Source organism: Equus caballus, chromosome 27 (genome assembly GCF_041296265.1).
Source record: "Equus caballus isolate H_3958 breed thoroughbred chromosome 27, TB-T2T, whole genome shotgun sequence".
Taxonomy (NCBI): domain Eukaryota; kingdom Metazoa; phylum Chordata; class Mammalia; order Perissodactyla; family Equidae; genus Equus; species Equus caballus.
The window spans coordinates 48351936-48496114 of record NC_091710.1 but is presented as its reverse complement, the minus strand read 5'-3'; the positions used below and the strand labels follow the sequence as shown (position 1 = coordinate 48496114).

At 35.7% G+C, this 144179-nt stretch overlaps 1 non-coding gene across 1 annotated transcript; it reads right to left on the bottom strand.

Annotated features, from left to right (window-relative positions):
* Nucleotides 1-5960: 5960 nt before the first annotated feature.
* On the bottom strand, nt 5961-6124 carry LOC111770977 (U1 spliceosomal RNA). The gene has a single exon (XR_002804478.1). It is a non-coding gene; the product is annotated as a U1 spliceosomal RNA (small nuclear RNA).
* Between the last annotated feature and the right edge of the window lie 138055 nt (nt 6125-144179).

Here is a 144179-nt window from a genome sequence, read left to right as displayed (position 1 = left end):
TCCTTGTTTAACAACGTAAACAGTGGGGGTATTCACATACATATGCATTCCCTTTCTGTAATAGAACTTCAGAGAACAAGACAAACTTTTTAATAGAAAATAAATGTAGCTCCTTCAAAACCATTTAAAGGATTCAATATAGACTATGAAGGCCAAAAATAGCATGTTCCAGGATCAAAGGCTTTTTTAGCAATCATTTCTTCATATTGATTTCAGGTCCGAAGACGTTTAGTTTAGTTGAAAAGAATGTAGGCATTGTGGCACCACTGAATTCTTTGAATATGCATATTGCTGCAAATTGCAACATTACGGAGTGAAGCCTAGGTCTTGTGCACGAACACTTTTGTTAAGATAATTTTTTATTACCTGCACTTCACAGTAAGACCTGTTAATGTTATAAGCAGTTTTTAACAATTGTATCCTGTGATATTTTCCTAATGTGTGTATTTATGCACACTGCTGTGTGAACTGTTATGCTTTAAGCATTTTTAAGGACTCTAACCTGTGATATTTTCCCAATGTGTGTATTTATGCATATCACAGAGAGCTGTTAATGGTATAAGCATTTTTAAGGACTTTATCCAGGGATATTTTTAACAAATGTTTATAAATTCTCAGAAATCCAAATGTGTCTTGTTAGAAAAATGCAGCTTGAAGTCACTTTGTTTACACAAGGCACGTGGCAGTCCTCTGTGCCTTTTCGCAGTCACATTATTTTTTCTGGGAGTGTGTATCTGAATAGGGATGTTTTAAAGAAAGAAGTGAAACATTCAGGGAGAATAAAATTGATAAACCCTTTAATTCTATATCTCTGAAATTTATAAATGTTTATTGGACAACTATTTTACACAAGATAGTAGATTAGATTATATAGTAGACAAAATAAAGGAAAAATGTTCTTGCTCACAGGGAGTTTATAATTTGGGAAGAAAATGGATATATACAAATTTAATTCCACTAGAGGTAACACAGAAAAAGCCGTGACAGAGATAGAGTATAATGGGAAAGCAGAGGAGAAAATAATTCTCAAATAATTGCAGGTCTCTAAACACTCTCTCCTCTTATTTTTCTGTAATTGCTTTAATGTTTGTTATTTCTTCTGCCTGGAATACATCTCCCCGTCTTAGTTCACTTACAAACCTTCTACTCATTCTTTAGCGTTTTCCTTCAACAATTCTAAAATCTACAGACAGTAGAAATTTCCTAGTTTTTATATCACTTTGAGATATGGCTGGTACGTAAGAAGCTGTGCATGTTTAATGTATGTAACTTGATGAGTCTGGGGATGCGGAGAAACCCATGAAACCATCACTAGGGTCAAGACACTTACTATTCTTTTCCACATACGTTGGCAAAGTTATGCTGCGGCACCGAATCCCAAAGTCTCAGCAGCTTACTATACAAACTCTACAAGTCAAACAAACTCTTTAATACATTCCAACAAGGATCTTTGCTCTGGGCGCTTGGGAACCAGGTAGATGGGGTCCCTACCATGTTGCGAGTACATCGCCTAAATTTTGTGGCCTTTTTGCTCACTGTGTAGAATATAAAGCTAAAATCATTGCTTGATCTTTCTGTGGTTTGTCCTGGGGAGGATATTTCACTGTCGCTCACAGCAGATAAAATAGTTTGCCAGCTAGTAGCAGGGAATGGTAATATCTAGGAACATTCAAATTTGTGGAAACAAACAGCAGAAAGTAGGTTCTTAATTGGTGGAATCTTACACCCCTAGAGCTGGAAGGTCTGGTCACCCTAAGAGATGATGCCAGTTTTAAAGATGTTGTACTACAGCATGGATATTGAAAGTACTAATATTTGGGGAACTGATTTCAGGATGTAGTTTAGGCTCTGGGGACAAGACCCATTCCAGAAAATAGAATCTAATGTAAGCGTTCAGAATGCAAATATTTAATCCTAAAATATTTGAACCAAGAAAGTCAGCTTCCTTAAATTATAACCTAAAGTAAAAATTGATTCCATGAAAATGGAGGTGAAACTTAAGGCCTGGAAAAGGGTGGATGAGAAGAGAGTGGAGGATCAAATTGTCTTTGCTGTGGGGTCAAGAAACGTGGGATTTAGCGATCTAGCCAGCCACTGTAGTTTGAATCCACCTTGGTCACAGGAAGACACAGCGGAGGCATGTAATTCAGAAAATTATATACGTCAGCCTGCTAAGTGGACGAGAAAATGGATAAAGCTAATTTCAAATTGTACTTTTCTTCAGAGTAGTTTGATCTTACTTCTAAATACTCAGTCTTATGGAAAGTAGATATATAATTGACAGAAAATAAAATTTTATACATAATATTAATATACATTTTAGTTCAACCAGTTCTGAGACCATTTCAAAATGTACCTTCTTAGATGTAAGATAGACAGCAAATGGTGCCTGGTTGCCACAGTCTTTCCAGATGGAGAACAGAACGTAAGGATCTCCACACAGGCCTCACAAGGCATTCTGTGGATGCTTTATACACACTGACATAGGTTTCTGATTTTAATTCTCCTAATAACCAGTCATTACCAAACTGTGCATGTCCATATTACTTCCTCCATCAGTTCTGCCAGAAAATGCACATTAGCTATAATCTTATCATTTTTACTCAATTTGGTATTATATACAGTTTATAGATTAACAATTCAGCCTGGGCTATAATGGTTCTCCTGTTTTTCTGTAGCAACAGAGAATACATTCAGCCTTTTCTGTGAATATTTCCAAATTATCAACTGCTTTCCTTTTCTTTACCTTGACCTAAGTAGAGTTTGTCAACAATGTATTCAACTTTGGTATCTTCTCTTTTGTGTCAACTGTGCTCATCTCAAAAGATAATTACTTAAAGCCTGCTAATTTACAAAATGGCCCCAGCATTTATCCTTTATCCTACAACTCCTACTGCATGCAGTTCAGGTTCTCCTCACCCTCTGGGCGCTGAGGCAGATTACGTGGCCAATTCTTCCACCTGTAAATTCATGATATGTGTGTTTCTACACTGACACCGAAGGTCTTGACACAGTGACAGACTTCTTGCATGTCACTAACGATTTTTCCTGCAGTGTACTGGAACGGTTCACATGCCTTGCAAGACATGACCTGCCATTTCTATTAGTGAAACGGGCAACCCCCTGCTGACATTTCAGCAAACGCCTGAGAAACTTGAGTAAATCGTGGTCTCTTGACTAAGACTAAGAATTCTATCTTCTAATTTATGAAGCAAAATGAGCATTTTGGAATACAAGATTTCAAAAGATATTGTTACTTAAGGTACTTCTTGCCCATGTTGTTAAATTAACTGCAAAAAAGTGCTATTTCCCTTTTTTGGATAAATGGTGTTGACTACTTGGCCATCTTTAACCATTCCATGGGTACTTGAAACTAACCGTTAATGTACAAGTATATTTATGTATCTATATTTATATGTATCTCTCTGTATATGTACAAGTATGTGTGCATAAAAAGTCCCGTTAATCCAGGTCGCTTTTAGCCCTCACCTGTAGCAGCTTCTTAAAGATTTCTGTCCAACCAGTCTCGCCCTGTCTCATCCTCACTCTTCTTCTCCACTCCATTCTCCTCACAACTGGCAGACTTTTCTTTTAAAAGTATAGATCTGATTATGTCACTTGTCTGCTTAAAACCCTTTGAGGGCTTCCCTGTGCTTTAGGACCAGTCCTTAGCTTGTCCATTCTCTGGCCCTCTCTACCGCTCCGGCTTTCTCTCCGGTGACTTTGCCTCTCGCTTTATTGGAGCCACCACACTGGCCATGTTTGGACAGTCCCCATCCTCTCCTTGCTCAGGTACTAAACACATGCTATGCCCCATTCTTATGCCATTTCCATCTTCACCCCAGAGACCCTTTGCCCAGAAAACTCCCTTCCAGCCTCACTCATTCTCTTCACTGAGACCACAGGCTAAGTTAGAGCCCGCTGTTACAGTGTTTCTCCAACAAAACCCTCATCACACTGTACTGGAGTTTTTTTAAGGGCAGGAACCACATACACAGTGTTTCTCCATCATTTGGCACAATGTCTGTACACAGTAGGTGCTTCACAAGTCTTTATAGTTGCGGAAGGGATGAACAAGAAAGGGAATTAGGGAGAAATATGCAGGAGGCCAAATAAGCAGGATTCAGCGATTGGATATAAATGGGAAATCCTTTTACTTGTGTAGAATTACACCAGAAAACAGGATTATGAATTTTTATTCATTTGACTTTCAATGGGGAATTTATAATACTTGTATATGTGTGTATAAAACTGCTATATTTTGAAATTTATTTTAATACAATTCTATACTATTTCTTTTTAAACTTTTTATGCTCTAAAAACTGCTCTTATGTAAAATCTTTTTATTTTTATTAAAACTTTCATTAGAGTCTGTTTCAATGTTTTCATGAATTCTTTTTTATGTTTACATATCATTAAAAAAACTCAATCGAGAAAAAATACTGGGGAATGATCAGAAATATGGTCAGAAACGCAGGCTGTCCAAAGCTCTGTTTATCTGGATATTGGTGGATCATACATTGCGGTTGTACGTTACAAATCTCAAGACACTAACCCAACTAAGCAAGTGATGTCACTCTATTTTCTTTAATTGAAGATGATCTCTAGGTTTGAGTGATTCTTTCAGATGGCTATGTAATGTAATGCCACTGCAGACATGGGTCTTAGTCTTCACCAGACCATGGTGGTTCCTGTTAAGTCATGTATATTGTCTTGTATGGACTTCTGTATCTAACTCCAAAGTCAAAGTGTCATTGTTTTTCACTGTCAACCTTATGACCTTTCTAAGTCCTATATGTTTCAGGCATATCTGGGCTTCTTTTAAGAAAAATTCAGATGTTTTCCATGACATTAAAGGAAACACTATGAGGCTTTTTCAGTGTCCCACTGCCCCCAGGTGACATGCAGTCCTTCCTAGTCTATGTTCCTCTGCCTTTCCCAGCACAGAGTGGGATCTTACCACTTTCCAAGGCTAAATGAACTGGGGTAACCGGTCACCTCTGCTCTCGAGTTCCCCATATCTTATTCCAGGCCCTCTCAAATCCCACAAACGGTTTCCATTAGAATAACACCCTTTTGAATCCCCTCTGATTCTCATCCCCACTCCCGTCCCAACCTCATCCAGCAATTGTTTCTGATGTGAGGACGGGGAATGTCTTTGATTGTATATTCATCCAAGTTCTTTTTCTTCTTACACCTGGAACTTTTTGAAACTTAAAAAGGCAAAATTTTGGTCCTATGCTTTTTAGATTCTGCTATGGCAAATCTCCCATAAGATCCTAGATGCTCCTATGCTGAAGCCCAAATGGGAGAGGTACTAAAATAGTAGAAAATACTGAAGAAAAAAAGACACTTTAGTGAATTACTCCAGATAATATCCCAATACATGCCAATAATAAAGACTTACTCCAGCTCTCCTTTCCTTTGCTGTTAGAGTGTCCCATCTTGCAGCAGGACAGCTTCTAGAATTCTAAGTCAAACTGATTTACAGGTACAACCAAAAGTTCCTTTCAGTTTAGTTCACAGGGACCAAGCAGCACAGTATCCTACACCTGCCGCACTGGTAAAGCAGTCCATTAAACAAACGTCAGTGATCTTGCCTCCAACATGTTTTCTGAAACAAGGAAGCCATTCATCTAGACTGCTTTTGAGAGGTTTTTCATATTTGAGTAATTTCAGAGAAATTTTATAGGAAAACTTTGAGACTGAAAATTGAACTTTTATTCAAATCACAGCTTTCTTAGAAGCCTGAGTTGGGTTTCTCTTAGAGAGAGCACAGTTCAACAGAAAACCCCATTTGCCTTTTTACTTGGATTAACATTTCTTGAATCTAGTTCTTTTTACCCATAACAAGACACCAATAGATTTTTCTGGGTTATACCAATCTTTTCTGAGTATAAAAGAGTAGACCTTTTTTTTTATATAAAGGTAATAAGTCTATTTTTGAAAACTAAGAATTCCAGGAGAAAGTGCAAATACAATCCCACATGACCATAAATTGTGTAGTTGAGTTTCCCACATTTCAGGACATCTCAGGGGTCAGCATATCCAGAGTGCAGTGGATAAGCCTCGCTCTGGGAAAACCACCTTTGTGATCATGGTATCTCCCCTGCCAGGTAAGTATGAGAGTGGAATTGTTCTTGTTTTTTTGCTGAGGAAGATTGGCCCTAAGCTAACATCTGTTGCCAGTCTTTCTCTATTTTGTATGTGAGCTGCCACCATAGCATGGCCACTGATAGACAAATGGTGTAGGTCTACACCTGGGAATTGAACCCTGTCGCCAAAACAATGTGTGGCGAACTTAACCAATAGGCCACCAGGGCTGGCCCGAGAGTAGACTTTTAAGCCTTGTGTGAAACCCCTTTGTCAGCTCAAGGGCAACTATGTATAAAACCATGCTTGCTTCCCCTGACCACACTGAAACAACATAAAACAATTCTCTACTGATTCTGAGAGCATATGCTTAATAGCTTATGGTTAATAAAACAATTAGTTCACAGGATCACCTTCCCTGAATAACTATAATTTCATATTTATATAATGCTTTACATTTTACCAAACATACTCATATATCTTAATTTGTTTTAATTTTTGTTTTATATATAGTTCTATTTCAAAAAATTCTAATTTTCTATGAAACTAATTCATGCCCACAGAAACTGAAAAAACAAACGGAATAAAAATCATATTTTCCTGCTAAATAGAAATCATCATGGATAATTTTATTGTCTTTCCTTTTTAAGTCATTTTATTGATTAGATGTTATAAACACCTATGTATTTAATATGTGTCCTAATTCTGAATACAATTAAAATTGTTCATTATGATTGGTAACAATCTACTTACAATAACTTATTTTCCTATTGCTAAAATTTTTGGTTATTTCCTGTGTTTTTTAAATTTTAAATAAGGTGTATATATATCTCCTTTTGGTTAAATCCTAGTCTACATTTTGGGTTATTCTCTTACGGTTTACATCTGGAAGGACAACTTCTGTGCCTTACACTATGAGTTACTCCTGAAAATGTGACCCAATGCATATAATTAGAGACAATTCTGACCTATTCCAGGGGGGTCATGAGGATAGAGAATCTTGAACACCTGCACCCCCTAGGGAGTCAAGATAGGCAAAGGCTGTTAAGCCTAGAAGCTTATAGTCACTAATGCAGGTATAATTTCTTCTGTTCTGACTGATAATTATTTAATGTAGTGTTATTTTCACTTTTGACATTTCTCTTGTTAAATAGCTTTAACATTTGAAGCTTGGTTTGAGCATGCATTATTAGTTTATAGATATCATTCCAGGTTGCACTTTGTTCATTTTCTGCTTTCTAAAAGGTTACTAAGTTTAAAACTTTTCCTGCACTCAAGGACAGATTCATTAAAAAAAAAATTTCACCGTCCATTTATGATAAAAATTCTCAACAAAGCAGGTATAAAAGGAATGTTCTTCAACATAATAAAGGTTGTGTATGACAAATCCACGGCCAACAATATACTCAACACCGAAAAGCTGAAAGTCTTTCCTTTAAGAGTGAGGATAAGACAAGGATGCCCACTCTCACCACTTTTATTCAACATAGTGCTGGAAGTCCTAGCCAGAGCAATTAGGCAAGAAAAAGATAAAAGGCATCTGAATTGAAAAGGAAGAAGTAAAACTGTCTCTATTTGCAGAAAGAATGCACAGAAAACCTTAAACACTAAAAAACTGTTAAAACAAATAAATGAATTCAGTAAAGTTGCAGGATGAAAAAAAATCACTATACAAAGAAACAGTTGTGTTTCTATACAGTAACAGTAAACTATCGGAAAGAAATTGAGAACAATCCCATGTACAACTGCATCAAAAATAATACCTAGGAATAGATTTAACCAAGGAGGTGAAAGGCTTGTACACTGAACACCATAAGACATTAATGAAAGACATTGAAGAAGATAAATAAATGGGAAGATATTCCATGCTAATGGGTTGGAAGAATTAATATTGTTAAAATGTCCATACTACCCAATCTACAGATTTAATGCATTCCTATCAAAACTCTAATGGCTTATATTTATATATATATTAATTTTGGTGAAGAAGGTTGGCCCTGAGCTAACTTCTTGAGGAAGATTGTCCTTGAGCTAACATCTGTGACAATATTCCTCTATTTTGTATGTGGGATGCCACCACAGCATGGCTTGATAAGCAGTGTCTAGGTCCTCACCTGGGATCCAAACCAGTGAACCCCAGGCTGCCAAAGCAGAGTGCACAAACTTAACCACTACCCCACTGGGCTGGCCCCTCTAATGGCATTTTTCACAGAAATAGAACAATTCTAAAATTTGTAAGGAACCACAAAAGACCCTAAATAGCCAAAGTGATCTTAGGAAAAACAAAGCCAGAGGCATCACACTTTTTGATATCAAACTTTACTACAAAGCTATAGTAATCAAAACAGCATAGTATTGGCATAAAAACAAGCACACATCAATGGAACAGAATAGAGAGCCCAGAAAGAAACCCACATATGTGTGGTCAATTAACATATGACAAAGGAACCAAGAAAGAGAAAAGGACAGTCTCTTCAATAAATGGTCTTAAGAAAGCTGGACAGCCACATGCAAGAGGATGAAATTGAACTACTACCTTACGCTATGCACAAAAATCAGCTCAAAATGGATTAAAGACTTGAATGTCAGACCTGAAACCATAAAACTCCTAGAAGAAAATATAGGCAGTGAGCTCCTTGACGTCAGTCTTGGTGATGACATTTTTGGTTCTGACAGCAAAAGCACAAACAAACAGGTGGGACCACATCACACTAAAGAGCCTCCATACAACAAAGGAAACCATCACAAAAATGAAAAGGCAACCTAAGGAATGGGAGAAAATATTTGTCAATCATATATCTAGGGAATTAATATCCAAAATGTATGAAGAACCCATAGAACTCATTAGCAAAAAAGCAAATTATCCTATTAAAAAGTGGGAAGATGATATGAATAGACATTTTTTCCAAAGAAAACATACAGACAGCCAACAGATACATGCAAATGTGCTCAACATCACTAATCATCAGGGAAATGCAAATCAAAACCACAGAGACATCACCTCACACCTGTTGGAATGGCTATCATCTAAAACACAAGAAATAAGTGTTGGAGAGGATGTGGAGAAAAGGGAATCCTAGTGCACTGTTGGTGGAAATGTAAATTGGTGCAGCCATTACGGAAAACAGTATGGAGTTTCACAAAAACATTAAAAATAGAACTGCCAAATTACTTAGCAATTCCACTTCTGGGCATTTATCTGAAGAGAATGAAAACACTAACTAGAAATTTGCACCCCCATGTTCACTGCAGCACTTTTTACAAAAACCAAGACGCGGAAATAGCCGAAGTGGCCATCAATAGATGAATGGATTAAAAACGTTGGTGTATATACAATGGAATATTGTTCATTCATCAAAAAGAAGGAAATCCTGCCCTTTGAGACAACATGGACCTTGAGGGCATTATGCTAAATGAAATAAGTCAGAGAAAGACGAATATGGCATGATCTCACTTATGTGTGATATATATTTTTTTAAAATAAGGATAAACTCATAGATGCAGAGAATGGTTTGGTGGTTGTCAGTGGTGGAGGGTGTGGGGTGAGGGTAACGGGTGAAGGTGATAAAGAGATACAAACTTCCAGTTTTAAAATAATCCTGGGGATATAGGATAAAACTTGGTAACTATAATGAATAATAGTGTGTTGTGTATTTGAAAGTTGCTAACATTTTATAAATATTTCTCCTTCTGAGGTATCTCATAAATAGTTGGATTTTATTTTTAACTGAAGCGTAATGTCTAACCTTTAATACAAGAATCTAAACTATTTAAATTTGTTTTCCTGAGTAGTAGCTGGTCTTCTGTTCCCTTGTTTTATGCTTTTTCATTTGCTTATCCTTTGTTTTATATGCTGCAATCTCAATTAATTATGCATGGTTTGTGTTGATCTTTTCCAGTTATTTTGAGGTACATATCATGCCTTTAATTTTATGAGTGTTTTACAAAGGTGTATATTTAACATGCGTTATTAGTTATATTCAAGTACTAATCAGTGCATTTTTATTGTTTTACACGAAAAAAAGGACAGAATTTATATCTCTGCTCAACTTTCATTCAAAATATGTTTATATAATGATAAAAGTTATGTTTAAATATATTCATAGGTAAATTATTTTCTATTTTTTGATTTCTACAGTTAGAAACTGGTACCTTTTCTGAGCCACTCACAAGCAGATTTTTCTGCTGCCTTTACACACGGACAACAGCTTACAGAGAATTCTTGTTGCATTCTCTTTTCCACTTTAAAATATCTAGTTATCACATTATTGTTTTCTGGAATTTTAAGTTACAAAATAAAGGTAAGCAAGTCTAACATTTGTTTCTTTGATAATTTAATGAATGCACTGAATATTGCCTAGGTTAAATTTTTCTTCAGATTCCTCTATTATTTGAAGATTGACATTTGCATCATTGTGTTATTCGCGTCTGCATTCTGGAAGAGTTATTTTACAAAATCAGTTCCACATTTCATTTCCTTTAGTTTAGCACAGCGTTTCTCATTTCCTTACACTGTCTATACCAACAGGAAACTAAGCAGACATTCAATTATGTCATAGGAATGTCATTTGACAACACAAAAAATTTAGGTTCTTAGTTTATGGGTTTTTTTTTTTTTTAAAGCAGCCAGATTGTTGTTTGCATGTCTTTTCCATTGCCATCAATTGCATTCTTTTTTCATCGTGTCCTAGACTGCACAGCCCAGTAAATCACACTGACAGGCGCCGAACAGCGTGGTGGTGCATTACATCATGTGGCGTGCTAACCCCACAGGTCAAGTGCTTTAAATTGTAGAGATAAGAGCAGTCCTTGGTGGACCATATACTTACAATTGTGACTTTATATATTTCCTCTGGTCAAAGTATCAGAACTCAGCCAACAGCCATAGTGAGAGAAAGATTGACTTTCCTTCCTACGTACTTCCAGGATAATGGCAATTGTGTTTCATGAAAAAGGGAGTGTGAACCAGAACATGTTACTGGTTCAGTTTTCCAATTCAACCTCATTAACTGCCACTCTTCTGAAAGGTGACAGAATATAGAGGTTAAGAATACAGACTCTGGAATCCAGCGGCATGATTGCAGTAGACTGCCTCATAAGTCCTTGCCTGTGTAACAGGGAGAGTAACTGCTTCATTGAGTTACTGTGAGGAGAAAACGTCACACCACCGATAAAACACAGAGTAGGGCCCGTCACATAGGAAACCCATAGAAGTGTTAACCGTCATTACTGTTTAGTAAAAATCCCCCCAATCAATCCAGTAACATATTCAGTGCACACATCACCGGTCATAGTTTTTATTTGATTTATATGCATCTCCTTGCAATTAGGAGAGACTTCCAGGATTGCTAACCAGACAAGATTCAGAGGATGCCTTTGGTTGCTCTAATGATGTCAACTATCCTTTTACTTACATTTCATCGAGAAAATAGACAATCCTTCTCATGTGTTTGTTGTCCAAATGTAATTTGAAAGGCTGTGGTCACCTTACTTATTCCTGTGACTAGAGTGTAAGGAATTTGATGGTAGATACTATGACTTACTCAAAGTTTTATAAAGATTTAATGCAGTCTCTGATACAGCCTGGCATTTCAATTTTTCATAGGATAAAGGAATAACAAAAAAGTGATAAAAAGATAGAATCCATGTAACTAATCAAGACTCTATTTTCCACCTTCTTTGTACCTAAAAAGTTTAATCTGAAATTGCTAAAGAATAGATTGAGAGGAAATACAATGAACTTGAATAACCTTGTTTAACTTTGGTAGAATCTAAAAATAAAAATAGCAAACATATGGATTTCATCTGTCTTAAAAATACTTAAGGATTAAAATTAAAAGGAAGAAGTGCTTGGGAAACATGCTTTTTAATTCAACAGATGGATGGTTTTTCTACTTTTGCTGATAAAAGAAATTAACATAATGAAAAGGTGTATTCTGCTTTAATTTTTGCATTTTCTTACACTTCAGTGAGAGAAGTTAAAGTCCCTCTGGATTCTTGAGTGTTTCAACAATAAAGATTTTATTTTAATGTTTTTTTTTCTTGGCAGATGATAATAGAACATATTCAAGTATGTATTTTATTAGATTATAGAGATTTGCTAATTTAGGTTAATGATTATGAAATTCCAGCAATGCCATTTCAAGTTACATATCTACAAGCCACCAACAAGCCACTGATATACACATAGTTCATTTTTCAAAAGCTACTTAAGCATCTTCTATTGAAATTATAATTATGTTTACTATTGGGATTATATAGTGTTAGAATGACAAAGTTATTTTGAATTTTCATTATCTGCTCTAAGAGCATTAATAATTGTTCTTGATGCCTCTATTATATTTGTGTATAAAGTAATTTATATTCTGTGAAAATAGAAACTTTTGAACTAGAATGTATGGAAACATTTAGTTGAAAAATATATAAACAAATATACATATATAAACAATATATACAAAATCAGATATTTTCAAATATCTTGTGGGATATATTTTTCTGCTGAGTTTTCACAGTCTATGTCAAAATAGTTTTATTCTGTTTTCTAGGTTCCTTTAGTCTGCCCTCAAAATAAACATACTTCTTCACACAGAACCTATACAATTTTTGTTAATCATAACTCAACCAAGCTGGAAATGTAAAACACTATTCCCTTAAAAACTTTCAATAGACTCACGGATATTAATCTTGGGAATTATAAGCCACTACTATCACAATTTGTTTTATTGGTGAAATTGTTCCAGCTTTGGCCATTGACACATTTGGCTTTGTTTCTAGTGTCCTTTTAACACGTCCTCATTCTCTGTTTTGCTATCGTATTTAGCACTTATTTATTTTCCTGCACTACAAGATGCTGTATGTTCATTCGGTACATTCCTTGCTCCAACCCCAAATCAGTCATTTCTCCAAAGAGTATGGTTCCTCTTATTGTAGAATGGAATTTGAAAATCACGATTTTGGTATCTTATCACTACTGGAGCATCTCTGCTTCTAGAAACACCACAGTAATGAGTTATGCAGGCAAGATGCATAGAAAAATGCTAAAATGTGGTCAAAACTTCGACAAGCAGTCTTTTTGAGTAACCCTAAAATATTTATTATTGTGATAATTGCAACGTATGTCCACAAATCTTTGATACTCCTTGCCTCAAGAAGTGCAGTTTAAATTACCACCACCACCCTCAAGTGTGGGCCACACTTAGTAACTTCACATGGAAAGGAAAAACAGTAGTTTTATATTGGAGAAACCTGGCAGATATTTCCTTAAACAAATAGTCAAGGTTAACATCACCAAAAGCAAATCAAGTTGATACCATCTCAATATGATAAGAACACCTCAACGGTTTTCTTCCACAAAATCTATAGCACCAGGTTAATCATGAGAAACATAAGACAAATCCAAATTGAGGGGCACTACAGAAAAATATCTAAGCAGCAGTCTTCAAAAAGTGTCAAAGTTGTGAAAGACAAGAAAAGACAAACTCTTAGATTGGAAGAAACTAAAGAGACATGAAGACTAAACATAATGTTGGCTCTTGGAACAGAAAAAGGGCATTTGTGGTACCCAAGTAATGTCAGGTACTTTTCTTAATGGTACTATACCATTGAGTACTTCTTATATTTGATAAATGCACCATGGTTATCTAAGATGAAACCATTGTGGGGCCGGGCACTGTGGCTTAGTGGTTAAGTTAGCATGCTCTGCTTCCGAGGCCCAGGGTTTCGCTGGTTTAGATCCTGGGCATGGACCCAGCACCACTCATCACGCCATACTGAGGTGGCGTCCCACATGCCACAAGTAGAAGGACCCACAACTAAAATATACAACCACGTACTGGGGAGATTTGGGGAGAAGAAGGAAAAATTTAAGAACAAACATTAGGATAAGTAATGTGAAAGGTATATGGGAAATCTGCACTATTTTTGCAATTCTTCTTTAAGTCAAACATTTTGAAATCAAGTGCAAAGTGCAAAGGTAGGACATAGTCCAAATTCATGAAGTTTAGTTAACAGTGCCATGCAAAGCAAGGACTGCCTATATACCTTTTTGTTTCATCCCGTATCACAGAGCCTAGAGCAAAGTAGACACTGGATAAATGGAACCTTTAATTATTAATAGTAATCATATTTATTATTTTAGAGTAATGAGATGTAATGTTAGAAATATAAATTGAAGTTATATTCTATTGAAAGTTGAAACCGGAAGGAGGCATTTGTATGTAATGTCATAGACAGTACGGAATGATTGAAAACTTGTGAATAGACTGTGTTTCTGGGCACACAAATGGGTAATCAAACAGTGATGTTATCTGAAAGGAAATGATGATCTTCAGTGTATTTTTATGCAGCCCAACTTGGAGGAGGCAGAGAGACTAAATGTCGTTTTATAGAAAGAGATGTCTTCCTGCGATACTGAACCATCGATCGTGTGTCTCTGGGACCTGAGTCCTGCCTTTTTCCTTTATTCCCATGACAGCTAGCTCAGCATTCTTCACAGTGGAGGCTCTCAATAAGTCCTTGCTGACTGAATGCCTTCCGTGACTTCTTTTATCCTCTCCCTGATTTACTGCACTCCACTGAACCAGCAACGAAGAATAGATAGAGAAATTGATGCAGCTCTTCTGAAACCCGTTCAGTTAGTTGTTCAACTATATATTAAAAGGGAATGTGCATCTGTCAGAGTGGGAGAGAAGAGAAAATATTTTTCATTTTAAGAGCCTATGTCCATTCTAGTCAAATGGAAGAGGTTTGCAGTGATCCTGACTTCAAATGTCAGGCCTTGCAAGTATATCTGCTTACAGCGTGAAGCACAAGGCTTTCCCCCACCTCAAAGGATTATAGAACTTTATCACTGCTTTTAAGAAGCATTCAGAGGCAGTACTCTCACATCCTGGACCCATAAACCTGACTAAATATATAGCACTTAGAAAATTGGAACAATGGAATGATTCAAGTCTCATATAAATAAGAAAGTTCATCTGGTTCTGATAGGCTTGGAAAATAACGTGCACTGAGGCAAAATTAAGACATTAGTTATTCATAATTCAACTTTTTTGTATCATTGTCAAAGTAAGCTATGATTCTACTAAGGAACTACTTGAACTTGTTACAAAATTATTTAGCTTATAGCACTATGTTTACAATAATGCTGGAATAACCTGCATGTGAAAAGTCTAAATTAAATTCTTCATTAAACCAACTGACCAAACTCATTCTTCTAAGTCTCCAGCAGGTGGGGCACTGAATTTGTTCATGGCTCTACCAAGTATTTGAAAATGACTAAAACAGGGGTTGGCCTGGTGGCATAGTGGTTGAATTTGCACACACCGCTTTCGTGGCCCAGGGTTCATCAGTTTGGATCCCAGTCGTGGACCTATACACCACTCACCAAGCCATGCTGTGGCAGCGTTGCACATACAACATAGAGAAAGATTGGCACAGATGTTAGCTCAGCAACAATCTTCCTCAAGCAAAAAGAGGAAGACTGGAAACAGATGTTCGCTCAGGGCCAATCTTCCTCACCAAAAAAAAAAAAAAAGAAGAAGAAGAAGAAGAAGAAGTGACTAAAATAAATTAGCTCCAAAAAAAGAAATAATGTGAATTTTATAATGAACCTTGACAAAAAAATATTAAAAACCTAATAAGTGATTTTAGTTCTCCATAATGGAGGCAAGCCAGAAATGTAAATCTAAATTAACAGAACCACAAGCTTTGATGCATGTGCAGTAATAAATCATATCCAAAAATAATTTCATAGAAAAAAATCTCACTATCTTAGAAGACGTGATTTAGCAGATGTTTGGCAACTAATAACATAAGCAGAAGTACATTTTCTAAGAGGAAAGCAGAATGTTAACACATTGGAACATTTCAATAAAATACTTACATTTAAATTTAAAAGATAAAGGTGATTTCATCCAAGTTAGAAGCATCAGTGTAGAAAAATGGGAACACCAATTCTATTTCCATAATAGTATTTGCATCTTAGAGGGCCAGATTTGTCCACATGGTACACATTGCGGTCAGATATTCTCTCTCTCACTCTTTCTTTCCACCTTTAACTAAGTAGTACACCCCCCAATGAAGAAAATCCTTTTGCATTTGGAAAACCCCAGGGTTTTAACTGCTTTGGCATCCTACTAAGGGATCTAGTCCAAATCTCCTTGCCATGAAGACAACGATGCCTATAAAAAGATGATTGTGTTTCCTGCTTCTGTCTTTAGACTGTGTAAACAATGAAGAGGGAACTGGAAAAAGCTCAAATAACACAATCTGCTTGAATGTATTCCCTATATGGAAATCCAGGAAGAATCGAAAGGTAGCTTTAGTATCTTCCATTGAAAGACATCCAGAAACCTTACTACTTACTCTCAAATATTTGTGTGATCATGTTGTGTAAAGCTAAAAACTACCACATCATTTGATTGGTCTTTCCGTGGTCAATAAAAACCTTTATCAGAGTATATACACTGCGCAGTGGCATCTGCAGAATCTTTTTGAATTGATTCATCTGTATTTCCTAAAAACTAGATTTAGCATGAGACTGCAGAAAAAAATAACCCCCATGAGTTTTGGCAACGTAGCCAATCCGCTGGTCCTGAAGCTGTGCTTCGTGTAGCATAGCTCAGTGAGGGAATGACTGCGCAGATGGAGTAACTGCAGGGCAGCTTAGGATGAGCTGAAATGAAGCCATGGAAGCAGGGGTGCGTTGTATGCAACAAACATCCCCAAAACACACTGCGAATCAGGGACAAGCCCTATTGACATGGGGCATTTTAATGAAGGACGTTCAGCTTCACAGATAAGGCAACATCCCCCTCGAGCACCTGAGCTTTTCAAGGAGTCATACAATAAAAAGATATCCTTCACACACACTATCACGTAGTCGGTAGCCTTATCGAAGTCATTTTAGTTTAAGATGTGACATCATAATAGCAATAGTCATCTTTTAAAAACATACTGGGTAAAAGCTTCAGTGAATCCATAGAATTCCACACATCAGTTGGTTGGCATGAAGGCCTGATGGGTTTTATTGGTATGGACCTAAAACCTAGAATACAAGGAGTATGTATGTTCTGAATTAATAGCTATTTCTTGAATTATACCAGCTACTGAACTAACTTAACCTCTATGTACACTTCATAATTGGCCTATTCTTTGGGGTCTTCAAAGCAATGATGACCCTGAGTCAGTGCAGATCATCCTGGGCTGACTGACAGTGGGCAGCTGGAAGAGAATCAGCCAGTGAACTCATCTTGGTTCACTGAGGTGTGATGCTCTCAATACAGATACATTGCCACCAAACCAAAGCACATGATTGCAGGACGGTGTCTACATTCCACCTCATGTCAAAAGCTCATAGTTCTGGAACACATATTGGTGAGCAATGCCCTGTCTGCTGGGTAGGAAAAGAGAAATGCTATAGCTGCTATAAAATATGGTTTTGAAAAATGTCTTATTCCTCAAATTTCTGTCACAGCCATTGTTCACAAATGCTTTTTTATATGACAGCTCTAGGAGTAATAATGAGATTGGTAGGGGGCATGCTGCAGTCCCTGTTGGTTTAGCAAAAAATAGGAATTATGTTGAATGCATATCTATTAGCTATTCCAAAAAGGCATATGAGAAATATATAGTAGTGGAAAGTCATTGTGAAGTTATAGATGTCTTTGATGGTGAACTATTGTGCTTAGAAGAATATGTTACAAGCCACTTGACAAAAAAGAGTAACTAGACTATAAAACTGACTGAGCAAATAAAAAAAAGTATAAAAAGGCCAGGGTGAAGTAATGAAAGGCTTTTAGTACCAAGACATTGACTGGAGTCCATTAAGAAGTGGAAATGAGATTGGAGGCATATTTGTAGAGTTGGTACTGTGCAGTATTCCAACTCAGTGTGTAATTCTACAGGCATGAAAAGAGAATGGATGAGCATGATTTTAAGAAAGAAAGTGATCAGCAATGTCGAAGATTATAAGAGCTAGTAATTATTGCTGAAAATAAACTTTTGAGCCCTAAGTTCTTCCATAGGTGTTGAGAGGCATATGTTCACAGATGTGGATTTATAGCCACAAAATATAAAAATACATACAAAATGTGTTAGTGATAAATGTGAGATCAATTTCTATACATAAACGAAAAACACGCAGCTTAATTATGGACAGTATGTGCCTTGTTAAATGTCTGTATGACCAGAGAAGAGAGTGAGAAGTGAAGAAATAAACAACAAAGCTAAAAGTAGTTTTAAAGATTAAAATAACATAATTCAAAGGCAACGTGATAAGCAATGACAGTCATTTTAATTACCAAACAGCGAAAAGTAAGCAACAGCACCAGCTTTCAAGGTTCTGCGTCTGTCTAGCACCGCATAAATCATTCAGTCTGCTTTGATCTTCTAAAGAAGTAACTATGTGAATAAATAAGGAATACCCCAATCGCTCCACTTTAAGAACTAAATCTACACAATATAGAGCAAACTGCTAAGATAAGTGGTCGCACCAAGAGGTGACTTGATATGGGAAGTTCTAACTTTGATCTATGATCATGCCACAAAAATGTACAACCTAAATATTACAGTGAGATCAACATGCAAACCCAGCTTCAAAACAAGTTCCCCAGCTCATGCTTCGATCTACACTATTGCTCTTAAGCCTCTTCTATACTAAAATGAGGAAGCCATCTTTAATATTAACATAATATTATCAGCCTAACTGCCCAGTGTGTAGAAGTCTATTGAATGTTTTGCATAAACTCTCATTGGCAGCACAATCTGACACTCCTGCCCGTGGGCAGTATCTGTAAAGGAAGCACAAAGGACTGAGTCTGAGGGTAGTAAAGCTCATCAATTCGTTCAGTGGAACACTATAATCTTGAATACCCTTGGAAAGCAGAGCCACACTGACCACTGTCCACTCCCAGGGTGGACTGCTGTCCATGTATTTCTCTCCTCCAGAAAGCAGCCAGTCACCCATTCTGATTTCCTGGGTAAAATTCTAGGAAAAATTCACCATGTGTACAGTTGAGCTAAAAAAAAATAAAAAAATAGGGAAAGTGCTAAAGGCTATGAAGGTACATAGACTTGAGACTTCGGCTCCAGTCGTGGAGTCCAAAAGAGATGGTGGCAAGAAACTTCACCAATATAAAACTTGGAAGTGGTCTCTGACTGCTGTCCATAGTAGCTCACATTCACCTGTGGAACTGTCTTCTATCAGAATAAGCCCATAGCAATATCAGTGACCAACTCTTCCATGAGTTGATGGGATTGGACAGAGAAGGAAACTAATCCTTTATAGAGTACCTACTATGTGGTAGGCAGTGTGCACTCTACTAGGTGCACAATATCTCCTTTCATCTTCTCAATAGCTTTCAGGGTGGATAGTAGCCCATTTTATCAAGAAAAAGGATGGCAGAGAAAGCTAAATTTCTCGGTGTGAAATGCCAGGAAATAGCTGGTCCAGATTAGATTTACTTTCTTGTTATTCCTAATCCCAAATTCTTTATGGTATACATGCTGACTCACCAGAAGGCTTGTGATAAGCCATTCACAAACCTCCTACAATGAAGGCTAGGAGCAATGTGCACAATTGCAGAGTGTTCCTGGAGGCAACAAGGAGAAACATGGCCCATAACCAACTGTGACACTAATGATCGTGATTATGATTTTTCAACATCCTGATTGAGTTTAGAACTGTCAACTGAGAAATTTGACAAAGGTCATTACCTAAAAGCTCAGATACGAGGGAGGAAAACTAAACATTAAGGTTTCTGTATCCTGGATAGACACGTCACTAGATCCGTACAAAATACCTAATCAGCCGGGCTCAGCATAATATCATTTTGGAATTTTCAGAATTTCAGAGAAACCACAAAGGAGATTGGACAACTTTTAGCAAAAATATGTAATAGAGCACTGCAGGCAAATGATCAGCTGAGGCTGGAAGGTGCCCAATGCAATGTCAACGTAAGAATAAGCTAAGATATAAAGCCATAGACCCATAGGGATCACGAAGGCCAGGACTTGACACCACAAAAGGGCATTGCATCATTACAAAAATGTGTAATTTAGTGATTCTAAACATGGCTCTACACTCTGGTGATTTTGGTGTCTAGGCTAACAAAACTTGCATGTCATACATGTATTTCAAGGAAAAGTAATCACAATAACTTAATCAAAGAAGAATAGTATACAATTTCATGTAAGAAACTGAACTATCAAGCCAGAGGGCTGAGATTGCAAATAAAAATTAGCATACTAAAAAGTGATAAAATTACTGTGCGTCGTTAATTAAAGGTATCGCATAATGGGAAACGGAAGCAATGTATGGTTGCCTCCAACATCCTCATTAGAGCTTCAGAGCTACTTTGTGAAGGTGTCCCCTGGCTGTGCAATTAAAGTTCTCCAAATTTAGTGCCAACACAAAATTATGTGAAAAATACAGAGGAGAATAAATTATTTGGAATAAATGAAGTTTGAGATAATGTTACTTATAGAGTGTAATATATAGACATGTAAAGTAATGTGATTTATAAAAATACTCTTCTGGGAAACAGATTGTTGATATAACTACAGTGTACAATACAGAATAGCTTGAAAATGAATTCATTAGTATTTAAAATTCTATTTATCAGAAATGTAAAAAATATTGTGTATTTTTATTGATGAGATAATACTACTAAGTGTTAGAATCAGGAAATTTTGGTTTCTGTTTTTGTTCTCCCACTTGTGGTAGTGGCGAATTTTCGCAGATACTGAGAAAAAGCTCTGGATGATTCCTCTTGCACCTAAGGGTAGACCTTAGCCACAGAACAAAGCAGAGCAAGAGGACCCCCAATCTTGGTTGTATTAAGTCTATTCTGAAAAGTCACTTAGTAACTAGCCACAGCCAAGCAGTTGAGCAGCTTCATTTTGAGATCCAGAACTTAGCTTAATAGCTGATTCCCTTAGATATAAATGATGAATCACATAGTTAAAAGTGACTTCACAAATTTGATTTGTCTCTAAAATTAAACATGGACGTTGTGTAAATATTTCTGAAGTCAACCAAGTGGATAATTGCAATCATCAGATAAAATTTTTTTCTGTGAACGTTTCTTTCTAATACATACTCTTCCCTTCTCTATCCCAAATAGCTCACTGAATCTTGATCCACAAAGACTTGAGATACACAATCCTTGATCTTTTAGGATGCCTGGGGCCTTCTATTTTCTGCAGTCCTTTGAGCCCATTTCACCCAGAACTATGTAGTTACAGACATCGTAGGTGTGCATTTTCTAGATCTGCAAAGATAAAGTTGCCCTCCTTCAAAAGAAATACCTGCCCCATAGGCTTGATGGGGCTTGGAATTCTGCAACTATAAATCTACCCCTCTGGTTCAAGTAGAAAACGTTTGCCCATCTTCAAGTCAAGGGGGAAAACAGAGCATGAACACATCAGGTGCCTAGAAGAAGAAAAAACACCATCCATGTTGGAATCATTGAATATTACAATTTAAGGGACTCACTCTATTTTGTAGATATTAAATTACACTTAGGAAGAAAAATAACTCAGTGTTACACAGCTAGTAAAAGGTATAGACATATGTGTGTGTGAGTGCATGAACACATACCTTAACCTCTGCTCTCAGAGCACTTCTCAGTCTGTTATTCCATTTAGGAATTGGAAATACCAATGACATGCTTCCTGCTGTGCTATTAATACCACTCCCACACTCAAATCATTTCCACTGTGTTCTTTGTGCAGAAATACACGGGTGAGAGGGACAATATTATCACCAAAATGTTTATAGCTCTCCTATGTAGCCTGATAGAAGACGCTACTATGGAACTGGTCTTCATATGGTAAGTAAGGATGGAAATCCTTCCCCAGTGGGACCTGCAGTCATTTATCAGAGTAACTATACTCTGGAACCAGGGAAATACCCAAATCTTTCAGAAGGCTGCCCAATGCAGTTTCTGAGTTGATAACAATACTGGATATGGCAGCAGGAAATTCTAAAAAGGCCTCCAAGACTCCTGCCCTGTATGATCCCCCCTCCGTGAGTGTAGGTGGGATTGGCAATAGGAATTTTACTCTCGTAACTGGGTTACATTATACGACAATTTGAAATCTTAGACATAACTAAGGTTCCCAAATCAATCATTAGGATAGTTATCCAGAGTAGGCCTGGTCTAATTAGGTGAGCCCTTAAAGGACTGGGCCCTTTCTGAAAGAAGAGATCTGAAAAATCAGAAATTCTGCTGCTTTTTAAGAAATAAACTGCCATTTTGTGATAGGGCTCATGGAGGAAGTCATGTATCGAGGACTTGAGATTATTCTCTAGGAGCTGAGAGTGGTCTCCAGCTGACAGCTAACAAGAAAACAGAACTCAGTTGTACAGTCACTAGCAAATGGATCCCGCCAATAACAAGTGAGCTTGGAAGAAGACACTCCCAGCCATAGGGGAGAGCACAGTCCAACCAATGCCTTGAACTCAGCCTTCTGAAACTCTGAGCACAGAAACCAGTCACACCATGCCTGGACTTCTAACCTAGACAATGGGGAGATAACACATGTGTTGTTTTTAGGCCACTAGGTTTATGAAAGTTTGGTACACATCAACAGAAATCTAATATATTATGGTACTCTTTGACCCAACCCCCCTCCCCGGAAGCCATAATGACCTCTTGGGTAGACTGGGGTTTGATGGAGGCCAGGTGATAAATGAAATAGTAGCTCAAGTCTATCTTACTGTAGGTCCAATGGGTTTGAACAAACCACATGTCCCAAATGACTAATTGGGATGGATATATCTGGCAGCTGCATAACCCGCAATTCATGTATCGGCCTTAGATTAAGAGTCAACATGGCAGGAAGGGCCAAGTAGAAACCCTGGAATCTGTCACCCTTCAGCCTGATTAATATATCAGAAGCAATACTCCATCCCCGATGGATTTGAAAAGTTTAGCAACATCTTCAGACTTAAATTATGCAAGTATTGTGATTATCAGCATATCCCTTTTGAATTCATTTTAATATTCCTTTCATAAGCCAGATGGAAAGTGGAAGATGAGAGGGGGGTAAAGAGTCTTAACCAAGTGGAAACTCTTATTACAGCTACTATGCTGAAGGTGATGTATACACTGAAATAGATTAATATAACCTCTGGAAAGTAGTCTGTGGCTATTGGGCTGCAGAATACATGCGGTTAAAGTCTCATCAAAAAGCAGTTCATTTTTATGTGTAAAGGGCTGCAGTATGCATACAGTCTTATCTCAGTATAGTCATGCAATGCATAATAACATTTTTGTCACCAAATATATGACGGTGGTCCCATAAGATTAGTACCATATAGCCTGGGTGTGGGGTAGGCTATACTATCCAGGTTTGTGTAAGTACACTCTATGAAGTTCACACAATGACGAAATCGTCTATTTCTCAGAATGTATCCCTGATATTAAATGATGTATGTCTATACTATGTTAACTCCTGTCTCGCAAAAATATAGTACCTGAGGATTTGTTATCTTATTCCACAAAGTGTTTTGCTGGCTTAGTGTATGGTAATTGGACCAGGGTACTGTGGCAAGTTCTTTAGAGGGTGGAAATAAAAGCCTAAACATATTCAGAGGCCTTTCCTATTGTTGAAGTTTTGGAGGGTCTCAATAATGCAGGAGACTCCCAGATAGCACCTCCAACACAGAGGACAAATAGTATACCTTGTGCCCGCTCCTGCAAAATAAAAGTTCCAGCACTTGACGGGCCCCTTAAGATCTTAGAGGCAGCATATGTCACTCTTTCAAATACTAATCTGACTCATTATTGGATGGCTTAAAAGGCTCCTAGGTTCAAGTGGGACCCAGAGCAAGAGAGGACTGTCAGGTCCAGACTGTACTGCAAAATTCCTACCATCAATTCGAGCTGCATGACCTGGGCGAGCCAATGCTACTGTAGGTGTCTGTAGTACTAGAGAGGCACTGAGAGGCATCTAGCAAGCCCCCATAGGAGAGTCACAGAACAGACTCCCAGGGTTTTAGAGCAACGCCCCGCTATTTTCAGCAGAGAAGTACACGTTTGCTAAACAGTTCCTGATATGCCACTGGCCCTGATAATTGATGAGCATCTGGCATGGAACATCAGTGACTGTGAAATCAGAGCTGCCCATCATGAGGTGAGTACCCTCAGATCTCCAGTTAGCACAAACCCTTCATGTAATGGATATGGTACATGTCAGTGACCAGGCCCAAGCAGACCCAAATGTCTGAAATAAGTTTGTGAATAGGATTCACAGAACCTCCGTGCCTCCTAAGTCTTGGACCAACAGCTCTTTCTCAGCTCAACCTATGGCATTAAAAATGTCCCCTGTGACCAGCACACGGAGGGGGGCAAAACTCAGATCCTGTTCACGGATGGTCAGCTTAGTGTGCTTTTGTGTGCTGGAAGCACATGTTGCTTAGTAGTGTTGCTAATACAGACCCACTTAGAGATAGCATTAAAGATAATTTTGAGGGAAAATCGTCCAAGTTGATAGAGTTTCATATCTCATTTCTGTATGCTAAGCTGTCTTTATAAAGAGGCTGAATTAGCCGGAGGTCAGGATATACATGAACTCCTGGGCAGTGGCCAATGTCTTGGCTGTTTGGTTCTTAGAACAGCAAGATATTAAGGTAAGCAAGGAGATTTGGGGAATAAGGATGTGAATGGGCATTTGGGATAAGCTTTAAAGTGTGAGAATCTTCGTGTCTCATGTTAATGTCCACCAGAGAGGATCTTCCACGGAGTTAGTATTTAACAACCTTGTTGACAAGATGATTTGTTGAGAGCTTTCAGCCAGGCCCTGTCCTCAGCCATCACAGTGCTTGTGCAAAGGGCCCACTAAAGGAACCGGCATGGAGGCAGGGACAGAGACCATGCATCAGTGCAATAGCATGGGCTCCTTCTCCCCAAGGCTGAGCTGCCTATTCCCACTCCTGAATACTCACCTTGTCATTGGCACACCTTCCACTGGTGGTAGTAATTGACCTGAATAGCATGAGTATCTAAGGATTGTCGCTACCTAAATGGGACAAGTAGTCTGCAGTCTGGAGAAATCCCTGGGGCATCTCTTGGTGCTTCTATGCCTGTTGATAGAAGTGAATGGGAGATCATAGCATTCATGACCTGATAGGAGATCAAGTCCCCCAGACATGAAATCCTGTCCCTTAACTGCCATTAGGAAGCTGAAATGTTGGTCAAGAGTGAGGGAAATCTAGCATGGGTGATTGAAAAGGGAGACAAATATTAATTATAGCCCTTGAACCAGGTACAGCAATAGGGACTCAAGTTTGTTCCACTTACTTCCTGTAAGAAATCTTAAGAAACAGTGGCTGACTACCACGACGCAGAGCTAGTAACCAAAAGACCTAATGATAGATCTGAGCAGTCCAAAGTGTGGACAGGATGCAGACAGAATAGAAGACGATTTTGCTGCCCTTTCTCATTCTCTTAGCCCAGCTCAAATTTCAGAGATAGCTGGATTGGACAATTTCATCCAAACTGGCCATCAAACAGAGCATTCAACCACAATTGCCTTTCCAAATTCTTTCATATTTTTATCAGAGAGTTATCTTCTGTGCCTAAGATTCTGACCAACTGGCCTTCCACAAGTGCGTTACAGAATTGAGGGGTACTCAACAATACTGGGGGCAACCCTCAGTCAATGCAGAATGGGAGCCCATGGATGAATGCTGCAGCCCACAGGCAAATCTGTGAAGCCTTCTACATACTTCTCAGATGTCCCTGCAAAGTTCAGTCCCTGTTGCCTGCAGCAATGACAATGATCGCGTACTCTTGTCCTTCCTTCTCTCCCTTTCACTCCGCTTCCACATTCCTACCTGTTGGAGTCAACTCTCAAATAGGCACACTGCCCTGATCTCTGGCTCTGCTTTCAGAAATGCAACTGCGACACCTGTTCCACGTAAACCCCCGAGATATTAAGAATGATTCATACATACTTATCCTTTACAATATTGGCATTATTGAACTAGTACTGGATAAGTGTGTATTATGTATGTACATTAGCATATATAAATAAGATTATTCCTGTATGAGCCATGGTTTTATTCACAGATTAATATTTATGCTGAAATACATCTCTCCATTAAGAGTGTTAAAGTATACAATTATCCATCTGCTGAGCTGATGTCTTTCAGCCTGACATTTAATATTGTCACAAACAGGCAAACAGTCCTACTGGGCCTTACCTAGGATTTCAAAAGAAGTGTCTCCAGGCAGAAACGTTTTAATTAAAGTTTGATTTAATGAAAATTATAAATCCCAAAAACAACTGCTTCAAACAATATCAAAGATCCAGACTAGAAATAAATCTGTAAAGTTTTAATCTGAGATCTTTCAATCATCCCTAAGTATGCTAGAAACACCCAAACCCGCATTTCAGATTTCAGTCACTGTCAACTTTCGTCTATTTCGTACCTTGTATAATTTGTAAACAAGCTGATTTCCCTTTTTGGAAATGAGTGGTGCTTATTGTTGCTGCTATATTGTTTTCAATTTTGGATTCCCTACAGTGACTCGCTCATAGAAATAATAAAAGGAATATTAGCTAATATTTTGTAAGCTTATGCTATGTAATAGTTTACATTTTACACGTGCCCATATTTAGTTTTCACAGCACCTCTATGAAATAAACTTACCATCCCCATTTTATAGATGAAATTACGGTACAGAGATATAAAATAAACTTATCCAATATTACGCCCAGTGGTAACACAAGGATAAAAATCTCAGCAGTTTGACTACAAACTATTCATTCCTATCAACTAGACAATTGTGGCCAAACATATTAAAATATTTTGAGGTAAACGCAAATAAAACTCTTATGGTTTAGAAATGTATAGTTGTATCTATGTAATTTTTTATCATCCCATATACTGGTTAATATTTTTCCCTAGCTAAACAAGTTTATAACCCTCATGATTAATAATGCAGGATTTTTCTGTCTAATTTGTCATCATAAGAGCAATTTCCCCATCATACTATCCTAACAATATTATATATCTTTATACTTCAAATATTCTTTGAGAATATGATTCATTCTTACTCTAAATCATCAAGAAAATTATTGAATATATAGGTCAAAATGCCAATCTTCATGATCCCACTCAATAAAATTCTCTGTGCTGACACCATATTTTAACTGTCAGCTCGCATTTCATCAAATCTACCCACACTTAAGTCCATAAATATTATAAGATTTTTTTACCAAGTTCTTTTGATGAAAAATATGAGAAATATGTCATTAGGAAATTAAGCTCTTCTGAAATTAAAAGAAACAATTAAGCAAAATCATCCATGCAGTTTAAAACAATCACTTGAAGAATGAAGGGACTGATTTATGAGGAAATGTCTAAAAAGCTAGATAGCCTGATAAGTGAAGAGAGAGAAAATAAAAGCAGTAATATACCAAAGTCATAAACACCATTGATGAGAGAGAGAACTTTGTCATCATGGCTTCTCTGCCATATCTTGGAAGAATGTGCTACTGTGAAGTACCAAAAGTACTTTTCTCCACTTTTGAGGTTATATAAGCTGCTGTCCTGGAAATGTAACCCACTGATAAAAGGAGTAGAACAAGCTTGTCATTTATATAATAGGTACCAGCTTTCTATGAATAGACTCAATTTCATGAAACCTTTTGAGATTCCATATGAATCATACTATTTATCTTGACAGCAATTTAGGTAGAACTGATTCAATCAGAATGCTTCACGTTGGAGGAAGCAACTCAACTTACACCGTTGCTCATTCTCACGTGATTCAACACTTTGACCCAATTGTCAGAAGGACTTTCACGTAGCCAAGTCAACTCTACCCTACCGTGGATTTAGTCCAGAGAGGAGAATGGAACTGTGGGTGAGACAGCTGAGACTGGGTGAACAAACCAGCCTCTTGTAAATATAATAGAACTTAACCTAATATCAACATCAAATGTCTGGAAATCCAGAAATTTCTGTCAAGTACTTGAAAAATTGAAAGTACAGAAACAGAACGAAAATTGCAGTAAATGTTTGTTATCCCCAAAAGAAAACCAGACAGACATAAATTGTTTACATTTGTTCTAGACAGGAATCTAATGACTCCGAAGAGAAAAGTGTAGGCACTATATACAAATTAATGAAATAAAGAGATTGAAGACCTACTTAAAATGCCCAATGCCTTAGAAATTCAGTATCAGTTCTATTGAAATTTGTTTCCAGAAACATAAGCCCAGGCATGGAGCTATGATACAAGATGGGGATGTTAGTAGGAGTCAAGGGTTTCAGGGGGAAAAAAAAAAAACGTACCTTTAAAAATTCTTTTAAAATCACCAAAGATAACCTTACATCATTTTGTGTTCTAATCTTAAATTTATTTACTGTTTAATATATTTACGAATCTCTTTTTCTGAGATCATAAATGTAATTCTTGAAAACAGAAATTACTTAGAATTGTATCAAAAATGAATCATTTTTCATTTGAAGTGCAATTGTTCATATGTTATCTAAAATATCTTACCAACTTGGTGTCATATTATTACTCACAGCATACTTCAGATGTCTTTATATGGTCGAGAAACTATGGTGGAAGGAATAGTCGAGCACATTTCTTGAGATCAAAACCCAGAATAAGCTCATTTTTTAAAAGCCCATCTCATATGTAAAACAACTATTTCAGTTTTTCACATTGAACTTGAATTGTCAAGCCCAATGCACAGACAACTCACAAGAATAGATATTGTTCTTGACATCATTGTTATACAAAGGTTTAAATTGTCAGTGAAGATGAGAAAATCTATGATATGTTCCTTTGATTCATAATCACTCTTCCTTTTTTGGTTTTCCCATTATATATTTTATTTAACCTTACAAATGTAAGTGTCAGTGTTCTGGGAGGAAGCTGGTGGCAAGGTGATTAGACTGTTGGATGAAGTTAATGTGAGCCTCTAGGAAATATGCAAACCTCATATGTGTTTCAGAATCTTCACCTTGAACAAATCGCTTGTTACACACAGATGACTCCAAGTAGAATCTCAGGCTGTTAAATGTATATTATGCCGCTGGACTGTTTCATAAATTATTATTCTCCAAGCTTAAGTTTTACATAAATTTAAATGAAATATTTTAAATAGTGACTCATAATAATTTGATTAAACTTTATAAAAAATGAACTTACAAATTCTAATGGAATTATTCAAAATTAATTACTATTTACAGAAAAAATAAATTATTTGGCCTTTTATAATCATGAAGGACAAAGGAAAAATTGATTGTTGATTGTGTGTCTTTGAGAAAAAATGTCTAAGTAAGATATTACATCAGTAGTATTCTCAATGTAAATGTTTTAATCTTACAAATATACCTGTGTTTCTCCCACTAAATTTACCACTCTTATTCATCATACTTTGACACAAAAGATTCAAAGGTAATTTTATGGTTCATCTATCATATCAAATATGCTGTGGACAGGCAACTGTGTGCATGAAAATTTTAGGCACCTTTAAAACCACAGTATATAGGGAAGTTGAGCATGAAAGATTCACTGGAGAAATCACAGGTTTATTCCTATGCACTAGTTATGACTGTTTTGAAAAATGTCACCATCATTTCTAGAGTAAGCATCACTCTTATGTTAGGGTGACTGCTTTACATGCAAAACACAGATATAGAGAACTCACAATCTTTAATAAGAATGGATATTCACCTTAAAACTTGCTTAATGTTTTAACTCCTTTATACATTTATGTAATTTGTGTTAATATCTTTAACATCCTTTCCTAGATAACAAATATTTTGGTAGAAAATAAACGAATATCTGTATGCAACATAATAAAAACTTGTCTGAAAAGTTAGAAGCCTTTTGGAGAAGGCAACCAACTAATGAAGTCATTATCATACATGGAAATGAAGGGAAACTCAGGAGAGCTGAGCTCCCAGCCTGCCTGGTCCACTTCATATGCAAAGCAGGAACAGTATGCAAATGACTCTACAGTAATATGGTCCACTTTCCTGTAGTAAACCATCTAATCATTTTCATTCTGTATATGGGTAAGAATGCTTTCTGCTTGACCCTGAATTAATAGTTCTAACAAGTCATATTTTGCAGAATAGAGTTACTATACCCGCGAACCTTTGAAAAAAATCAAGATTGCCAAGGGCTTATGCATGGAAATCACTCAAAGCTTCATTTAGTTGTTTCTGTAAATGAGATTCTACACATACGTGTGGAAGCTGTTTCCATTCCACTCACAAAGGCCACAAACAGGTAACGGGTGGAGCCTTGGGACAAGGATGAAGAGATGAGGGCTCCTGCCAGGAGCTGGGTCACCTCAGAAAGACATTCAACTTCTTTAAGTCTGTTTTCTAATGACACAGTGACCTTAATAATTCTTGCTACCCAACTGCAGAGGGCTATTGTTGCGAGTCAAATAGATATGAAAGTATACTTTCGAGATTGTAAACCTCAGAGAAATATTTTAGCTGCACTAGGTTATTTGAGCAAAATATGATCCCACTTCCACTTGTTTCCCTTTTAGTTCCTCATTTTCACATCTGTAAAAGCAAAGATTTGTAGCAGAGGAGTCCACGATCCCTTCCAGCTGTGAAACTCTCTGATATTAAGTGACAAAAAGATAAAGGGAAACATTCAGAGAGCAAGAAGCCTAGAGTCTCTTCCTTTCCTGAGTATCTAGGCATACAAGGAACATCTTTAAGTAGTAATAAAATATTTTCTAAATCCTATCAGTATGTATTCAAGACTGTATTCATATGGTCATTTAAATATAAAGGTATAGCTTCATTTGAAGCTTTTCAAGCAGAACTGGTAGAAACAGTAGAATGGTGGTTGCCAGGGGCTGGGGGCATTGGGGAGATATTGGTCAAGGGTAGAACTCATGACCAGTAGATGAACAAGTCCTGGGGATCTAGTGCACAGCATGGTGATTGTCATCAACAGTCCTGTACTGTATACTTCAAAGTTACTAAAAGACCTAAATGTCTTCACCATAAAAGAAATGATAATTATGTGATATGATAGAGATATTAGCTAACACTACAGTGATACCATTTGCAATGAGTTTCTCAAACCAACACATTGTATGCCTTAAATTTACACAATGTTATACGTCAACTGTATCTCAGTGAATAAAAAATGACGCTTTCATAACTGTGACAGTCAAATGACTCATTACGCCACAGTCCCCAAACTTCCCACATCCTCCCCCCATCAGCAAAAGATATTCTTGGGAATAAAAGTATAGAATATCTTCAGATTGTTATAAATTAAAAAAAAAAAAGTCCTAAAATCATATAACAATACCTCAAGCAGTGTTGAGATTTCAAAATTTGCGTCAGAGGTGTCTCTAGTTACCTCTTGAAACAATTATGCTGACTTTTAGTTCATGTCCTGAGAGAAAGAACATTTCAGGCTTACACAATAGCAAAAATCTGTTTACACCAAACAGTATAGAGCATACAAAATTGTATACACACATGCACAGGCTGTCTTTGCTCACATGGCTCCAATATACTTGAATCTCGGTTACTATGGGTTTAGATAGATAATACCACAGTCCCCAAAAACAGTTCAAATTTCAATTATCACATCATATTAACTATGAGTAATTGCATTTAGCACAACCTTTGCTGCTAGCTTTAGTATGCAAATCACTATGTAAATAACAGACATGCATCATAATCAGTACCCAATCACATCAAATATTTCAAAATTCATTGGTGATTCATGACTGTGAAAAGCACAGACAGTAAAGCAGGTAGTTGTGTTGCTTCCTTGTCTCCCAGTGATAAATCCAAGTAACATTTTTATAAAACTAGGTAATTCAAAGAATTGTCTAATAAAGATGAAAGTACAGCAAAGAAACAAAAACCACCACTAGAAGTCAAATTAGAATCAAATGTAAATGGAGGCATAGAAGTAGTAGACTGTGAGAATGTTGTCACTGTTACTGGTCCAGAAGCTCTAAATATGCAGCCAGAGGAATCTAATGAAGGTGAACTCATCGACATAAACGAGGAAAGCAGTCATAAGGAACAGGATGAAGATGTTCTAAAGGAAGAGAAATGGGTAAAATCTTCATATAAAAAGGAACTCAGCGATGTTCTGCAACATTGATGACACAAGGATGAAATATTGAAAGCTGATCCCAACCCAGGAGCATGACAACTAGTGTAGGCATAGAAAAAATGTTCCCTCCATATATAAGTTATACAATGAGAAAAAGCAGGTACTGTTCAAAACTATTCTTGGTATGTATTTTACAAAGAATTGGCTGTCCAATTGCAACTGTAAATGTAGCAACCAAATATCCTCTTCCAATAGTTATCCTGACTCTGAGGCAGGGGGATGTAGGATACACAAAGTGTAAGACATAGAGAAGAAGCCATGCAATGGGACCAATACGAAGTCAGAGACATTTCTCTGATCCACACTGACCTAAGATTTCGCCGGTTCTCTTCTGTGAAGAGATGTACGTCACCATCAGAGTTCTAATGTTTAATATTCATTGTAGTTCATTGGCTTAAAAAACCCCAAAATATTAATTTCAATGTTTCTAATGTGTCAAATCACAGTGAACTGAATAAATGTTATTTCTACTATCTTTCATTTCCCTATACACTTACAAATGACAGTAAGGGAGTGTTTAATGTTTAGACCAAGTTTATAAAGGTCATGGAAAAACCGTAACTTTTTTCCATTGATTAATAAGATCACTTTGCACAGTCTCAGTTTATATGGTAATTTTCACGGTTCCACAGTATCATTCAAAGCAATACATATATCTACACACACACACACACAAACACACAAGACGGAGGAGGTATTTTTAAGGATAATGAAAGCCTTGAAGGTTTGAGGATTGGATCAAGAATTCTTTTGGCATATACAAATACCCATGCCAATTATGTTCTAATTTACTAATTTCTATAGCACTTGGTGCTCTCATGTAGACAAACCCATAATTAACATACATTTCTTCTGTCAAGTTCACGTTTCTGCTCCCCTTACCTTCAAAGTGACATCTCCTCCACCAGAGGTGGATTTAACAAGAAGCTTATTTTCAGTTCTCCATAGGGCTGACTTAACACTGCTCTAGCAATTACAAGGCCGATTAGTTTCTTGCCAGGATGATTTTTATTATGAAAGTAGCCTTGAGGCCTCTCACACTCCATGATTTTAATGTTAAAGATCTTTGCCTTTTAAAAATATCTTCTCTTCAGCTTCATTATTCTCCCATTGTCATATCTTTTGTGATAAAGTGTGTGGTTTTTATACTTTCTATTTCAATTAAAAATGTTTCTGTTGTGCTTTCTTTTAATACTTCTATTTTGTATGATCATATTTTAATTATCTCTATAAAATCTGTACGCCCTAACAATTCTGGCAAACCTTCTAAATTTAAAGTAAGTATTGAGCTAATATGTAGAAGGAGTTCTATAGTCCGTTACATTGAGAGACTTTTCCTATTAATCCCATTGAAAGTTATCCTGATGCACCTTCTCTAATGGGTTTTGTACTTCTCATGCTTCCTGAGTTTATATTCATATCTTATATCTTTTGTTTATAAAACTATGGCATTTGGGGGGCCAGCCTGGTGGCATAGTGGTCAAATTCACATGCTCTGCTTCAGCAGCCTGGGGTTCACCAATTCAGATCCTGGGCATGGACCCAGCAGTGCTTGTCAAGCTATGCTGTGGTGGCATCCCAAATAAAATAGAGGAAGATTGGCACAGATGTATGCTCAACAACAATCTTCCTCAAATAACAGAAAAAAAGAGGAGGATTGGCATCAGATGTTAGCTCAGGGCCGATCTTCTCACCAAAAATCCCCCAAAAACCCAAATATGGCACTTTATTTTATAATCAATTATAAGTTCTCATTAATAAAGCATTTATGCTAAATAATCTAAGTTTTTAAATAAAAAGCTTTCATTGTTATCTACTGCTTATTTATACATAGATACTAAAAAATAATGTACCATGTAGAAAAAATTGGTTTATTTTATAAAGCTTTTGTTGTACCTTACTATGTTAGTGTTAAAACAAGATAAATGAAAACAGGATATTGTTCACAAAATCATAGTAACTCTCTGAGCAATCTACAAGGAAACCAAAATTGCAATATATAACTCAGTTCAACAAAGGTGGTCATCTCAATTGTTCCGGGCACATTTCAGGCTAAGTTTTCAACCTTAGACAGAAACGTCAAATCCATCTATAACTCTTTCTGAAACGTATTATCAAATGAGAAAAAATTTCCTAGCCGACTCCCTTATCTTATGACGGGGCTTTGACACTTAAATCAACTAATAATTGTAGCTGTTTCACACAAAAGGTCAGTTTTGACAAATGGTCTCTTGCACATGCTGGAAACACTCTTTCACTGTCAGGCTAAGATTTTATTCAGTAAATGTAGTTTTAGAATCAGAAGCATCTTTGGACGGACCACAAAATACACTCAGGGAATTTGATGGAAGGCATAAGGCTAAACTTTCATCTTAAATTATCTTCCTAATGACAGAATAAATACAAATTAGTATAAAAAGCTATAGGTAACTGTTATATGACTAAGTCACTGCAGAGACGCAACACTAAGCCCCTGGTGCCATCTAATCAAGGAAAGAAGGATAAAAGACAAGGTACAATGGGGACGGTGTTCATAAATACTATTCTATAAATTCTATTCTATATACTATTCTCTCTATATATTCTATTCTATATACTATTCTCTATATATATTCACAAATACTATTCTATATAAATACTATTCTATAGCCAATAGTTGGTAGTGAAAGTCACAAGTAAATGAACAGTTCAAAGTGTGACCTTCTTCAGAAAAGTTTGGTTAAATGACATCAAACCACATCTATGCATTTTTCCATTAAGGGTTGAGAAATGAACTCTGTATATAGATATCTTTTCCTCTAGTCCCTGAATAATTCTATTAATTCATGGTTAACTTAAAAAATTATCCCTTAACGTCATCAGAATTAGTTGAAGTACCTTTGGGAGTTATTATGCAACCAACATAGTAATAGGTATTATCATTTTAGAAAAGAGAATTCTTGTTGTGTCACACAGAAGGAACTCATACAATTTTCTGTGAAATATGGATGTGTCTTCTATGACTAAGAATTAATCCATCAAAATAAGTGTTATTTGGATGCTTATTGTGTGCTTAGCACTGCTGCAATATATGGGGAACAGGAAAGAAAAATAACGGTGTCATATGCAAATAGTGTGACAAAATGCACTGTTACAGTAGGGGTGAAACAATTATGTCGGGATAATCCAACAATTCGAAGGATAAGAAGATGAATGGGGGGGAGGAGAGGAGGGAGTTCTGAGGGAGGATATTGGTTTTCATTTTTGCCATCACAATGTATTCAATTTACATAGGTAAGAAGAGCGCTGAACATCATGACACAGAGTGGGTAAAAGTGGATTTATGGACCACGGATATACTTCTGGACTGTGGGATAAGGGAAAAGGGGAGGGAGGAAGAAAGGAGAAGATGCGGATGCGAGGACACAAGGACATAAGGGGAGGAGGGAAGCGTGGTGGAGAAGGACTCACAAACAAAATACTAAGTTAAGATAGGCCTAAAAGTCCAAGGAAGTCTATAGAGAAATAAGCGAATATTTGTTGTTTTTCTTGCTCTTATTTTAAGACGGCAGTGAGAATACGAAACTGATGTTTGAGATCTATTAATCTGGCAACAAAGTGCTGAAACAATTGCCTTATTTATGGTCAAATCTTGCTCTTAGATGAGCCTTAGAATAGAGGAGAAAAATGTCCCAGTGGAAGTAAAGATTTGACATTTTAAAATAGTACAACAGACATCCAGTGAGAACTCAGGGCTGATGATAGAAATAAAGAATTATTACAGAAATGAGAGCTGTAGCCACTAAGACGGACAACCAAGAAAGAGGATGGAGGATAAAACTTCAAGAAATATTTGTAGTTGAAGCCACTAAGTGAGAAATAAAAGCAGTAAAGAGAAGTAGTGTGGCTACTACCATAGAAGCCAAGAAGGAGAAATTAGGAGGCTGACCTAGCTAGTTGTATCAATGGCAGAATAAAGTCAGGAAGAACGAGGCTAAGCTGCTAATGATAAAAGTACAAATTTGGGAGGTACACAGTTTCAGCAAAGTTCTGAATCAAAAATTACAAGAGATTAAAGGAAAGGAAACTGGGTAGTAAAGGAAAAGAGAAAGAGAGGGGAGAGAGGGACTTCTCCACTTGCTGCTTATGTAATCTGGACAATTGATTTTGTCTTAATTTTTCTTCATCTGAAAAAGACAATTATGGTGTCTATTTCACAGGGTTATGAGAATTAAATAACACAGAAACACACTTAATACATGTCTTGGTAATTTATCGTCTTTATAGCAGTATTTTGACAAGTTGCTTGTACTGGGAAAGGAGGCAAAATGAAGGCGAAGAATATGCTAGAAAAGGAATGGTCATGTTGTGGGAACAAGGACATTGATGTTAGCTTGATATTACTGCACTGGACTTCCTCAGTCTTTGGAACAGACCAAATTAGAATTGGCAGTTTTCATACATTTGTAACTCAATACTTAAATTTTTTACCACCAACACATAAAATATCAGAGATTTATGATTTAGGATAAAAAAAATTTAAAATTTTCTAGAGAAGTTATAAACTAACTACACCTAGGACTTGTAAGTATAAGTTGGCATTCCAACAGTCAGTTGCTTGATTTCTTGTTCATCAGGAGCGTTACAAACACTTGCTGACAGTATCATATTGCTATTCTTGGTCTGCTCTGCACCAAGGTAAAGTATTCATACCCAATTGTTTGTAACATAAAAGATACCACAGGAAAACATAGAACGGTAAAGGCAATTGAGAATATGACATTTTCCTCTTTAAAATCAACAGCAGCTTAAGCGTCTCCAATGAATTTTGGAATATCTCACCTTTGGCACAAAAATCTCAGAGTTATCTGTTATAGTACTTACCTTTATTTCTTATTTTACACTTAATGGTATACTTTACCTAACTAAAATTTGAATGTTCTATGGTTATGTATAAGGCTTGCTTTCCTCAATGGTTTGGTAATTGCAAGTTACCACAGAACCTAAAAAAGAGATGGCTTCATCCCAATATGGGTGAGTTTCCATTAACATGGCACCAGGCAAAGAAAGGAACACTTGTTGATCAAGTTTCACACTGTGTGGTTGCGCATGTTGGACTAAATGAGAAAATGCTGTCTAAAAGTTAAAATATTCAAGCTATATAGGCTTATTCTTCAAAGAACTCTTTGGAAAATGTTTAATTATAATGCAAAATAATTGAGGAGCTCACAAATACATTGCTTGGTTTTCAGATGTACAGGAAACAGGGCACGTCTTATGCCCTCATACTGAACTGGAATACATAATCTTTACCAATGTATGCCAGATGGAGATGTTGCATGTTAAATAACATATCCTCTTGATTATTGTACTTTAAAGTGTGCGAGATTTATTCTAAGCCTAATTCTAACTCAATGAATGCCATCAACAGATTGTATGATGGGTCATTTTCACTGTGGGTTGTAAAAGAATCACAAAGAAAGTTGACAGGCAAAGCATATTAGAACACTTGTAAATTTGATTAATGACACTTGCAAAGTGACATATATTTGGAAATAATGTTTTCTGTATGTATGGTTACATGGGAAGTCTTAGGCTATCCCTGAGAAAACATAAGTAGCAAAAAAATTTTTTAAAACTTAATTTTGATGCTTTACAGAAAAAGACAGTCTAATTGTTTGAATTAAAGCAAACTCGTCACTGAAAAAGCCACTTTCAACCAAAAGTAAGCAAAGTCTATTAGCAAGTACATGGATCCATTATTCAACTGATGTCAAGAGTGAAGGAAGGGTTCTTGCCTGCCCTTCCATAGAGGTCCCATAGACTCTGGGCAACCATGATGGAGCGCCATTGCTCACTGAAATCAGTGCATGTTTCCTACCAGCTCCCTGTAGGGTCAAGATGGAGAGGGAGGCTGGAAATTCTTAGTCCATTAACATACCCAATATTCTCTGAGGCACCCAACTTCTGTTGCTAAGCCCTAGCTCTACAGCGGCCACTAGAAACACTTAGAGACAAGTTTGCCAGAAGCTATGAAGATCATTTGTTACAATTCAGCAATTTGCTTACACGGTTAGGTTACTGGGTGTTTGGTCATATAGTCTGGAAGAGAGGAGGCTTTCTTTCTCCACACTTACAGTGATTTCATGGCTTCAAGCACTAGACCAGTTCTATCAAATATAAAACGCTGGCCACAAGTATAATTTCAAATTTCTAGTAACTACATTAAAAATGAAAAAGAAATATGAAGTTATTTATTTTTTACAATCATATATTTTTCCTGTATATATAACACATATATTTCTCCGACACATAAGTATAAAACATTTTTGTCCTACTAATTCTTCAAAAGTCAGTGTGTATTTTACACTTACAGCACATTTCAATTCAAACTAACCACATTCCAAAGCTTAGTAGCAACATATGGCTAGTGGCTACCATTTCAGACAGCACAAATACTGATGGTACCCAATATCAAAGTTCCATTGTTCATTTTCTTATTATCAAAACCACAGTAGGCAACAGATAAAAACTTGTCAAGAAATATCTACAGAATAAATCCTCTACATAAAAAGTGTGGATGTCTACTGAGTGAAACTTTTGTGCAGATAATGAAAACAAAAAAATTATCAAAATCCAGATGTTATGCCTAAGTCATAATGACAAAATTACATTTAGATGATTGATTGCAATGTTTACCTTTCATCAACAATAGCAATAAAATGCTGCTCTGTAATTTACCCTATTGATTTAATTAACATAGAAATCACAGTGGTTATTTTAGACCAAAGCACATTTTGGATTCTGAATTATATGGATTGTATGCCAATACTGATATAATTGTATATGAGGATACAATTTCCTCTTGCGTTTTTTTATGATCAGAAATTCTACCTCAGGGGGCCAGCCCTGTGGCCGAGTGGTTGAGTCCACATGCTTTACTTCGGTGGCCCAGCACTGCTCATCAAGCCATGCTGAGGCAGTGTCCTACATGGAGGAACTGGAAGAATCTACAACTGGGATATACAACTATATACTGGGTTGGCTTTCAGGAGGAAAAAAAAGAGGAAGGTTGGCAACATTGTTAGCTCAGGGCCAATCTTCCTCACACACACACAAAAAGACTCGCTAATGTCACACCAACGCCCCCAAAAAAGGAAATTCTACCTCCATTTCTCTTTAAATTATCAAAAATATCTTCATAGATTCTATAATTTTGTGACTTTTCTTGCCTTAATTTTCATTTTCTATGAATCTTATTAAGAGATCTCAAAATTTCATTAAAAAAATTCTTAGCTATCTTTTTTTGTTATTCTATATCTTAGAAAAAATAATTTTCTTGTTGATTTATATGTTCAGGATTTATAAATTTGTAATACCAATTTTTAGATTGAGTATTTTTTTTTTTTAAAGATTTTATTTTTTCCTTTTTCTCCCCAAAGCCCCGCCGGTACATAGTTGTATATTCTTTGTTGTGGGTCCTTCTAGTTGTGGTATGTGGGATGCTGCCTCAGCGTGGTCTGATGAGCAGTGCCATGTCCGCGCCCAGGATTCGAACCAACGAAACACTGGGCCGCCTGCCACGGAGCACGCGAACTTAACCACTCGGCCAGGGGGCCAGCCCCAGATTGAGTATTTTATGTACTTACTTATCTGTAACTTGGAATTAAAAATTCAAAAGCAAGGGAAAGGCCAAAAAGTAAATGAATGATTATTCTTTTAATTAACCTGTAGTGAGACTAATTGTTTTTTTCCCAAAGTAGGACTCTACTCTCTCTTTTTCAGTCTAACCTGGTTGTAGCATCTTCGAATATTTTATGTGCAATGTATATATTATTAAAAAGTCTAAATGCTTTTTTTTTTTAAACATTGGCCCTGAGCTAACATCTGTTACCAATCTTTTTTTTTTTTTTTTTTAAATTCATCTCCCTAAAGGCCCCCAGTACCTAGTTGTATAATCCAGTTGTAAGTCCTTCTAGTTCTACTATGTGGGACACCACCTCAGCATGGGCTGATGAGCTGTGCTAGGTCTGTGCCCAGGACCTGAACCTGCAAAACCCTGAGCCACCAAAGTAGAATGCATGAACTTGGCCACAGGGCCTACCCCAAAAAGTCTAAATTCTTAAACCCAGCATCAAGATTTCAAAAATATATTCTGCCTATTTTTCCACTATTGCATTTATAATATGGAATGATATTTCTATTCCATTTCCCCCAAATACAATACACATTTTTCAGCTTCCAATATTTGGTACCAGGCTTTCCCATCACTGAATGTTCTTCATTCTAACATAGTCAGTTTCTACCCACCCTTAAAGTCCCACACACATTTCTTCTTTGGGAACTTTTTTGCAGAGCACTCCAGCATAGAGCAATCACCCCTGCCTCTGATCTCCTCTAGTACTTACCATGAATAATTAAGTTGCTTTAGTTGGGATTTTTAAAAGACTAAAAAAGTCTAAAGAGGAAAAGAAAAATAAAGTCAGAAACTCTGCCTAACTAAGTGATGTAGCTGTTATTGGAAGGATGGAGGATCACTCACAGGATTCCAGCTGAATAAGCATACTTGGACCGGATAGGAACATGCAGCCATCTGTCCGTAGCTGGGACCACTACACAGACTTATACAGGCCCCTCACTAGAATGCATGAGCTATGAACATTTTAACCTCCTCATTATACCAATTAACCTTTAATTTCCAGGAGTCTTTGATTGGCCAAGATCACCCACCAATTATTTAGCTGTACATGGTGGAGAAAAAATATCTAGCGGAAATACACCAACTAGTCTATAACAAAAATACAGGCATCCAGATATACTGCCTTGCCAATGCAGAAAGAAATGCCCCTTCCCCAGGAATCTGGGATGGTGTTACAAAGGGCAAAATATATATCACAATCCAGTAGTTAATTCATTAATATATTGAACTGCTATTAGTCTTTAACGGTTATTTAACTTCTCCTATGTAACTCATTTTTCCCGTTAAAGTAAAAATTAGTGAAGAATTTTATATTTCTTAGTATCTTCTATAATACCTTATACATAATAGGATCCTAGTTTGTTTTTTCCATTTCTCCCCTGCAAATATTAGCAAGTATTTTATTTTTACTAGAATGTGATTGTCTTAATTAACCTAGGATTGTTGTGTAAACACACACACACATGCACACACAACATGTTCATACTCATTCTTTTACATGTCTTAATTTAATTCAGTTCAAACGTATATAAAGTGTGCAGTCTGTGTAACCAACATGCCAAACTCTGGGACAAAAAGATGGAAAAGATGTCGCTGCCCTCAGGTCTAATGCGTCTATGTTTTATAGTTTTGGAAAGTAACAATTATTACAAGCCATGGTCTAGAATAACTTGTATTTTAAAATACCACTGATTTTGTTTCCAGAAATTTAGAATGTCTAACGATTTTTATTAAACCAAAGGGGGAAAAAGAAAAAATTCTCATAAAATCAAACATCTAAAGTCTGTTTTAGTCTTCACGGCTCAACAAAGAAATTGGGCATTATTTGCTTACTAGTATTACTTTTATGTACAAGCTTAATTATAAATAATCTCATTTCTAGTATTACTTTTATGTACAAGCTTAATTATAAATAATCTCATTTCTAATTATATTCCCAGAAATGAAAAGTAAAAATAATGTTCAGCGTGTAATACACATCACTGTTTGTTCTTGATTGCTGACCTTTTTAAAGCCAGTTTTAAAGAAGACTGTACGACATTTTGCCTTTTTATTGCAATATATTTCTTCATTTATTTAACTGATGATTGAATACTCACTATGCAAAAACTATAATGCGAAGCATTTCTGGAACCAGAAACCTGAGAAATATATAGTGTGCCTTGAAGAGTTAACTTCTCAGTGCAGATAATGAGTTGTGTCTGCAAATGACTATAAAACCAGATTTTAAAACTGAAGAAAGAATTCAGAGGACAGAGCTATTTCTGCCTACCATGCTTCTGGAAATTTTCTTGGACACAGTAATAGATGAGCTGGATTTGAAAGCTCCATTCTACCTCTCTAACCACGTCTACTGGCCTCCCTTTTCCTCCTCCTCCCCTGGGCTAATCACTTTTTAAAAATCATGCCTTAAGCTTTTTGACTCTTCATTCTTGTTGCCATAAAACTGCCAGTATCTTTATTATTCAAGGTTCAATTCATTCATTCGACCCTGGTTTGAGTTTCTATTTGCCCAAGTTCTGTGCTAGGGGATGTCATTACCAAGAGATCTGGTCTTTGCCTTCAGTGCGTTCAGAAACAGACAACATGGGAATAGTCAGAGCTCTAGGAGGAGTATGTACAAAATTCTATAAGAATGGAAGCGAGCTATGGGCAGAGCTTACTCGCAACTGAAATGGATTAGATGGTGGCAAGATAAGACTTCACAGAGAAGCTAATCTCGGCTAGGATTGTCAATATTGAGTGTTCCAGGCAAATAATCTTAGTTCTTAATAGTAAAGCTGTACGAATACCTGGTGCTGAGGTTATAAATGGGTTGAAATCCACCACCATTGGTAGGGTGACACTCAAAGGAAAATACTTAAACTTTGGCCCGTGAGGGGTGCATTCTGATGGGGAAAGAGGGATCACAAGGAGATAAGCCAGAGGATAGCAAAGAGAACTCGCCTGTCTATACCATGGAAATGTCTATGTCCCTACCCCTATTCAAAAACTTACGTTGCTTAAAATTTTAGTATGGTTCATTGCTTTATTTTTGTTTTAATTTTGACCACACTGTATTAGAACAGATATTGTGGGGTGTGCTAATGAAAGACTTTTAGAGTATAACAATCTCAACATGATAATGAATCCATATCACTGAAATTTTTAATTTGAAGAGCACTTCACATAATATTACTCTAGTGATATTGACAAAAACCTGAGGTTAAATATTTTCTTCCAGTCTTCTGCTTGAAAATAATGCCAGAATTTCAATACTTCTTATCCCTACAAGCACACCTGGCTGAAAAATAAGATCATAAATCACTGTCAATGATAAGACATTACCTGTGAATTATAAGTTATTAACACAAGATTTTCCTCAATAAAATTTGTTAGCTAAAGTATAAAGGACTTGGCATTTTCTCTAGAGACTGATGAAAAGAATGCACAAGACAGCAGAAATGCAGCATTATTCAGGTGATTGAGAAAAGGGTTAACTTGTTGAGTTTTTAACCAAAATTACCTACAGATTCAAGATCCACTGTTCGGCTGACAACTGGATTTGGTTAAAACAACAATATTAGCATAACTTCATTTAATCCTTCATTATGATTCTTTAGAAATAAGCTGTAAACATTCCTTTTAATTGCCCAAATATCTTAGGGGAAAAAATATTACAACTTCAAATAAATATCTACTATAAGCACTAACCTATTAAAAGCAGATATTTCTAAATCTTAAGACGGTAATAACAACTCAATGTTTAAGCATTGCTAATGCATTCTAATAGTGAAATGATAGTTTGTGTCATTAAAATAGAATTTAATAAAGTTTATTTTAATCATGGGCAATCTAAGCAAAAAACAGCACAATATTGTAATGAAATTATATACAAATGAGACCCCAAGTGCTGTCGGGTCTAACATTTTTCCATCACCGCTGGATTTACCATGCATGTAGCAATTGTTGCAGGAATAATCATTCCTCCTGGACCCTTTTTCTCCTGTCCAAACTCATTCTTCCTCCCTGACACTGGAGTTGGCACTGATGTCACAGCTCCTCAACCTTTCCACCGTAGCAAAAAATAGTTAAGGCTCCCTGTATGTGGGCCTGGGGACAAAAGTGATGGTGGCAACAAGAGCACAGGCACAATCTTAAAAACACACTCCCAGAGCTACAGAGAAGCATGAGTGACCTACTGCTGTGAAACAAATTACCTTAAAACTTACAGGCTATAAACAATTATTCCCTCTCCATTTCCATTGGTCACAAATTCAGAAAGGACATATGGAGATTGTTTAACTCTGTTCCACAGTGTCTGGAACATAGCTGGAAGACTCAAAATCCAGGCCTGGAAACATCCGAAAGCCCATTCACTCACACATCTGATATAGATGCTGATGGTAAGCTTGGGAACTAGTGGGGTCAGTAAGCCAGAATAATACCAAGAGTGGTCTTTCCATTCCAAGAGACAGACAGTCAAATAGAAACTATATTGCCACTTACAGTTGAACCTCGGAAGTCATGCACTATCACTCTGCTACATTCTACTGGTCAAAGTCACAGAAGTCCACCCAGGTTTTGGGGAGGGAACATATACCTCTCAATGGAAGCTTGTCAACATTACATTGTAGATAGAATATATACGATATATTATACACACATGTGTCTGTCTTCCAATGACGGCTACATACACACAATCTTCTGTTAGTACTAGATGAAACAAGATATTGTGCAGATGGCAATACTTTATTTTTCCACATGCTTGGGAAATTAGTAGTAACATTAAGTAATTCCAACACTATTATTCTCTGTGTCCAGCATGATGTCTAAAATGCACAAAGCCAACACTTTCTTTTTAAGCTTTCCTGTGATTGTTTGGAATCAGCTGCTGTTTACAATGTTGTTTCTATCAGAATATGTGGCTTTCCGTACTTACTAACCAAGTTCGGGAGCACGTCTGAACTTCTGGGTCAATAGAGTCCTAAGTGAGTGCTGTCCTATTTGCTCTTCTCCTCAAGATCCCTACCTCTCCCTTTCCCCCTGACAGAATCACATTTAGTTGTGGATGAAAGTTTAATGGGATTGAACTTGTGACTGGCACCAGGAACTCTCTCCTATTTCCAAATCATGCATGCCAACATCACCCTAGGACACTGTTTCTTGGCATATAGTCACCTATTTTAAAAAGTAAGAAGTTGCTGTTAATGTGCTGAAAGTTTCGGGACTAGTTATTGTTGGAATACGATGTTGTCACCACAGGCCCTATGAACTGCCCTCTCTCGTTGACTGAAGCAGCCCTTCTCTGGCTTAGTGAAAACTGAATATGAAACTCTTCTGTCTGAAGTCATGTTTATAATGCTTGTCCTCCGGCTGTCGTTATTAGGGCATCTCACAGGCAAATCAGCATCCGTATATTCTTGGCTAAATACTCTACAGTTCTGTATGCTGACACAATTATTAGAAAGGTCTATCTTTTTGTCAGATACATAATTATATGGCTCAGTAACAAGAATTTCACAGCTGGTATCATAGTTTTCTCTGAAAATGTTCTATGACCTAATTTTTCTAACAACTTAATAGGCCTCAAGATATTATAACCAAGTTACCAAATACTTTATGTCTTTAAAAATCTGTCATTAACAGAAGTGTACGTGAGTACTCCAAAGTATAACCATCAGTTGAACCAAAAGAGATATCCTGTCAGGAACATATCTTCACAACACAGACAACTATTAAATTTGCTAAGTTAAATTGTAATATCCATCCCCTCCAATTAATAATAATAATTGGGTGAAGTATATCAAAACCACAGCCATTAGATTTAACATTGTGTGTATATTGGTAACTTTGTTAATAGCTCACTTTCTCTTAGATATTAAATGTACAATAGGCATTAATCACTTAGGTAAAAATATATATATTGAAGAAAATATAATGGTAAAAATATTGAATATCTCACTGGATTCATATGTCAGTTTTAGTTGTTTTACTATAATTTAACCTCCATCTTTATCAAACTTGTTACCTGTTTTTGACGGATGTGTAAAGAGGTCCCTTGTGTATGGAGTTACTGGAAAGAGGCAGAAGATCATATTCCTTTAATCTGAGAGTGCAGGCCACATTATAAAATGCAGTGTATGGGAATGGACAACGTGGGGAATGGAATCAGTGGGACCAAAGTCCTCCTGTATCCACAGGTGAGTTATCTGACTTCTCACTGTACTGCCACCTTCAAACTTTAGAATGGACCAGAAGCCTCAGTGTAATCTCAGGGATCTAGACAACTGATACAGGGGCATGAGCCAACAAGTCTGGGACTAGATACCCAAGAAGACACAAGCAGTGAGATTTAACAAGTATTTATTGAACTAGCTTCATGCATAGCAAGTAGCACCGTCTATAAAAGTTAGCTGAGAATTTTCTAAGGTATTTTAGATATTTCTTGGCCTCCACCTCTACAATAGAAGACAGGATTTACAGTCTCTCTCAAATATTACAATTACTTATAGATTAGCATTTTATAAATGCAAATATAGGAAGGTAAGTAGATGTTTATTTTTATGTCCAGTTTTGTGGCAAACTGTCAAGTTCTCATTATTTTCAATTTTTAACCAACTGAAGGAATATAAATATGCCTTCTTCCGTACTGAAATTAAAGATGGCCAGTCACAAACTCCACTGTCAACTTCAAGAGTAACTTAAACCTAACACATAAAATGTAAATGACAAACACTACAATTAAAAGGCAGAGATTGTCAGATTAGATAAAAAGGCAAGTCCCAACTTTATGCTGCTTAAAAGGACTGCACTTTCCATATTAGTATCTAAATAGGTAAAAAGTAAAAGGATGGAAGTGATACACCATTCTAAACTAATCAAAATAAATCTCCTGTAAATACGTTAACAGTAGGCACAGTAGATTACACAAGAATATTACCAAGAATGAAGGTCTTTTCATAAAGTGGTCAGTTCATAAAGTCATAAAAATCCTAAACTTTATATACATAACAAATCTTCAAAACACACAAAGCAAAAACTGATAGAACTGCAAGGAGAAACAGGCAATTCCACAAATATAGATGAAGAACAATACTACTCTCTCAATAATTTATGGACAGAAATCTGTGAGTGTATGGAAGACTTCAATAACACTAATCAACCAAATCCACTCACTTGACAATTTCAGAATAATCCACTCAGCAGCAGAATATACATGTTCTTTTCAATTGCTCATGGAACACTTACTGGAATAGACCCCATCCAGGACCATAACACAAGTGTCCAACTTAAAAGGATTCATTTCATACAAAATACGTTCTCTGACCACAACAGAACTACAAATCTTTAACAAAGATCTCTGGAAAATCCTTAAGTTACTGGAAATTACATAGCATTTCTAAATACTATATGGGTCAAAACAAAAATCAAGAAGGAAATTAAAAAGTATTTTTACCCGAATGTAAATGAAAGCACAAAATATAAGAATAAGTGAAATGTCACTAAAGCTATACATAGGCAGAAATTTAGAGCATGAAATCACCTTAGAAAAAAAGAAACCTCATGTTCCATTTTAAGCAACTAGAAAAAAGGCAAATTAAACCCAAAATAAGCATAGGAAAGGAAATAATAATTAGAGCAGATATAAATAGAAAATAGGAACAGAGAAAAATCAATATACCCCAAACTGTCTTTTAGAGGAGAAAAAGAAAAAAAAAAGTCAATAAGTCTGATAAGACTCTAGACAGACTAACCAGAAGAAAAAGACAGATAAGACTCAACTACATCAGGATTAAAAGAGAATATAATAAAGATCATATTCTACAAATAGTAAGAGGATTTCAAGAGAATATTAAGAATTTTCCACCAATATATTAACTCCAATGACATGACAATGACAACTTCCTTCAAAGACAAAAAACTTAAGTTGAACAGCTCTACTACAGAAAATAAGTTTGTTAATTTTAAAAAACTTTCTCACAAGGAAAGTTATAATCCCATGACTTCACTGGTGAATTCTACCAAACTTGAGTGGAAAAGTATGGAATGCTTCCCAATAGAATTTGCGAGGCCAAAACTAGACATTATAAAGAAAACTGTAGACCAGGACTGCTCATGAACATAGATGTAATGATTCTAAAAAAAAGTTCAGCAAATAAAAAGATAAACGTATTTAAAAATATACGTCATGACCAGGAACACAAGTTTGGTTTTACATTTGAAGCTCAATCAACAGTATTCACCATGTTAACAAATTTAGGAAAAACCTTCTAATCTTAAGCTCAGGAAATACATTCAACAAAATAGAACATTCATTCTTGATAAAAACTCTTGAAGTAAGAATAAAAGGGAAGATCGAAAAGGAAGTAAAACTATCTTTATTCACGTTTATTATATGTGTGTCTACACATTTGACAAAAGGTGTGCAAGACCTGTGCATTGAACTACAAAACATTGCTAAGAGAATTTTTAAAAATACCCAAATAAAGAGATATACCATGTGTATGAATCACATGACAATGTTGATTACATATCAATTTTCCCCAAACTGATTTATAGATGCAATACAATCTCAATAAATCCCAACAGGATTTTTGTAGAAATTGATGAGGTGATTCTATAATTCACATGAAAATCCAAAGAAGCTAGAATAGTCAGAACAATTCTGAAAGTGGAGAACGCTCTGACTGCAACATTTTAAAAGTTACAGGAGGCAGGGGAACGCCCAGGACTATGACACGTCAGTTACAATAACATAAGACAGTGCGTTACTGGCATCAACATATACAAGTAGATCAAGGAAACAGAATAGGAAGTCTGGAAATGGACCCAAATATATGCACAACTGACTTCTCACAAAGGTTCAAAGGCAAGCCCCTTGCTGATAATGGTTGAACCTCCTAGACTTAGCCATGCCAAAGTCAAACCAGTTTCATCTGGGTTTCTGACATTAAAAACCCAAAACCTTGACTAAAACACAGAATTTACAGTGTCTCCAAATGTTGCATTAAGTTTCAGATCTGACTTTATTTCTCAAGTTGCTTAGTATATAAAGTCAGAAAATTTATATTCATTAAACATTCCAGCAGAGATCCATGAGTTTCAAGGAAGAACATATTCTCTTTTGAAAGGTGAATGATTATCAGTTAGGCCCATTTTGTTATAACATGCTTTAATCAGAGATCTCCTGCTCGTGGTGGGTCAGGGAAGTTTCAGAGTTTGAAGAGCCTGCTGGCTCAGAACAGGCTATGGCATCACGTGGTCTGCAGCAGAAGGAATGGGAACTGCTTGGACCCAGTTCTGCGTGGTGATTTTTGCTTGCTATCGAGCCTCCTGTATTCCTATACAGCCTTTCATGGAATCTGTGAACGACCTAACAGTTTTGCAACAAATGTCCTTTCTGCTTCAATCAGCAGCAGGTTTTCCATTGCTTGAAAGCACACTGACAGGTAAGGGACAATTCCTTTGGACAATCTTTTCCCCTCTTCTATGCCTTTTGTTCACATTGAGGCAGATTCCTTCTGGATTCCTAAGAACATTACTACATTCTGGATGCCGAGAGTCCCCACAAGTTTTAACTTCTAGAAGCTACTAATTTCTAACGATGGAGAGCTCTCCACCCAGGCCAAGGATACCACATTAGTTTCTCCATGAGAAGCTTCAGGACTGCTTTCTACAACAGAAGAAGCCATGTCACTTTTTGAGCTCTGTATTGCTGTGGTAATTTTGGCTGCATTTCCACACTCGCTTTGCCCTAATTCTTATGTTACTACCAACCTCTTAACTCCTGACAGACGTTTTGAACCACGGGCAAAACATTGCCTTGTATCCGTTACTTTCCTTCCATCAGTTGCTGTCTGTTTGCCTAACTTTTGACTGATAGCTTTCACTATTGCTTTCGAGGAAATCCTCACCTGTTTTCCTGTCTTGACCAGAGATGCTGTTCAGTTCTTCATTGTAAGAACGTCCATCCTCTTTACCTAAGTTTTTGAGAACTAACTCAACTTCTAGATCCTGCCTTGGATCCAGACGCCTCTTGCAGTATTTTGCTTTCAGGATACTATGTCATTTTTGGCACTCACAGAGAGAGAGAGAAATATAAGGCCCTTTCTAAAATTGTCTATTATTTTCACTTTATTCTAAGTTACTTAAAGTACATGAAAAAGAATCACATACACGTAATATCTACGAACTCAATTAAGAAATTAAACATTACAAATAAGGCTGAAACCTCCTGTGTACTTGTGCCTTCCAAACCTCATTACCCTCTGCCTTTCCAGAAACATTATCCTCAGTTCCTTTTATGCAACGTCCATGCACAACTTTTATATTCTCATCACTTACATACATTTACCTAAACATTAAGTGGTGGTGTTTTCTAAATTTTTTGGCGGGGGAGGAAGATTGGCAAGCCTTTGTTTACCAAGCCTGGCAAAGGACTCAAAACATCCGTAGCTTCAGGTGACAGTTGACAGCTCTGGTTTCCAGTTCTCTTTGTTTTTCTGTGCTTGGAGCTTTCCTATACAGCACCTCTGGATGATGTGAGCTATGATGTGGAAGCCAAGCTTCTAGGTAGCTTATCCACAATATTGCTAGAAACAGAGTTCTATGTTTATGTTTTATGTTTCCTTTGATAGCTGCTCTTAAATATTTTAAACTATTAAATTTCCTTTAAGTTGAATATGGCTATTTCAAGTGACTAATGTTACCTACTGAAAGTTACAGTGTATAGTATAAAACTAAAGAGCAATTATTGTTACTATAGGTGATTATAAATGTGTTATGGAGCCTATATTGTTATTCTATTCAGTTCAATAGTATGTAAATTATAAGGTCTAGATATAAGCAATTATGGAAAAATAGAATAAAAGAATCAAGTTCTCCAAATAGTCTAAAAGAGACCCTAGATATATTCGGCATCTCTTTCCAATTGCCAAGATAAATCATCTTGTCTAATCAATTCGTGATAAATTGATTTCTCATTGTCTGTTGGTGCTAAAAGCATTCTCCTGAGAAAGTGAAGCTCTTCTCTCCTTCAAATATGTTCATCACTACAATTGAAATGAGATGGACTCACTTTCATCATTTTTTAGTGAGGATTAATAATCTCTGCCACTTTCACTACACACTCTGTCTATATCAAGAACAATCATATTGCTACTTATGAGCCATCACCACCAGATGTTCCAACCTAAACTTCCTAAAGAGGAAAAATATTTTTAAAAAATAATACACCTAAAAAGAAAAATTGTGTTATAGATAAATTAGGCCAGGAGTAGCTATAGAATGATGGTGAAGTCAGATAATCTATGTTAGTGATGCACAAAGCTATTAATTCAAATCAGTGATGGTTCAGGTCAAGGAAGGCAGGACTAGCAAGTTTTAAGTGATACAGCGTGTGCAGGACTTGGTCAAGCAAGCGGATGGAAACCTAGGAAGATAGGTGACCGCATAGAAAAGAAAGAATTTCCAGAAACCTGGTATCTCTACTTGAGAGAAGATGTCTTATCAACGACACCTCAAAATACAGAATTATATCCATTCTACTGGCAGTCTTCAGAAGTATTAGGAGATCTTTAACCAGATTTAGGTGTCTAACAGATTATGTTTTCACAAGGATGCCCGCAAACTAAAAGCAGACCTGCGTCACCCACTTCCAAGCAACGGGTTTTCTGTTCTCTGAAGGGTTTGTCCCAGTGCGATTCTGCCACTTGAAGTCTGCCACTAAAATACGTATAAATCAAGCACTGAAATCTGCCAGTAAGATGGGTGTAAAATATGTAGACTGCTCTAACCTCAAGACGGAGATTTAATCCCTCTCTCACAAGTAGATGAGAAGAAAAGTCATGTGTTTCTTCAAAATGAGCGCCTAAGATTGGTAGATACTGAGTAATGCAAGCAGTGCGTCACAATTGGAATAGAAGGTATAAAAATTGTCTTAATCATTTTCTTCTTTTATGACACGTGTTCTTTGTGGATTACTTAAGAAAATGTTGTTTAACCCAAGTTTCAAAGCATTTTCTCCTGTTTATTTTGGTAAGATTTTTTACAGTTGTAGTTCTTATACATTTGTTATCTAATTCAAGTTAATATTTTTATATGATGTGAGGCAAAGACAGAGGTTAATTTTTTTTCCATATGGATAGCCAATTTACAGGATCATTTAAGACCCTTATTTCTCCTATTGACTTCTTTTAGCACCTTTGTTAAAAAAAAAAAAAGAAGTCAATTGACCATACATATGTGGGTTTATGTCTAACCATTCTGCATGGTTTCATTGATATGTATGTCTATCCTTAGATAAATACCCAACTGTTTTGATTACTGTAGGTTTGTATCAAGACTTGAAATCTAGTGCTGTGTGTGTTCCAGTTTCTTTTCGAAAGTGTTTTAGCTATACTAGGTATTTTACTATATGAAGTTTAGAATCAGTTTGTTACTTTCTACAAAAAAATATTTCTGGGTTATTGATATAGATTTTACTCAATCTAGAAATCAATTCAGGGAGATCTAGGAAAACCAGATATCCACATGCAAAAAAAAAATAAAGTTGGACCTTTACCTCACATCATACACAAAAATTAACTCAAAATGGAACAAAGACCTAAATATACGAGCTAAAAGTTTAAAACTCTTAGGAAAGAACATGGGAGAAAAGCTTCATGACATTAGATTTGTCAAGAATTTCTTGGATACGACACCAAAAATGTAGTTAACAAAAAAATATGTAAATCAAACCTCATCAAAATTAAAAGCTTTTGTGTAAAGAACACTATCCATATAGTGAAAAGGCAACCCATGAAATGGAAGAAAATATTTGCAAATCACATATCTGATAGGGAATTAGTATGCAGAATATATAAAGAATTCCTACAACTCACCACATAACAAGCCTGTTTAAAAAGTAGGCAAAGAGGGGCTGGCCCCGTGGCCGAGTGGTTAAGTTCGCGCGCTCCGCTGCAGGCGGCCCAGTGTTTCGTCGGTTCGAATCCTGGGCGCGGACATGGCACTGCTCGTCAGACCACGCTGAGGCGGCGTCCCACATGCCACAGCTAGAGGAACCCACAACGAAGAATACACAACTATGTACCGGGGGGCTTTGGGGAGAAAAAGGAAAAAATAAAATCTTTAAAAAAAAAAAAAAAAAGTAGGCAAAGAACTTAAATAGACGTTTTTCCAAAGATATACAAATGGCCAATAAGTACATGAAAAGATATTCAACATCACTAATTATTAGGGAATGCAAAACAAAACCACTTGAGATACTAACTCACACCTACTAGGATGGCTACTATCAAAAAAAGAGACTGCAAACAATTATTGGCAAATATATGGAGTAAGCAGAACCCTCGTACACTGTTGATAGGAGAGTAAAATGGTGCAGCCCCTGAGGAAAATATATCAGTTCCTCAAAAGATTAACAGAATTACCACATGACCCAGCAATTCAACTTCTGAGTATATATACAAAAGAATGGAAAACAGGCTTAAACAGATGTTTGTATATCCACGTTCATAACAGCATTATTCACAATAGTCAAAACGTAGCTCATGACAGAAGAATGGATAAACAAAATATAATACATACATAAAATGGAACATTATGCCGTCTTAAAAAGCAATTCTGACACATGCTACAACAGAGTTGGAACTTGAAGACATTGTGCTAAGTAAAGTAAGTCAGTAAGAAAATATTTTATGATTCCACTTATGAGGTACTTACAGTAAATTCAAAGAGACAGAAAATAGAATGGCGATTGCATGAGGCTGGGGTGTCAAAGATGGACACAGCAGGATATTAATTAACGTGGTGAAAACAGACCTTATTCAGGAACTACTGACAGTAGAGGAGAGAAGTGAGCTCTATTCCAATTTGTGCAGAAGTGATTTGGGGTTATAAAGGGAGAACGAGGGAGGAGGCAGTGCAGGGTGGTTCAGTAGAGGCAGAGAAGTAAAGAAGAACAAAGGGTCAGTCAGTGTAAACGTGATTAGGCCAGCTCTGTTACCTGGAAGTGGGGATGCTATCCTCCGACAGAGACTGGGAGACAGAGGCCTGATCCTTCTTAATAATTACATTTCAAAGGAATGGTTCTGAGCTCCTTGAAACAGAAGCTTCTGAGTTGCAAAAGATACACATTCACAATTATTAAGCCTTTTTCAGTAAATGCTCTAATAAAGAGAAGTCAGGGGCCTTGTTCCTCCTCCGTGTTCAGGATGCTCCCACTATCATTAGATGCCCAACCGCAGTGCCTTGGCTCACAGGGATGAAGGGAATGCACCAGGACCAGGCAGCCTGACTGGGCCCTGTTCAGAGCCTGACAATCTCCCTGTCAGGGGACCCAAGGCTTCTCCTGTTTCTAGGGCTCGGCCTCTCCAGGCACATATCTCCCTTGATGTGCCCGCTCTCATTTGTGAACTGCTCCCCACACTCACAGTGTGCTGCCATTTCACTCTCCACTATCATCTTACCTGCTTTCACTCTTAAGAATCCTCACAGCTCCTACTCCTCTGAGAAATCCTTTTTCTTTTTGATCATACTGTGTATATGTGTTTTCTATCATTATACAGTTTGTTCATTTGGTTTGGGGCAGGAGAAGAGACTCTGAAGCCTACCACCAGTTTGCCTAGCTCTGGCAACTTCAGAACATCCTGGCAGGTAGAAATACCCCCAACAGTTTTACTGCAACTGACTATTTCCCTTCAAAACTCTTCAAGGCATCACGCATGCCCTTTACTCACCCTCCAGAAAATCAGCCTGATCCGTAAGATCAAAGACAACCTTCCCTGCATACCTCCTTATATCACACTCCACCTTACATGAGGAAAGCCCTCCATACATATGTCCTTATGGCACTCTCCACCTTTACATGAGTAAAGCCCACACCACCCACTAGAAAATAGAGCCAGGTTGGTATCAGTGATTCCTTACCGTTATAAAATAATGATACTTGTCTTAATAGATTACTGAATGAGTATTACAATAAGTAAAGCTGTAAAATTTAAAAGGGAAAAAGTACTTTCAATTGAAGCAGGGTACCTTTTAATGTCCGTACATCTGTATAATGTGTTCCCTTTTCCTCTTCTTCTCAGCTAATTGATTAGGATACTTCCAACGGCAGGCTTCTAGATGTTGCTACAACTTAGAGACCACTGTAATCCAGGGACAAGTAAATGGTAGAAGATTTCTCTGGACAAATGACTGAGTTGGTAGCACCAAGATGCTTCTCCCAGTAAGAGCTGCTAACCATCCACTCTCCTACCCACCCATGATATGGATCTGAGTGTTAAAGCACTTTGTATGGGAAGATATAATTGGTGGCAGGAGTCTTGGATGTTTTGATCATGTTTAGTTTATAAAATCATTGAGGCACCAATTCTGTGTGCTGGGCTTAGATTAAGCCATTGCTGTCTTTCATGGAGGGAGTAATGCCATGTTGAAAATCAAACCACCTAAGGCTCAGACAGCCAAAAGTGTGTGTGACTGTGTCTGTGTGTGTGTTTTTAATTGGGAGGGGACATGGCCCAGGGTAAGGATGGATCCCAGCAATCTCATAGATCCCTGTAAGAAATGCAGGCTGGTTCCAGGCCAGGCTGAATACTATAGCCACCTGAGGAGAAAGAAGCTTTATAACACCTTCAGGCAACACCCCAAACCAATTAAACCAGTCTCTGGTGGTGGGAATCAGGTGTCAACAGACTTTGAAATCTCCCCACGTGAGTCCCCACCACCTGCAGCCATGGCTGAGATACTGTTCTAGATGGAGATTCTGGTCAGTGTTGTAAAGCCTTGTGGTCTAGTCCATCAAGACATTTACACTCTTTTACAAGCTGCTGATTCCTTCCATCCTCCCATCGCTCTCTAACACCATTGAATCTTCTTTGGGAGAAAGTTATCAAGTTCAGAGTACCTTGAAACAAGTACTTTCAAGAATTTCCATCTACATTCCTTGAAGACAAAGGAATGTGTAAAACGATTGTTTCATCTATCCTTCCTCTTACATTTAGAATTACAAAAAACTCAAAATAGATTTTTCAAATGTAGCTTTTTTCCCTGTAAATCATTCCTGTGTAAATTATAGCCATTACAAACATGTTTTTATTGTAATTGAATGTTTCATTATCACTAAAGTGATTCAACTTCCAGTGCTCCCCTTCTCAAAATCATTCGTCTGAGGGAAAAAAATTCATGTGTCTCTCAGATAATTTGAAAGGCAGCAAAAATATACACTAAAATCCACTGAACAGTTCCTCCTAAAAGATAGTTTTTACTGTAAATAACTTTCACGTCTAAGAATGGTGTGGAATGTGTTAAGTTTAAATTTCACTTTCCTAAACGTAAACCATCCTACCCTTTCCTTTTGGAGTCCTAAGTGACCTGTATATATAAATGAGCTTATGAGAGTGTATAAAAAATATACTCCCTTCTTATTTCTAGCTGCAGTTAAAAATACAGAACTTTGTGTTGACCTCACCAGCCATGATGAGTTTGCCCCGGGGCATTCCTTGGCCAGCTCAGCTAGACCCTGGTAACCAACAGCACACACTTAATGAATGAACAGCTAAAGGCAATGTGGAGGTTATATTGCCAGTTGTTTGATAACAGAGAAGAGACTCCCTTCCCTTCCTATGAGGCGGGCTGGTGGTGAGATGTATGGTCATTGAATCTCAAGGAAACCTATGAATCAGGGGCCATAACAGTGAGAAGCCTCAGAGAAACTGGATCGGGAATGCAGTCTTAGATTCAAGGTGACTCTAGGGCCTTCTGCAGAGAGAATTTGTGGCTCTTCATTTAAATTATCCAATATCCCTGTATGTTTGCCATTGCTGCCGTAACAAATTGCCACAAACATAGTGCCTTAAAACAACAGAAATGAATTATCTTACCATGAGAGCCTAAAATCAAGGTGTCGGGCAGGGCTGCGTTCCTCCTGGAAGCTCTAGGGAAGAATTCCTTATGTGTCTTTTTCAGTGTCTGGAGGGTCCTGCCTTCCCTGCTCGCGGCCCCTTCTTTATATCACTCCAATCTCTTGCTTGCAGTATCCTATCTCCTTCAGCTGCTCTGAGCTGCCTGCCTCCCTCTTGTAAAGGGGCTGTGATTACATTCACCTGGATACTCTAGGCTAATCTCCCCATCTGATGATTCTTAACTTAATCATGCATGCAAAGTTCTTTTTACCAGGGAAGGCAGTATATTCGCAGGTTTGGGGATTAGGATGTGGGCATATTTTGGGGGTACTGTTAAGCTTACCACAGTTCCTATCATGAAGTTCCACTTCATGTGTGATTTTTCTGCCTGAAAACAATTTAGAGATTCCCAAGAAAGACGTGGCACAAAGACCTGTTGGTAACTCAGAACGGTGGCAAAGATGAGAGGAGTGGTAGAGCCTATTTGATTTGTAAGTCTTCTCTCCAAACATAAATGATAGAGAACAGTAACTAAGTAGGCTGGAACTATGAAACTGAGTTTCTGTTACCACAGTTTAGTAATATCTCCTATTTACTGAATGCTTTCTATATGCCACCACTACATTAGGTATTTGCTATATGCTACCTCATTTAATATTCAACTGGGTATTTCTCATTTACCAACGAATAAACTGAACCAAAGAGAATTTAAGTAATTTGGCCAAAGTCATGAAGCTAGTAGATGGCAAGGCTAGGATTCTTGTCCTTGTCTGTGGGGCACAAATGCTAATTGTAATTTCTGCTGCCCAGACTCCTGATGGGGTGTGAGGCCTGATTTACAGCATGAGAGCACCTCAGCAGGACTCAAGCAAGCTGTGTGCCCTCCTGAGTTCCCCTGCTGCTCAGGTTGTGGGTAATCATTGTCATTTATAAAAGGGATGATCTCTCTCCACCTGGCCCTTCTTTGTTTCTCTGAGTCTCAAAGGAAAAAACTGTGTTTCTTCCTGAAGACTGAGGCTAACAATCATCCACACAACCTTCTCATTCTTAAGAACATTTCTTTACAGAGGGTTCCTGAAAACCTGCATAATTTTGCCTCCTATCTCTGATGACGCCGTCCTCTCGGTTGTCTCGAAGTCCCTCCCCCACGAAACTGACTTTGGCCACCTCCTGCCAATCCGACAGTTCACTCTGCTGTGTGTGTGCTTTTTTGCTTATTTTAACACACTTCGTGGAAGTGTAATTTATATAAAGTGCACCCAGTGAAGTGCACATTTCCATGAGTCTTGGTAAACTTATATACTCATGTAACCACCTGCCGAATCAAGATATAGAATATTTACATCACTTCAAAGCTTCCTGCATGCACCTTCCCAGTCTATCTTCTCCAGCCTTAGTCCTAGGCAGCCACTGATCTGGTTTCTGTCGCAGAAGGTTACATTAGTCTTTTCTTGTGTTTAATGTGAATAGAATCATCCAGTACGTCCTCTTCTATGCCTGGCTTCTTTCACTCAGTATAAGGTTTTTGAGAGCCATGTGGTTGCATTCATCAGTAATTAATTCACTTGTGTTAAGGAGTCTTCATCCATGGTTGTATTTTGAAGAACTTAGAATACATTGACGCCAAGGATATATGGGACTCCATGGCACTGATGCTGAAGGAAAAAAAACTTCCTAAAAATTACAATATTTTACCCACAGAATCTAGCAAAATAATTTCTATGTTTACAATAAAGCATTTTATAATCTAATTATCTTATTAAAATAGGTGCATAGGTTTCCACAGCTGATAAGCTATAGAATTCTATATACTAATATGATTCCTGTCAAGCAAAGGCTCATTCTAATAACTTCTTAGCACAAGTTTCCTTTGGTGTTTTCATTTGGTACTTTTAGAATAAAATAAGAATAGTTTATCCTGTGATCTTTGCAGTGCCATTAGAGTACACTCTATAATTTAGGGATTATAAAACATGTAACATTTATTCAAAAGATCAGTTATATAAATATATATTTAGAGATTTAATCATTTGCTTATACTGGAAATTACAATTTAATGGCTTGAGACATGCCTGATATTATTCGTTGATACTCAGCGTATTTCCCACCATTCTAAACTCTCTGCTGTAGGCAGAGCCGTAAATCCTGAAAACTTCACTGACAAGTCTTCCTTGCCAGGAAGGTTATGGACTGATACTGCCAAGTATCTGTGGGTTTAGGAAGGTGGAAGAGATTATGCTCAAGTTGCAAGTGCCATAGATGCAAGAGTGTCAGCAGCTTGCTGACCTGGAACCCTGTCTGTGGATTCTGGATGCCCTACAGAGAATCATCTACTTTAGTACGATCACAGTTGAGACCCTTGGGAGTGGCTTCCCTACCATCTCTGAGCGTCCACATTTTTTCAATTCTCAAATTTCCAGTGGTTTTGTAGCTTATCATTTCCTGCATTGAAAGTATTGCTGGAGGTAGGAAGCAGCAAAGTCACACCATCCGCCCATCTAAGGAACAAAATAGATAATCAGCAAAAGTTTAGTTTTGCTTTAACTCATCACAGTGCAACCAAGACAAGTGAATACTAAAGAGTGACAAGACCCTAGAAGAAGGGACAGAGAAGCAGACCGTTCTACCGCTGGCAGAGCAGGAGAGGAAGAGGTGGCTGCCATAGTAATTGAGAAGAAATCAGCTAGAATTTTAAAGGCGGGGTGTGGCTAGCATGTCAGTTTACAGTATAACTGGGAGTCCTACCCAAAAAGAATTTCCCACCTGCTGACATCTCTTTCTCATGGTCCTTCATCATTTGCTGACATAAAAGACTGAGAATAGGGCAGACGACCAGAGAGAGTCACTTTGATGAGGAGGATAGAATGACAGGATCAACTGCCACTGAAGAAAGGCATGAAATACTTCCCCAAACCCATGTCTTATATAACTTACAGAACCCCCATGTCAGCCTCATAACCCACTGAACTTACGGCTATGACTTAAAGGTTCAGGAAGAACCAATAAAACTTCCTCTCTCTGTCAAAACCACAGTCTCTGGAAATTTCAAGTTTAAAGCAATGATCAAAGACTTGGAAAAAAATGGTGATTTCTATTATGTATCTACTTAGTTTTCCTATTAGTTTTGCATTACGCAATATACCTTAAAGAATGACAGGGTAATGTCTTTATGAAACCAAGCAAGGACTCCAATTGCACTGATGTTTTATGTTTGCAGATGCAAATTAACACACCCTCTGGTACCTACCATACAGCTATCTTATTTGAAAAATGCTTTGTTATTTACAGCAAGCAAGAAAGATCATAGATATGGTTTCTTCCATTTGGTAGGAATGCAAATATGACTTCTCAGTCTGCCCTCGAGGTTATGTCATCCCATCACTATCAAAGTCTAGTCTGAAGGTACCTTGATCATCTTGATGTCAGTTTGGACATGATACTGTTTTGTCATATTGGTCACATGCTGATTAGACATTTTGCTCAGGAAGTAATGACTATTTTATTCTATTTAGTAATAAATGCTGTTATCAGAGATTGAAAATCAAATGAAAATCAAGGACCAATCAGTACAGAGAAGGTTCTGTGAATCTAGTTGTCTGGAGTATGTTGAAATTGTTTCTCCAAACATAAAAAAAATGATAGGGGCTGGCCGAGTGGGGCAGCAGTTAAGTTTGCGCCTTCCGCTTTGGTGGTCCAGGGTTCGCTGGTTTGGATCCCGGGTGCAGACATGGCATTGCTTGGCAAGCCATGCTGTGGTAGGCATCCCACATATAAAGTAGAGAAAGATGGGCACGGATATTAGCTCAGGGCCAGTCTTCCTCAGCAAAAAGAGGGTTGGTGGCAAATGTTAACTCAAAGCTAATCTTCCTCAAAAAAAAAAAAAAACGATAAAAATGTTTTGCAATTTTCAACTTTTAACTCTAATAAACACAACTCTCTGGATTTTGAAAGTTAGGTGACATAGTATAGTTTGCTAATTTGACCCATTTATGAAACAAACTATAAGGCTGCCAATTTTTGTGGGCAAAGAACAAGAGCAAGTTGAGGACTCTGCAAACCACTAAGCAACTTGAGCTTTATAAACCAGATCAACAATGCTCCAAGTGTCTGTGGCAGATATTCTTGGTATGTGGAGCCTCTGGCAAGATCTGATAAGACAAAGATTACCATTTGGGGAAAGCGTGCTCTCTTCTTTCGATAAATATTCTCCTTTGACAACAGCTTCTGGCTTACTGGTGGGCACTGGTAGAGGCAGAATGCTTGACCGCGAGTCACTAAGTGACCTTGTGGTCTGATCTATGAAAGCAGAAGGTTAAGTACTCCATTACCAAGTGTGAGTGTAACATCACCCTCTTTCTGAAGGCAAAGAAACTTCGTAAGAAATGGCCCAGACTCCCATAGTATCTACTGTTCTTCTATGAGCACTTCTACCTCAACCCAAACCTATGGCTTTAGGTGGACTTTCCTATGACCAGTTTAATGAGAAATTAAAAACCTGGGGCTTTACTTATGCATGTTCCACTTATTACACAGACATAGCCTAAAGCAACACTGTTTACTCACACAGGCCCTCAAAGGGATGGTGAATGACGATGGGTAAGGAAATAATCCTAGTGGCGAGACTTGGGCAATAAATCTATTGTTTAATTTGTCCTATTTGTCAAGACAATTCTTTTTAAAAAAAGTTTCACTTAGAAGAGGAACAGAAAATTGAGGCAGCAGCCAGATGAGTGTGTTAAGTTGATATAATTTTTGTTCGAAAATCCTAGTAAGTATCATGTACCTGGTCAAAGCTGATTCCTGGTCACTCAGCCTCATTCATTGAGCAGATACTTATCAAAATAAGAGGCATTGCACTGAATACTTGGATAAATCGGGATTCCCAGTCCCTGTTCTCAAAATCTCATGGTCTAGTGAGTAAAGTAGATGTTATTCAATTAATCACACATTTAAATATAGAATTAAGCTGTTATTTGGGGAATCATGGAGTGTTTTCTAATAAAGTGGCAATTCAGCTGTAACCAGGTACATGAGGATAGAGTCACCACTTAAAACTACAGTTGTTGCAAGTGTGTCACTGACACTTTTATAAAATGAAAGAAAGCCAATGTTGATATAGCATAAAATGCTGAGAAAGCATAAGAAACTTCCATTTCCCATAATATGGTAGACTGTAACTAGATATATGTTTAAAAAACACCAATAACTCCCATTTTAGAAAAATTCTTTATTAATACAAATCATATAGAACAGAATTCTTTTAAATTCCATGGCTTAACTGTCAAGCAAATAAAGTGAGTCATAAGAGAGAAAATTAAGAGAATAGAGTGAATCCAGAGAGATATTAGAGTGGTAAAACTGTTGGTTCTGCTGATACCCACTAAGAGTTTAAATTTTACGTCTGAACAGACCCTAGGGGTAAAACAACAACAACAAAAAGCCAAAAACAAAATGCTTAGCACCCTCGGGAACGAAGTCATGAAGCTTAGCTCCCTAAAATAATACATCATCAGTATACAACAACTACCACATGCATATGTATTTGACCATATACAGTGTGACAGCCACTGTTCTAAGAAATTTGTAGGAAGTCAGTTAATCCTCATAATAACCATTATGATCCTGATTAAATAGACTGAAGAGATTGAGGCAAAGAGTAAGGTAAGTTGTTTGAAGTCACAGAGTTAGCATATGGTTGAACTAGGTTTCAACCTGGGCAATCTATGTTCAGGGTCCACAGTTCATCTTCAGTCTATGCTGTTGCTCAGCTACAGGAAAATAAAACATACAACAGCAAAACAAAAATAACTACTCCCCAAATGGAGATGGTAAGGAATATTATCTGTCTCAGGCCCGGCTATGGGTGAATGGTTTAAAAAATAAATGCTCATCTGAAAATTTTTAACTTTCTCTCATATGAATTTTGAATCTGAATTTAAAATGCTACTTGATTCATAAAACCCAAGAAAATTATTTATTTTATAAGTTTCTCGTGTCAGTAATGCCACAAGGAGTTAATAAGAAACAAAATAAAACTCATTTTAGAAGGAAAGCATCCTGAACCCAGGGCTCAGATAGTTTCTTAAAACAAAGTTAAAGTAAACATCAGCTGGAAAAATATAAGAAAAACAATCAGTAAATCAAGAAGTAAGAATATGTCTTCATAAGTGATTGTCAGTGGAAGTAACATCACATAATTAGATCTGCAAAGATATAAGATATTGGAACTATAAAAGATATGATGTAAAATAAATCTGTTTTAATTTGTTTATAACATAAAAGATATTGAAATTATAAAGGCATTTTATAAATCAAACCAAATATAGTTTCTAGAAATGTTCTAGAACTTATATTTGTGTGTGTTTTGTGTGTGCATGTCGATATTAGAAATACAATGAATGGTTTAAACATCAGATTAGGCACAGTTGAAGAGAGAATCAGTAAACTTAAAAATAGAATTGAAGATGTTACCCAAAATGCATGTAAAAGAGACAAAGTTATATAAAACATGGGAATTTAAGTGAGATTCAACTAAAAGTGAAGTAAGAGTGCTATATCAAATCAGAGTCCTACAAGATGGCAGTAGAGATTACAGGAGAGAGTAATATTTGAAGATAAAGACCACAAGTGTTTCCCCAAATCAGTAAGACTCAAAAAGCTCGCCAGATCCAAGCAGGACAAAAATAAAATCCACAACGTTCTATATTATTGTGAGACTGTTCTATAATTAAGACAAAGAGAAAAGCAACAGGAAGAAAAGTGCAACAAAGAAAGACAATTTTTTTTTTTTTGAGGAAGATTAGCCCAGAGCTAACTACTACCCATCCTCCCCTTTTTGCTGAGGAAGACTGGCCCTGATCTAACACCCATGCCCATCTTCCTCTACTTTATACGTGGGATGCCTACCACAGCATGGCTTTTGCCAAGCGGTGCCACGTCCACACCCAGGATCCGAACTGTCAAACCCCTGACCGCCAAGAAGTAGAAAGTCCGAACTTAACCACTGGGCCACTGGGCCAGCCCTGAAAGACAGCTAATTTCCAGACAGCAAAAGATGAAGACAGAAGACAATGGAAATACTCCTTCAGAGTGTTGAAAGAAAATAGTTTTCATACTTAAATTTAACATGAGCAAATTTACCACCAATATGTCCTAATGAAAAGAACTGTAAAAGCTCATGAAAATCAGTCTATGTATATTAATATCAGACAGACAAAATATACTTAAATAAAAAATATTACTAGGAAATACTATCATCTGTACATAGTATTAAAGTATTTAATTCACCCTACACTTTGGAGCTTTTACATATGTAACAAGATAGCTTCAAATTAAATAAAACTAGAATTAACAGAATTAACAAAAGATTTGATAAATTCATCTTCCTAGGGAAGAATTAAAGGTAAGTCCCTTAACAATTGAGAGATAAAAAAGAGGAAACAATAGTACAATAGTAGGTATATGCATATTTGAAGAATAAAATTAACGACATGAATATAATATCTTACATAAAGAATAGTAAATCCTGGGGCCATCCCAGTGGCATAGTGGTTAAGTTCCCATGAGGACTTGGGTGGCCCAAGCCATCCTTTTGGTGGCCTAGTGTTCATGGGTTCAGATCTTGGGTGTGGACCTACACACTGCTCATCAAGCCATGCTCTGGAGGCCTCTCACATAAAAAATAGGAGAAGATTGGTACAGATGTTAGCTCAGAGACAATCTTCCTCACCAAAAAAAGTAATAAATAAATAAATAAGTGAAGAGAGAGAGAAAAAAAAGAATAGTGAATCCAACAATCCAGAATTACAAACTATTTTCATGCATCCATTTAACAAACAAGCCCCTACAAATATCTGACAATCAGAATCATATGATACTGAACACATTCTATAAAAATATATTGTTAATTTAAAAAACAATCAGAGAAAGATAAAATATTTTTATATTTCAAAACCAATGCTTATAAATAAGTAATTATTAAGAAGGATGTCTTAACAGATATTAGAAAATATACATAAACAATAATAAAAATGCTACTTTTCAAAATGAATGAAATGCAACCAATGAAGTATTTAGAGGGAGTTAAGAGCTATAAATGCCTCTATTTAAAAAGAATAATTAAGCATTTGATGGATATGAATCTCAGGTGGCAATGGAATATGCTGCTCAGATCTCCTTTAGGAGGGGTAGTTACTGGACAGAGTCCAGATGCTGTGCTGTTGGGTCTCTCCCAGACACTATATTCATGTCAAGAGCATCATATCACCGTGCTGCTCACAGACAATGACTGAACACAGCAGGGACACTAGTGCTGGCCGATGTCTGCCCAACTCATTCCTTCACAGCATAGCACAGGGCAACTCTCACAGACAATCTGTACTCTGGAACTGTCCATTTACTGGCCTGCCTGACACCTCCCACCCAATCCTGCTTCCATCCACCTCTCATTTCACAGATGTCAGACCTGCATCGTAATCGGAAGCTCTACCCACTGACTTCTGCTTTGTCTCCCCTTCATCCTGCACAGACAGAGTGGCCCCACAGTACCTGCAAGGATGATGTACCCTGATTGGCAAGAAGAGACAGAAGGGAGGCAAAGAGAAATGCGTGTGTATCTCCTGAAATCCACTTTGACACCACTTGGTACTCACTTGTAACAGTGAATAGATGCATGCAACAGTCCAGGTCTGAGAATGGCATCATTACCCACGGCTCATTTTATTTATGAACAACAGTTTAGCTCAGACCACCAAGGGAACCATCAAGCGCTGAAGTGGCAATTACTGAGGGTGAGGGCATTTAAAATGCATGATTAAGAGACAGACATTTCTTCACGACCACCTGCAGTGTGGGAGCGTAGTGCCCCCACCTAAACTCTCTCTAATATTTTTCCCCTCAGGACAAAGGCCTATGGGAAATGTGGGGATGTTGCTCTTCAAAAGTGTTTAGGATGGATTGTGGTGGCATGGGAGGTGTACCACTCACATTTCTCTTCATGTACACCTACTGTGAGGAGGGTACCTGTGTGAGAAGCGTGGTTGTTAGAAAGCTCCCAGCTTGTCATTATCATGTCTGCTGCAGTGTTCACTTCAAGGTCATGCTCTTGATGGCCTTTTTACAACCAACAACTGAGTATGACAGTGGTATGAGGGCTGGACCGTTCTTGCCTACTATGCGACTCCTCTCTTGGGCAATCTTTTCTCCAGGTCTCCCAGTCACTCCAGCTGAGATTTTCTCAGAGTTTCACTTAGCTGCAAGCTCCTCCCACCCATCCTCCTTCCTGCCCACTCTTAGTTCACAGGTGCCAGATCCACATCACGGTCTGAAGGCTCTCTCTGCTTAATCCCGATTCTTTTCACTTTATCCTTCATAGGTATTTTCTCAGAATATATCTTGTACATTTAATTCCATCTTGACATCTGCTCCTAGTAGGAACTGATTTGACAACATCCAACTCAGAAGTTAAAAAAATGACAACAGAGTGTATTTTCAAAGAAATAGAAAGCAAAAAAGAGTATAAATTGGTAAAACAGAATACAAAACTGAAAGAGAAGGGACTGGCAAAACCAAATTAGTTCTTGAAAGTATAACCAAAGCTGACGATCTTCAGTCAAAGCTGATGCAGGTAAAACAGACCGTGTACAAATAAACTGTGAAAGAAAATCAACCACAGTATTTTTAAACATAGACCTTTATTCATAACACTGCAGTACAAAATCAACTCTAAAAGAGTTCTCCACTTTGAGGAAGAAAGGCAGAATTTTACAGTATTTAGCCAGAGAAGTCAATTAATGTTCATCCAGTTTGGGGCACAATTGTCCAAAAATGTTCTCATAAGTAGAAAGAATTTTTCTTGGAGTTAGCAGCCATTGGTTAGGTAACTAGGGTAGAGCAAGAAAGGTGAAAAGGATCAGTAGCATGCAAGGGTCACAGTGGGAAATTTTCAGTTGTTCAGGGTCTCTCACAAAACAAGGAAGAACAAAAAAGAAAAATAATTCAGTTAAGCAATGAAGTGGGCTGACTTTTAAGATGGCCCTAAGGATCCCTGCCTCCTGGTATTCACACCCTTGGATAATTCCCTCTCCTTGAGTGTGGGCTGGCCCTAGTGACTAGCTTAGACAGAATACAGCAACATTCGTGGAATGTCACCTCCATGATCAGGTTAGAGTTGTGATTTTCAGCTCAGTAACACTCTCTTGCTGGCACTCTCTCTCTCTCTCGACCTCTCGGCTGGCTTGATTTCATGAAAGAAGCTGTCATATTGGAGAAGCCCATGGGGCCCTGCAGTCCAAAGACGCTAAGGGAATGGAATCCTTCCAAGAACCGCTGAGAGAGCTTAGAAAAGGATTCTGCCACAATGGAAAGGTGTGATGACTTGGCTCTGGTGGACACCTTAAATACAGCTGTGTGAGGCTCCCCTGATTCCTGACTTCCAGACACTGAGATATAAGTGTGTCATTTTAAGACACAAAGTTTTGGGGTGTTTTGTTACAAAGCAATAGGTAACTATTACAAGGAATTATTTAAAGAAGAAAAGATTATTGCAAACAACTTTATTCCAACACATCTGAGGACTTAGTTAATAATCCAAAATTTCTTAGAACCAAAGATATATTTTATAAGATTAGACCCCAGAAAAAAAGGAAAAAACAGATTAATAGTATAAGTGTTAGGGAAGTTGATTCAAAGGTTAGGAAGGTTTACATTAATGATATGCTACACACAGAATTTAAATTGATAAGAAAACATCATGAAATCTCAAAGTATTAGACTACTTTTAATAGAAAACTAAATACTCCTAAACAACTGTTTATTACTGTTTGTTAAATCAATGTAACGTATTTTACCTTTGCCTTCTGCAATTCTAATTTTATCATGAATATATAGGTATGCTTCTAGACAGTTAACATTATAATTGAGGCCTCTATGTTACATAAATCAGCTTCAAATGGCCTATTTGCAATTATTACATGATTTATAAATCCATCCAACACATATAAAAATTAAGAAATATTCCAGATATTTAATAGTAAGAGGTGGTTCAGGTATTTCTAAAGAGATTTCTATGTTTGATTATGACCAGAGAACTCAAACCAAAGCAACAGAAAAGAATGTTCTTGAAATATTTGTGTATTTTATGTAAAATGGGCATTTTCCAAGAATATCCTAATGATTCTGGGGAATAACAATTAATCACACCAGTTATCCTTATGGAATCTTAATAGAATTAAGGCACAGATAGTAAAAGATGAAATAATAGTATAGTTATTTTGCCACAAAATATTAAGATAATAGAGTATGTACAAAAGTTCCACTGAATTAAAGATAATTTAGAGAAAAACAAATAAACAATGGGGAATAGACTTCTGAAAAGAGATTTTATTGGGAAGAATTAAAAACTAAATTTTTACAGAAACATACATTAATAATCATATTGTAAATAGAAATTCATAGAGTTTTACTTGATATGAATATTTTGAGTGAGAAACAAACTGTTCTCGAACAGGGGGACTCCAACCCCGGAAGTGGTATGAAGCTCAGAAACATGACGTCACAGAAGGGCTTATAAAGTGAAGATGAGGACGTAGTTTAACCTTCATGATGATTATGACAGTGGAGTTTCCAGAGGGCAGGGGCTCAGTTAAAACTGTTTATTTGACACCGTTTTAGGTAGATGACTTAAGTTTTGTTTATGATTATCAGAGGCATTTACAAAAAGTGACGTAAGTTAAGTTTTGCTTATGTTCATGAAATAAGCTAGATTAAGTTTGCTTATGTAGCTTAACTGTTTTGTCTGCTTGGGGAATCTTCAAGCCTTGTCTTCATTTTATTTTATTTTAACAATATAGAGAAATATAATTAATGTGAGAATACTCAGGGGGATTGTCTCCTCTTATTACTCTAATGCAATCCTTCTCAACTGGAGGACATTTCGCCACAAGGGGCATTTGGCAATAACTGGAGACATTTTTGCTTGTTACAACTGGGGGTGATACCGGCATGCAGTGGATAGAGGCCAGGGGCCAAACATCCTGCAAGTTACACGACAGCCCTGGATGAAAAGAAATTGTCCTGTCCAAAATGTCAATAATGCCTCTTTTGAGCAATCCTCTTCTAATCTCTTTCCTGATATGGTCTCCTTCATAATATGTAGTTTGTATGCCCAGGTCTAAGTAGAGTACTTAACAATTTGTATATCTACATTAAATCTATTCTTTGAGCTCCAGACCCATTTATTCCACTGTGCTTGATCTTTGCTCTTGACTGTTTCTCCAAGGCGCCTGAGTTCATCATCATCTTATCTGAAATCCCACGCATATTCTCTGTCTCAAAAAATGGTACCAATAACCATCCAACTGAATATTCAGAAAAGAGGGAGATGTCTTTGTCATATTTCCCGATTGCCATTTATTATCCATCATGTGGTTTATTAATTGTAACCCTACCTCCCCCTCTAACTCTCCACTATCTGTAGTTAGTAGTCACACTCCCGCTGCCCCTCCTCACTTCTCTGAGACACACACGGACACACACATACCACATACACACAGATTGCACCCACACAGAGTTGTCTTTTCAGAATGCAAATTTGATCCTGCTCTTCCCTGCTTATGACCATTTAATGGTAAAATCCTTACCCTGTCACATGAAGCCCTGCAGTGTTTGGCCTTCCCTTCTTATGAGGCTCATTTTGCAACACTAATTCTCACCGTCTTGAAGGCCCTTATACTCAGCATATCCCAATCCCATCCCACCTCTGCTTTTGCTACTTGATTTTCTACTCTTTCTATATTCAGTAATCTTCATTTGTCCTTTCAACTCAACTCAAGACTCTTCTTTTTTGTTTTAAAGATTGGCACCTGAGCTAACAACTGTTGCCAATCTTCATTTTCTTTTTCTGCTTTTTCTCCCCAAATCCCCCCAGTACACAGTTGTATATTCTAGTTATAGGTCCTCCTAGTTATGCTATGTGGGACGCTGCCTCAGCATGGCTTGATGAGCAGTGCTAGGTCCGTGCCCAGGATCTGAACCAGCAAAACCCTGGGCCACGGAAGCAGAGTGTGTGAACTTAACCACTCAGCCACAGGGCCAGCCCCAAGACTCTTCTAAAGAAGGAATCCCATGAATATATCAAATCTCTGTATTAGAAGAGTTCAGGAGATCACTAGCCTTAAATCAGAATCCCTGTCATGTTGTCATGGTGGTGCTTCTAGTGTATATCTGTGTGTGTGTGTGTATGTATCTGTATGTGTATATGTGTGTGTGTGTGTATGTGTGTATGTGTTGGGGGGTGATATTCAAAGTATGTCTCCTTGTAGATGATAAATGCAAGCATGTTGTTGGCCTCTAATTCACCCCAACTCCTGGAATATTGTCAGCTATATAATAAAGTTCTCAAATAGCTGTTTAATGGATGATGAAAATAACTGTCCCTTAGTTATATTTATCAAGTAAAGGTTCATTCAAATGGAAATATAATACAATCAGTAGCAGGAAATTAACAGAGAAATCACAATGCTGAAAACATTTATCCTGGAAATCTGTGCTTGACTCAAGTTCAGAATTAGAGTTGAGAAGGGAATGTTAAAAAAAAAAAGTGTAATCTGAAACTGGATGCTTTTAAGAGTGGAAGTGAGTTCAAAAATAAACTGCCTCTTTATTTATATACTTCTGTGGAATATTTGTCGAATGAAATATTGGAATTATTATATTATTCATTGTAAAAATGGTTATATTAAAAACATCACTGAAAATAAATATCTTCTACAGATTAACATCTATCTGCATTTATTAAACTGATATTATGTGAATGTATTATTGATGATATGAGCTTTAAAAATAGCATAAATAAAATTATTATTCTGAATTATATTTTTGTTCTTTAAAATTTGTAATCTTACCTCTCCTAATATTTAATCCTCTGTAACTAGAATTTTCTGAAAGTGTTGTTTTTAAATAGTCTTATTATTTACTTCCTATAGAATTGCCTGTAATAGTCTTCAAAGTAGCATTTTATGACTAACAAATTCTAAATAGCTTATATCTTCATTTATTTTTTGTTTTTAACCATGACTTTTTAATTGAGAAAACACTATCTTTACAGCTTAACTAGTAAACTCAGAGGAAATTCTTAATTATATATATTTTTTGTTTTTGAAATGTGTAAATATTATTCTAAATATTTTCACAGGTACAGTCTATTTGCCTTTGTTAAATTACACTTTCTTTACAAATAGTATTTGAATAAAAAAAACTTGCTAAATTAGATGGCTATTTTGGACACTTTGTCAAATTTAGATGCTACAAAAAGTTTAGGGCTCAATTTGATTCCATTATGCTTTTAAATATAATTTTATCCAATTGCAAGTAGGAGCTCTTTTGAAAGATGTTTTCCAATTGTAATATGTAAAAATTGTATCTTTTATACAGTTTAAAGCTCATTATTTAATAATTTTAGTTGTATCCTTGACAATAAAGTGATAGATTTCAATTTTTTTCTATTCCCAATTTTTTATTTCAATAATTACATTTCAATACAATCTTAAAAACTGAAAATTTTTGGAAGTAGTTATTAACTAATTGAGTTAAGGAATTTATAATAGATATGAGCAAAAAAGATAAACAAAACTAGAGAACTCATTCAAATTAAAATTAAAACAATTGTAGGACACTTAGATTGATTTATAAATCCTTACATTAAAAAATTTCAGTTGAGGGCTAGCCCAGCGGCATAGTGGTGAAGTTCTCATGCTCCGCTTTGGTGGCCTGGGGTTTGCCAGTTCAGATCCCAGATGCAGACCTATACACCACTCATTAAGCCATGATGTGGCAGCATCCCACATACAAAAATGGAGGAAGATTGGCACCGATGTTAGCTCAGGGATAATCTTCCTCACACACACACACAGAATTCAATTGATAACAGGCAGCATAGAATAAAATAAATGCTGACATATCTTTTTGTGTTCAACAGCACATAACACTAAGTAACACTAAAGTTAGTCACAGTAAACTGTACACAGATCTATTTATACTTTTTGAAAACTATGGCTTCTAACTTAATTGACTGAATAGTGTAGTTTATTTGGAAGTATTTATGAATTATGTCTGCAACACAATCAATTCCAAGCACATTTCCATTTCTAGGTATTTTTCCTGCAGACCATTGCAGAAAATCAATTGACAGTATACGTGTGACTATCTTTGTACTTTGCAGCAGACAGACCCTGCATGTATTTTGTAGGATTTATACCTGTGTATTTAATATTTGAGGTGTGGTTATAAACGGTACTATTAAAATTCAACTTCCATATAGTGTGTTTCTATACACTAACAACAAAATAGCAGAAAGAGAAATCAAGAGTACAATTGCATTTACAATTACAAGAGAATAAAATATCTAGGAAACAATCTAACCAGATAAGTAAAAGAACTGTACACTGAAAACTGTAAAACAGTGTGGAAAGAAATTGAAGAAGACACAAAGAAATGGAAAGATAGTTCACGCTCATGGATTGGAAGAATTAACATAGTCAAAATGTCCACACTTCCTAAAGCAATCTACAGATTCAATGCAATCCCTATCAAAGTCCTGATGATATTTTTCATGGAAACAGAACAAAGAATCCTAAAATGTATATCGAACAACAAAAGACCCCAAATAGCCAAAGCAATCTTGAGAAAGAAGACAAAAAAGAAAAAAAAGCAAAGGAAAAGAACCACTCCTTGATTTCAAAACATACTACAAAGCTATAGTAATCAACACAGCATGGTCCTGGCACAAAAACAGACACACAGATCCATGGAACAAAACTGAAAGCCCAGAAATATACTCATACATCTATGGACAGCTAATTTGCAACAAAGGAGCCAAGAACATGCAATGGAGAAATGAAAGTCTATTCAATGAATGGTGTGGGAAAAACTGGACAGCCACATGAAAAGGATGAAAGTAGACCATTATCTTACACCATATACAAAAATTAACTCAAAATAGATTAAAGACTTGAATGTAAGACCTGAAATCATAAAACTCATAGAAGAAAACATCAGCAGTACACTCTTTGAGATCTGTCTTAGTATCTTTTTTGAATATCATGTCTCCTCAGTCAAGGGAAACAAAAGAGAAAATAAATAAACAGGACTCCATCAAACTAAAAAGCTTCTGCACAGCAAAGGAAACCATCAACAAAATGAAAAAATAACCTACCAATTAGGAGAAGATATTTACAAATCACATATCTCATAAGGAGTTAATATCCAAAATGTATAAATAACTCATACGACCCAACAACAAAAAAGCAAACAACCCAATTAAAAACTGAGCAGGTGATCTGAACAGACATTTTTCCAAAGAAGATATACAGATGGCAAACAAGCACATGAAAAGATGTTCAACATCATTAATTGTTAGGGAAATGCACATCAAAACTACACTGAGATATCACCTCACATCCATCAGAATGGCTACTACTAAAAAGAGAACAAATAAGTGTCGGAAAGGATGTGGAGAAAAGGGAACCCTTGTACACTGCTAGTGGGAATGTAAATTGCTGCAGCCACTATGGAAAACAGTAGGGAGTTTCCTTAAAAATTTAAGAATAGAACTACTATAGGATCCAGCTATTCCACTTCTGAGTATTTTTCCAAAGAACAGGAAAACACTAATTAGAAAAGATATATGCATCCCCATGTTTACTGCAGCATTATTCACAATAGGCAAGACTTGCAAACAACCTAAGTGCCCATCAACGAATGAATGGATAAAGAAAATGTGGTGTGTATACATACACGCATGCACACACACACACACCCTAAAATACTACTTAGCTGTAAAAAAGATGAAATCTTGCCATTTGTGACAATGTGGATGGACCTTGAGGGAACTACGTTAAGCAAAGTAAGTCAGACAAAGAAAGCCAAATACCGTATGATTTCACTCATAAGTGAAAGATAAAAACAACAACAAACAAACACATAGACACAGAGACTAGATTGGTGGTTACCAGAGGGGAAAGGGGAGGGCAAAAGGGGCTAGAGGGCGCATGTGTAGGGTGATGGAAGGTAATTAGACTTTGGGTGGTGAACATGACATAGTCTACATGGAAATTTACATATAATGATGTACACCTGAAATTTATAATAATATTATAAAACAACGTTACCACAATAAAAAAAATCAAAAATTCCGAGTTTTCATTTCTAGAATATAGAAATACTACTGTTTTTGTATATTTATCTTGTGTTCTGGAGGCCTTGTTAAGCATTTATTTTTTCTAGTAGTTTCTTAGCAGATACTGTGGGATTTTATATGTAGATGATCATTTCTGAGAGTAGGGGTTTTTCTCATCCCTTCTTTTCCAATCTGTATGTCTTTTAATTTGATTTTCTTGCTTCATTATAAGATTTTTTAAAATTAGTAAGAATATTTTTTGCTTTAATGTTAGACTTGGTGGAAAATTTTCTTTGTGTTTATCATCTCAAAATAAAGAGTTTTATCTTCATTGGTTAATTTTTAACTGAATTTAAGTAGCATCCATAAAATGTCAGATATTTCATTGCAGGTGGAGGAATTTCCCAAAGATTTATTTTGATTCTAGGAATCGGATGGAAAAATATCAGACACTATTGAAATTAACTTGTTTTCTTGAAATATCTTGTTATTGAACTTTTAAATTCTTCTCTTGCTAATGGAGCCAACACCTTAAAAGCTATTATCTCAATTTCCATGAATACACAACAAAACTTGGAATTACAAATGTTCAACTAGTTACAAGAAATCATTTGATCTATATAAAAATTTATGCTTCACAGAGAAATATGCATCTAAGTATTAATTTTTGAAATAGATGCTGATGCTTTTTCAGTAATTTTTTTCTCTTCTAATTTTCATATGCTTAGTAATATCCCTATGTTGGAGTATAAACATTGAAAAATATTTTGTGCAAATTTTATGTTCAATATCTACTTCCTAGATGAAAGAAAATTCAGGATGACTTTTCATTAAAAATTCATTTTTTATATTTAAATCATTGCTTCACAAGAGGTTTATTGCATAACTAAATAAATAGCATTGACATTACACAATATATCCAAAAACAATCTTTATAGCTGCCTAATTCAGACTACTCTACACTAGCCCCTTGCTTAAACTCAGGCAAGAGATAGGCTTGCCCTGGGCCCTGGAAATTAGCTGTTCCCCTCTCCATTCTGAGCCTCCTCTGTCCATGCCCCTCTCCATAGGACAAGGTTTCTGTAGAGACAAGTGGAAATTACCACCCCAAATACCCCTATAGAATCTTTGAAAGTTGTTTTTGTGATTATGTTGCCTCGTTAGTGGAAAGTAATGGGTACATGATCATAAAAGGAACTTCAAGAAATTCACTTTATTGCCATCACATTTGTCCTAAGAAAGATGATCATATTCAATGTTCACACTATTCTTTTCTTTTAATCTGCACATATGTAGGTGTACCTTTTCTCTGGTGATTGGCTGTAAGCTCATTGAAAAGAGGACTGTGAGTGATTCATCTATGTATCTTCCAAACCGTCTAGCAGCCTAAATGTTCATCGAATGAATGTTTTTCCTGTAAAAGCTAGGAAACATAAAGATGAGATTTTCAAAAGCCTAGGAACTAGAACCTGTTACATGTTCTATGACACTGAGTGTTTCCCTTCATTTACCCTAAGACACATTCTTCTATCAAGGATGCCAGATATTGGAAAGGCAAGTTGGATTCTCTCCAGACCTGATTGTAGTTTTATTCACAATTAATGTGAGTTTAATAAATATTCATTAATTCTTATTTTAGAAATCCAGCATTTGGTAGCTTGTTTTCTCATGGTGAACTAGTTTGTTTGTCTTCTTTAAGCCTCCAAATTAATTGCATTTTCATCCATAGACAGTGACATGAAAATACATATAGGACTATAATTGGTAGTAAAACAACACAGTGGTGTCTGTTTGCATGTAAATTATTGCTATTATGAGCTATGGTGCTTCCTGAAATTGTAAAATAACAGTTGGGTTATAATTTTAGTACACAGTAACTATTGCTGCCCCTGAGTATTCATTATAGATACCAGCTATTTATTGGAAGAACATGGTTTCTTACTTACAAGTGTGGCATTTTGACAAGCATTTCTGACAGCATGTAAGTACTTATTAGAAAACTAGGCACCTGATCCACATGCTTTACTCTGTTAAGACAAATGTATAGAATTTCACTGTGCTTAAAATTTATTTTGAAAAAGGCAGAGACATTAAAATTGCTTTTGTATCGCCATACGCAACTTTTTGAGAACTATTGATAAATCAACCATTACTGACCCTCTCCTTGAAAATAATATTTTATTTTTTGTATATCAATATTTTTAAATGGTGCAATGAATTTTATATCAATATTAATAGTGCATCTTGGTTCTAAATATAATTAAGATTATATAAAGTGCTAATTGTCATATACCTTCACTAACATATCATCACTTAGGCTTGTAATTATATTTTTTTGGAAGTTCTCATGACTTGATGACCTCCAGGACATTAAAGCATTGTTTCTGGTGCTTTGAAATCATAGCAAGTGATTTAAATAATTTTTGTCACATTAAATATCAAAAGTAGCTAATCAGAAACATTTTTTTGATTTCATTAAGCATGTAAGATGCTATTTCTTTGTGGAAATTTCCATTTATATTTTACCTTAAACCATATAAAAATTATAACAATGATATAATAGTGGGTTTAAATTTTATATCTTATTTGGTTTATATATAATGTGCAATGGAAGTACAGATTCTGTAATGGTCATGCTTTCAGAAGTGGATCAAGCTCAATATTTTAAGATTAAAGGATGGATAATTTAAAAGTGTAGAATAAGTTTTATAAAAATAGAAATTTACTAAAAACTCTTCAGAAAAAGAATAAATATTCTTCAAAAATGTGACTTCATTAAAGCTATCCTTCTAATCAAATAAGAATGAGACACATTCTAAGCCAAATAATGAAGCTGCTTAAAGATAATCAGAAGGTTGCTTAGAAAAATCTCAACCTGAGCCAGCCCTGATGACCTAGTGATTAAACTTTGGTGCTCACCGTTTTGGCAGCCTGGGTTCATCTCCCCAGCATGGAACCACATCACCCCTCCGTCAGTAGTCATGCTGTGGCAGAGGCTCACATAGAAGAACTAGAACGACTTACAACTAGGATATATAACCATGCACTAGGGCTTTGGGGAGGACAAAAAAAAGGAAGATTGGCAACAGCTGTTAGCTCAGGGTGAATCTTTCCCTGCAAAAAAAAGAGAAAAATCTCAAGATATCTACTCTGCCCTTAGTTTATCTTCCAAGGACTGCCTGAGTAGGCCCTGTGGCCCTGGCTGAGTGCAACCCAGACTTCATAATTTATTGAATCAAGAGGGTTCTTTTGATCCAAATGAGGCCAAGAAATATCTCATTCAAAGGAACTTTTAAGTTGGACACTAGAAAACTGGGTCAGTTTAGGTCAAGTAATAGATTACGGGGTGTTGAGGCAGTGGGAGTCCTTTGGGAGCAGCTGTGACTGTGCATGAATAACTGAAGCAGAGAAACTGCAGAGCAAGAGGGGAGCCGAGTGTCCCTGAAGATCGCTCAAGTAACGAGAGCTGAGTTCCAAGAGAGATTGTGACTGTCTCAAACGTGGCTCAGTTGGACTTATCTTTGAATTTTATGAGATGTCTTTAAATATTCCTAACAAGTGTACTTGTGTTTTTCAATTTAAACTTGTTAGAATGGCTTCTTTTCCTTGAAACTGAAGATTATCAATTAAGACTTTTCTTTTCCTCAATCAGTTTAATTATCCTCCTACCATAGATTCAACATATATTTGATTTTGGCATATATTTATAAATTAATTTTAATTTAGATAGTGTTGTAACTGATAAGAAAGTTAATATATCATATAATATCAGAAATGCGTCTATTACCATACCTTCATTTTACTGATGAATATGAAAACCAGAGAATGTTTGAGGCTTAGTACTAGATCAGATGAGTGGAAAATAACCAGGACTAAACTTGAAATGGTAGTGAGTATCCAGAAATCTGGGTTTAACTCCAAGTTTTGCAAGAAATTATTGAGACAATTTTAATTTATGGATAGAAAATGTAAACTCCTATGAATATTCTTCAATTATATTGTCATTCTATGACTTATAGGCAAGTGCTCGCAATCATTTAATTTCTTCTTCAGTTGACACCTATGTGGTCTTATTGGTGGTGAGCTAGGAAATATTTAACAGCTGGTTCTCTAAAAAAAGTGCGAATATACATACATAATTTTAGAGTAAATTTTATTAATATAAAACATTTGTAATACACATTTTTCAAATAATAATAAAATATTCAATATTCCTTATTGTCATTTCCATATAGCTAACTGATTCTCACAGAACACTCTTGTTGATTTTGCTGACTTTTTGTATCAGTAGCCAATCACTTATGCTTACAACTAATGAATAACATGAATAACTGTCATTCCAATATGAATGTTATTTGATATTTTCATATATCATACATATGATATATGAAAGAGAAACATAGAAAGATGTATGTTGAAAACACTGTCATTGAACAATGAAGTGAAATGAAGCTCTTTCCTGAATCAGACAATAGTTTTCAAAAACTGGAAGAACATTTTCTCAAACTTTTATGCTAGTCTCAATGTATTGGCTACAGACAAAACAAACCTTTACACTTCAACTAAATTATTAATATTTTCAATATAATTTTCTGAAGTTGAGACAATTTCTGTTTTGTCTTGTTGAAATAATAACTCCAGGCCTGATTTTCAGAGTTTTCTGACTGCCGAGACAGAGCTAGTCCCATCATGGCTGATTTCAAGCTGTGTGACATTATTGAAGGTGCTGTTTAGAAGAGATGCCCAGTAGCACAATATATTATATAATATTTCCCACCATAGACATAAATAACCTCAAAAGTACAAATCATAGTAAAATTATTATGAAATAATGAGTTGTGTGTATTTATTACTCCTGTTTTTAATATAATTGTAATTTTATATAATTTAATTTTAATGTCCGTATTTAACAATTTATTCATGAAATTCCTGAAGATTTAACAAAAATGGGCTCTCACGAGCCATCAGCAGCTGGCTCCAGCACACCTCTGGGACTCATGAATGATAAATAATGACTATAAGGTCAGACATAGATGTTCCAAGAAAGTTACATCTAACGTGATATGGATAAGATTGTGCACCAGAATGTTTAAGTGGTACAAGTTTGGCACCAGCCTATACTGATATCACACCTGTCCTGTATAACCAGCCAACTATCAGCTCTGGATGTGAGAGTTCATAAGAGGAAGCAATTACTCTGTATGATGAAGAGGCCCTACAACTTGGGAACACATTGCCCATAAGCAAAACTTAAAGGCAAGACGAAGACAGTATTTTGAGTTGATAAGAGTGGGAAATATGCACTGAGGAATATGCCATAGGGGTCTGAGAACTTGGTTTCAGGCATCGCTAAGACGGTGATGTGGTTGGTGAAGATTTTAATCAGCTCGTTTGAAATGCCTGGAGCTGAAGAAGCAACTGTGAATCCACAGTTGCCATGCCCTCCAAGAACTTAGAGCTTAAGCAAGCCTAGGGACTCCCCACTTCAGCAGATCAAACCCCACACATCCCAGCTAAGGGCACACTGACCTGTGAACATTGCTCTGCGGGAGGAAGGTATGTCAGGTAATTAAATTTATCAGAAGGATCATGGAAGTTCTTACCTGATGAACAGATATTTAAACTGGCTGATAGGTAAGTCTGACAAAAGAATAGGTTTCAGTATCATTAAAAGCAAAGTGCAGAGGCTGGCCCAGTGGCATAGTAGTTAAGTTTCGTGCTCCACTTCAGTGGCCTGGGGTTCGCAGGTTTGGATCCCGGGTATGGACCTACCCACTACTCATCAAGTCACGCTGTGGTGGCATCCTACATACAAAATAGAGGAAGGTTGGCAACAGATGTTAGCTCAAGGCCAATCTTCCTCGCCAAAAAAAAAAATAAATGAAAAGCAAAGTGCAAAAGAAGAAAATATGCAAAGGAGAGGGTTTCAAAGTTCAATGGGGCAGCAAAGTGGAAGGGTTACAGGGGAAGTGGCTAGATATTCAAGCAGAAAATGTGAGTCAAACTGTGAAAGGCTAAAGAATTTGGATTTTATCTTGTGGCAAAGAGGATTTGGTGTTTAAAAACTGCAGCAGTTTTGCTTCTCAAAATAGTAAATTTGATGCCTATGTGTGGGAAGACGGTAACGTCAAGGATGTGCTTGGAATAATGTAAATGAGAGATGATGGGAGCTAAGACACAGGCCGTCACGGGGAGAGGACAACGTTAAATGGAATTACTCAGACAAACTAAACTGGAACCGATGACTAACTTTTGTTGGGAATGAGAAAGAATGAAATTCACCCTAGAACGTGTAGTTTTAAAGAGTACGTAGAGGGTTATGCCATTTAGAGATAGAGAAAATACAGGAAGGCAGAGGAGGTTTGTGAGAGAGCAATAACACTTTCTGCTTTCATTTGTGGAGCTCTGGGGCTGGCTAGACATTAAGATGGACATGTTCAGAGAGGTGGAAATTGGATCTAGAAGTATGTAAATGGCTGAAGTGATAGGATAGACGGGAGGGTAATTTCAGTTAAAGCAATGGATAAGGTGTCAGATAAAATGGGCTATGTCTTTCAATTTATCAATCAGATCCTAGATGACCATTGATGAGATTTCCAAGAGCAGTGTGTGAAACTGGGTATTAGTAATTTAAAATAGGCATGGGAGCTGAGGAAGTGGAGAAACTGAGCCCCTTTCAAGTAGGCTGGTGATGAAATAACAGAAGAAGACAAAGAGAGAGCTTGATGAAAAGAATACAGCACTCCTAGGTGTGGTGTACTTTTCTATGTCCTCAGTACTTAGTGGATCCACCTATGACAATATTTTTGTACAGGAAAATGTCACCTCAAGTTGTGCTTTACATAATGATGATGACAGCCCTTTCTAGGATTAACACAAAAACAGTTAATTAAAACAAATATATTCAGAAATGATAAGTTAACATATGATTTCTTTTTAGTGCCTTGCTTGGTGAAGTTTGTAGCAGTATTCTTCTCATTATGTAATTTCCTGTCAATCTTGTGGGAAAGCTCTATCAATTAAATGAAGGCAAGTAAGGACAACACATTTGTAGGAAATCTCAGGCGAGGGAGAGAAAAGGCAAGCACTAACACCAAAGTTAAATAGTTCTCCTCCAAACAAAGATCTTTTCATCTGTCCAGGAAGCATGGAAGTCACACACAGAGAGACACAGCTACGTCAGCAAACTTCCCAGATGCAAAGATTCCTAAGAGGAATTTTCCAGTTTGTGCACAAAAGCATGTTCGTGATCCACCAGCACACATAAAATGCATGTTTGAGAAACTAAAGATTTGCTGAATGACAGATTATATTTTCAACTTGATGACTTTCTAGTTTTATATATATGCAATGTTAATATTAAGAATATAATGAGGGGAAAACATTCAGCTAACTCCTTTGGAATTTTGAATATTACAAATATGTTTATCTGGCTTTAAGACTATTGATAGAAAATTAAAGATCCATAAATGTTCTGAGTAATGTCATGCAAAATGCCTGATATATAGGGCTGGCCCCGTGGCCGAGTGGTTAAGTTCGTGCGCTCCGCTGCAGGCGGCCCAGTGTTTCATTAGTTCGAATCCTGGGCGCGGACATGGCACTGCTCATCAGACCACGCTGAGGCAGCGTCCCACATGCCACAACTAGAAGAACGCACAACGAAGAATACACAACTATGTACCGGGGGGCTTTGGGGAGAAAAAGGAAAAAACAATAAAAAAAATCTTAAAAAAAAAAAGCCTGATATATACCTATTTTTAATCCTGTTTTGTGTTATTTTATTGATCTAGTGTCTTTTAAACTTTTTGTTCTGTGGTAAGAACTGATTTCATTAATAATAATATGAAAGACACTAAGAATTTGTAAGGAATGTACACTTCAAATATTTGTGGTTCTCCAAATTTTAAGTATGAAAATAGTTGTACAGACTATTTTACTTTAGTTATTTATTTCTAAATAATACCTCTAATGAAATCCAAGTTTCGTCTGTACATCTTTATACAAAACCATGTCTCCTTGATGTCCATGTTTACCTGGAAACAAATTTTCAACCAATTCATAAGATGTATTAAAATTTATAATGAATAGAGATCCACAAAGCCAGACAACATGCAAATTCTGTATGGTCACCTAGATTTACTCACTAACAAAATAACTCTCCACTTTAAAATGTACCCAGGATTTAATTTATAAATGTGACTGAATAATGACATGAGGAGGTCAATGACATTGACAAAAGAGTTTATTATTTATAGTTCCCAAGAAGAGGAGACATGCCATGTCATGCAGGGCCACAGGGGGAAGCACCAGGGTTGATCAGGAGGCAGAAAGAGTGAGTGTGAAACAGTGATGAGAGCCTTTTTTACTATAGCAGTGGGATGCTCTTAGATGAAGATGGTCCCTATTGGGCAGGAAGTGAAATACAGATGTTTGGGTTTGTGGTTGGAGGTTTTATGATGTGATTTTCAAATGCCCATGAAAACACAATGATGGTGTGGATAGAGGCAATCAACTTGGCCTTTCGCTTTGCCTATGATTTCAAGATGCCAAATCATCAATTACAGAATATCATGAATGATTATTACACTCTCTCTCACCAACTCCATAATACACAAACTTCTAATTTGTGCTTTAAAAAAATTATGTGAAATAATTATTAAAACCACTTGATATACAACTGATACACACATCAACACACACACAACTTTGAAGATCCCTTGTGAATTTTCAGAACTGTGATGCACCATCATTAGTTCCTAAAAAGAGATGATAGTAAAAAAGAAACAAAAATATATATTCGCTGTATTTTTATCATGTAGATAACCACTTTGTAGTCATTTATTGAAAACTAAATATTTTATCAAGTATTTCAGCAACAATACATGGTCAGACACAAGTCAAATATAGGAAAGTTTTTCCTAAAAGTTTCCAAATCTATATAGTTTTAGCTAAAGCATATGCTAAATGAGATAATAGGAAGATCATAGTCAACTGGGAAAATGATGTTCTAGAGTAAAGCTTGCCTTTGTTGGGCTGACCAGAGTTTAAATTGTAATGTTCAAGGGGAATGGAAAACCTAGTTTTAACTTAGTCTATCTCTGGCCTCTAAAATAATCAGGTTTAATGAAGATAAGCTGGAGGGGCTTGGGAAAGGACTTTGCAGGGATCATGCTCTATATGTGAGTGGTGTTACTGTTACAAGTGCCCTGTTGATGCAGGAAACTAAGAAACTCACAAAGGAAAAGAATAGGATGTGGCCTCCATGGAGACAGATGGCAAATGCTGTGCAGGAAATCAGAACCTTGACTCCAGAAGTTCAAGAGCAGGCTTCATTTCCTCCAAAAGGACTGTAACTCAGTTATACTACATATGAAACTTGGGCAGCAAAGCCAACTCAATGAAATCTACTTTTATAAATTTGGTTACTGATACATTGCCAGGCTAAAGGAACTAGGCAAAGCTGAGCCCATATATAGAAAGTTGTAAGGACATACAACTTGGTGGAAATGAAGAAGTGAGGGACAGACACAAAGCTAACTATCTAAACCGTATGATAGAGTTTGGGGACAGAAAACTGTAGAAAATGAATGAGCTTTTACAGTGTGTCAAGGGATACATAGATATCAGGCCATTTGTGATGTCATCATTATAATTATTCCCAATTATTTGCTACCTCATTCCCTGAAGGATTATATATCAGTTGCTTGCCATGGATCATCAGGGCCTTCCTGCAGGAGGAGTGGGGAGAGTATACTTGTTCAAGCTGTTGACTTGGCCATGTGATTTCTCTTGGTGGAATGATACAACAGTATGTCAATCCCAAATAGAAGCTTTGAGAGCCAGTGAAGATTTCATCCAACTCTGTTGTTTCATCTTTTGGTTTTTAAACTGCCACAAGACAGCATATCAGAATACGCAGTAATTCCTTTTCATCCTGAAATGAAGAAAAAAGTGGAGCATGAGCAGAGCTATCAATAACTTCAACCATCATTAGAGGAATAAACATTTGCTGTGGTAAACCACTGATAGTTGAGGTGGTTTGGTAACATACAAAGCTGAGTAGTTCATAAATTGTATAAGTGTGTCTTTGTTATTAGCTGGATTTGACAAAATGATGATGAGATCAGAAGAGAATTCACTAGTTAGCAGTGAGTAAAAAAGGAATAAGACAGTCTAGACAATTACGGTCTCGCAGAGATGAAAAACTCAACTGTTTCTAATAGGCAACCAATAAGCAATAAAACTTGGAAGTATTTGGAAGTACCTTGAAAAACTATGGCTAATTAATACTTAACCTAGAGCAAAGACCAAATTAAGATAACTGTCATCTTGCTCTTAGTTAAAAAGTCTGACTAGATTACAGTAGCTACTAATAAATCATTTCAGTTGAACAAAATATGTCGCAAAAAAACCAGACCAAGGGTATCTTCACAATGAAGTCTGAAAAACTCAAAATAAATTTAAGTAAGGGGAGACAGACAAAGAGAGGGAGGGGCCTGCCTCAGAGAGTACTGGGTGTATGCCAGTTTGCACATGGAAATGACTGGAATCAAACAGATGAAAAATAAAGTTATTAAGAGAAATGCAATGTCAAAAGAACTGTCAACATGGATGAGAAAAGACTGTGACCTTTTGAGATATAAAAAAAGCTTCTGGGGTTGAAAGTTTCTACAACAAGTAAGCAAGCAAGAACGAGGGTACACTCTCCAGCACCCTCTTCAGATTAACCAAGTTTAACTGTATAACGAATAAGGGAGAATTATCCAGAAGGTGGAGCCAAGAGTCACTGAGAAGAAGTGATTGGGGAGCCTCCAGGAAACAAAATCAGGTAATAATCAAGACACACTTTTATGTTTCTTAAAACATCTGGCCAATAGAGTTTCAGAATTACTATAGGCCATTAATTACTATATAGCACTCATTTATCCCATTTCTGAACAGCAGTGTTGACTGTGGATATCTGACCCTGATTCCACTATTTGCGTTACGTAGGAATCAGATTGCAGAGTGAATGGATGTGTAGGGGGTGTGTGTGTGTGTTTGTGTGCCACTAGATTTAAAAAGCCAGATTTGAACCTGATATGGAGATTATCAACCAATTCTGAAATTTGAATCTGATTGCCATGACTGGATTGGATTTTTGACACATCTTCCTTGGGGAGGGGTTGTTTACATTTAGCATGTGGAAAAAAGAGAAGTAAATCTTTGTGACTGAGAGGATGGACGTTGTTCTTTGCATTATTGTTCCTATTTGTTTTCCTCTTCCCTTTCAGTGGACTATATATCACTGTGTTGCCATGCAACTGCAATGCCTTCCTGCAGAAGGAATGTACTTCTCCACCCCCTTGATGTGAACTTGGCTACTTGACTTATTTGGGCCATAAATATGTGAGCAGAAGGACCAGTAGGCCAGTTCCTCAAGGCAGCTTTAACAGTCATGATGCATGGGCTTTCGGACCTAAGTCATCTTATAGTTCTTTCAGATCTCTGGCTCTTTTTCGCCTCTTCTAGAAGAATACCATATCCCATATGGGGGAAGCTTCTCCAGCCAAGATCATGAAATACAAATAAACATTGAGAAACAGTGCAACTACCACCAACTCATATGTAATGAGAGCAAGAAATAAAACTGGGTATATTTTGATCATTTATTACTGCAGCGAAAATGACAACAATAAGACAGTATAACAAAATTAATTGTTAGCTTTGAAGTACACTGTCGATTACATGAGCTATAAAAGAATGTTTCTTGAAGTCTTAAGGGAATTCGCAAATTATTTTTTCATTTTGAATTTATAGGCTTCTAGATATAGTCCCAGAAATAGAAAAGAAAATATCGGAGATGGAAGAGTTTAAATGAACAGACTATTCCAGACAAATGTAGCCTCAAGTTAGCCTAGATTTGTGATATTAAAAATTGCACATGAAAAGTAAGCCTGCTTATTCTCTACAGGTATAACTACTGGCCAAGCCTTTCATCTTACAATTAATGAATACATTTATGAAATATTTGTTTGGAATCTCAGACAATAAGCTAATAATGCTGAATAGAGCAGAAATGGAGGGATATAGTAGGTACAAGCAAATGCAAGTAGATACAAAAGCAATCTTCCTGGTAAGTGTTCTGTAATTGTTCAAAGTGCTTGCTTAAGAACACAAAAAAATCATATTTAATTGCAGAATATTTATGACTTCCATTTAAGATTGCTTTTAATTAGAAAATTGCTCATTGTTCTTTAAAAAGTTTATAGATATGCTCTATATAAGTTAAATATTTATATTTATGTAGTCTTATTTTTAATCTGTGATATGTTCTGAAATAATAAGACTGTATATTAAGACTGTATATTTTAAAAATATGAAGCACATATACAAATATTATTAAATGTGACCCCTGTTGCCTCCTGAAGTAAGAAGATGAATGCATTTTATTTTGGCTTTCCAGAATGAGAACCTGAGGCTCATAAAGATTACAGTACTTGCCTAGTTCACATGACCAGTAAGAGTTGAAAATGAAGGCACTTACCTGTATCCAGACTTCAAGACCAGTGTTCTTAATATTAGTACTAGTATTCTTGTAATATTAATATTAATATTAAAATATTAGTATTCTTAATATTAGTATTTTTTCTCATACTAAAATTAAGTTCCTTCTTGGAATAAATATTTTTTTCCTTACCATATTTGTCATTATTTTCATGACTTCCTTCCTACCTCTCTCTTTTTAACCCTCCATGTCTCCTTCTCTTTCTTCCTTTACCAAGTGACAATCTTCCACTGTGTCTTAGGCACTACTTAGACATGGTTGCTAAAGAAACACAGATGAAGAAAAGCCTCGTTTATCTTCAGGATGCTTAAACTCATAGGGATGGACTTAAAGTAACTACCAGAGTGTCAGACTCTATGAAACAAGCATGTTACATAACCATAGCAGCACACAAAATGTATAACTTTGGTGTATTTGGTATTAGAGGAAAGCTTTCAGAGGTCCATGTCAGCTAAACTGTATCTTAGCAGAATCTTAAAATAAACGGAACAAGGATGAATGCAGTGCAAGTCAAAAGGGCAGCATGTGAAAAGAAAAGGAAGCCCAAAAGAATGTGATGTTTTCTGTGTTCTGCAAGCAGTTATATGACCTAAATGTACATTGGAAAGATTGGTGTGGTGAGAGATCAGAATGTAATTGTTGTAGGGGAGGAAAAATTATTCCTCTACCCTCTAGGACCTTCTGGCCAGTCTAAGAATTAAATTGACATGAGACAGAATAACAGGAGAAAGTTAAGCAAAGTTTAATAACATGTGTACATTGGAGAAGCCCAGGAAAACTGAGCAACTTAGCAAAATGGCCAAAGCCGTCACCTTAAATGCCATCTTCAGCTCAAAATAAGAGAGGATGTTGGGGTAGTGGTTTGGGACTTCAAAAGGGAGGAAGGCAATTCACATGGAGATGGAAAAGCACCTGTTTGGTAAATAAATGTTTGCCACGCCTTGCAAAGACAATGAGACATAAAAGGACTTTGATCAAATGGGCCTTGCTAGGTTCCTCCCTGTCTACCACACCCAGTTCATATTATACTATAGTTACCCATGGTATTAGCTGCTTCCTGAAACAGGCCTTCTATGTTAAATTCTTTTAGGCAGTTAGAGGGAAGTTTAAAGTTTCTTTCTGAGTCTTTTGTTCTTAAAAATAATCAAGCCAGAGAGACACATTATGGGTTGGCAAATTCTGATTCCCCACAATGTAGATGGGATCAAATTATAAGACATTTAGATATTGTTTTGAAGGCAATGGGGAACATTTAAATGACTAGATGATTGAAAGACTGAAGGATTAAGTCACTAATGATGTGACCAGAATTTTTTTTAGCAGTGTCAGTCTGGTAAAATGCACCACTTCTGGAAGGAGCATAGGTCTCTTACAGTTTATATCTCAGAAATATTGTCTTCTTAATCTGCAATGACTTCTTTCTTACGAATGCAACCAATTCATAGCCCAGTTGTGTGTGAATGTGTTTTCTTACTACAAGAAGATGTTTTTAATTCACAATAGAAATATCTTATACTACAAATTGTTTACCAGTAAGAAATTAAACATATCTAAAGTAAATGCTGAGTCAATCTTCAAAGATTTTTTTAAAAGCCTTCCAACAACTGAATGTCATCAAATCATCTTCCATTTTATCCAGAGTTTATTCTCCTATTTTTCTGGTTGCTTTTCTTTATGTCATCGTTTTTTTCAAAATAGATAGCCCCAGCTGAGCCAAACCTCCATGGTTACTTGAGAACAGTATCCCTCAAGAGATGAAAAAATATTCTAAATTTTTAAGTATTATCTTCTTTGGCTAATACTTTTATTCTGTCTCTATCTTGGGATGTGTTTGAGCATTGTTTTCTCAACTTGGAGTCAGTCGGCATTTCCTGGGAGAAACAGAAAGCCATTCATTCTCACTCATTAAATATTAATATTTCTCACTCTCTAATACAAACCCACAGAGACGTATGTACCACATGGAATCTTCAACGTGAGGATTTGCCACAAAGTGGCAGTTTAAAGACAGAGGAAACAAAACACTAATTTACCTTGGTGCCCCCTGGGAGGAAAGTAGTGTGGTAATACAACGTGCCTTGCCTTGAAACAGATGCTTCTGGAGAAAGAGCTATCTGAAAGCTGGAGTAGAGTATTGGTTAAAGATACTGTGCTAATAATAAAATGATGAAATGCATACTTCCACCTAGCTTAGGTTCCAAAAGAAACTTCCATGTCAGGAATATAGTAAAGGATAAAAGCAAAAACCTGTTTTAGGAAGATCATGATGTGGGGGAAAGGGCTAATGACCTAGGAACACAGTGTATCATATTTTTTAAAAAGTTTCCTTTATATGAACTATGTAGAAACATCCCCATAATTTTGATAGAAATAAGTAATATATTTGTTATTGTTTCACTAGGAGTATATTCGTGCATCACATGAATAAAGACACCGAAATGCTTCATTTAATCAATAGGAAGAACCTGATAAAATACACTACTATTTGTAATGTCTTTGCACACCAGAAGCAGAGCTCCATTTTAATTCCAATTTATCTTTATAATAGAACCTCCATGAAAATCTAGCAACTTCTCAGGGAAGCAGTTTGAAAGACTAAAGAGCTTCTAAAACTCATGCTTTCTTAATAGAAGAGAACATTACTCTGAGAAAACCGTTTCCATGTTATATGATATTCACCAGAAGCCTAGCAGCTGTCACTAGCTCTCTATGCCTGCCAGCTTTTTGTAGTCAGGCTTATATGCAGAAATAAATAGTGGCATGATATATCTTCATATAAAACGTGATAGTTTCTTTTCCATAATATTTACTTTTCAAGCCAGTGTAAACTGCCTGAAAAATGTACTTGAAATTCAGTCACACATAGCTGAGGAATGAAAAATAGCCTGACTAATATGACTTGCAATAAATCACAATATGTAACAAAATAAATGATGCCAGACAAACTATTATAAAGACAAGAACTATGGATCTCCCAGAAATATATAATTGCAGTTGTCCACCAAGTTTCTTAATCTATACACGAGCTGACAAAATATATATAGAAATAAAACCTAATGATGACTTTTAAATAAATAAAGTGCATTCCTCTTTAATGTTTCCTGCATTCAAAAGGACCTAAAAATCATAAAAGGTGCTTGGTAGTTTTTATTTATTCACTTTTTAAATGTATTTTGCAACACTACAGTACTTCTCACAGCTTAAAAATTCCTACATTTTATACCACTTATGTGCCTGGTCACTCAAATTGACAGACATATCCCAAAGTAGATTTTTTCAATGGGCAGAATGAGGATGGAAATAAAAATCTATCTAGAGAAGAATTGATTCTTAATGGGAAAAAAAAAAACAAAACACCTCTCTCTGCCCTTAGTGCTGTCAGTTGACTGATAAATCATAGATCAAAATCCTTCCTATAAAATATTGAAGGAAAACCTCTTCGGGCCCATACTGGGGCTTTAATGATTTGTGCATACTAAAGACTATTTGAATCTAAAATAAATTCAGAAAGTTATCCCAGGATCCAATTTCCTCAAAGCCAAAGGCTATCTGCTCAGTAGGTCTATAATCTTGATTTTGCGTGTGTGCATGTGTGTCTGTCTGTGTGTACATATAGGAGGAGAAAGAGAAGGAGAGATGTGTTCACACTATGTTGTATGTCAGTTTCTCCAGGAAAATAGATATAGCTGTTATATTGTACACATTTATGTATATCTTAAGAAAAATTAAACATGAAGGGATTACATTAATAGAATTTAGAACATAAATCAAAAATAAATTAATTTTAGCAAATCTTCCATTTTATAATATTAAGATTATTAAGCACATGAAAACTATTTCAACATAAAGCCCATGCAATCTACGCAGAGCTGAAAAACTTTGCCAGGTAAACTCTTTTATATGTACTAAGTTTTCAAAAGCCATTCTTTTGGTCGAATATATCTATTTCCTTATTTTCTTTATTCATTCAATGACAAGGTAACCAAATGGATAAATAACACCTAATAGATAAAGTGGATAATTTGAAAACACAAATCAAACTTGACATGTAATACACATCAAACGCAATTGGTTACACACTGATTGCATAATCTTCTCTCTGGATCCTCCTATGCATACCACAGCCCAATGCTTGTTTAAACTTCCTCTTCTTTTTTCCAACATTTGGTTAAATTCACTACCCTTCTCTAAATACCTAATACTTCCTCTAAACTGCTTGTTGACATCAACAGATAAGGCCTAAGAAAAAATGGTCACAAACACCACGCTCGTATCTCTGGGTTAACGTCTCCTGGACCTTCATATCGCAGTCCTGCAATTCCTGATCAGCTCTTGCATCCCTTCAAAGAAATGTTCGATAATATTTTTCAACTCTTCTAAGTGACTTCAGCAAAAAGCTTGGACCAGATCATCTAATCTGCCATTCTGGGAAAGAAAAAAAAAAACCTATGCCACCTTTTACCTACGTGGTTTTATTTAAAGGCTCTGTGACTCCCGTAGGGAGCCCAGTCCCACCTCCCACACCTCTTTTTCTTGTCTCTAGTTTTGCATGGCTTCAGCACACACTCCTTTAATCACTAGGTCCAAAAACAGATACAAACTCCATCACAAACCTACATGGCATCAGCTCACACTTACTGGATCTGATTTCTCTCTTTGTTTCTGTTCCCAGACAAAACTTTCCACTCTTTTTGAAGCTTAACCATGTACACATTTCATCACGTTTGCCTTGAGAGGGGGATTTGCACATGTCAGCTCAAGCTGTCATCAAGATTGATCTTTGAAAGTTGATTTCCACAGTATAAAGTCTGCCTTTTATTGGATCTAATATGGGAATGTATTCTGTCATTGGATTTAAATTCTTTTCCAATCCTGCCATTGATCATCTATTTCTCTTTAATTTTTATTTTTCTTCTTATTATTTAATTCTACTAAATTTTAATTGGATCCTGCTGAATTTTCAGCTCAACTTGATTTTCTCACTGTGACCTTGGCACTGTTATTATAGAGGCTATCTCTTCTAGCATAGCATTAATAATGACAAATTGAAATTGTCTCCTGGACTCTGCCACAGATAATTTCTAGAAACAGATTTTGCTTCTGAGTAGTCATATAATACTTTTTTTATCTGGTTGTGCCTTATATTTACCAATGACACCTATGGTTTCCTTTCTTCTTCAATTCTTTTCCTTGGCCAGCTAAGATTTCTCTCAAAGATTTATTAACTCATAGCCTTGTCTGCACTCTACTTGGGGGATGGCCCAAATCCCTCTTCAGTCCTATAAATTCCAATTGCTTGATGTGCACAGCTCCTGTCAAGTTCCCATCTACTTAGAGAACTACATCTGCTACTGTAACTCCAAGTGAGAGATGTAGTCTTTCCTTCATGGCCTAGTTTTCATATATTTTAAATATAGAATATTTAAATTAAATATTAGTTCCAGCATGAACTGTAACTAGCCTCCCTGCAACTTTCCTTATTTTACGTGGAATCAATTCTGTACTTCCAAAGATGCTAACAAGTCCCACAATCCTGCCACTTCCTTCTCCACGCCACAGTTCTCACTTCTCATCCAGTAGATTTCCGTTTCACGGGATGTTCAATATCTGAGGGAATGCAGAGAATTAGAGACTTTGGGCAATGCTCTAGCTGTAATAAAGAACAGCATGAGTGCTAAAGAGTTAGGGAGGTTTCTTTTCTGACTGATAAAGACCATGAATCTCTGAATTAAGGATTAGAAACTACAGAAGTAGGTACACAGAGTCTTTAACCTCTTTTCAGGAAGTCTCTTTCACAAGAAATAAAGCACAGATAAGTCATTGAGTGAATAGTATGTGTGTGTGTATCGAACGGGTGCAGAATTTCCCACGCCAAAATATGTATCTTTGGCATAAAGATTATTTTAGGCTGATTATTTTTTAGAAACAGCAGACATAGGAAAAATTCTGAAAATTGAGAAGTTACCCTTTTGTAAGACATATTTACATTACAAGAGAAACTTCCATTTGTAAGGGCATCTCCCTATTTTCACCAGGAAGAGAAGGATAATTAAATCTCTAGAAACTCCTATAACTGGTGAAGGCATGGATCTAAATCTGGGTAACAACGTAATCCTTGTTTACCGTGCTTTTCCCAACGGCCTCCTATAACTGGTTCCTCACCCCCCCAAACATCTTCTTTTATCTTTAGCTAGGACAATATTTTAGGTGGTGGCTTGGGTCATTTTTGGAATTTACTCGGTTTTCCTGAGTCTCTCCCATGCATAGAGAAAGCATATGTGTTATTAAACTTCTGTTTCTTTTTCTCCTGTGAATCCGATTTTTATGATGGGTGAGGGGGTCTCAGTCAAGAATCCAGAAGAATAGAGGGAAAATTATTTTTCCTCCCCTGCACTATAAGTTATGTTCATCTACATTATAGAGTGTAATAATCTGAAAAATCTGACATTATATGGTTTTTACCGATAACGCCTATGGTTTTATTTTTTTCAATTTATTTTTTATTTTCCTTTTGGTGATGAAGATTGTCCCTGAGCTAACATCTGTGCTAATCTTCATCTATTTTGAATGTGGGACACCGCCACAGCATAGATTGATGAGCAGTGTATAGGTCCATGCCCAAGATCCTAACCCCAGAACCCCAGGCCACTGAAGCAGAACACATGAACTTAACCACTAAGCCACCAGATCAGCTCCATGCTGTTTTATTTTTACATCTAAAAAAATCTGACATTATGTGGTCTTCCAGGTAAGTTTTTAATAACTCATTGTTTTTGATCATCTTTATAATTATTTAAATGACAGCTTGGTAGGTGCTCTGTCAGGAACATCTGAACTTAATCCATTTTAAATAGGACACTCCCAGCAAAAATAGTAAGTATGACTCACTAGGTGCTTATCACCAATGTAAATGCTTTAGAGGCATTTTCTCATCACATTTTCAAAAGACTCTTATTGGGTAGGTAATCTCCCTACCTTCTTTTTCCATATGGATAAGTTGAGGCACAGAGGAGTTCCAGAGCATGCACAGAAGAGACAATCTTGACCTGAAATGACCCTGGAACCAAAGATTCTCCCCTTCATAGAACCAAAAGACCGGGACACCATGGGAACTTGAAAGTCAGACTCCTATCAGAAGTGAGGGGTCCATCGTCTAGGAAGATATGATGTTAAAGCTCCTTCCACACCTTACTATAAATATTTAAAGCCCTCCCATCAAAACTTGCCCTGCGAGCATTTCCACATACCAGCCTGCTCTCACTAACCTCTTAAATTTCATCCCAAATCCTGAACTGGGGAGACACATGTGAGAGATTATGCCTCCCATCTCCTTGGCGATCAACCTCACAATAATGTTATTTTCTTTTCTTTAAATCTGATGCCGTAATAATTGGCTTTTGATGCACATTGGGTAGGAGAACCCCATCTTTGTGCACTATCTTAACAATGGTGCTAAACTGTTGGTCTCCAAAGACTACAGTATGAAGATCTATGAATTTCCAGTGAAAATAATTGATACGTAGCAATTGAATTATAATAGAAATTTCTTAGCTTTCAAGACTATTAGGAAAAATGTGCTCAGTTGCAAATAACTGATAGTATTCCTATAGTAGTTTTGAATACAATGTATGTATGTATAAATTTGAAATATTCATTGATTTATAATTGGTCTTATATCAATTTTTAAAGTTGATTCTAAAATAAAATTAATATATACACATATACATTAAAAATTAAACTTTATATTAATTATTTTTACATTAAAATTATATTAGTTGAATGATAATCTGAGTACATATTCACTTACTTTAGTCTTTTTTTAATATTATATTTTTGGTGTTTTTCTAAGAATGTGTCCTTTAAGTATGGTTTTATTTTTCATTTTCTTGTAATATTGGGTACAATCTCTTTCAAAGTTTTGCTATATTGTTATTATTTTGAAATTCAGACACTTAAATGACATATTTTTATAGTATAATATTTTTATTTGAGAAATCATTCCATTTAGAGAAAACTGAAAGATGATTCTGCTAAATGAAAGCAATTTTGAGTTCTAATATTTAACTTGAAATGGTGAATAGATTCTAACTTATGGAATTTCTCAGGTACTATCACATTTTAATTCTAATTACCTGTATTTGATAAATATGTTTATGGACATACTCACCAAATAAAATATATATGATTCTTCTGAATGTTTCTCCAAATTTAGATACTGCAAAATTGTGGGCTTTTCAAATTTTATTCCATTCCAGTACCTAATAAATTTTTCCATTAAATGTACGTGGTCCATCAAAAGATTATTCTCACATTTCAATACTACAAATTGCAATTTAAAAATTTCAACATCAAATCTTGGACACCTTTTGAGTTCTCAAGGTGTGATTTCTAAAGTGCCTTTCCTGGTTTTATAGGAATATGCTTCGATGTCTTTCTATTTCTAAATCGTGTTTTGTAAAACTTCAATTTGCTGATATATTCAAAGGATGATGTTTTGGGGCTTTCACTAATTTTGTGGACTTATTTAGAGAAAAAAATCCACTACCCTTATTCCAAAATTTATATAGACAGGGAAACGACTTAGAATAGCCAAACAATTTTGGGAAAGAAGAATAAAGTGGGAGGAATTGCTATTGCACAAAATTAAGAGTTATTATGTAGCTATAGTGACAAATACAGTATGGCACTGGCTGAGAGATGGACGTAAAGGCTACTGAACAGATGGGGAAGCCAGAAATAGACCCTTACAAATACATCAAATTAATTGTTATACGAGTGAAAACGAAGGAGAAAGGATGTCATTTCAACAAATGATGCTGGAGCAACTGGACACCTATAGGCAGAAGAAATAAAACAACAACAAAACCCCAAAATAGCCCATCCTATTGACTTAAATGTAAAACCAAAAAAACATAACATTTCAAGAACAAATGTAAAATGAAGAGACTTTTCAGGGCCTAGCAGCAACCAGGATTTCCTGATAACAAAATTGTGACCCATAAGAAGAAAAATTGATATACAGTGTCTTATCAAAATTGAAGAATAAAAAAAACATTTGCTGTGTGAAAGACTATTAAAAAGATTTAAAATCCAAATTACGCTCTGCAAGAAAATATTTGCAAACCACGTATCTGATAAAGGATGTGTATCTAGAATATGAAAGAACTCTCAAAACACAATAGTAAAACTGAGCAAAAGACTTACATAGATATTTTATCAAAGAGTATACATGATGACAAATATGTTCAACATTGTTAGTCATTAGGGAAATGCAAATGAAGACGACAATGTGATATCACTACACACTGTCAGAATGGTTATCAGAGATTAGGAATGGCCAAGGGGTGAGTTTGGCTATAATACAAGTGTTAGTATTGCATAGAGCTAGACACACACACACACACACACACAACTACAAATGAGTGTGTATGTAACTGTGAAAATCTGAATAAGCTCTGTCATTGAGTAGGGCCTGGTGAAGGGTACATGAGAAATGCCGATAGCTTTTTTTGTAACTTTTTGTGACTCTATAATTATTTCTGAATGAAAGGCTTAAAATCATTCAACAACCATGACAAAAAATAATCTAATACACTTTTAGGACTGTAGGTGAGAAGAAATTTTCTTCTAGGTTTTTCTGACTGTTGTAAGAATTAAACGACAAGAGATAGAGTAATAGGAGAAAATTAAACAAAGTTTAATAACGTGTACATGGGAGAGACCCAGGAAAACTGAGTAACTCATCAAAATGGCCAAAGCCACCACCTTAAATATCATCTTCAGATATAGACAAAAGAGCATGTTGGGGGTAGTGGTTTGGGACTTCAAGGGGGAGGAAGGAAATTCACATGGAGATGGAAAAGCAAATGTTTGGTAAACAAATGTTTGCCATGCCTTGCAGGGACAATGGGACATGGGGAGGACTCTGATCTCCAGGCCTTGCCCAGTCCCCCACCACACTTAGCCCATATTCTTTGCAGACATCTCTGGTGACAGCTCTGTTCTTGTTATTGGGCATTTATCGACATTCTTTTAGGTAGTTAAAGGGGAGGTTACAAGGAAAACTTTCTCAGTCTTTCTGTCTTAAAAATAATCAGCCTAAAATAATCCTCATGTTAAAGAGACATATTTTGGGCTGGCGAATTTCATTCCCCTTCAGCACACTTACGTTATTTATAAAGAACGTCACTTTTATCATGAGGCTTGTTCAATCTGATTTCTGTCTGTGGTATCACTGCAGAAGGAAACACCAACTGAACTGAAGACATAATAGCATTCACAACATTCTCAGATGTTTTACTTTGATAGAATAAACTTCCAAAAGCTTTACTTTGATTCCATGAATTGGATTTAAAAAGGGTATTATTGGAAACATCATCATTACTTTTTAAAATTTGAAGCACCTGATGACACCATGGTATTTGATTTTGCAGTTCTTTTTCAGTAAATGGATGCAAGGGCTAGGTTCACATTTTATACATGCACAAAAAACTTAAAATTTTTTAAAACTTGAAATTAATTTAGAAGAACAGTCAAGCTTCACCTCATAATGTGTTAAATTACTTGCCTTGGGGATACTTTCCTAAAGTAACTACTAACTTTGGAACTAGATCCTAATTTTTAATTTTTCAGTTGATTTGTGTCTTCTGGTTTTCAAGCATCCAGTGTTATCACCACTTACCTTTCTATTCAACGTGCACTTTTGTCTTTTTGAGCCCATCGCTTCCAAATATGTAGTGTAAAGTTAAATAATCTTTTCCAAATAGTAATGTAAATAAATAGTAGATTTAAATAATTCAATAAATGACAAACCACTGTAGCAAGAATGTACTGCCTATGAGCGAAAAATGATTTTCATATTGCTAAATGGTTAAAAAATATTAAAACAATAGTATTTTGTGACACATGACAACTATATACAATTCAAGTCTGAGTGTCCACAAACAGATTCCTTTCTTTTCATTACAGACTTGTACAACAATAAAAAAATTATACTCACCTAGTATTATATTTTGAATTTTGCCAATAGTAATTTTGTGGAAATAGATTTTCTCTCAGTATCTATATACCTACAGAATATTTTTGATCTTGACTCTTGACTCTAAAAGGCTAAAATATTTGGTAGCCGAACCTTTATAGAAAAAGCATGCCATCCCTTGACCTATATCCTCTTACACGAGGAATGTCAGCCCTTGTTTCTGCTCCCATTATTTCATACATTTATCACTCTCTCTAGTGCCTAGAACTCTGGTACCTTCATTCATCATTCAGTCTTCAGCACAGCCCTGGAACATCTTGCTGACACAGCAAGTGGCTGCCAAGAGCAACAGCGTCAACCATTCCCCCTATTACTGGATCAGAAGGAATTAGTTGTTCCTAGCTGCTAGTGTTCAAGCAATATTCCCAAATTAGTAATTACCCTGCATACTGTCCTTGAAAAGGAGACAATAGTTTGTTGCCTCTGTAAAGGACCAAGAAGGACAGAACGATAGGTTATTACTATTTTTTCTTTTTAAATTTAACCATCTGCTTAAAGAAAGAACTTGATTTACTCTGCCTCAGTCTCACACACTATTAAGGGAGACCACAGCATAATTAGAAAGCACAAAGTGGAGATCTACCAAACGTTCTCTAATCTCCTTAATAGTATTTTGCTAAACTGGATGGAATGCTTGTGTAAGAGCAGGTGTTCTCCCTACTTATACAGATACGGTTCATTTATCTCATTAACTGGGAAGTCTGAATGTGGACATTCCGAGGTCTGTGCACTTGCTCAATGAGCTCATGAAGAAGCCAGACTCTCATTTTTGCTCCACCATTTCTTAATTTGTTTGCCTTTTGTCTTCATGGCCAAAAGATGACTGTCATACATCCAGAAATGATTTCCCGTTCCCAGAAGGAAGAATGCTGAAGAAGCCAATTGCTTTTCCTCATGGGCTTTTCTCTTTTCGTTAGGAATGTAGACCTTCTCCCAGGACCTCAGCCAACGAGTCATTAACAGATCCACGAGATGTTAACAATTATAGCTTCAAGAGTGTTTGGATGTCAAGTATTTTTAGCTAGGAACATTTCTGACTTGAACAGGATTAGGGTTCTCCAACTGAGAAAGGAGACAATCTGTTATAGGCAACTAATAGGGCCTGCCATATCTACCAAGAATCTAATCACCTTCTTTGCTTTACAAAGTAGTTCCAGACTTTTATTTGGACATTTATCTTTCACAAATAGAGCGTATATGTGCTTGAGAAGAGATTGGCTTTCCCAGGTCCAAGGTTGGGTCCTGAGTGTTCTATACCCACAATGACTGAGTCAGAAAACCTTTAGACCATGTCAGTATTTCAATAACATTCCCTTAACCTCAGAGAATGGCTGAGAAATGAACACATGATTAAATTTAAGCTGATGAGTGGAATGAATTTTGACCAAATTCAGAAAGGGAATTGTGTTGGGCATCTACAGGAGCAAAGTTTCCTGGGTCTCCTGTGAAAGAAATAGAAGGAGACACAAATAAATGGAAAGATATTCATGTTCATGGATCAGAAGAATTAATATGGTTAAAATGTTTATAGAACCCAAAGCTATCTATAGGTTCAAAACAATCCCTATCAAAATTCCAATGGCACTTTTCATAGAAACAGAAAAAGCAATCCTAAAATTTGTATGGAATCGTAAAATGCTCCAAATAGCCAAAGCCGTCCTGAGAATGAAGAACAAAGCTGAAGACATCCCACTTCCTGATTTCAAACTACACTACAAATCTGTAGTAATCAAATCAGTATGGTACTGATGTAAAAACAGACACATAGACCAACGGAACAGAATCAAAAGCCCAGTCTCTTCAAAGAAAGGTGTTGGGAAAATTAGATAACCACAGGTGGTAAAATGAAATTAGACCCCTATTTTATGCTACTCACAAAAGAACTTTGAAATGGACTAAGGGCTTAAATATAAGAGCTGTAACTGTAAAGCTCCTAGAAAAAAACATACGGGGAAATCTTGACATTGATCTTGGCAACGATTTTTTGCATATGAAACCACAAGCACAAGAAACAAAGGAAAAAATTAATAAGTGGGGCTACGTCAAACTAAAAAGCTTCTGTACAACAAAACAACCAATCAACAAAATGAAAAGGCAATCTACAGGATGGGAGAAAACATTTGCAAATCATATATCCAATAACAGGTTAATATCCAAAATATACCAGGAACCCCTGAATCTCAGTAACAAAAAAACTGTCTGATTTTTAAAAAATGGGCAGAGGAACTGAATAGATATTTTCCCAAAGACATATAAATGGACAACAGATACATGAAAATGTGCTTACTACTACTCATCATCAGGGAAATCAAATCTAAACCACAATGAGATATCACCTCACACCTGTTAGAACAGGTATTATCAAAATGAGAAGCAATAACAAGTCTTGGTAAGAATGTGGAGAAAAGGCAACCCCTTTGCATTGCTGGTGGAAATGTAAGTTGGTGCAGCCACTATGGAAAAAGTATGGAAGTTCTCCCTCAAATTAAAAACAGAAATACCATATAAGCCAAGAATTTCACTTTTGGAATGAATTGATTCCCTAACATTCACCAAAGGTGATTTTTTTAAGAATTGTTTTAGCAAATTTAAGAATTCAAGTCTTTGCGTAACTTTCCTTAGTGATGTTCAAGTTTTCCCATCTCTGGCCAGAGAGAGCTTCTTCAGAGTTGGTATCTGTGTCCTTTCAATCCTACCCTAGTAATTTTCGATACTTTCTTTGCTTTCAGTATGTAAACTGTTCAGGTTCATCTTGTACATTTCCTGTATCAGATTGTAATAAACTATGGAAGGACAGATATCAATCAAAATTAACCATATAATTTTATAATGAGAAAAATGAGACCCAACAAGATTAACTGACACCCAGTCAGAAATAACAATGCTACATTAATTTCACTGGCAATGGAGAATGTGAATGATGTTTAGGAAGATTAAAAGGATGAAGATATGAATTTGGATGTGGAAGCTTTAGTTTTGACTTCCTTGAGGAACAGGCCTCCGGAGACAGGTAGGGGGGAAATATATTGATACACAGAATTAAATTAAAGAATTAAAAGAACTTCGAATGGAGAAAGTAGTAACATATGTTTGAAAATCATTCCAACTTTAATTTTGGTGCAATAAATTCCACATTTAGACTATCATTAAACGTAACTCTAAGGAGAGAAGAATGGCTTTCTTATGCTATTCATTGATCCAGTACAGTATAGTTTATCTAATCCTAGAGTTGTTGGTATAAAAGAATGAAAAATACAAGCTGTGGGCTCTATCCTTTTAAAAATAAGTCAAAAAGAGAAAAGTAGACTATTTATTACATACAATTTAGAAAATAAAATGGACAGGTGAAAAAAATATTTAAGATTTTAGTCAAGCAAATTTTTAGATTCCTGCGTTCACTACTTGATTCCAAAGAAAAAGAAAAAAATATGGAAATATCAAGGCACAACAAAACAGATTGGCATATGTGAAAATAAAATTTTGCTAACCATAACAATATTCACAGTTTTAGATACTCCTTTTCCCAACATAATGTATGTATGTTAACTGAGAAAATTTGGGGAATACCTATCAGCTCCTTAAATCACACCATGCAGAGAAAACTGCTGCTATCATCTTGGTGTATCATTTATTTTTATAAATATATTAAACAAAAGTGAGATATTACTAAAGATACCGCATTGTAATACAGTCAAGCATCGCTTGATGATAGGGATACAGTCTGAGAAACTCAGTGTATGGTGATCTTGCCGTTGTGTGAACATCATAGAGTGTGCTTACACAAACCTAGATGGTATAGCCTCCTACACACCCATGTTATGTGGTGCTAATCTTGTGGGACCACCATCGTATGCATGGTCCGTCATTGACAGAAACGTCGCTCTGTGGCACATAACTATAAGCTGTTTTCACTCATTCATATGGTGTTAAATATATTTTATTGAATATTTGTCTTCCATTAAATATTTCCTAACATAACTTTTAATGTCTCTATAGTACTTCTTCATACAGATGTGATATAATACATTCAATTGGTTCACAATTTTGAGAATTTCAACACATTTCTAAATTTTCATTATAATAAATATTGAATATCTACGTAGTTAATTCTTCACACACACTTTTCAAATGATTTCCTCATGATACACGTCTAGAAATGGCATTCCTAAAGTTAAAACTACGTATTGCTTAATTGACCTCCAAAAATCTGTAAAAACCAATCGTAAGAAATGTATGACGGGTTTTATTTCCTAATAATACTTTGTGATGGGAAGAGGCAGTAAGGGACATTGGTTTCTGTGAAAAGTCATATTTGGATGAATACTTTTCTAATAGGTACCCAGGAGGGTAGTATTGTTGCCCTCAATACCTTGGTAATCCACATCACACCCTAAATTGTTTACATGTCTTAAAGTTCTTGTTGCTCTATTTGCTAAAACTATATTTAGATGCAAATATTTGTATTATAGACTCTCTATTCTATAGAAAAAAGTGTACATATAGCATAGGAAACATCAAAGCAAAGGACTTTCTAACTTGTATGTATCGATCGTGTTTAATCTCATTTTTAAGCAGTTTCAACAGATTGTTTGCAATTCCAACTCCTTACTTACATTGCAGTTTATAAATCTCCCTGAATTAGAATGAGAGAATAAATGGCAATTTCTCCATTTGTTAAAGAGTTAACCTAAAGACATAGGTTAGCTCTTAAATGCTGATTCCTTTAAAAAGAATTTTTCACTGTTCATTGTCAAAGAAGGAAACAAAGGGAGAAAAGGAAGAAATATTTGTAGTTATTTTACATATATAATACCATTTTTTTTACCAAATTATATGCATTTTATGTTAGTAACAATCAAGCTTGCTTTTGGATTTTGAGAAAGATGGTCCCATGGCTCAACAGGGATATCTTAGTTCAAATTGTTGTTTTTAACAGTATATTTTGTATTTATGCGTGGACATGAAACTGCAAATGATTGGCAACTGGAGAAAAGATATTTGTTTATTATTCATACTTTAGAACTCATAACACCTTCTCAAATTAGTAACTGAGGGCAAAATATAATCCTCTAAACAGTCCAACATTACAGCAACAAGCCACAAATGAAGGAGTTAAGCCTTTAGTAACTTACTACAATGGGGTAAGCAAGAGGCTAAAACTAGAGTCAAACACCTGCTCTAGTATTTTCCTCAATGGAAGAGCACACTAGGGGAGGGTCAGGCAGATAAGCACAGATACGGGGGTCATCTTACTGCTGAGGGAGCCTTGAACCAAACGCTCCAGAAGTTTCATCAACCTTGGGGTGGAGGAGAGCATAGGAGGGAAGGGTAGGATTGGAAAAGTACTAGTACTGAGTCAGATTGGGCAGAAGTGTCTCTAAGGATTTCACCTCCTTCCCATAAGGAGGTCTTAGCACAAGGTCCTGAAGAAGACCTCTGCCCAAGGCGTCAGACAAAGAGACCTAGGAATGACACCATCTGGCCTAGGAATGTAGCTATGTAAGAGAACATCACACACCAGGGGGGCCTGACTCCTTGACTGCAACTCCCTCAGAGATCAGAGGCTGCAGTGCACTGGCTGTGCATGGCATCTGGCATGGGAGGTCCAGCTTTCTTCCATGAGGTTTGTCAGATAAAGCCTTTGTAATTGCCTGTCTATGGCCAGAAACACCACATATAGGATTTTAAGCAGGAACCAGACTCCTCAGATGGTGCTTATCATATGGAATTATGATCATATGTCAGGCCAAGGGAAAATAGACCATGTCTGATCAAGTGATTACTTTCACTGGGCTTATTTTAATGTTCATCAGTTGTTTTATTTTTGAAATATCCTGACATTATTCATTTCAGCTGATTCCTCCTTCTCTATATTATAGGTCAACACACTATTTCCATTGGAAAAATCCACCCACTTTTTTATAATCCCTACTCATAAATATGTTTTGAAGGCAGATGGAAATTGTTTTTAACACACTGGCAGAAACACATTTTTAGCACAACAGTTATTAATATGGCCCAGTCATCAAGAGCTTTCCTTTTAAGAAAGGAGTAAAAGTAGTTTTGAACACACAGGCTTTCAAATTTGATAGACTTGAGATCAAGTCTAAATGCTGGCTTAAATTCCTAAGCCTCAATTTTATCATTTACAGATACATTTCATAAAATTGTTATGAAGGTGAAATGAGACAAAACACAATAAATATATACTCTTTGGAACATATGGCCAAATAAATGATCAACAAATGGGTCAGCTAGAATGCGTACTTCTTATATCTATCCATGGTCCTGAAGTGACTTCGTGCTATGAGTACAGCTGGAGAATCATGAGTCATGTAATGGTGGAAGAGGGAATGTGTAACCTCTTTGAGTCTCAGTTCCTCTTTTAAAAAATGGAGAAGTCCCTCTCTCTTCACTGCATTTTTTGGCTTACTTTCTTGCCTTACAGTTCTCTAAAAAGTTCCAAATTATTATAAGAAGCCTGGCAAATTTTGGCCGTGGGCAGGGGGGCCGGGAGTGGGAAGGAGAGTCTAAGAAGAAGTCTTTCTATGTATTCCACTGTCAAGAAGGGAATCAAATTCATAGTATATTGCACTTTTGGTAAAATATCTCTCTCCCAAATCACTAGCATTCTTGGCGTTATTTCTATACCTGTCATCTAATCTGTCCTACTCACATTGTTTACTTGTGAGATGTGGATATGAGTCTTGAAGACATATAAACAGGGTCATAAGGCAATATGGATGATCTTCTTTAACTTTTATATTTATGATAATATGGACTTGTAACAATGGTGAGCATGGTATTTAAGCTGAATTAAATTCATTTCAAATATTTTACCAATTCTTACTTAGAAACTAGTGAATTAAAAATAAAGAAGATATATTTTCTGCCATTGAAAAACTAACAATGAGCTTAGAATTTAGGTACATATTTAACCTACCATAATTCAATAGAATGGGGACTATAAAAAATACAAAAGTGGTATGTCTTAAAACAAAGTAGAAGGGGTTATTAACACCGTCTTTAAGTATTAGGGAGTACTCTACTCCTGCAGTCACAATTGACTTTAGCCTTGAAGACATGATAAGCCTATGCAGGAAGAGAAAATTAGAGAACACCATACAGAGTAGAAGCAAGAGTATGAGAAAAGACACAGCATTCTCGAAACTGCACAATGAAGCTGATGCTAGGCCAGCTGTATACATTCCTTCAATAAAATGTCTTTCAAAGTTTCAAAAATATATTCCAGGCTATGGAATTTCAAGAACACCCATTTGACAGAATTAGAATTATATTGAGTGAAAACTGGTATTTAATCATCAAGCCCACGGTAACCCATAAGGTAATTTCAATGATGAGGTCATTTACCATTGCTGAGATCATACACCCTGTTAGTAGCATATCTATACGGGAATTCTGCAATCCCTGAACTTAACACTATGGTCTATCAACTGCATTTTAGGGACTCTCCTTAATTGTTTATAAGGAAAAAATAATGAAAACAGTAAAATTTTTATTCATAAAAAGCATACTTATTTGTTTTCTGTTTGAAAAAAAGATGCATAGGAATTTAATTTAGAAAATGTTTTTGATAACATATTTCTATTCATCCAGGCACTGAGCCTAAGTTCGTTCCCTGAAAAATCACCTACAATATGGTTTACATGTATTCGTGTGTGTTTTGAGAAGCCATCCATGAAATCACAAAGAATTGTATATTTTCTATAAAAATGTGCTGCATAGCTGTTCTCTGAAGAAATGCAAACTTGCATGTCTAAAACTTAATATGTACCCATGACAGCTAAATGAGAAATTCCAGTGAAATGCTAAACTGCATTTAATCTACTTATTTTCTTACACGTGTTGTCCCAACTACTCATGGATTTACTTTTAACTTGACTTGATTCTGCCACAAACAAATTCACATTGTTTACATGTCATGGCATCTGGGTTTGCTTTGTCGGCATCGTCAGACCTGTATAAATGTGCTGTGATTGTACCCATTGGTGGTACCAGCCATGCTGGGCAGTGATGGGGCATTGAGCTAAATGACACACCAAGTTGGAGTCACGCTGAAGTTGACAACTGATTTAACACTGTGAGCTGTTTCAACTAAGATAGACTGTTTGTGTTCTCTAACTTCAAGAGACAGTTATTTTGAAAGATATATTTCTTTTCTTGGGCTAAAAAGAACACTCTATCGTAATTATACTTGACATTTCAAAGCTCATACCAAGAGCTTTCTCGGGGGACAGAAACAAAACACTTGTCTCCTCTAGAATAGAAGAGTGAAATGAATAAACACAACCCCTGTTCTTCTCCTTCGATAGTGCAATTTCGCTGGTGTTTGTTTGTCTTTTGTTTGTTTTATTTTTTCTTTAGAAAAGCATTGGATGGGTTGTAGCTTAATATCCTCTGGGACAATCAAAGTATTGATGGGAGAAATATTTTGGAAAATTAAGAATAAAATTGCTAGGGTACAGAGCAATATACTGTGTGTCCTTGGTTGTTCTATGTGTTCATTCAGAGCAGTTAATTTTCTCTGAGGGGGTAAAATAAAATGGGACATACTACACCAAAAATCTGCCATTTTTAAGTGTATGTTTCTTTAAGATCAATAGGGAACAGTTTTCTCCAATTTTGAGTTCATTGTATTTGTCACTTCCTTTGAAAATATATGATTTTTGTGGTTTTTATTCATGTTGAAATGTTTCGTGATCCATGTTTTATCTCTGATGAAAGGATCCAGATAAAATTTTATTATTAAAAAAAAAACACAAAATAAAAAAGTATTACCAAAAAAAAAAAATTTATTATGTAAAGGTATTCAAATCACTTTTTCTGTGATGGTGCATATGTGGATAACGCAGTCTGGCAAAAATGAAGTAATTTAATTTATAATGAAAAAGTAGTTTGATAAAATATGGCATATATTTTCCTAAAGAATAACATTAATTTAATTTTATTTGGACTTCTAGAAACTAGGAAGTTAAAGTAATAAAATTTTATTAAATAGTGAAAATATGAATATTAGATATATGCATATTAGATATTGAACATTAGAAATATTATTAGGATATTAGAAATCTGAGTGTTAGATATTGCTTGTGCCAGGAGAAAAAAAATTAATAGACAGCAGTCCTTTCCTTTGATGAATGATCACATATTTTATGATGATATCTACATTTTTATATGATAGTTTCTTAATAGGATCATCATAGATGAATAATAAAATCTCCAGTATATTGTTATGCATATTAGTATTTATAATAAGATTGTTGCATTTCTCTTTGAAACTAGCCCGTTGGAATCTAAATACCAATGCAATTTGATAACTCACATTTATATATGAATTAAAAAACACATAAATTAACTCATTTTTAATAGTCAAAATTTTGACCATGACACTTTTTGTTCTTAACTCATATGTTCATTACACATTTTTCATAGATTATTACCCTAATAAATTATACAGTTTAAGTTGGAAAGTCTTCTATTAATCATCATACCATAATTTTTATCTATAAAATAATATATGCATTTTGAACTATATATTTTTGTTTGGTTTGGTTTGGTTTGCTTGTTTTTGAGGAAGATTATCCCTGAGTTAACATCTGCTGCCAGTCTTCCTCTTTTTGCTGAGGAAGACTGGCCCTGAGCTAACATCCGTGCCCATCTTCCTCTACTTTATATGTGGGACGCCTACCTCAGCATGGCTTGCCAAGCAATGCATAGGTCTGCAGCCGGCCTCTGAACCAGCGAACCCTGGGCTGCTGAAGCAGAACGTACAAACTGAACCACTGTGCCACCAGGCCGGCCCCTGAACTATAGTTTTAATTCATATGGCCATAAGCCTATAAGTGTTAAAAACTTCTTCAGGATTGAGTTAAGACTTCAATTATTTTAGTACACAATTGGTTAAAACAATAAAAATGTATTGCAAATTTTAAAAGAGTGCATAAAATGAAATTTATATTGAAAATATCTCAATAATATATCCACCTACATATAGCTTTTTAATCAAATGGTTCATGTATTTATGAATGCATATTATTTGGTGCTAGAATTAGACTGAGCTTGGCATCAATTCTATTCCTATGCTTTATTTTTATAAATGAAAGTGATGAGACAACTGTGTATCTGAGAGTAAGTTGATGGGAATGGTAGGCATTTCGTTAGAGCAACATTACCAAACTTTCCATGTGATTTTAAGTTATGAGAAAAAATTCAGATAGTGTTGTCTTTTAAAAATGAGAATTAGCCTAGTGATATATTATGCATCTAGATGATCAAACTTTTCTTCAGATTTGTTAAAAGTGATAAATTAGAATTCAACTGATTTGTACAATTATTCACCTATTAGTCACGTAATAATTCTCTTCCCAAACTCTTGAAAAGTATACCCAAATGGCTTTACCTAGACCTTCTATGTGACTATTTGTTATACTCGCTATTCTTTTACTCAGAGATATTTGATAAAGGAGATGAGATGGGATATTTGCAAGTTTCACATCTGACAAAGGACTTGTAACAGTATGTGTAAATAACTCTAGAAATGAAACAGTAAGAAAAAAACCAAATTAGGAAATAAGAAAAAAACTGGAACAGACACTTAAAGAATATCTATGATGACAAAGAAGCAAATGAAAAAGATACTCAACATCATTAGCCATTACGGATATACTACTTAAAGTTGTGATGAGAAACAACTACGTTCCTTTTTGAACAGCTGCAATTATAAATACTGACAATAGGAAGTGCTGATGAGGATAAAGACAACTGCATCTTTTATACATTGTTGTTGGGAATGTAAATAGTAGAGCAACTCTGCAACAGTTTGACAGTTTCATAAAAAAACTAAACATTCACGTACAATACAAATCAGCAATCAGAATCCTGCGTATTTCTTCTAGAGAAATGGAAACATGTTTACACAGAAACCTGTACACAAATGTTCATAGCAGTTTTAACTTTAAAAGGAAAAAAATAGAAACAACTCAGATGTCCTTCAGTGAATGAATGGATAAGTGATCTGTGGTTCACCCACACCACAAATGCTACTCAGTAATAAAAAGGAACACACTAGTGAGACCCTCAGCTTGCACGTGTCTCAATAGCACGGTACTACACATCTTTAGGGATGACTTCTTTTCCACCTCGTACCAAAATTTGAGACAGCTCATTTTCCTTATCTTTACTTGGGCTTATTTCTAGTTCATTCTTATTGAAAATAACGCCATTTTAGTGTCAGATTTCTGGCAAATATATACTATTAAATTAGTCAAAATTAGTTACCATGGATAACTCCTAGGCTAGCCTGTGAAAATTGAAACTCCAATGTTCAGTCTTTGCTCTGAGGATAATATTGGTATCCAGTTTTTGCTAAATCTCTGGAGTCATGCTTTTACTAGATTGACTATAGCTTTCTTGAAGCTTGTAAATGCAATTTTAAAAAAAGATACTTATTTAATTATGTAAAATATTTTTAGTTGTGTTCTTTATAGCATCTTTCAGGATATCTTATTTGCCATTCTACTAGATGTGGACTTGGCTATTGGATTTTTAAAATAGTTTCCAGTTGTTATGTTCATATTTTGTTTTAAAACAACATTGGCATGAAGTAACAGGAATAATTTAAACGTGTAGGCAAGAAAAAGCAAAAAGTAAAATGCAATTATTTCAAGTGAAAATAAATCAGTCTACGCTATGTAATTGGATGACAAATGTTTAGTGGTTGTATTTTCCTCAACTTTATATTTTACAACTCAGATCTTTCCTATAGTGCACAATGAGTCACTCATGTGAGCAAAGTCTAATATATGTATTTTTTAAAGAATTATAAATAAATACACAGGGAAAAAAGCTGAGAAACAAGCTTAGACCTTGCATGTATCTAAGAAAGGACAACTTGGTTGAATTCAAATAGGTGCTGAATGTAAATATGTGTCTAAAGTGAGGCTCAGATGTTGAATTCCAGCCTCTTGGGAGTGTTCAAGCTCTCTTAATCTCAAATAATAAAAGATATTATCAGATTCAGTTGGTGTGAAATCACTAAAATGTCAAGTGGTGTCTCCAGCTTTGAAACGTCCTTGCTTGAAGACAATCTAAAGGTATTTACCAGCATGATAGATTTAAGCTTTTATTTCTTAAAAAATAGAGGCCAATTTAAGATCCTCTTCTCTCATTCACTAAAAGTGCTAGTACACTGGGGCTGGCCCCTCGGCCAAGTGGTCAGGTTCATGTGCTTCAATTCGGTGCCCCAGGATTCACCAGTTTGGATCTTTTGCATGGACCTACACACCACTCATCAAGCCATGGTGTGGGGACATTCCACATAGAGGATCTAGAAGGGCTTACAACCGTGATATACAACTATGTGCTGGGGCTTTGGGGAGAAAAAAAGGGAAGACTGGCAACAGACATTAGTGCAGGGCCAATCTTCCTCACCAAAAAAGAAAGAAAAAGATAACACACTAACAGAAGGAAGAAAAAGGCTAAGTTCCCACTGAGACATGTTAGCAAAGCATTTTCAGTTTTTTATCTCTCTAAAATGATTTGCATCTTTCTAAATCTGACACCTAATTAACATAATTATTGCCTATAAAAATCATACACACAATAAATTCCAAGTCTCTATACATGTAATGGAAATTTTATAGTTTTCATATCATCAATAGTCTTATGAATTAAAATGTAATTACTATAAGCTTGATTTCTGGATTTACATGTTATTTAACCACAGTGCAAATTGTCTTTGATTGTAACGTATAAGCCCACATTATTCCTTAAAGGAAAAGTCAGTTTTTCTTGAGAAACTCAAGTGTTTCACAAAGGTTCATTCATGTGGGAAAAAAACTATATAATTTACCTCTTATAATCACAGATTAATATCTTATCTTCAGTGAATAAGTGAAGTTCATCTAGATCAAAATATGAAAGAAGCAAACTTAGTTTTCAACACCACCAACCTAGTCACCATAAGTCTTTTAGTTTATGCAGCATCTCACACTTTCTATTGATCTCAATAGATCAATATTGATGCCCAGTGCTTATCTTTCCTGTTTTTAATAATTTCTATGTAATCATTAGTGAATAACATATTAAAATATTACATTACTATTTTTAGAAACACAACCAGTGAGTTGTAAATATCAATCAGCCTTTAGTCAATCATTCATTTACCTATATAGATAGAAAATTAAGGAAAAATGGAAGTCACATTGGTCTGTTAGTCACTACGGATTTAGGGTTTAGGAGTCAGCCCCAAACAAAATTCTAAGGTAATCACAGCCATAATCAACAGTAAAGAAATGAAAAAGTAACTTGCATTTCCCAGTAGTAATGTGTACATTCTGACTTTTTAATTTTTATTTATTTTTTTGGTGAGGAACATTGGCCCTGAACTAACATCTGTTGCCAATCTTCCTGTTTTTGCTTGAGGAAGATCATCACTGAGGTAACATCTGTGCCCATCTTCCTTTATTTTGTATGGGGGATGCTGCCACAGCATGGCTTGACAAGTGGAGTGTAGGTCCTTGCTTGGGATCTGAACCTGCGAACCTTGGGCTGCTCAGGCAGAGTGCACAAACTCAACCACTATGCCACTGGACCAAACCCCCATTCTGATTTTAAATTATCATTTTTGTCCAAATTTTCATGATGATCTTGAAGTTAGTTTTATAAATCACTCCCTTTAAAATGAAGAATACACAAATTTTTCTCAAGAATAAAGATCTAAAATATTTGAAAGGTCAATATTCACATTTGATTATATGTTCAGAAAAACATATACATGTATGTGTCCATATATATCTATATCTATATATGATAAATAAAAAGAGCTAATGATTTCTAACAATTATAAGCAGCGTAGAAGTATATCATAGTTCAAAGAAATCACTGAAGTACAAGGATTCTATTTTTGTGACAGACTGTTGCACATTCACCTTTAATTTTCTGTTAGTGTATTTCAAAGCTTACATGGTAAATATCAAACATAGAATTTATTTCTAATATATAAATATTATTAACTTATTTTTATAAAGTGTCAAAGATAAAATTTGAAAAATTATAGTAGTATGAATAAAGAACAATTATGCCTGTCCATGCCATGTTGACATAAACAATGCATATTTTGAAACTTGCAAAGTTTACTAATATTTATTCCAAAATTTACATCTTTGAAATTATAATATATGTTTAATAAATTATTATTTTATCATCTATTGTAAGCATGTTCATATATCATTAAAACTGTTTCCTGGACACGGAGGAGTGCAATAATTTAATTATTGCTCCTATATTTCCTCTATTCCATCATGCCATTTTTTTTTTTGCCCAGACTCAAATTTCGTATTTCAATCTGTCTCCATCAAGCTTTCTGTATATTAATTTACCATTTAATTTGACTGTTTAAATTTCCTTTATGTGTTCATTGACATTCGTATCTATATTATCAATTTATTAAAGAAAGAATATGCTTGGAGTGCATCTTGTGACACTTGTATGGCTGGCAGGGTGATCTTTGAGTAATCAACAATTGCTATTGAAAAGGATCCTGAATAATTAGTAGCAGAAGTACGAAAGAACATTTTGGTATATTCTTTGGGAGTTTTTGATATATATGTAAAAATACTCTTTTGGTATAAAATCTGCACTCTTATTATTTATACATTTTCTTGAAATGTAAATCAATTATTTCCAGAGCCTTTAAGAAGGAATGCTTGAAAGGATTGCCTACGATTGTGTTTAATATAATCATTTAGGTCTTTGAACTCCACAGTATGAAAGCACCGATACAGCAATTGCCACTGTCACTCAGTAAAGTGTACTTCGCTTTTGCAGCAAAATCAAATGCAGTAGTGAGATGTGGCGTCTCTTTCTATGACAGTCATTGGTCTTTATCCAGTCCTCAATACTAGAACCTGTTCTTCAATATCTGAATATGAGTGAACATCATTTGCTTATTTTCTTATTTTTTATTACTTACTATATTAAAACTCACGAAACACTACCACTGAAAATTATGTTAATAATCCACCTATGTCTTATAAAAGCCATAAATCCATTCTTATGCAATGAGATGGATGAGTTCTACCTGGATGAGAAATCGGACACACCATGGCAACAATTGAGAATATTAACATTGTTTTGTCTGCCAATTCCCATTGAGATGACTTAGGTTGAAGTCGAAGCCAGAGCTATGAGCATTGCACGGTTGAAATATTTTGCTTTTCAAAGTAAACAGAGTTTTATAGTCTCTGCCTATGTTACAAATCTTAAGACAATAAGAAAGTGTCTGAAAGAGCAATCTGGGAAGAAGTTTCTTTAGATTACAGACAAATTGTATTTCTTAACTTGAGGAATTTTGTATTTTCACAGACGACTGATGGACAGGACTTTATAAATAGAAGTTTTTGTGACCATACCACACCTCATTTCTTTCCTCTCTGGTGTTATTTTTATATACCTCAAATAAAACTGTATTTCAAAGCCAGTGTGTGCACGTGTGTGTAAATGTGAGTATTTTCCCCCAGTTTATTTCCCGCTAATATTTTGTGCTTTTTAATGTTCTTACAAAGGTGTCCAAACTGTAATGATACAGTGAAAATACCTTGGACCTTGGAGTCAGAGCTCTGTTCAACCAAATAGCTCAAAGACCATAAGGTAATTTATTTAAGGCCTCTCCGCTCTCGTACACTAGAAAGATGACCTCAGTAAGAACAACTTCACAGGGCATGAACTGGTGTGAAAGTGCCCAGAGCTAGTGCTTAGAAGAAAGTAAGGATTAAGCAAATATTAATTACTATATTTCTCACATAAATGCTATAATTTTGGTGGAAAATTGAATAGACTCTGCCTCTTAACCCAAGGCAGCAGTCCACAAAAGAGTGTATGTCGTGTTGGCAAGCTTTATAAATGATGATAAATTTTTTGCTTTTTCTTCAAGAATCTTAATACTATTTGACAAACTATGCGGTACCCTACTTGAGATCAGGAACAACGTAGTAAATATTTTCTTAGGTCTTGCAGTGTTTAATATAGAAGTAGTTCAATAATTTGTTATTCAGTAATATGCATATTTTTCCCCAGGTAACCTCAAAATTACAAGTATCAGTTCCATTAAATTATGTAAGTATATCTTTCATAATTTATTTTAATTGAAATCTTTAAATATACAATCCTTTTATATGTATGGAAACTAAAGAATATATGTGATTAAATAATATTTTCTCTGTTAAGATTACAAAAAGGTGTTTTAGAAAAGAGGATTTGTATGAGAGTGTGGACACAATAATCAATTTATAAATCAAAATTGGGGTGAATTTATTATATGATCCTACTTGAGGATCATATAGCCTGGGAGAATGTCTTCACCGGGGAAGGAAGCCCTCAGCACAAGCGAGGTGTACAGTGTGGTTATATACCGTCTTGGAACAATGAAAATACATCAGATATGACAGGAATATCTCTTTTACTACAGTCACAAGATGTTTTCTTAGCACAGCAGGTGAGTGGTCGCAAGACAAGGGTCACTTTGACCCTTAGTTTCTGGGGAAGAAATGCTTATTTTTAAAGAAATGCTGATACGGGAGGAGGCATACATCCCTATCTTTTTAATTTTTTTGTTGAGGAAGATTCGCCCTGAGCTAACATCTATTGCCAGTCTTCCTCTATTTTGTATGTGAACTGCCACCACAGCATGGCCACTGACAGATGAGTGATGTAGGTCATGTCTGGGAACCAAACTCAAACCACTGAAGTGGAGCATGCTGAACTTAACCACTAGGCCACCAGGGCTGGCCCATACATCCCTATCTTTAAAGGCATCATTCTTTGCTTTGGGACATTGCAAATGTTTAAAGCAGATATATAATGCGTGCTTGAAGGCCACATCAGGGTTTCTGAAAAAGAAGGTCATGTCAACCCAGTTTTAAACCAAATGGCTTCCTCATATACCTCAATATTTTGACCTTTCTTATTGCTTTTCATTTATTCATCAAGAGAGATAATCTTTAAAAAGGTTTCAGAGAAAAAACAATTAAAATTATAAATAGAAGATTTTGAGTTTTTAAGACGTAAGTATGCATAATGCAGGAGCATACAGTCCGAAGAAATAAACAATAACTTAACAAACTTTTAAGAATATTATGTTTAGTTTTAAACTCAACTTTGGATTATAAAAGTGTTTCCTCTTATTTATGCAAATGTAATGCATGAGCTCATCAAAATTTACATCAAACTAAAAAGCTTCTGCACAGTGAAAGAAACTATCAACAAAATGTAAGGCAACCTATGGAAAGGGAGAAAATATTTACAACTTATATATCTGAAAAGATGTTAATATCCAAAATATATAAAGAACTCACACATTCAATAGCAAATGACCTCAAACAATACAATATAAAAATGAGCAGAGGATCTGAATAGACATTTTCCCAAAGAAGACATACAAATGGCCAACATGCACATAAAAAAGGGCTCAACATCACTAATCATCAGGGAAATGCAAACCAAAACCACAATGAAATATCAGCTCATACTTGTCAGAATGGCTTTTATCAAAAAGACAGGAGACAACAAATGCTGTTGAGGATGTGGGGAAAAGGGAACTTTTTAGCACTGTTGATGGCACTGTAAATTGGTGCAGCCACTATGGAAAACAATATGGAGGTTTCTCAAAAAGTTAAAAGTAGAACTACCGTATGATCCAACAATATCATTTCTGGGTATATAACCAAAAGAAATGAAACCAGGATCTCGAAGAGACATCTGCACTCCCATGTTTACGGCAGCACTATTCACAATAGTCAAGATACGGAAACAACCTAGGGATCTGTCGATGGATGAATGGATAAAGAAGCTGTGGGATATATATATATATATATATATATATATATATATATATATATACATATATATATGTATGTATGTATGTATGTATATTTATATATATGGCACATATATATGATCGCATGCATATATATTGCACATGTATATGATCACACACATATATATATATCTCTCATATAAACATAATGGAATATTTTTCAGCCAGAAGAATGAAGGAAATCCTGCCAATTGTGACAAAATGGATAGATTTCGAAGGCATTATGCTAGGTAAGTCAGAGAAAGACAAATACCATTTGTTATCACTTATACGTGGAATATGAAAAAGCTGGACTCAGAGAGAGAGTAGAATGGGATACCAGCGGCTAAGAGGTGGGGGAAATGAGGAGATGCTGGTCAGAGTACAGATTTCCAGTTAAAAGATGAGTAAGTTCTTGGGATCTAATGTACAGCATGGTGACTATATTTAATAACAAGGTCTTCTCAGGTCTTTCCTGAGCATGTGTCTTGCCTGGGTCTGAGTGTGGCTTTTTCGATTCTCCGTTCTACATGGCTGCTTTAAATGTCTTAATTTTCAAGATTCTCCTTCAAGCTCCTTGGGGCCTTAGATGTCTCTGCCTGTAATCTCTTGCTCCAGATGGCTGGGGTATTAGTCCCTTAGCATTCCTGAGCAGCACCCACTGCTTTCCGCACCTGACTTCTAAGTTAGGTGAAACAGAGACTAGGGCTTCTGGCAGCCCCTAGATGGGTTAGAACGTTTCAGACAAGGTCTTCTCTCTCCTTCCACTTCAAGGGAGCAACCTGGGAACTGGGCTGCCACCTCCTCAGACAAACACTATGTTGCACTGCTTAGAGGAGGGGGAAGGGCAAGCGAAAACACAAAATTTCATACCATCAGAATGTGGATTTTTCTTAATTGAGTGTCCCCTTGATTAGTGTAGACCTTTTATCCAAAGTTCCTGTAAGGTCATTTTAGCCAATTTTTGATTTGTTTGATGTCTCCATGGGGCAACAAGGCCTTGGAGTTTCCTATTCTGCCATTTTGTGCAACAAAAGTAAACATGATTTCAAACATATATTTAAATGATTTAACCTAATCCATTTTAAAGCAAAAACCTCTCAGAAAACATGTCAATTATTATCTTTTTAACCTAAGACAACTTATTTAATTCTCGATGCCGCACTTTTGTTCTTTATAATGAGGCTAAAACCCACTCACAAGGTAGCTTTGAGTATTAAATTACTTCATACATGGAAAGTGTATGCAAGAATGCCTAGCATGTAATTAGTTCTCGAGTAAAGAGTAGCTATTTTTATCTTTATTCTTATTTTTCATAGTGTAGCATCATTATACATAAATCTTAAACATAACAGATCAATAGAAGTTATTTTTGTTAGAATAATTTCTAACCCAAATTGATATTTTGAGAATGAAAGTATCATTATTAATAATTATACCCGGGAAAACAGCAACAAACCAAGACTCCTCTGGGTAAACCTGTATGTAATTATGGTGAATAATTTAACATTTCTCTGACAGAAAAAATTAATATAACAATAAAACCAATCATGCAATTAATAAACATGAAATAATGTATATTTGAACTTTTAATCTTATAAATATATTTAATAAATGATAGTCTTTCATGTGAAATAATGTCCTTTAACAAAAAATTATGAAAATAAATAAGCTATGTCTCAAGTTGTTAATAAAGCATATTAAACAAACAAAGCGAGGCAAAAGAAATTTATCAAAATGACAACAGAAATAAAGAAACAGAATAGAAAACACTAGAAATAATAAGTAAAAAGAAAATAATTATTAAATATAAAAAATATTGGGAAATTTCAATTAATTAAAACTAATAAAAATTCAATGTTTTAGAATATGAATGGAGAGACAGATAATTATGGATATAGCAGAACAATTTTTAAGTCAGTTTATGCTACATTACTATAAATCACTCCAATTTAGAATCTCAAAAAGGCTAAAGAGTTTTGCAAAAATAAAATAGGAATTACATTATTGAATTTAGACTAGATGGTTTTACCTGAGATTTTTTATACTATATTAACTAATCCAGAACACAATAAAGGGTAAAATTTCATCAGAAACTAATCTTGAAACTCACAAGGATTGCACACATACATACGTATTTCTACTTCTACCCACGTACAGACACATACACTAGAGAAACCTTACTTCCAAATATAAACCCATTTGACACTACTTAGTCCAAGTAAGGATGTGCACATCTTTTGAAGCAGTGATTCTGCTCCTGGGTTTATATTCCAGGCAAATTCTTGCACAGACATAGAAGGAAATATTGTAGACGTGAGATGTTTGTCAACTCAAACTCATGACCACCGGTGGTGGTACAACATATAGTCCATACTAGTCAATAAAAATTCCATTAAATGCCCTCATCAACAACATGGCAAAAGCCACAACTGAAAAATTTACAAAGGAACAAACGAAAAATTACTACTGACTGAGTAAAATATAGGAAATGTCCAAGTAGAATTAAAAAAGGAAATTAAATTATCACAAGAAAAATATACAATTTTCTTGGTCAAATTGTAAAAAGTTTGTCATGTTACATTGCAAACATTATGTAAAAACATTCAAATTATATCACAACTTTCTCTCTCTCCTATGTATATAGACAGATATGCGTATCTATGTAGTTATATACCGGTAGAGCAGATAGACATAGAGATATATAGTTAAATTTACATATAAATGAATAAAATGTAATAAAATTTCAACATTAATCATCCCATAAAAACATTATGGATGGGTCTTACTCTTTATTCTTACATTTAAATGGTTCATTATAATTTAAAAATTATGCAATTCCAACATACAGTTTTTATAAGAAAATGACAACATTCTAAATTGTTAATATAAGAATTTATTCTGGTCCCTACAGCAACAATTGGTCTGTTAATTACATGAAAGTATATTAATAATATAATTCTGAAAGGAATCCGTGGATGAAACTACCAGTATTACAAGTTAATGCTATAATATGTTGTTTTAAAATTATAAGAAGGACTTCTGCACTTGACAAGCAAGAAGAGGTAGCTGCTGAAGACATTTCTAGGCTCAACTTACAAAATTCTACACCTACCTTCTTATACAATACAATTTATAAACACACGTCATAGTGAAAATCATATTTGAATAACCTTTAAGATTGCGTCTACCCTAGCACCAATTTGCCCTTTATATTCTGCCAAAAATTTTATTCAAGACACTTTGTCATTTCTACTTTATAGACAATAAAAGTTTACATTTCTTGTCAGTCAGTATGTGTCTAACAGTATCATTTATCAATGTATGACAGCCTTTTTCCCTAAATTATCAGATGTAAAAGCGATTAATAAGCCAACCATTCTTAGTGAACAGCAAATAAATATTGAGAAAGATGCATGGTGGGAATACAATCAACTATAACACAAATTTGCTGCCTTTAATTCCTTTAGGCATATCCGGGAAGAGAAGAGAAGCACAAAGGCAATGATTGAAGATCTCGCAACAAATTGTCGGAAGGGACAGAGCTCTGTGAGCTAGAAATCTTAGAGAATTCTCCTTCATGATGGAGGGCTTGAACTATGTGTTAGAGATTCAGAAAACATTTGGAAAGATGGGGTTCTAGACAATCTAAAAAATGTATAGGGAAAAAGATCCAAATCTGGCGCATGTAGTGTGGGAGTTACAAGCAAGACAACCACAGGACTGACTTGTTACTTTTTCTTAAACTAGGAGTTTCTAGATAGGCAATTGGTCACTTTCTTCTAGATATCTGGCAACACATATAGTGTGGTACTCAGTTTGGCTTATATACAAAAAAAAAGAGAAATAGAAGGTTGGAGGGTCAAAGGGCAGAAGAGAAAAAGGAAGGACAATAGGGAGGAAAGGAATAGAGACGTAAGAAAAATGTATTCTAGCATCAGAGGCAGAAAATGAGAAAGATAAGACTGGAGTCTCCTTTTTTAGTGACATTTTGTTATAATAATCTGTTCATTTTTTCTGATTTAAAAATAATGCATATATAAAAATATGGAAAATTATCTTAAAATGAAAAAAGTATATGAATAAAAAATGAAATTCACACTATTGACACTACTGAAAACATCAATACGCAAAGCGCGGTCTAAGAATGCCTGAGGGTCCCCAAGCCCCTTTCAGGGGGTCAGTTAGATGGACACTGTTTTCATAATACTGAAACTATATTTGCAAAGTTCACTCATTCTTGCAAGAATAGTCTGTTACAGAGGCTACAATACACGATGTCAGTGACCTGACAGACGGTCGGAGGTGTGTCTGTGTGTTCTTGTGTTTTAAAAAGTTATCAGTTTAAATTTATAATCCAACAAATAGAAGCAGTTATGTTCAATATAAATAAAGTTTTTTGGGATCCTCAACAATATTTAAGAGCATACAACACAAAGTTTGATAACTGATAACAGAACATTTCTTACATTCTGACACAATCCACTCCGGACTTGTTTTCTCTATCTAGATGTCACTTAAAAATAGTTGATATATAAAAGAAAATGTCATTTAAAATAAAAAAACCTATGTATTACTTGCAGCTATATGTTGGTATGTCTATATTTGTGTGTATTTGCAACCTGCCTTTTTCAATTAAATTTATATTATATATATCTTAGAAACTTCATATATATATATTTCATATATGTTTATATATAAAATTTTAGCTAATTACTTAATAGATGTGTAAATGTAGCATCTGTTAATAACCAGTCATGGTATTTGGCTATATAAGTTTTTGCTGCTGTTGTTGTAAGAAAGATATATTGACCATCTACTTGTAGTGTTTTTACTTATGTACAAATATGTGTATTTATAAAATTCTGTGTAAGTTTGTACAAACTTAGACTATTTGTACTACACATGCAAATGTACTTTTATTTATAGATGAACATGTACTTCAGATTTATTTCTTGAAGAGTAATTACTGGGTCTAAAATATCATCCACATCAGGAGCATTATTAGAGACTGTTGTACTGATTCATATTTCTAAGAGCCTCATTCTACAAATAGAATAAAATAATCATTAAATATATAAAAAATGGTTTCTCCCTATTGTCTGAATTTACCTTTAAAGCACTAAAAATATTGGAACATATTCTCATTTTGTATGTCTTCTTTCTGAGCTGTCCATGTTCTTTGTCCATTTTGATGATTTTAATGATTATATTCCACTCATAGGCACTCTTTGTATATTACAGATAAAACTCCATCATATATTATATTCACCACAAATATATTCTCATTTCTTATTTGTTTTTAAAATATTTTATTTTGACATTTAACCATATTTTTTATGTAGTCAAATTTGATCATTTTTATATTACCACTATAATGTTCTAAAACAAACCACAACAAACCTTAATGTCAGGTATGTCATGTCAAAGTCATGTGAGCATTTATTTCTCAGTTTTACATCTGTGGGTAGCTGGAGTTCAAATGAGAACTGAACAAAGCTGAATTTGGGTCCAGCCAGAAAGATATAAAGGTCTTCTTTGTATAACTGAATCCTCCAGAACTAGTGACTAGGTATGTTCTTTACATGTCAAAAGGGGAGAACAGATGAAGACAAGTGCCAGCACACAAACACATTTCCATTTTATCATGACTTGCCTATTCCAAACGGTCATGTAAATGGAATCATATACTACATTACCTTTTGGTTCTGGTTTCCTTAGCTTAGTAAAACATATTTAAGATTTATCTTTGTTGTATGAATCAATGGTTTGCTCCTTTTATTGCTGAGTAGTATTCCATTGCATTCTTTGTTTATCCATTCACCTGTCGAAGGGCAACTTTGTTGTACATAGTAGTTTTAATTATTATCAGTTTAAAAAATCTCATTAATCCCTTTCCATGTTGATAGATATTCTTCTACGATATTTTTAATGGTTACAAAACCAGTAAATTCCATTCTCTGGATACACTACAATTTGTTTAAATAATTCTTTATTGATCGTTGTTAATTCCCTAGATTAAAAAAATAATAAAGAACTTAGAACCAATATCTTAGCTACCTCCATTTCCTTATCCTAATTTTCTAGAAATAAAATTTTGGAGTCAATGATACACAAAATTTTAGGGTATTTGGACTTAAAATTGTGCTCAATCATTTTCTCTATACCACTCATCTCAGGATTTTGTTTTCTACGGAAGAAGCATTAGGCTAAGGGTATGACAGGGAGACATAAAAAGAAGGAGAGGAAAGAAGAGATTATATTTCTCAAATGTTAAATGAGGCCAAATTGTGCGTCTGGAATTAATGCCAAAATAACACATTAGACCAATTTTATCAAGCATTCAATCCATAGGGATAAAATTATTCACATTAGTTATGATTAATTGCACATAAGAAAAGCTGAGGCTTTTCACATGTTTTCTTATAAGACCACTTGTAATCAACCTACTTGTTCTCAAAATCTGCAGGTAGGATCTCCCATAATATAAGATTTACGTGGCAATCAAACAATAGAGACAACACAATATAGACGATCTGTCAATTCAGTGAAAACATGAATCAAATTTATAATTTTAATAAAAATAAGTAAAGTGGATAGTTTTCTGGATTATGTTTCTTTCAAAAGATTTATTGATAACATATAGAAATTGTCTTAACGTCCATATACGGCTTCCTCCCCAATCAGCTGAGTGAAGTCCACGGTTGGATTCACACATTATCACCAATATTTTTTTTTCTTTAGTTCTTTGGAAAGTATGAAACTAGTCAAACATTTTATGACCACTTTCAAATTTCATTTAAAGCTCCAAGTCCATGGTAAAGAAAAATTAATTTATGACTTTTTTACTAGCTTGCACTTAAGTCATAAAAATTTTTCATTTTAAAGAGTTATATAAAGTTAAATACTCTATTGAGCTTTATTCCTTAGCTCTTAAATGTATATGTATTTTTTTCCTTTGAACTAAGAGGTAGCATATTGTCAGGAGTAAATGAATCTTGAAATTTATGAACTTCAGAATTTCAGATCTTCAAATTTTCAGGGAAGCTTGACCTTGCATAGAGGCTGTCACTCAAACCTCTCATAAGATTATATTCTTTGTGTTGGTTTCCAGAATCTTCACTTCCTACAGATACATCAATGCAAGAAATAAAGAATGCCATTCATGGGGAAAACACTTGTTAATTTTCTGTGGTAATTTTATCAACTTGTCTTCTTGTATCCATTCGACTGTACATAAGATAATTGGATTATATTTTTCATTCTCTTCAAATTTTAAATATTTATGATTCTATATCACCATTAAAATACAAAGGACACCACTCCATACACTGAGCTACCTCAATGATGGAAGCTCATTTTAAAGTTGAAAGTAAGAATAAAAATCAATCTCCAAAATATGAAAGTAAAAGAAATTATCATCTAAAAACTTTGAGCATTTAAACTTTAGAATGTATTAAACTTAGAAAGGTATCAAGCTTGATAATTTATCCCAAAAGTATAGCATTTTAAAATACCTTTTAGATCTTATGTGATTTGTATGAGTGGGTTTTATTATCAACAAGTTTCATTGGATAAAAAGCTTATAAATATATATGACATTGATTTTAACAATGTTAAGGGTAAATAAGAAATGCTTTGAGGAAATTACATTCACTTCATTGATAAATACTTAAATTAATGGCATATGACAATTGCCATCTCCCTTTATGCATAAAGGAATGGGCCACAGACGCATGCACTGCTCTGTTATTAAAAAGGCATTAGACTGAAAAACCCCTCTCATGTTTAGGCAGAATTAAGAAAGTTTCTAATATCATTAGACAGAACTATACTTAAGCCACTACCAAGAATTTTAATACACTTTATACTGTAAAGACGTATACATTAAATTATTACTTATTTTTACTAATATTAAAAAATTCTGAAAAAAGATAATGTAAATAGTTAAATTTTGAAGTTGACTTTATATTAGACATAGAAATACGTTTTTCCCACGTTATCAAGAAATACTTAAAGTTTTATATACATATATATATGTGTGTGTATACATTTTTGTGTTTAAGCTTTTATGTTAAAATCATTCTGCACGTATCCTTTTGCAACTTGCACAATTTGCTAAATATTATGTTTTAAATTTACAATATTACACATTTTTATTTAATTTGCATACATTAACTCTTTTTTTTTTTGAAGAAGAAGAAGACTAACCCTGAGGTAACTACTGCCAAGCCTCCTCTTTTTGCTGAGGAAGACTGGCCCTGAGCTAACATCCGTGCCCATCTTCCTCTACTTTATACGTGGGACCCCTACCACAGCATGGCTTTTTGCCAAGCGGTGCCATGTCCGCACCCGGGATCCGAACCGGCAAACCCCGGGCCTCTGATAGGCAAAATGTGCAAACTTAACTGCTGTGCCACTGAGCCAGCCCCACGTCTAACTTTTAATATACTCCGTTTTATGGAGACTCCAGACCCCTGAACGTTTCTTCTTGTGCACATGATAAAAGTTTCTCTGTTGACTCTTCAAACTCATCATGTAGCAAGTCCCTTCCTCAACTTAGAAGTCATCTCGGGCATAAACTGTAATTTCCTTATGAATTTCAGTTACGTCATTGAAAGAGTTACTATTCACTTTCAGGTGTTAACAATTCAGGCACCCTAAATTAAATCTTCCATCTCCTGTCAAAACCAGTCATTCTCCACTCACCTGTCTCAGACACCTGCCACTGGAGAGGGGTGGCCATTTCTCTACCTCCTCCTTCTCTATCTTCTGACTCCTTCTCCAAAGTGTTTGCAGTTTCTTTAACTGGAAGTGCCCTCCATCGTGACAAGAGTTTTATGGGAAGGTCACAAGGCACTTTCCTCTGCCAGCAGCAGTGCTCTCTGTGACCACATGGTGTCCACCCGTGCATCTTTACTGTGTTGGAGGAGGGGCAGTGTCTGTGAACACCTCCTGCCTTAGCACCTTCCTGTGGAGAAGCCGTGAGTGTGCCAAGCCAGCCACTTCTTGGATCACTGATTTCACCCACAGGAAACATTGCTGCTGGCCATGACATTTGCTTAAAGTGCAGGCTCCACACTATGCTGTCCCATTCAATATCTTGTTCCTAAATCATAGTTGACTTAAAAAAATCTACTGTTGATAATATTTCTATCTTCCTTAAATACTGCAAAGCCTTCTGCAAGCTCAAAAATCTATTGCCCTGTTCCCACTGCTTGCATGGTACTTTCCTATAATACTTTACTATCAGCTTGTTTTTATGCCCCCCCAAATGAGTCACTGTTTATCTGGGGGTAGTGTTTATGTCGCCTTTGCTTACTAGATCTACCCTCAACTGTATCACTTTCTTTCCTGACAATTGCTTCTTGAATTCAATCTTTTTTTTTTCTGGGTTCATTTTCCCTTTTCTGAAGTACATTTTAATTAGTTCTCTGATGAGGTTCTGTTAATGGCAAATTCTCTAAGTCTTTTCTTTCCTTTTTTAAGCCTTTCACTTGAATTTTGGTCCAGGTGGGTTTATAGAATTCTATATGGAGACATTTTACCCCAGAATTTCCTCAGCATGCCTTCCTAAGTAGTCTGTTCTCAGTGCCATAATACTTCCTTAAACTTTTAGCATTTTCTTTGGTATTTTATAATGTTGCCAGGTTTTATCTGGGTGTTTGGGGCTTTTTGTTTTTGTTTTCTTTCTAAGGATATACTGAGCTTGTTGAATCCAAGAAAATACTTACTCCATCATACCAGACAAAAGTTAGCCATTATCTTAACATATTTTTGTCCAACTCTTTGTCTGTAAGTCTGTGCATGCAGGAAGATAGATCAAACTGTCTTCCTCTCTTCTACATTTCAATCATTATGCAGAATTCTTAGCTATTTCCCTCTCTCTTTCTACAAATTCACTAACTTTCTCATTAAATGTGTTTCCTCAGCTGTTTAGCTAATTTACTTGAGTTTTTGTTTTGCTTCAGTGTCTATTTTATTCTATTTGTGCAATGTATGCTATTTTTCAAAGCTATCTGTTCTTTTTTCATAATGTCTTGGCCTTAAATTTTATAAAAATGTAAAATATGCTATCATCGCAAGTGCTTTTGGGTCTAATCTTGCAGTTTATTATGTCTGCTGATTCTTGCTCATGAAGTTCATTCCTGCATGTGATTTGTAATTTCTTTAATGTGTAGCCAGAAATTTGCATAATACACCATTATTGTTGTTGTAGTTTTTCCTGTGAGAATCCTTCCCTTCCTGTTTTGTGGAAACCTCCCTCCAAAGTTTTGCTTTTGTTTCTTTGTAGCTACAGCAGTTTCATCAACCTGTTTTACCTGGCGTGATTTTTGCACCTTGAGATTTTTCAGGGCACAAATATGGTAAAATTTCTAACCAATTTCCATGTGAAGGGCAAGTTTAAGCTTTCATATACTTAGCTTTTTTGTTGGTCAGATTCGAGGCAGAGAAAGACATTTATTCTCTCTGTGTCAAATGATGAATTTTTTACTGGTCCAGTAAGATTTGCTCCTTTAAGAGTCCTGGCTCTGGAGGCATCTCTCAGCTCATACTCCCAGACTTGGAGACCCATGTTCTCATCACTTCTCCTTGTGTGGGCATTAACACCAAAGGCTCTTGGCAACTAATCACACCTGCCAGGCACTGACAGCACCTGCCTATAGCCCCACTTTGCTGGGTTAACAGTTCTCTATATTTCTGGTGGTTGATAATTTTTCCTTCTTGTAAGCTCAGCCATGCATTCAAAACAACGTTTATGCTATGCCATCCTTGTTTTCCAGGTATTTGTAGCAGAAAGGATTTTAATTTATATTAGTATATGCTTTTTCACTAGACCTGGAACTTTTGTTTTACTCATAGTTTATAAAATTTTTATATGGTGTATGTCTGTCTTTTCAATTAAATTAGATTTTTAGTTCTATTTTTTTTCAAAATTTATCAAAAGCGAATTAGAGACTCTATTCTAGTGGTTGAATAAGATTCGACCATATGGAATGGACATTGATTATGTATTGTTTCCTTTATCTATTTAAATTGAATTGTTTTCAATACTAGTAATTGTTAAGAAGACTGTCTTGGGGCCAGCTTGGAGGCATAGTGGTTAAGTTCGCGGCACTCCACTTCAGTGGCCTGGGGTTTGAGGGTTCAGATCATGGGCATGGACATACACACCGCTCATCAAGCCATGCTGTGGCAGGGTCTCACATACAAAATAGAGGAGGATTGGCACAGATGTTAGCTCAGAAACAATCTTCCTCACAAAAAAACAAAGACTGTCTTTAAAGCCAATTCCTTGGGTATGATTTCTCCACTATTTGGGTGACATTGATCATTTTTTGTTATCCACACTATACCTTATTTGCCTCTAATGTAACATGAAGAAATGTCTGTACCTGCCTCTTAGGGTTTTCCAGTGGGTTGTATGAGTTAATGTACTGTATTGCTCTGGCAAGGTTATGCTAGAATACTGTACCAACACCAAATCACACTGACTGGTGGGAGAAAAATGTGTTTCTCACTCACATCAAATCTTACATGAGTCACCAGAAATCTCTTCTATCTGTCACCCCAGGAAACCGGACTATCTTCATTTTGAATACTTCTAGGTTATCACAAGCCGTGGGTTCACAAGGCTTCCAAGGTCCTATTAGCAGAAGAGGAGAAGAGTAGAAAAAGTACACTTGTTCATAACTGTCTCAGCCCAGAAACGACACACATGAGACCCTTTCACAGTCTACTGACCAAAGATCTGTCACATGGCACCCACTTAAATGGTGTGAAGGCTGGAATACGTGGGGAAGCACATGAAATATTTGATGAGCATTAACTGTCTTTACCACAGCATATAAAGGTTTTATAGTAGAGCCTTGCCCATATTAAACACTCAGTATATATTAGCTCTTATTAATATTATAAATAGCACTGTGATTAATATATTTACATGTAAAGCTCTGCTACAATTATTTCCTTAAGATTCCTGGAAGAACATTTATTATGCTAAAGGGTAGAGGTATTTGTGGGCTTTTTCTAAAGGTGGTCAAAGTCATTTTGAGAATAAGATTGTTACAAATTTATCACAAGCATTTGTCCACTTCATCAGAGAAATGACAATAAATATGATTTTACAATATGCGGATTTTGAAATCAACATTCTAATCTTTCTTCATTTCAATAGCTCAACAAATTGCATTTTTTCTTAATTTGCATTTACTTACTTTTGTGTGGTTGAACATTTTTCTATATTTATACTGGTCATTATATTCTGACCTAGAGAAAATGATCTTATAACCTATGCCATGTATCTATTCATGTCTTCAGTGTTTTTCTTTCACCGATTTGTATTGGCTCTTTATGATCAAAAATTAATCCTTTATGTGGATAGTGTTTGAAAATGTTCGCCATCATTTTTCATGGTTTTTTAGTATCTTAGGATATGAAGATATTCCTAAAAATATTTTAAAGTATTTTCTTTTCCTCTAAGTTTTTGGATGTACTATAAATTTTTCTACTCATTCTTACAGTAACCTCATGAATTAGGTTTTATTGTCTTTGCTTTGTGGATGAGGAAACTGAGGCTTAAAGAGGATAAATGAACATCCCAACAGCCTCGTGACTTGAATGTTGCATAACTAGAACTCCACTTGGCTCTCTACTTAACATTAAGTGTTTTTGTACAATTAGTATATGAAACGCTCTGCAGTAAGCAGAATAATGGCGCCCTTCTCCTAAAGATGCCCACACCATGATCCCTGAAACTTTTGAACCTGTTACTTTACATGGCAAAGGAGACTTCACAGATGAAATTAAGGTTACAGCCTTGAAATAGGTTATCCTGGATTATCTGGGTAGGCCCACTCAAATCACACAAGCCCTTAAACACAGAGAACTTTCTTAGGCTGGATTAAAAGAGATTTAGTTGAAGGGGTAGTCAAAGAGATAACAAGCTGGAGAAGAATTCAACCTGCCGTTGCAAGGCCCAAAGTATAAGAAGCAGAGACGGTCTTCTGGGAGGTGAAAGAGGTCAGCTCCCCCTGACAGCCAATAAAGAAACAGAGACCTCAGTACTGCCACTGAAAGGTAGTGGATTCTGCTGATGACCTAAAAGCTTAGAATCTGATTCTTCTCACAGCCTCCTGATGAGCACCCAGCTAGTGACTATCTTGATGGAAGGTTTGTGAAATCCAGAGCAGAGAAGTCGGCTGAGCCAATCTGACTTCTGGACTACAGAGCACCGAGATCATTAATGTGTGTTGTTTTAAGCTGCTGCATTTGAGGTAATTTGTTAGGCAGAAATAGGAAAATGAAAATGTTTCTTTTTAATGAATAGAATATACAGTTTAAAAATTCATACTTCCTACACTGCCTCATTTGAAAATTCCCTATGGTTTATTCTTCTCTTCAACAGTGTTGTGCCTGCTAGGGCACGTTCCTGCACTCTTTCATAGTAAACCTAGGAAGACTGTGTTCGGTGTATTCAACCCACCCCTTCTGTACCCTTCCCTGCTCTTCAAGGTTTGTAACCTATTTTCCAGGCCAAGAATGCCAGGCCTGAAGGACTGAGTAATGGAGAGCAGTCACTTAGCAGCTGCTTGTCCTGAAAATGTGAATGTTCATGTTTCAGCGGTATTCTCTGAGGTGACTCTTGTTTACAGGACTTATGTTCTGTGTGTCTTCTCGTACTCTTCATCCTGGGACAGTTTTCACACTAGCAGGGCTAAAATGTAAATCCCTAAAATATTACAATTTGCTGGAATGTAAATGTAATTGTCAGTAATTGCTTACCACGTTTAATTCAGCTCCATAGCTGCTAAAGATATATATATATATATATATATATATATATATATATATATATTTATATTAAGATATGTATTTGCTGAGTTGTAGACAGGTCATCGTTTACCAATGTTTCCCATTATCTTTTTCAAAATTAAACTTTCTATTTTGAGATAATTATAGATTCTCATGCAGTTGTAAGAAATAATACAGAGAGGTTACACATATCCTTTACCAAGATCCCCTCAAATGGTAACATCTTGCAAAATTATGCTGCAACCAGGATACCGACTTTCATACAGTCAAGACACAGAATAATTCGCCACGACAAGGATACTTCCTTTTGACCTAGCCACATCCACTGCTTTCCCAACCTCACCTTGTCCTTGAGCACTGGCAACCACTAATCTGTTATCCATTCCTCAATTTTTTTTTATTTCAAGAAACTTTATATAAATGGAGTCATACAGTATGAAACCTTCTGGGATTGTATTTTACCCTCAACATAATTCTCTGGAGATCCTTCCAGGTTTTCTATATATCAAGAGCCCATTCCTTTTTATTGTTAGACGTAATCCATGGGATGGATTACTACAGTTACTTATACATTGTCCACTGAAGGACATTAGCGTCGTTTCCAAATTTTGGCTATCATAAATAAAACTGCTATAAACTTTAGTGTACAAGTTTGCATGTGAACATAACTCTTCATTTCTCTAGGTCAGATGCCCAGAGGTGCAATTTCTGGGTCATGTGGTAGTCGTATGTATAGTTTTATAAGTAACCACCAGATTATTCTCTGGAGTTCTATAGCATTTTACATTCCCATCAGCAAAGCATGGATGATCCAGTTTCTACCTAACCTTGCCAGCGTTTGGTGTTGTCACTTTTTTATTTTACCCATCCTGATAGGTGTATAGTGATATCTCATTGTGGTTTTGATATACATTTCTCTAACGGATGAACATCTTTTCATGTATTTGCCATTTCTATGTTCCCTTCAGTGAAATCCCCTTCATATTTTTTGACTCTATTGAAATTGGAATTTTGGGGGTATTTTTTACTAAGACTTGAGTGTTCTCTGTATTTTCTAGATACCAGTCCTTTATCAGATACATAGTTTGCAAATATTTTCTCCCCAAACTTCAGCTTATCTTTTCAACCTAATAGAGTACTCACAGAAGTAAAACTTTTAATTTTGTTGAAGTCCAATTTATCAATTTTTCCTTTTATGGGTAGTACATTTTGTATCAAGTCTAAGAATTCTGCTTGGCCCTAGACTCTGAAGGTTTTTCCTAAGCTTTTTTCTTTCCCTAAAAGTCATATGGTTCTACAGTTTACCCTTAAGTCAAGGTCAAGGTTTATTTATGTATGAATGTATGTACGTCTATGGCTATTCAATTGCTCCAGCAGCATTTGCTGAAATGATGGTGCTTTCTTCCATTGAATTACATTTCCAACTTTGCCAAGATTATTTGGGAATAATCGTGTGGGTCTATTTGTGGCTTTCTATTCTGTTTCATTGATCTATCTATGTGTTTACTCTTATGCTAATACTACACAGTCATGATTACTGTACCTATGTAATAAGTCTTTGAATCAGGTAGACTGATCCTCCCACTACACTATTCTTTTTCAAAAGTTTTGAGCTATTCTTGTTCTTTTCATTTTTGATATGAGTTTTAAGATCATCTTATATATATCTACGAAAACTATTGCTAGTATTTTGAAAGGAATTATATTACCTCTTTATTAGATTTGGGAAGAATTGACATCTTCACTATGTTAAGTATTTCAATTGATGAACACGGTGTGTCTCTCCATTCATATAGATCTTTGATTTCCTTCATCAATGTTTTAGTAGTTTCCCTCCTTTTTTGGGAAGAAATTGTAAATGGTATTTCATTTTTAATTTTAATGTCCACATATTCATTGCTAAATATAAAAATAAAACTGACATTTGTAGTTTTTGTTTATCTGGTATCCTACAACCATGTGGACTCATTTATTAGTTTTAGGAGTCCCCTTTTTGGTAGATTACTTGCTATTTTTTATGTTCTCTACATGGGATAGGGAATAGGGAAAGTTGCACTCCCTCCTTTCTTACACATTGTATTTCTTTCTTTTTCTTGCTTATTCCATGGCCTAAAACGTCCAACACTGCTTTTAATAAGTGGTGAGAGGGAACATCTTTGCCTTGCTCCCTTAAGGGAAAGTAATCAGTCTTTCCAGACTAAGTATGGTGTTAGCCATACGTTTCTTGTGTATGTTCCTTATCAGAATGGGGAGGTTCTCCTCTATTCCTGTTTTTCTGAGAGATTTTGTGTTTTATTTTTATTATGAATGGGTGTTTAATTTTAGCAGATACTTTTTTTTTCTGCATCAATTGATATTATCATGGAATTTTTTTCTTCATTAGTCTCTTAATATGATAGATTACATCGATTCGTTTTCAAACATTGAACTAGCTTTCCATCACAGGAATAAACCCAACTTGGTTGTAGTTAATGTTATAAGGCTATTCCAATTATCTATTGCATATTGGATGAGTTGTAGCAGTTTTCACTTTTCAAGGATTTGGTCCATTCCATCAAGTTGTTAAATTTATGTTTGTAGAATCATATGTAGTGTGTTACAATTATCCCTTTGATGTCTGCAATATCTGTAGTGATAACTTCTGTTTCATTTCTATTTGTAATTTTGTTTTCTGTCTCTCGTTTTAAAAAAATTATCAGTCTTGCAAGGGGTATGCAAATATATTGGTCTTTACAAAGAATCAGCTTTGTGTTTCATGTATGTTCTGTTTTTCTGCTATATGTTCCATTGTTTTTTGCTCTTATTGTTTTTATTTCCTTTCTTATTCTCACTTTGGGTTTATTTTCCTTTTCTTTTTCTAGTTCTTTGTAATGGGAACTTAAATAATTGATTCGACACTTTTTCTCTTTTATAATATATGAATTTAGTTCTAATAATTTTCCTTCCTATGAGTAATGCTTTAGCTGTGTTCCACAAATTTAATATGCATTTTCATTTTCATTCAGTTCAATGTACTTTTTACTTGCCTGACTCATGGATTATTAAGAAATGTGTGATTTAGTTTCCAAGTGTTTGGAGGTTTTCTTGTTATCTTTTTATGATTGATTTCTAGTTTGATTTCACTGTAGTTGGAGAACATAGTCTGCATGATTTCATTTCTGTTACATGTGTTGAGGCTTACTTTGTTGTTCAGAATATGGTCTATCTTGATATGTTTGTTTGACACTTGAAAGAATGTGTGTTCTCTGTGTTTGTGATCTACAAGATCCTGTTGGTTGATGATGTTACTGAGTTCTTCCATACTTTTATTGATTTTCTGTCTAGTTGTTCAATCAATTGTTGAGATATAGGTGGTGTGGTCTCCAACCATAAATGTAGATTTGTCTGTTTCTTCTTTTAGTTCCATCAGTTTCTGATTAATATATTTTCCAGTTCTTTTGTTTAGTAAATGCACATTTAGGACTAGTGCGTCTTCTTATTGTGTTAACGCTTTATAATTATATGATGTCCCTCAGTCTGGTAAATGAGGTCTATCTAATATTAATTAAATTGAAGTTTATATTTAATATTAATGCAGCCACCCTTGTTTTTCTTTTATTAACATTTTTATGATGAATCTTTTTCTACCCTTTTACTTTAAACCTGCTTATATCATTATATTTGAAGTGAGTTTCTTGTACACAGCATATAGTGAAGGCATATTTACTAATCCACTTTGCCAGTCATTGACTTTCAGTAATAATGTAAGTATTGATTTGTTAGACCTTAAGTCTGCCACTTTAGCTTGCTTTTTATTTGTTCTCTTTCCCTTTCATTTCTCTTTATTTTTCCTGCCTTTCTGTGGGTTACTTGAACACTTTTGAATCTCATTTTTCTTTATCTATAGTGTGTTTGATTGTAATTCTTTGTATAGCTGTTTTACTGTTTGTCCTAAGCATTGCATTACATCTATATAATTTACCACAGTCCAGTCTCATCATTTCACTGGTTTGAATAGAGTGTAAAAAATTTTCCTCCTCTTAAATTCCTTTACTCTCTTTCATTTATAATATAATTGCTTTAAAACTTTCCTCTATATACATTTAGAAACTTATCAGACAGTTTTATAATTTTTGCTTCAACTATCAAACATAATTTAAAAATTCAAGAGGAGAATGAAAGCACAATGTATATTCTTATATTTTTTCTCACTGTGCTCTTTCTTGTTGAAGTGTCAAAATTTCTTTTTAAAATTATTTCCCTGCTGTTTGGAGAACTTCTAGCCATCCTTTAGGATAGAACTGCTGGAGACAAATGGTCGTAGTTTTCTTTCAACTCTGAATGTCTTCACTAACCTGTCATACCTAATTGATATTTTCACTGGCTTTAGGATTCCAGATTTATATTTATTTTTCTTTCAGCACTTGAAAAATATTGTGCGACTTCTTTCTGACTTCCTTGGTTTCTGATAAGAGATTCACTTTCATTCAAATTGCTTTTTTCCCAATAAGTAATGTGTTGTTTTTCTCTGTATTTCTTACAAAGCTTTTCTGTCTATTTGACAAACAATTTCAATTTAACTTTTCAATATATTAATACATTAATAATAATATATTAATATATATATAATAATTAATAATATAATACAATATATTAATACATTCAATATATTAAGACAACATTTAATATTTCCTCCCAACCAGAAGATAGGCACTGTAATAATAATTGTTCTCTGTTTTATTGTTTTGTTTTGTTTGCTACTGGTTGAAGTTTATTGTGAAGCCTCATGGGGTGAGGCTAGGATGGGGCAGGCCAGGCTGCGGAGAGAATTTTCATACAAACACCTTATAATGTATTTAGATAAAATAATAATTCAAAAGTTATCCAAGATTTATTTCAAGTATGTGTGCCCATATATTGTTTTTGGAGCTGATCAAACTTGGATCTGATCTTCACTCATTAATATGTATCTCAATAGATTTTTTCTCTCTAAGTTTGCAACACCTAATTCTTAAAGAATACTTAATATAGAGACTATGGTTACAAACATCCAAACATCTTTTTCTCCACTACTGCATTTTATAAAATTAAGAGAGTTGCCATTGAGCTGAGTCAGGAAACTGTGCCAACTTGATTTATTAGATATCATATGGACTATTTAATTGAACACATCTAGATTCTAATTTCAACTCTGATACTGACTGAACTGAACAAACTAGTGTCAACTGTTCATTCTCTAGTTCCTCATCTTGAAAGAAATGACAACGCTTTAAAAACTGTGGTAATACAGGGTTGTGTGAAGCACAATGAAGTCACACGTACAGTACCTAGCAGAATTACTGATTGGTTGTTGATTACTAAATTCCTTCTTTTTCTTCACGAAATATATAAAAGTTTGCTAGCCCTCCAGCACACATATCCTACTTATGGATGTATGTAGTCCTATTCATGGATCTCTCTTTCAGTCTGCAAAATACATACCCACTTTAAAACTAAGTTTTATGGATCTTATTTTTTTGTCTTTAAGAATTTTCCAATAACTTTCAATTGTACAAAATTCCCCTCTCAACTTAGAATGTGTAGCTTTTCAACATTCAGATATACTACGGTGCCAATAAAATATATATTCTACCCATAATTAGTTACTTAACATTCTCCAAATATGTAATATATATTTTTATGGATTCTGTACCCATTTATCCATGTTATCCCATAATAGTGCATTTATTATGTTTATTTAATTACTCTGATTTTGGTAGATTCTTCTCTTATTTTTCTGTGTGTTCTGAAGACAGTGTTAAAAAGAAGGAACTGTCTACTGCTCAATCAATGTCAGTGGAATTGCATACATCTCAAACTCATCTTTTAAATTGATTTCATAATCTCCACTTAAACCTTACTGAATTGAAATTTGCCTTACAGGTATCCTCATTCAAACATTTTCTGATTCTTGAAATCTGTTGTATCTCTCCATTGTCAAGTCAATCAATTAATTCTGTTATTTTTTTTTAACATGTATTGACAATCCAAGCTGTCATTCTTTTTAAAATTCTCACTACACTAGTTCAGCTTATGTTTATATTTCACTTGAATTATTGCATTCATTTCTCAATATCATCCATGTCTTTAGCCTATTATCTCCCAATTTCATATATCCTACCATTGCTCTTAATTGTTTTGTTTTTTGGTGAGGAAGATTGGTCCTGAGCTAACAATTGCCACCAATCTTCCTCTTTTTGCTTGAGGAAGAGTGTCTCTGGGCTAACATCCGTGCCAATCTTCCTCTATTTTGTATGTGGGATGCAGACACAACATGGCTTTATGAGCAGTGTGTAGGTCCATATTCCAGGATCTGAACCCATAAACCCCGGGTTGCTGAAGTGGAGTGTGTGAACTTAACTACTGCACCACCAGACTATCCCCCATTGCTCATTTTTTTAAAAAATTACTTCTCATGGTAGGTTGTCTGCAAAGATGTTGCAGCACTTTCTCTTATCCTTGCATGCCGCCCTTTTGCAATAGGATTTACCACTCCTCAAATTAAGGCTTTATTCCCAAATGCTTGAATCCAGGCTGATACTGTGACTTATTTTTGATTATAGGATGTAGCAGAAGTGATGTTTTACAACTTTCAAGTTTATACCTCAAGAAACCTTGCAGCTTCTGCTTTTGTTCTCCTGGAGCATGATGCTGTTACGTGAAGAAACTCAGACTAGCTTGCTGGAGCATGAAATCGTATGGAGCAGGAACAGACTAACCCAGTAATAGCCTTCTATACCAATTAGCCTCATTATGAGCCACTGCAGCTGCATGTTCCCTAATAAGACTACCAAAAGAACCACCCAGCTGTGCCAAGGACAGATTGCTATCCCACACAATCATGAGCGAATGGTTATTGTTTTAAACCCCTAAGAACTGATATGGTTTTTATTCAGAAATAGATAAGTGATCTAGAAACTGGTGATTAGATGTGGGTGTTGCCATGACAAAAGTCTATGATTTGTTGCATTGGCTTTGGGATTGGTGACAAATGGATTCCATTGGCCAAGTGTAGTAGGGCATCCAAGTTGTTGGTGAAGACTGGCAAAGGGCCTGTTGAAGTTTGGAGAAAGGATAATTTGTGGTATGTCTTAGTGAACAGCTGGCAAAGCAGTCAACTGTGGTAACTTAGCAGCTAGAACGCAGCTAAGGAGATCTGCAGACACAATGTGCAGTGTGTCAACGGGTACTTCTATTTATTCTAAAGTACTATGAGTGATGAACTAAAAAAGAAAATTTTCAGTATTGTCCAATAGAATAGAAAGGAAGTATGAAGAGTCTTAGCATTTGTTAATTTGGAAAATAACACTGTTCTTATTGCTAGACACTCCAGGCTGCAAGAAACTTTCAAAATAAGAAATGGTTTCTCTGGAAAGATCAAAACCTGGCTGTGGCTATGAAGTTTTAATCAAGACCTCAGAAAGATTTAACGTGGTGTTGAGTAGACATTTTCAACTGAGTGAAAGGCTTCTGAGAATATTAAGGTGGTTGTTCTGTAGTATCCAACCACAGAACCCAAGTAGACAAATGCCAGTCACCAAAAGAATTCTCATTATGACTTTTGCTTAATGGATTGACTTATAACCTGATACATAGAAAGGCCTCAATGTATGTGAATTGGACTAAAAGGAACCAAGAAAGTTTAAAATGGACAGTAGATTTTGGATCCTCAAGCTTCTATGAGCTGGAAACTGCCTGAGAGAGCTATTTAGCTTTAAATAAATAGAGGGTATTTCTTATAAATATAATTAAAAAAAAATCTCAGAGTTCAAAGCAAAGATCCAGATGGTTTTCCAAGCACTAAGGGAAACCATGAATTAAAGAACCACATCTAAGGATAAGAGCTTCATCCCCATTAAAGAACATTTCTTTTCCTTAAAGTAGGGCGATCTGGCACCACATGCCTGGCTGGATTTCAGAACTGCCACGCCCCAGTTCACTGCCCTCTTGGAATGCATTGCTGCCCCATGAGAATCTCAGCTGAAGCCCCAGGAGAATGAGAGCATGAGGAGCAGAAACAGGCTCAGCTTATGCCCATAGATAAACTGGTAGAGCCATGACTACAGCCATGGGAATGACCGCAGACAAACCCAAAAAGAAGAAAACACAAAAGCTGAGCCCAAACTGAATTACTGGGTCATAGAATTGTGAACAAACAAATACGGCTCTTTGAAGCCAGTAAGTTTGGAGATGGGCTATTATGCTGTTCCTTTCTCCAAGATAATGTGCTATTGCACTATTTCCCACATAAATAAGTTTTAAATTCTTAAGTTAGGTGCCTAATGATCCACATTTATATTGCTACTTTCTTAAACTGTACCCTTCTTTGTTCTTGTCAATAGCCCTCCAAAATGTAATGGTTATTTAATATCTCAAGTAATGCTTTGTGCCTATTGCCATGCTTAGTATTACACATATTTTCCTGTCCAATCATTCAAACACTGTTCTTCAGATGTAGTTATAGTTAAATGTCACATCATCTACAAGTCTTCTCTGACCTTGTAACCCACCCCTAAACTGAAACATACCTAACATGTTGATAATCATCTTTGCCTGTCTGGTAAAATATATAATTTTATCATATGAATATCCAGTTTATTAAACTCATAATATTTGAATTAGTGTCAATAAAATATCTACACTTGAACAAGAAGTTAAAGGGATTCTTTTGAGTCAAACCTGCTACATTCTTCTTGAAACATAACAATATTCTCTTAAATTATCTTTTTCCCACACTGAATAAAGTTCCTTGTCTCTTTCCACGAGGCAATTAGCTCCACTTTTGATTCAACTTTGACAATGACAAAAGAGTCATATTTCTCGATTTCAAATTCTGTCTTTTTCCATGCTGCATATATTGAGAGGATTTTTATAAATCATCAGCTCTCTTAACTGGCTTTGTGTGGATGATATTTAAGCATTGCAGAAATAGTTAAGGAAGCGCTAGTTTTAGCATGTCTACTGTATAAAATTACTATGTACTGCAGCCCATTGGCTTCCAAAAGGAAAAACTTTAATAAGAACAATAAGTAACTTGCAAGCTGGTAAAAGCCATTTTTCAACTAACTAAATCATGACAATGGAAATAAATTCTTACATGGTTGGTGAAGTATATTGTTTATAGTAAGACAGATACTTTTTCAAGCTTATTAAAGAAGAGAGGCAGCCTTTTTTTCTTCCCATTGATGGGTTTATCCAACCATAAAAGATGCATTTCCTTGTATTTACCATTTCATTCTGCTGATTATTACCAACATAGTAAACAAGTAAATGCAAATTATAATTTGAATATTTTTGAGAGGAAATTAACAACAAAGTTTGATAGTTTTTTAGGTCATTAAAATAAAAAACAAAATACAGCTTGTAAAAATACTTCATTAAACAAAAAAGAGATAAAAATATCATATACAAGTAGGCACTGAAAATGGGAGCTTATGAGACTATATTACACAAAAGTAAATGAAATAACTCTGTAGATTTTCAACCTCAGAATGAATAGCCAGAAGACAGCTATTGAAATGTTGGGAGCTCTTAACAACAGACTTTCGTATGGCTTTCTCCAAGACGTATTTCTATAATAAAGACTTTGAATAGTTGTAATCCAGCTGTCAATATACTTTGAAGATTATTCTTCCATTGTAAAATGGAAATATTTGAGGAAAAAATCAGCAGGAAATCCAAATATCAATTGCAATTTCTTTTTTCCTTCTAAAAACTTTAGATTCTAAAAATGACATTTTTATGGTTAGACTTCTCCTCTCTCACAAATTTTCAGGTAAAATATTATATTTCAAATAGAAATTATCAAGTATAGTTACAGAGAAAAAAAATGTGTCATTATTTCCTTTTAACCCCCAATTAAGATTTTTAACAACAAAATCTTATTTATCCATAGTAAAGAATGCGGGTTTAGGGAGAGAGCCCACAGATAATTTGATTGAGGAAACCAGCCTTTTCCACTCAGAATAATTTGTGTAACTACTATTTACAAAATGTACACTAAATTTACAGGATTTGCAACTTGCCGTTACAGAGTTAGTGTTTACCAGTTGAAATGCAAATAATGACTTCTTCACAGAGTGGAAAGATATAATATCATTAATTTACTCTGATATGCACATGTTCCATAGTTAGTACAGCTTTCTCAGGGAAACCAAGTTACTACTTAGAAAACTGGTGAACCTGATTCTACAAAGCAGACTGGTATTTTGTGTGCACTACAGGAGAACCTAGAGAATTCATACTCACTACTCTTATTTATCGTTTTCTAGCAGCCAGAAATATTGTCTCTCTCTTAGATGATTCTGAATATTTAAAATTTGTGGATGTAAAATAATTTTTGTTTTTGAATGCCCATCACTAGGAATTAAAGATATTTTTCAAATAATAAAGCAATAATTGCAATATATGAGCAAGATACAATACTCTGTTTTCCAGGATTTGCTACCAATAATGAGGAAATAGAATATTCACAGTGATATTCTATTTTAAAGTGAGATAAAATTATCATTTCATCAATATTTCATGATCAAGTATTCCACCTGACAAAGCTCCATGGTCTAGAATGACCCTTTGTCCACTGGAGTCTTTCTAGGAATGATTACCTGGCAATGTGATCCTGGTCAAAATAAATCAACTTAGAGTTGAAAGAAGTCAAGTCCTAAAATAATGAATCTGGCCCTAAAAGAATTGATAGAGGATAGTGATAAAAATTTACCCTAGGGGAAGGAAGTTAGGCAAGTTCAAAAGAAGATGGGAGAATTCGAGTTACTATCCACTCCTCCTGTTCCCACCACCAGTTATCACATTTCAAAACCTCGTTTTATTTTCCATCTCTCTTCTCCTGCCATCCACACTAAGTCATCTAGAAGTAATAGATGGAGCTAAGCTAAACCCGGGAAAATACAAATGATTAATAAATATGAAAACAGTGTTTAACTTCATTACCAAACTTGAATAAGTGAATTATAAGAAAATATCTCCAGAGAATTTTTTAAAAAAGGAAGTAAGATTATAATGCCTTCCAAAAGACTGTACTTTGTCTCATTCTGATTAAGGAGTAATAAAGCACTCTACGTAGGGATGAAAATACAGATGATTCAGATTTCAAATTTATTAGGAAAAAAATTACATCAAAACCGTATGTCTATTTCACTGTTTTAAAAGTTACTGTATTGAAAAACAAAACCAGACCAAAAGACCCAAAAGGACACAGAGAAACTTTGAGAAGTATTGGATATGTCTATTCTCTTGATTGTGGTGATGGTATTACTGGTGTTTGCATATGTCCAAACTTGCCAAATTGTACACATTAAGTGTGTGCAGTTCTTTGTATGTCAATTATACCTCAGTAAAGTTGCTTAAAAACAAGGACTGCGTACCAGAACAGCTGTCACGGTGTTATGAAGACAGCAATGAACTAAAACTAGTCTGCAATATGGTTGAAATTTTGTGTATGATTGGATAAATTAGTTGTTTGTCTACAACTAATTCTCAAAATTATTTCCAGTGTCAAGGAATAATTAAAAGCCATGGTCACAGCTTGTGTTATGTTAACGAAGATTAAAATTTTAAAAGTCTAAAGTCTAAATCGGAAAAGGATCTCAAAGGTGTCCAGTGCTCTAAGATGATTCTTCTCTACCCATAAACCTGCCGCTTCCCTATCTCAAAAGTCACCAATTGCTCATGCACTAGCGAGTTCAGGTCAGGGGCTCAAAAGGAGCAAGGAGTCCAGGATATCTTGTCCTCCATTTGCTCACTTAATAGGAACTTCCCAAGAGAAAATTGGGTAACTTTTGAAAGGTTTGCTCAGTATTCAGTGGGCAGAGAATTTACAGGTGATTACAGTTCAGTAATTGACTTGGACAGAGAAAAAGATGCCTTTTAAAAAAATATTTTGTGAGTTTTATTAAAATGTAGGAGAAAACATACAAACAAAACTCAAAACTAAAATCAAGTAAAACCACCACCACCACCACCAAAACAAACCTCACTGGGTGTATCTTCTCAAAGCGCTAATATAGGTATTATTTCTAAGTTGGTCTATGTGATACCTGGTTCACTGGGAAATGTAGTGTGATGCATCTCTGAGCAGCGATGTTATTAAAAATTATCAGTTTTGAAGAGTCACAGAACCATGAGAACGGAGAATGGCATGTGCTGGAGCAGGTGGTTCCTAAAGACCTTTGTGTTGTACCATTATTAACCATTTATGGCCAGGATCAAGGGGAAGTTCCGGGGTTTCCAAGGGAGAACTACAGGGGCAAAGTAAGAGGAACATTTGGGAGCTTCTAACAGTTGCAGTTCCTTCGGGAAGGAAATCATTTTAATATCGTAACAACTCATACAAACGCATTGGTGTGTGACGGCTGCCTATCAGCCCTGTAAGTGACAGAACATCCTTGGCCTTCATAAACACATTGTTGCTCTATGCCAAACATTGTAGGAGTGTTGAGAATGCAACAATGAATAAAACATTGTCCCCATTAAGAGAATAAGCAGACTTGTGGAAGAAATTAACGTGATAGGATGATAAGGTCTCTAATCAACGTCTGTAATTTATTTGTTGAAATGTATGGAGAGAGGGATAACTAACCTTGAGGAGAAGTTGAAAAGTTGGGCCACAGAAATGGACATTTGAAATTGGTCTTAAAGAATGTGTATGAGTTTATTCAATGGAGGAATAAAATGGAATCTTCTCCAACTGGTAAAATCTGAAATGAAAAATTTATTCGTGGGAAGTGTTAGCCTAGTGGGTATGATTGACGGTTATTGAATTCAAGTATTGAATATTTGAGTCTGGAGTGTCACGGCCAGTCTTGAAGGCATGACTTTTCCAAACATATTTGATCCAGTTTGGCATTTTTTTGAAGCTTGTACGGTAAAACAATATGACTGCGTGAAGTTACTGACAAAGAACTCACTTAAAGTAAATATTAAGACATGGTCAGAAATTATGTGAATGAACCACACAGCTATTAAATAATCATGTAAATATATACATCTTGCTACCTAAATAAAGTCCACAAAATGGTGCTAGAGGAAAAGAAATGCTACAAATTGGTATCTATTACATGATCCCATTTCTAAAATATTAGGATAAATTTACTCCACAGGGTTATCTTGGAATACTGACATTATTGGTGCCTCTTGTCTTTTTCTCAATATGCATTTTTTGATTATTCTACAATGAACACGAATTGTTTACTAAATATATACATACATTTTAAAAGAGAACTACATAATTTTTATGTCAGCCAATAAGAAGCGCAGGGAAGTGATAATTGAAGCAGGACTTGAGGGAGAAGGGCGTGCAATCTTGAGAAAGAAAATTAACTTGAGGAAATGACTCTCAGATCATTCTGTAGCATTGATACGGATTCTTGAGGTGGGTTTAGAGGTCTCTTTGTGAAAATGTAATGGCTCCATTACATTATGCCAAGTAGCTTTCTCACAACTTCTTTCTCTTTTACTATCCAATTAACTCCATGCCATCAAAAATATTATCTAAATTTCCTACGACCCAGTTTCGTCGAGTTTCAAATATGAATAAAATATCCCAACCTCTTCATAGCTTTGCTGTGAAAGTAGAATGTAATAATATTTATAAATTATACAGATTCCTTATGCCATATAGCCACTTCTTTCTCAAAATCTCTGCTCTCCTGGCAACACAGTGTCTTGTCCGGAGAAACTGAAAATCTAGTAATCTCTATTCTGTGCTATTCCAATCTTGAAGAATATTAGAGTCTCTTAACAACTTTATCAACATTCTTCCTCAGTAGTGAGACAATTTCTTTGCCAGTTATTGCTTTAACACAAGTGAATAACTCCAGCGCTGAACCTGTGTTATGAACAATTAAAGTACTGGTTTCCTTTGCTTGGGAATCATTACAGGCACCCACCAGGCAGAGAACAGAAAAATAGTTTGCAAGTTTGGTGTTCTGACATCCGTGTCATAAAGGAGGGGCAAGTGAGGGAACTGAGTCTAAGTTTAAAACTTCTAATTGAAGCAAGCAAAGAAAAGGGTTCAATATAAACTCAGATCTGAAAACTGAAGCACTGTCTCAGTGTTCAGAGCAAGGAAGGATGCCCACTTAACCAAAGACAAAGGAGTGAATGGGCATTGATTCTTAAAGAGGAAACCTCTATTTTACTGTTTTAATACAAGCAGATAAAAATAAATCTTTAAGATGTGAAGCGATTAGAACTATCAAGTAAACCTCAATCAGCAGATATCGGGAGCTGTAGGGGACCAAAGTGTTCTGTCAATATTATCTCTTAACATTTCTCCATCCTGTCTTCTGCTACTGCCTTTTTCTAAGCTATCACATTCTCTCATCTGGGCAAATATAATAGACACCATTTTTGGCCTCTCTTATTCCATTTTTATCCCAACCTCAGTGCCTTTTCTATACTGCAATCCATATCCTAAAATATGCTATCTGTTATCACGTTGCTGTTCTCTTTAAATCTCTCTAGTAGATTCCTGTAGCTTCAAAGATTAAGGTCTACAAGCCTGCACTATTTGTAGCTTGCTTACCACTCCAGCCTCACCCCTGGCCTCTCTCTGGGATTTCTGCAAACCCGCTCTCCCAGCCCCTCCTGGTTGTGATTCGCCTCTACACGCCCCATATTTGCTCCTCCCTTAGAGCCTTAATACATCCTGTTCCCTCCTCTAAAGCTAGTCCTGCCCCTAGCCATCCTTAATTAATGCCTCTTTGGATGTTGATTCTAAAAAGCACTTTCTGAAAAAAGACTTCTCAGATTACCCCTAATCCCACAGCCATGTTGAATACCCTCTTATCTACTGGCGCTCAGGAGAGCTCACAAAGTCCTAAAAGATTTGAGTGTAGATCTGTTGATGGTGTGACTTGGTGCTCTGAACATAAAACAACCAGCTATTGCTTATC